At 43.0% G+C, this 114767-nt stretch overlaps 2 protein-coding genes across 5 annotated transcripts; both read left to right on the forward strand.

The window, feature by feature from the left end:
* The first annotated feature begins 15649 nt into the window (after window positions 1-15649).
* trim2a (tripartite motif containing 2a) lies at window positions 15650-86426 on the forward strand. 4 transcript variants are annotated; one of them, XM_042311847.1, is made up of 12 exons: window positions 15650-15829; window positions 60176-60357; window positions 61807-62047; window positions 62559-62710; window positions 64695-64875; window positions 66695-67418; window positions 68747-68850; window positions 71691-71858; window positions 72410-72590; window positions 80648-80718; window positions 83148-83288; window positions 83741-86426. In XM_042311847.1, the coding sequence occupies exons 2-12, from the start codon at window positions 60221-60223 to the stop codon at window positions 83891-83893; spliced, it is 2253 nt and encodes a 750-aa protein (XP_042167781.1). In that variant the 5' UTR covers window positions 15650-15829; window positions 60176-60220; the 3' UTR covers window positions 83894-86426. The 4 variants fall into 4 exon arrangements, with proteins under 4 accessions (XP_042167781.1, XP_042167782.1, XP_042167780.1 ...); XM_042311848.1 differs by lacking the exon at window positions 15650-15829 and adding an exon at window positions 34261-34431; XM_042311846.1 differs by lacking the exon at window positions 15650-15829 and adding an exon at window positions 56914-57174.
* Window positions 86427-87479: 1053 nt separating this feature from the next.
* On the forward strand, window positions 87480-113536 carry mnd1 (meiotic nuclear divisions 1 homolog (S. cerevisiae)). The gene is made up of 8 exons (XM_024398417.2): window positions 87480-87784; window positions 88778-88843; window positions 90333-90390; window positions 92723-92871; window positions 95239-95313; window positions 97299-97413; window positions 111430-111474; window positions 112523-113536. The coding sequence occupies exons 1-8, from the start codon at window positions 87782-87784 to the stop codon at window positions 112627-112629; spliced, it is 618 nt and encodes a 205-aa protein (XP_024254185.1). The 5' UTR covers window positions 87480-87781; the 3' UTR covers window positions 112630-113536.
* Window positions 113537-114767: the final 1231 nt, after the last annotated feature.

A 114767-nucleotide genomic window follows, 5' to 3' on the forward strand; every position in this document is an offset into this window, starting at 1 on the left:
AGCAGGGCTGAGGGGGAGTTTGAAATTCAGCCAGAGCAAAATTCTCACACGCCAAGGAGAGAACAAGGCACTCACAGCCAAAGTAAAAATCCACAATACCAACATGGATTGTCTACTCAAGGAAAACAGGGTGATGAAGGAGTCACTACTAGACATACAAAGTCATTGCATGCTTGAAAATCATTTTTTTTCTGCGATTCCTGAGGATGCATCCAATTATCCAGAGGGCGTGATCAGAGAATTCATGCAATCCGCCTTGAAACTTCCTATAGAGACTGTAAACAAAGTGGATTTCCACAGAGTACACAGACTTGGAGCGAGAAGACCAAGGGTCCCCGACCAATCATCGCAAAATGTGAACAATACCAATGAAAGGAGCAGATCAAAAGCAGGGTAATGGAGCTTAAAGGGACCAAATTCAGTCTCAATGACCAATTTCCAAGGGAGGTAAATGAATGTCGTAAGAGACTATATCCGGTTCAGAGGCAAAAGAGGGAGAAGGGTAAGCGTGCCTTTCTCATTGTGGACAAACTCTTTATAGATGGACAGCTATTCCGAGACAGCTCCATAACAACATGCCTGTACTAAATTCTACAAGGACTTGAGGTTACGAAAAAAATGAAGTATGGGAACGGTAAAAATATCTGAACACTATCAAGTGGATATGAACGCTTACACATACGGACTTATACATACACACACTCATGATCTTTCTCTCTTTTCTCTTCTCTTCTCTCACTCTATTGTCGAGAACTATTTTATAATTTAATATGTTTCTTTGTTTGTCTATCTTTTTTTATGTATTTGTCTACAAGTTTATATACTTGGGGAATAATAACATATTGTACGGAAAAGATTTGTACTGTAGTGAAGCCGACTGGAGATCTCATTCATGATCATGAGAAACATCAATTGCTATGATAATGCTGGGATGTGTTTTTCAATGATGTTAAAGGTAATTATGATGCAACTATGACGGTGATATGATATGGATTACAATTATCATCATGAATATTAAGGCTATACGCACTACATGTTACACACATAGACACTCAACCATGCAAATTGTTATTATTAATTTGGACAGCACACATTATAGTCTTAGTCTTATACAGACATCGTACACACTCTCACTATATTACATCCAGTATCATACACATCAACCTACTCAGATTTGCTACACACATAATATCTTGTCTCAATTTTCTAACATCTGTGGCATTGGCTCACAGGCAAACAGGCAAGGGAATAAAACAAATATTGCTGGAACCTATTTCTTCAATTCTAAATATCAGACATTTGAAAGCTCTAATTTTGACCATCCTAATAACTCTGACGGCAGTAGCTTTACAAGCACTAATTATGGTCAATTTAGATGGAGAATAGTATCTAGTTATGATAAGGGGTGAAATAAGTATCGCCAGTTATAATTGTAACGGTTTAGCAGATTATAAAAAAAGATCAGACTTTACATGGCTAAAAGGAATATAACATATACTGTTTACAGGAATGACTCTATGTCCTTAGATGAAGTTGCATGCAAAAAGGAATGGGGTGGTGAAATAATTTTCTGTCATGGACAAAGGAACTCATAAGATGTGATGATATTAATTAACACAAATTTTGATCTGAATGTGCAAATAGTCAGGAATGATTCGCAAGGAAGGTGGATCTTTTTGAATATGAAAGTGGACGGAAAAGAGATTTGGCTCATTAATCTATATGGTCCAAATCAGGATGATCCATACTTCTTCGAAAACATTTATACCAATTTATTGAATTTACAGGCAACAAATGATCAAATCATTATGGTAGGAGACTATAACACAGTGTTAAGTACCTCAATGGACCGTAAAGGTAATCACTCTACAAACTACCATCACTGTGCCCTTAAGGAAATCACAAATATTATGGACCCATTAGAAATAGTGGATATTTGGAGACTAAAAAAAACTTGACCTAGTGAGATATACATGGAGGAGACTTAATCAAGCTAGTCGTCTTGACTACTTTCTTATCTCTTTCTCTCTTGCATCAAAGATTTAAAAAGTTTTAATAGGAAACAGAATGCGATCAGATCGTCATCTAATTGGCATTCAAATAACTCTGAATTTCCACGTGGACGGGGATGTTGGAAATTGAATCAACGTTTACTGAAGGACAACTTATTTTTTACATGAGACTAAATAATTTATAACTGAATTTTTCCAGTACAATATAGGTTCAGCAAATCCCCTTATTGTTTGGAATAGCTTTAAATGTACTTTCAGAAGTCATTCAATTCAATATTCATCAATAATAAAAAAAATCAGTTTCTGGCTAAAGAGACAAGACTAACAAGGGAAATTCATAGCAATAAAAACGATACTACAGAGATACAAAATAAGTCAGAGGAAAAACAAAAAGAACTTGAAAACTTATTCAAGAACGATCTAATGTAATTTATTACAAAAATAAAGCAAACTGGATGGAAAATGCACAACATTCTTCCTGAATCTCCAATAACAGGAACACTAACAAAAATAATTTGCAGAAACTTGTTACTGAAGACGGAGTAATCTATGATACTTCGAATTATATTTTAAAAGAGGAAGCTAAATATTTTAGGCAGATGTTCTCTTTTCCGTCTCATCCTCTCCCACTGAATGAAGGATAGGGTAAGGAATTCTTTCCAAATAATATAAAACATGGAAAATTAACAAATGTACAGAAAAATAAGTGCAGAGGCCAAATTATAGAGGAATAACGTTTTGAGGCTATTAAATCCTTTCATTCTGGAAAAACCCCAGGGCTTAATGGCACACTGGTAGAGGCATATCAAGCCTTTTTTGATATACTAAAAGCTCCATTGCTAGATTGTTTTAACTACTCCTATAGAAATGATAGTCTGTCAGGTACTCAGCAGGAAGGTCTGATTTCTCGATTATTAAAACAAGACCCAGATGGCAAATATAAAGACCCGGTCTATCTAAAAACTGGAGGCCCCTTACACTTCAATGTTGTGATGCAAGAATACTAGTGAAATGCATAGCACTCAGAATTAAAAGGGTTTTACCAGGTATTGTTTATCCTGATCAGACAGGTTTTTTATATGGACGATACATTGGAGATAATATACGACAGAAATAGAAATAGTAGAACATCATCAAACATCTAAGAAGCCAGACCTGGTATTTATAACGGATTTTGAAAAGGCATTTGATAAAGTAAGACTGGATTTTATTTATAAATGCCTGAATTCTTTTAATTTCAGGGATTCTCTTATGAAATGGGTACAAGGAGTAAAATAGTAAAAAAACAGCTACTTCTCAGAGTTTTGAATTGTCAAGAGGAGTTAAACAGGGTGTCCACTGTCACCATATCTATTCGTTATGGCTATCGATATGCTTGCTATTAAAATCAGATCCAATAACAACATTAGAGGATTAGAAATGCATGTATGCCAGTGACTCAAGTTTTATATTATGTACGCAAGCTAGATCCCTGCAATGTCTCATTGAAGATCTAGATAACTTTTCTGTACTCTCTGAACTAAAACATAATTATGATAAATGTACAATATTACATATTGGAGCTTTAAAAAATACAACTTCTACATTACCATGCAGTTTACTTATAAAATGGGCTGATGGTGAAGTATACGTACTCGGTATTCATATCACAAAATATACAAATAAGCTCTCCACAATGAATTTCAATAGAAAACTTGTAAAAATAGACAAGATCCTGCAACCATGGAGAGGGAAATACCTGTGTTTTTATGGAAAAATTGCCCTGATTAACTCCTTAGTCATATCTTAGTTTACTTACTTACTTATGGTGCTGCCTACTTCTGATGATTCGTTTTTCAAATCATATGAGCAAAAAATATTTAGCTTTATCTGGGACGCTAAACCAGACAAAATAAAATGAGCCTATCTATATAATGAAAATGAATTTGGTGGGTTGAGATTATTAAATATAAAATAACTAAACCTCTCTCTAAAAGCTTCACTTATTCAAAAGTTGTACTTGAACCCAAAATGGTTTTCAAGTAGATCACTAAGAAAAGCTCATCCATTGTTTAAAAATGGCCTTTTGCCTTTGTGCAGATTGCCATGTCTTATTTTCAAATAATTGAAAATGATACTTTTTTCAAAATATCTCTCTTTTTCAGACAAGAATTGTAAGAGCTGGCTACAATTTCAATTTCATTCCCCTGAAAAGATATTACAAATATTATGGCTGAACTCAAATGTGCTGGTTGACCTGTAATTATGGGAAATATTTTTGAAAAGGATATTTTGTTCTTAAATGATATTGTAAATTGGAATGGTAGAGATGTGTCCTTCATGGAGATATCAGAATTGTACGGGAAGGTCTGCTCAATCCAAGAGTTCAACCAATTGATTACAGAATCACCCCAAAAATGGAGCAGGCAGGTGGCAGTGGGAGGAGGTAGGGAACTGATCTGTCTGCCCAATATAAAGGATCAAAACTGGCGGAGGAATAAAAATAGCATAAATAGGAAAGTATACCAGTTTCATTTGAGGACCAGGATGTTGTCATCTGTGTCATACAGATTACAAAATAGTTGGGAAGAGATTTTTGATGTACCGATTGCATGGTACAGGGTGTATGAGTTGATATATAAAACAACGCAAGATTCAAGACTTCGTGCTTTTTAGCTAAAATTATTATATAGAATTCTTGCTACCAACAAAATGTTGAATATTTGGGGCATAAAATCATCCAAATTTTGTGATGAAGATACAGAATCAATCTACCATTTATAATCTACCATTTATTTTGACATTGCCCTCAGGTAGCCTGTTTCTGGTCTTGGGTTCAGGAATGGCTGAAAATGCATAGCAGTGATCTAAAATTGACCTTAGAAATAATACTGTTAGGAGATCTGGACAGACCGGGTCAGTCAATTACTAATATACTAATACTCTTAGTAAAAGTATTTGTCTTCAACTCGCAATCTGTGGATTCTATTCGATAGATTGAAATTGTACGATAAACATCACAGCATAGTTGAAAGATATATGTTGTGTAGATATCCGAAGAGGGTGACCAGCAGAGATACAGTGGGGCAAAAAAGTATTTAGTCAGCCACCAATTGTGCAAGTTTTTCCACTTAAAAAGATAGGTACACTTCAACTATGACAGAAAAAAAATGAAAAAAAAATCCAGAAAATCAAATTGTAGGATTTTTTTATGAATTTATTTGCAAATTATGGTGGAAAATAAGTATTTGGTCAATAACAAAAGTTTATCTCAATACTTTGTTATATACCCTTTGTTGGCAATGACAGGGGTCAAACATTTTCTGTAAGTCTTCACAAGGTTTTCACACACTGTTGCTGGTATTTTGGCCCATTCCTCCATGCAGATCTCCTCTAGAGCAGTGATGTTTTGGGGCTGTTGCTGGGCAACACAGACTTTCAACTCCCTCCAAAGATTTTCTATGGGGTTGAGATCTGGAGAATGGCTAGGCCACTCCAGGACCTTGAAATGCTTCTTACGAAGCGACTCCTGCGTTGCCCGGGCGGTGTGTTTGGGATCATTGTCATCCTGAAAGACCCAGCCACGTTTCATCTTCAATGCCCTTGCTGATGGAAGGAGGTTTTCACTCAAAATCTCACGATACATGGCCCCATTCATTCTTTCCTTTACACAGATCAGTCGTCCTGGTCCCTTTGCAGAAAAACAGCCCCAAAGCATGATGTTTCCACCCCCATGCTTCACAGTAGGTATGGTGTTCTTTGGATGCAACTCAGCATTCTTTGTCCTCCAAACACGACGAGTTGAGTTTTTACCAAAAAGTTATATTTTGGTTTCATCTGACCATATGATGGTCATTTTGACCCCACGGGGTGAGATCTTGCGTGGAGCCCCAGATTGAGGGAGATTATCAGTGGTCTTGTATGTCTTCCATTTCCTAATAATTGCTCCCACAGTTGATTTCTTCAAACCAAGCTGCTTACCTATTGCAGATTCAGTCTTCCCAGCCTGGTGCAGGTCTACAATTTTGTTTCTGGTGTCCTTTGACAGCTCTTTGGTCTTGGCCATAGTGGAGTTTGGAGTATGACTGTTTGAGGTTGTGGACAGGTGTCTTTTATACTGATAACAAGTTCAAACAGGTGCCATTAATACAGGTAACGAGTGGAGGACAGAGGAGCCTCTTAAAGAAGAAATTACAGGTCTGTGAGAGCCAGAAATCTTGCTTGTTTGTAGGTGACCAAATTCTTATTTTCCACCATAATTTGCAAATTAATTAATTAAAAATCCTACAATGTGATTTTCGGGATTTTTTTCCTCATTTTGTCTGTCATAGTTGAAGTGTACCTATGATGAAAATTACAGCCCTCTCTCATCTTTTTAAGTGGGAGAACTTGCACAATTGGTGGCTGACTAAATACTTTTTTGCCCCACTGTAGGTGGGATGGGCTGAAGGAAGCTGAGGGTTGGGATGTGGAATTGGAGACAAGTGGGAGTGGAGTTGCTGTGCGGGAGATAGAATGATGTTCAAAGATAAAAGTATAAAATAAAGTCAAAATAAAACATAATAAAAAGTATGTTTGAATGACACTGAGGGGCAGTGTTTTTACAACTAATGCCAGTATGCCTGAGGCTGATGCCGTGCAGGTGTTTGTACACATGCATATACACGCACTCTCATTCAAATAAACGCATACTAGAACACACACATACATGTAATAATGCCAGACATGCACACAAACATATACAGTTGGCATTGCTGTTATGATTTTAGTTGTCCTTGATGTCTTTTGGGTTTTTTTCGTTGTTGTTTGCTGTTGTCTTCTGTCTTTTTCTTTTTTCTCTTTAGTTCATTCTCTTGGTTGTCGGTGCATTGGGGGGTTCTTGGGGGTGGGGAATGGAATTAATTGTATTTTTTCTTGTGGAGGGGACTTTGGGAGGGGTCTCGAATGGTTGAGTGACAGCTATTGGGGAACTGTGAGGGGATCTTGGAGGGTTCGGGTTTACGTTTTTTTGTCCTGGTGGGAGATCTGTCAATGTGCCAGTGAGCAGGGCATTGACCCTGGATGCTTCTGTGTGTCGCACTGAATGAGAGTCTGTTGGATGACTGGTATGGTGTAGTTGTTGAGCGGCTTCACTGCAAGTATATTGTATATTTTGGATATTCAATTTAAAAAAAAGTTAATTAATCAAATAAAAAAATATATATTAAAAAAATTACAGTGATTGGCCAAATCATTTGTGGGGGATGGCATGTTTACAGTTGCCTTTCTACAATTTTTAGACATAAAGACAGAACATAATAGACAATAACAAAACATAAATGCAGCATCTAGTACAAAAACTAAATTTACCGGTTACGTTTAGACATTCACTAAATGGTCAAACCTATGGGGACACCTGCTCGTCGAACATCTCATTCCAATATCATGGGCATTAATATGGAGTTGGTCCCCCCTTTACTGCTATAACAGCCTCCACTCTTCTGGAAAGGCTTTCCACTAGATGTTGGAACATTGCTGCGGGGACTTGCTTCCATTCAGCCACAAGAGCATTAGTGAGTTCGGGCATTGACGTTTGGCGATTAGGCCTGGCTCGCAGTCCTCATTCCAATTAATCCCAAAGGTATTCAATGGGGGTGAGGTCAGGGCTCTGTGCAGGCCAGTCAAGTTCTTCCACACAGATCTCAACAAACCATTTCTATATATATATGCACACAAATTTCTAGCAGGGCAGAAATTTAACGAACTGACTTGTTGGAAAGGTGGCATCCTTTGGTGGTGCCACGTTAAAACTCACTGAAATCTGTAGTGTGGGCCATTCTACTGCCAATGTTTGTTTATGGAGAGTGCAAGGCTGTGTTCTCGATTTTATACACTTGTCAGCAACGGGTCTGGCTGAAATAGCCAAATCCACTCATTTGAAGGGGTGTCCACATACTTTTTGCAATGTAGTGTACATATCAATCAATGTAGTGTACATACCCTTTCAACAATAATTCAACGATTTTAATCCTCTCTGGTACAACACAGGTGACCTTTCTCACTTGTCAAATTAAAGGGAACTCCTGTAATGGCCGATCACAGTGACCTTCACTTCCTGGGTGAGATCCTGCAGGGGAGCACGCACAATGGGCACCATCCATATCTAAAAAATGTATACACATGTTTTAAAGTCAATCATATTATGATTATGGCCTACCTTCTATAAGAAAACACAGCAAAACGTGTATGATTCACAATTCCCATATAATAATCCTTATATGTTTCATTGACCCTTTTCCACATGGGCGTGACGCCCATAGAGACCTATTCTAGCAGCCGGTGGATTAGAGAGTTCCCTGTGAGTAAATCTCTATGTTTATGTCATGTCACTTGGGATTTGGGCTGCTCGGCGAAACATAGACACAAAAAGTGACACGAATGCATGACTGAACGTGTGTAAAGTGTGTGTGACAGATTTGTGTGACAGATTGTGAATGTGTGTGTGCTTTCATATGTGTGTCTTAGTAAGTAAAATGGCGTCTCAAATGAGTATTTTCTAGATGTTGAAGTTAGGTTCATTTTAGGTTCTGAATGAAAGGTGAAAAGACCATTTACCGTACATTTAAAATACGTATTTTCCAGATGTTCAAAATACTGATTTTCCAGACATTGAAATCAGGTTCATTTTACAATCTGAATGAAAGTTGAAACAATGTAATTTACAGATGTTAAAAATATATATTTTTTGGTCATTCTATGGCCAAATTTGAACTGCACATACATTCTCAAGGAAGTAAGCATTATATCACAATACTAATTTGTATTATTGAAGATTGCAACATATAATATTTATTATTGCTCCCATCTGTCATATGCACTTATGTTATCCCTGACTGTAAGTCACTCTAGATAAGAGCATCTGATGAATGACCAAAATGTAATTGTAAAAACAAACACTTGCAACATATTCTGGGTATTATTCTAATGAGCGCCGCCTCCAAACAAGTACACATTTGGGTAATACTTTATTTGGATAGTCCACATGTAACATTTCAACTAACTATCTACTAACCCTACTCCTAAACGTAACCCTTACCCTAGCCCTTATTCCAAACCTAACCCTAACCATAACCTTAGCAAGCAGTTGCTTATCAACAGATAGTTTGTTGATAGTATGACTATCCAGACTATTCAAATAAAGTGTGATCCAATTTTTGTTCGGTCCGGACCAGACCAAGTCTGAACCAATCGTAGACATCTAGGCTGTGTTTCACAAGTATGAACGGTACTGTGCGACAGTTCAGTACAATAGAGCACAGTAAAGCACAGTAGAGTACAGTACAGTTTAGTTCACTAAAGTAGAGTACATTAGAGTAAATGAAGGTGTAATACAGTACATTATACTATACTCTACTGTGCTGTGCTGTGCTGTACTGAACTATACTTTACTTTTATTGACTTTACTTTACTGTACTCTACTGTGCTCTACTGTATTGTACTGTACTATACTGTACTTGTCTTTATTGACTGTACAGGGGTCGATAATCTAGAGTAGTGGGGCAAAGGTACAGAATGGCAGGCAGGCTCAGGGTCAGGTAGAGTGGTCAGGCAGACGGGCTCAGAGTCAGGACTGGCAAGGGTCAAACCAGGAGGGCAAGAAAAAGAGAGCCTGGGGAAAATAAGGAGCTGAGACAAAATACTGGTTGACTTAAACAAACAAGAGGAACTGGCAACAGACAAACAGAGAACACAGGTATAACTACCCATGGGATAATGGGGAAGATGGGCGACACCTGGAGGGGGGTGGAGACAGGCACAAGGACAGGTGAAACAGATCAGGGCGTGATAGTAATGTACTTTAATGTGCTGTACTGTGTGTGCTGTACTGTGCTGTTCAAACTTGTGAAGCATAGATGTATATTATAGGTTCAGATTCTGAACCAAAATTAGACATCTATGTTTGGGCCAAATCAAGGCCGGTCCGGTCCAAATCTGAACCAAAAATCAATATCTGTGGACGTTGGAATCAAGTCAGGTCCCGTGTGGCTTAGTCAATAAAGCATGGCAATTGCAACGCCAGGGTTGTTGGTTTGATTCCCACGGGGGACAGTTACCTGTACAAAAAGTTTTTGGATGGCTGTTCACTGGGGCATAGGCATATTCATTATACCGATTGTGTTGCAGAAAGTTGTTAAACGGAAGCAAATGGAACAAAACTGGGAGGGACTTAGCCTACCTGAATTTGTCCAACAGAAACTCACATTTTTTGCTGTTTGCTTCCGTCTGGTTAGGCTAAACGGTAAACAGTTTCCGTAATGAATACACCACTGGTCACAAAAACAATGATTGATAGTCAGCTTAAACTTCTTAAATTCATCCATTATTGAGTTAAAATACAGATACTGTATAGGCCTACATTTGTAAAGTCATCCACAACAACCACAATCCAGGCACAAATAGCTAAATGAGAAAACTGTTGGATTCACATCAATGCGCTTTGTAGCCTATATATCAATAATAAGTTAGGCTATAATAATAATAATAATAATAGGCTATCCATATCGCCCATAGGCTGCAAGCCTGCACCACTGCTGTCGTCCTTACCTCCAAGCGTTTTTTTTCAAGTTGGATAGTCTTTGGATGCCGACAGAAGTCGCACCATTGGAAGACAGCTTGGACTGTAGTATACAAAAGCCTATTCCTGTTCTTTTCCCATGATCCATTAAACACACCTGTGGTCAGACTCGCTCAGGCGGAACAAACTTTAAACTTGCACCTTTTTTCTTTGCTGATTTAAATGTCATTGAGAAAACAGAAAGTTGTCAAATCTTTTTCCGCAATCCTAGTTTTTCAAAAGTATCTGTAGTCTGATTACAATATTTTTGCTGGTAATATAACAAATAACAATTACAGTTTTATTGTAATCCTTTACATGTAATGGACTGTTATTCCCCAACCCTGCAAACAATGCGATGTTCAGTCTTGTCTTAGATTCTAATTCCTTAGTCTACAGGGCTAATGCATTGACAGTAGCTACAATTAGTGACACAACACACACTGTATACAACAGAGCCCTGAAATGATCTAGTGTTTCAGTTGGTGTTTTTATCTCACCATGAGGATGTCAACCCTTAGCATATGGTGCCACATCATCATTCAGTCGCACTCTTATTAAAGTCTTTGACAAACTAATGACTAAATGATCATTGGTGGTCTTAGCAAGTGTAGAAAATAAGGTTTGGTGTGCTGAAACACTTCTTACACATTAATTACACTGCATTGATGTTTTGATGCCTGTACCTGGCCTCCTTGGATTCAGTGACACAAAATATCACGGACACCTATAAAAACACCAATGTGAATATTGGTGGGGAAACACACAAGTGGTAGTAAAAATTGTCAGGTAGATAGTATGCATAGTAAACGAAATGCCCCCTTGAAAGGTAAACCGTCTGAATTCAGATAGGTGACAAGCTGCCATCTTGTCTCACCCTCTCAAAGAGAATGCCTTTGAAAAGGGAACCCTCATTTAAGCTTGTGACCATATTCAGTTATTGTGTCAATGTGGGTGTATGACACTAATGGTTGCCTCTTCCTGCTGCAGGTCCTTTCATGATGTGATCTGAGGGTGACTGTCATATTATAGCCCTACGCACCAAACTACATCAGAAAGAAAGAGACTGTGTCAGAGAGAGAAGAGACAAGAAGAAAAGATCCATGGGGTATGGAGCCAGACCTCAACAAACATAGTATCATTAGCATACTGTAAAATATACTGTATGCTAAATGGATAGTTCACAGGTATTATAATAATTTACATGGTGCCAATCTTTTCCATTATGTTTTTTATGCATTTATGCTTGTGGAGAAAAAAATGAAGGTGGAATATAGACTCAGTTCAACATTAGACTACTTTTGAGGCACGATAATGTCAGACAAATTCAGATTAATGTTATTTATTTTTTTAATTTTTTTTTGCTAAAACAGTGGCGTTGACAAATTCAAATTTGGGGGAGATTTTCTATCAAAGTGTCTGGTTTCCTTGAAAAAAATTCTGAGAGAAATACATATCCTTACACATGTTTACACAATTCACTTATTTCATGACATCAAGCTTAGCCTGCTCATTTGAGCAAATTTACTAGGTTCATTATTCTATATCAACCGAGACACTGTATCTAATTGCCCTCCTTGAAAATGACTCAGTCTATATGGAAATACTCAGTGAATGTAGGTCTACTTTGATCTGTTCAAACGCAGCACCATCCTTTCTGATTCACCCCCAACAGAGACACAGTAAGGGGTCTGGGGCTTTTAAAATTCATGCTATAATTTCTTTCTCTCCCTTTTTGCCTGCAATGGAAAAAGCCCCTGATACTGGTTACCCCCCTTTTTATAAACAGTTTGGAATGCTTCCTCTTCAAGGTTTAAGCCTGGGTATCTGTAAAGCACTTCGTGACAACTGCTGATGTTAAAAATGTTATAAAATACATTTGCAAGGGCGCAGTGTATGTTACTGCTAGACCAAGGATACATTTTTGTGTTACCGATTGACCAAGGACTCATTTTTGTGTTACCGATTGACCAAGGACTTATTTTTGTGTTACCGATTGACCAAGGACTCATTTTTGTGTTACCGATTGACCAAGGACTTATTTTTGTGTTACCGATTGACCAAGGACTCATTTTTGTGTTACCGATTGACCAAGGACTCATTTTTGTGTCACCGCTAGACCAAGGACTCATTTTTGTGTATAAGAGTAAGTGGATGAGTGAGTGAGAAAAGGAGAGTGAAAAATTCAGCCACCACAAACCAACCCCAGCACTCCCTACCCTCTGAACAGCAGGCTTCTGCGCTTTAATTCTGCTTTGTCAGCCTCTGACCAAAGCTCAATCAAAACACTATGAATACAACAAAGAGATGATCAATTATTCCCAGGCCAATCTGAAACTATTCTAATCCCGTCATGCCCTGGTGTAGCGTGAAGTTATTTCCCCCACTAATGGTTAAGGTGATCTAACACCCCCCTGATAGCTATTTTATTGAGGAGAAATGTACTTACTATGAATGTGATCTGTGGTTGTCCCACCTAGCTATTTTAAGATGAATGCACTAACTGTAAGTTGCTTTGGATAAGAGTGTCTGCTAAAATAAAAAAATACGTAGGTAAATGGTTAGGATTGGAGGAGAGATCCTAGATCTGTACCTCAGGAAAACTTTACCTTTAAAAGTTGGCACGGGGTACCTGGACCGAGTCGATGTGCATGGGTATGCGGTAATTGAGGTAGATATGTACATATACAGTGCATTCGGAAAGTATTCAGACACCTTGACCTTTTCCACATTTTCTTATATTACAGCCTTATTCTAAAATGTATTCAATTGTTTTTCCCCTCATCAATCTACACACAATACCCCATAATGAAACTGAAAAAACTGAAATATCATATTTATATAAGTATTGAGACCCTTTACTTAGTACTTTGTTGAAGCAACTTTGGCAGCAATTACAGCCTCAAGTCTTCTTCGGTATGACGATACAAGCTTGGCACACCTGTATTTGGGGAGTTTCTCCCATTCTTCTCTGCAGTTCCTCTCAAGCTCTGTCAGGTTGGATGGGGAGTGTCGCTGCACAGCTATTTTCAGGTCTCTACTGAGATGTTCAATCGGATTCAAGTCTGGGCTCTGCCTGGGGCCACTCAAGGACATTCAGAGACTTGTCCCAAAGCCACTTCAGCATTGTCAGTCAGGTTTGCTCCAGACGTGACGCTTGGCATTCAGGCCAAAGAGTTCAATTTTGTTTTCATCAGACCAGAGAATCTTGTTTCACATGGTCTGAGAGTGTTTAGGTACCTTTTGGCAAACTCCAAGTGGGCTTTCATGTACCTTTTACTGGGGAGTGGCTTCCATCTGGCCACTCTACCATAAAGGCCTGATTGGTGGAGGGCTGCAGAGATGGTTGTCCTTCTGGAAGGTTCTCCCTTCTCCACAGAGGAACTCTGGAGCTCTGTCAGAGTGACCATTGGGTTCTTGGTCACCTCCCTGACCAAGGCCCTTCTCCCCCGATTGCTCAGTTTGGCCGGGCGGCCAGCTCTACGCAGAGTCTTGGGTGTTCCAAACTTCTTCCAGTGGAGACCACTGTGTTCTTGGAGACCTTCAATACTGCAGAAATGTTTGGGTACCCTTCCACCGATCTGTGCCTCGACACAATCCTGTCTCGGAGCTCTATAGACAATTCCTTCGACCTCATGGCTTGGTTTTTGCTCTGACATGCACTGTCAACTGTGGGACCTCATGTAGACGTGTGTGTATTTCCAAATCATGTCCAATCAATTGATTTACCACAGGTGGACTCCAATCAAGTCGTAGAAACATCTCAATGATGATCAATGGAAGCATGATGCACCTGAGCTCAATTTCTAGTCTCATAGCAAAGGGTCTGAATACTTATGTAATAAGATATTTCAAACATAAAAAAAAAAACTATTTTTACTTTGTCATTGTGGGGTATTGTGTGTAGAGTGATGAGGAAAAAATACATTTAATCCATTTAAGAATAAGGCTGTAACGTTAAAAAAAATTGGATAAAGGGAAGGGGCCTAAATACTTTGATGAGTCAAACGAGTTAGTGCAGAAAGGGTCAGATGCAGATAGTCTGGGTTGGTTAACTATTTAACTAAGTATTTAGCAGTCTTATGGCTTAGGGTAGAAGCTGTTCAGGGTCCTGACTTGGTGCATCAGTACTGCTTGCCATGTGGTAGCAGAGAGAACAGTCTGACTTGGGCGCAGTGTTCTGCTACGCACCAGTGTGTTCTGTGCACCACATGCTTATTACTTTAGTATTCTCCCAGCACAGTGCACAATACATTGTAAAGTTATAAACAGATCTGCATAGGGGTAGGTAGGGGAGACAGGCCTACCCCTATAGACACACCCCACTCTGAGCCAGCTTGCTTCTTCTCTTTCTGTCACTATCAAACTATCAAGGAATTCTGTAATCAAACAGGAATGAAAATAAATTCTTCCTTCTTTTCTTTTCTTTTTTAAATGTCTGAAAGAGGCTTTCATGGACTGCTGCATAATGTCGGTTGTCAATAGCAACAGCCTCCCTCCTGGGAGGGAGGGGCTGCAGAGTGATCCCCTTAGTAACCAAGGCCACGCTGCGAATTGAGCGCGCGCGGGATTCCCCAGCACGCAGAATAGAAATGAGAGAAAGAGTTACTGTATGTTTCAGGTTGGACATGATAATAATATTTTTTAAATTGGACATTGAAAGGAACAAAACTTTTCACAGTTGCAGAAAAGTGTCAAAAGATTGTGATTTTAGAGGCAGAGTTTGCAAACATTCTTGAGTTTGATTAGGCTATGTAAAATAATTACTGTGGAAAGGGAGCAATTACAAAATTATAAAAAATCAAACAAATCTATATATAATATGTAATATTTATCATCTAAATATTTGTATGTTAATGCATAGACTTTAATAAAATAGAAAACAAACAAAACAGTCAATTATCTACCCTGTCACAAAAAAAATCACAAAAGCAGCATGCACTTGAATAATGTATGAAATATAGTTTATTTTTGTACATCTGCTTCGCACATCCAGTGAATGTAATATTGATGGCGTTTTAAAGTGGATTGGGTTGATGCATGTGTGTACTCCGCTGGGATTGCCTCCTTGCCTCGCTTTTTTGGCAGATCAGATATGCCTTTAAACCTGCAGCATAGAACCAACCCACTGCTTCATTTCTCCTGAAATTGACAGAGAAGGCAGGGGGCGCACAGTTTTTGCTCCTCTCTCCTAAATATTGCCCTGGGGATACTAACCGACAATACATACATTCTCTAACAAAACGTGAGTATTTTTCAGTTTATTCTTGGAGGGATACTCCGATATCTGTTCAATGTGTTCGTTGTTTGTTGCGTCATTGTATATTATTGCAATTAGTTTTATCAAACGATGTAGTCTAGAGCACATTCATGGGACACATGCATTTTTTTTCGAAGATTGTTTCAGTAGCCTATTTCAACGTTGAAAGTTGTTTCATTGTTTCAGTTACTCTTATCACTTGCTTTATCAGCGCAAGAAAGCAATGCGTGTCATATGTAGTCTTGTTTGATTCAATGTATTTGTATGGTTTGACTTGTTGTAGGCTATTCTCATGCATTGTTGTCATATGTTTGCAAGGTCAATGTTATTCACACTACTTCACCCCTTGAATGGCTTGGTCCTTGTCCTTTTTTTCCCCCTGGGTTCCTTGAACAATCTAAATAAATCATTCGTTTTGAATTGAGTGCTTGGTCTGCTTGCTGTAGTGCTGACATGAAGATAACAGATATCCTTCTGTAGCCTACTAGGTATCTTGTTATTTCATGACCATTGTTTTTGTTCTGGAAGTATGCCTTCTCAATTCATGCATTTCACTTTTTTTCCCCAGGGTCTGTGAGCCAGGTCCTTTCTTTTCTTAATATACTGTACTGTACCTACTGTAGAGTATGCATTGACATAAGATAATGGAGAAGAGCTGAATTGCCTAGTCTTGCTTGGCTCCTGTATGCAGACTCATGCCTCGTGAGTGATGCTGCTAACTACCATTTACAGGAGATAGCCCTATCTTCCTTATACAGACAGACACAACCTCCATGCACTGATCCAAGTTCAGCTTTATTATAATGGTAAAGTTTAGGATCCAGGTATAAGCTGATCCCAGAACAGTGATCAGGAGTAACCGCTGGAGGCTCTATTTTCTTCTGAGTATAAACTGGCCTGCGAACAGTTGTCATGCACTGCTGTATCCTGACCTTAACAGTAGGGTGTTATTTAGCCTTGTCAGAGGTGATTTTGTCATTGGAGAGTTTTGAAGGGCCATCATCTGTCTGATTGGGTAACATGGCATTATAGGTGAGGGATGCATGGATGAAATGCACCTGAGGCCATATGTATCAAGGGTCTCAGAGTAGGAGTGCTGACCTAGGATCAGGTCCCCTCTGTCCATGTAATGTTATCCATGGTGATCTAAAAGGCTAAACTGACCATAAATCGACACTTGATCCGTCCAGGACAGGACTAGAGTATGTAGGCCTGCGCTGGGTTAAAACTATTGATGCTATGTTAGCATTTTAGGTTATTCATTTCTTGTCCTCCTTGTTTTTGTTGCATCATTTAAAAAAAAAACTTGCAATGGTCACAATATGTGATTGGGTCAGCTTACTTATTTCACTACTGTCATTGTAGGTTGCTGGATAAGATGCGATGTCTATGGTTGCACGTACTACTATCTCATTTGTTCTCTTTCATTGAGACTCATTCATGAAGTTTGTGAGAAATCCAGGCATTCTTCCATTCACACAGTAGTTTGGTGTGCTCCAGTGGACTTCACATGAATTAACCACCTTGCTTCAGTCACGGCTTCACTCGGCTTCATTCAATTTACATTTGTTTTCCTCAGACCCCCAGTTCCTCTAAGGAGATTGTGTCAGTGAACGCACTGTAAAGTCTTATTACATAAACTCTCTCTCTCTCTTTCTCTTTTCATCTCTCTCTCTCTCTCTCTTCATCTCTCTTTCTCTGCCTCTCTCTCAATTCAAAGGGCTTTATTGGCATGGGAAACACGTTCACATTGCCAAAGCAAGTGGAATAGATAACAAACAAAAGTGAAATAAACCGTCTGAAATTAACAGTAAACATTACGTTTCAAAAGAATAGACATTTCAAATGTTATATTATTTGCTTTGTACAGTGTTGTAACAATGTGGAAATAGTTGAAGTACGAAAGGGAAAATAAATAGACAGATAAATATAGGTTGTATTTACAATGGTGTTTGTGCTCCACTGGATGCCATTTTCTTGTGGCAACAGGTCATAAATATTACTGCTGTGATGGCACACTGTGGTATTTCACCTAATACTGTAGATATGGGAGTTTATCCAAATTGGATTTGTTTTCAAATTCTTTGTAGTTCTGTGTAATCTGAGGGAAATATGTGTCTCCAATATGGTCACACATTTGGCAGGAGGTTAGGAAGTGCAGCTCAGTTTCCACCGCATTTTGTGGGCAGTGGGCACATAGCCTGTCTTCGCTCGAGAGCCAGGTCTGCCTACGGCGGCTTCTCTCAATCGCAAAGCTATGCTCACTGAGTCTGTACATAGTCAAAACTTTCCTTAATTTTGGGTCAGTCACAGTAGTCAGGTATTCTGCCACTGTGTACTCTCTGTTTAGGGCCAAATAGCATTCATGTTTGCTTTGTTATTTGGTTAGTTCTTTCCAATGTGTCAAGTAATTATCTTAGGGTTTTCTCATGATTTGGCTGGGTTTAATGCTGTTGCTGTCCTGTGGCTCTGTGGGGTCTGTTTTTGTTTGTGAACAGAGCCCCAGGACCAGTTTGCTGAGGGGACTTTCCTCTAGGTTCATCTCTCTGTAGGTGAGTGCTTTGTTATGGAAGGTTTGGGAATCGCTTCCTTTCAGCTGGTTGTAGAATTTAATGTCTCTTTTCTGGATTCTAACAATTAGCGAGTATCGTCTCTCTCGCGCTCTCTCTCTCTCGCTCTCTCTCACTGTTTCTCACTCTCACCCCCTCTCCTCCCAATCTCTTTTCTTGGATGGCTGCCCACCACACTGGCAAAGTCCTCCTTGTCACATCACTGGCTCATGAATGCAGTAACTATTTCTCAGAAACAGGAAGTAGCGTGGGACGGGTGCTGCAGTATGTTGGCAGGATGCGGGTTCCTCCTCTACTGCACCAGTGCAGTGCAGCCCCAGAGCTGGACCTGAGGGATTGTTTTGCTCTTCTCATGGCCTACATATATTGTATTTTGGGGGATTGTATATGCAGTGTTTCTCATTTCAGGAGTAGGGAGAAGTTGCCCCTAGACACGGATCTTGGGTCAGTTTAACATTTAACACAAGGTTAGGAATTAGGGTTGGTAATACTCAGGGGGTGCAGGTTTTTGTTATTTCCTAGTATTAACACACCTGATTCGCTTCATCAAGAGTTTGGTAATTAGTTGATGAGTTGAATAAGATGTGAAGTGAGATAGTACTGGGCTAGAAAAAAAACATTTGCAACCTGGCGGTTCCCTCCAGGAATGTATTGAGAAACACTGCTACGTATATTTAGGAAGGAGGAAGGTACCAGTCACTATGCAGTTCACTCCTTTATACAGGCCCTTGTAGATTTTAAGGATCGGATGGGTATAAGAATGTTGCAATAGTGCTGCATAGACTTCTGGTTAGTTAAATGGAGTTTCTGACATATTGCTTATTCACATTATTCACTCATTAGATCTTAAAGGAGACATCAATAAGACTTAGTGTCTAGGTTAATCTCTCTAATGCATGTATGGAAAACACTGCATGTTGCTCAAACCATGCTTCAGTGTGGCAATATAGCCTTGCCTCCCAATCATGGCCGTATTGATTGTTTGTAGTGGCTAGGCTACTGGACAGTTGACCACTTATTGATTTATCCAGTTTGGACACAACACTGGTGTCCTTTGACATTTGGTGACCCATGGGAGGATGTGGGTCGATGGCAATGGTTGCTGCTGGAAGCCAGGCTGGTTCTGGCTGGTGGTTGTCAATGTGCAGGGTGACTAAATGGAGGTAATTGGTTGCAACACACTCGCTCACAAATCAGACACACACCCACACACGCAAATACCCACTCACAACAAGTGTATTTCCCAGTCATACCAGTAGGAGATGTCAATGGCTCACAAAAGGAGCATGAGCTCATGAGTCAATGCATGAAATACACCATTGTACCGAAAGTCTCCCACACACACCTTCACAACAACAAATTAGATGGTTATCTAGGGTCAGTTTTGCATTTCCCACAGTAATGGTTAATGTAAGGATTGGGGGAGGGGAAGCTGATCCTAGATCTGTACTGTAGCTAGGTGAAACTTCACCCCAGAGTATGATGGAGATGCTGGAGGTGTAACACTGGAGTGTTCTCTTGCTGTTTGTGATGCTGTTTATTATGAGTGACACACACACACATTGGAGAGGTTAAAGTACATTTTGATATAGTGGTGCTGGAGACGTAGCAGCATATCATTCACGGGTGGCCTACTACCCTCTGTACTGTATTACATGCATACAGACTATTCTACCGATCCTCAACTTCGGCGATGTCATTTACAAAATAGCCTCCAACACCCTACTTAGACTGCATCCAGTTTGCTATCACAGTGCCACCCGTTTTGTCACCAAAGCCCCATATATGCTCTCGTTGGCTGGCCCTCGCTACATATTCGTCGCCAGACCCACTGGCTCCAGGTCATCTATAAGACTTTGCTAGGTAAAGCCCCGCCTTATCTGAGCTCACTGGTCACCCTAACAACACTGCGCTCCAGCAGGTATTTCTCACAGGTCATCCCCAAAGCCAACACCTCGTTTGGCCGCCTTTCCTTCCAGTTCTCTGCTGCCAATGACTAGAACAATTTGCAAAAATCGCTAAAGTTGGAGACATATCTCCCTCACTAACTTTAAGCATCGGCTATCTGAGCAGCTCACCGATCGCTGCAGCTCTACACAGCCCATCTGTAAATAGCCCATCCAACTACCTACCTCATCCCCATATTGTTTTTATTTACTTTTTTGCTCTTTTGCACCCCAGTATTACTACTTGCACATCATAATTTTTCACATCTATCACTCAAGTGTTCATTTTCTAAATTGTAATTACTTTGCTACTATGGCCTTTTATTGCCTTACCTCCTTACTCCATTTGCACACACTGTATATAGATTTTTCTATTGTATTATTGACTGTACCTTTGTTTATTCCATGTAACTCTGTTGTTTTTTGTCGCACTGCTTTGCTTTATCTTAACCAGGTCGCAGTTGTAAATGAGAACTTGTTCTCAACTGGCCTACCTGGTTAAATAAAGGTAAAACAAAAAAACATACATACAGTTAAAGTCGGAAGTTTACATACACCTCAGCCAAATACATTTAAACTCAGTTTATCACAATTCCTGACTTTTAATCCTCGTAAAAATTCCCTGTCTTAGGTCAGTTAGGATCACCACTTTATTTTAAGAACGTGAAATGTCAGAATAATAGTAGAGAGAATTATTTCTTTCAGCTTTTATTTCTTTCATCACATTCCCAGTGGGTTAGCAGTTTACATACACTCAATTACTATTTGGTAGCATTGCCTTTAAATTGTTTAACTTGGGTCAAACGTTTTGGGTTGCCTTCCACAAGCTTACCACAATAAGTTGGGTGAATTTTGGCCCATTCCTCCTGACAGAGCTGGTGTAACTGAGTCAGGTTTCGAGGCATCCTTGCCTGCACATGCTTTTTCAGTTCTGACCACACATTTTCTATGGGATTGAGGCCAGGGCTTTGTGTTGGCCACTCCAATAGCTTGACTTTGTTGTCCTTAAGCCGTTTTGCCACAACTTTGGAAGTATGCTTGGGGTCATTGTCCATTTGGAAGACCCTTTTGCGACCAAGCTTTAATTTCCTGACTGATGTCTTGAGATGTTGCTTAAATATATCCACATAATAATTTTCCGCCCTCATGATGCCATCTATTTTGTGAAGTGCACAAGGCCCTCCTGCAGCAAAGCACCCCCACAACATGATGCTGCGACCCCTGTACTTTACGGTTGGGATGGTGTTCTTCGGCTTCCAAGCCGTTTTTCCTCCAAACATAACGATGGTCATTATGGTCAAACAGTTAGATTTTTGTTTCATCCGTCCAGAGGACATTTCTCCAAAAAGTACGATCTTTGTCCACGTGTGCAGTTGCAAACCGTAATCTGTCTTTTTCATGGCGGTTTTGGAGCAGTAGCTTCTTCCTTGCTGAGCAGCTTTTCAGGTTATGTCGATGTAGGACTCGTTTTAACTGTGGATATAGATACTTTTGTACCCATTTCCTCCAGCATCTTCACAAGGTCCTTTGCTGTTGTTCTGGGGTTGATTTGAACTTTTCGCACCAAAGTATCATCTCTAGGAGACAGAACGCGTCTCCTTCCTGAGCGGTATGACGGCTGCGTGGTCCCATGGTGTTTATACTTGCGTACTATTGTTTGTACAGATGAATGTTGTATCTTCCTGCGTTTAGAAATTGCTCCAAAGGAAGAGCCAGACTTGTGGAGGTCTACAATTGTTGTTCTGAGGTCTTGGCTGATTTCTTTTGATTTCCCCATGATGTCAAGCAAAGAGGCACTGAGTTTGAAGGTAGGCTTTGAAATACATCCACAGGTACAACTCCAATTGACTCAAATGATGTCAATTAACCTATCAGAAGCTTCTAAAGCCATGACATCATTTTCTGGAATTTTCCAAGCTGTTTAAAGGCACAGTCAACTTAGTGTATGTAAGCGCGCATGCACGCACACACACACACACACACACAAACACAATAGCTTGTTTCCATGGCACCCATAATTTATTGGTGTGATGTGGTGGCTGGTAAAATGGGTCAATGTACCCTGAAAAGGTGGCTCGTAATTGTTTACAGTCAGAGAAGCAATAGAGTAGATTTAGGACAAGTGGCTGAACTGATGAGTTGTCTTAGCGAAGAAGATAGTTGTGTAAATGGATGAGCTATGCCTGACCTCAATGCTGTATCTAGGATAATAGTGTGTGTCTGTGTGTGTGTTTTTCTGTCTGTCTGTACATGTCTAGGTCTATGTGTGCGTACTGTAGTTCCAGGGCTCTCATCTTGCAACCAATCCAAGCATGAAATAGCATGTAAGCTCTCTGCCCACTCATCTCATCCTCTCCGGGTTCAATGCTAACAGAGTCTGCTTACAGCTATCTGTCTGCATCCCAAATGGGCTCTGACCAAAAGTAGTGCACTAAATTTGGGATGCAGTTTCTCTCTCCAAGCAAATTTATACCAACTCCCTTCTCTTATCTCATCTCATCTTCCGCTGAGGCCAACATACGTGAACTTTCATTCATTGAAGTTGCTCCTAACCATTGAATCCTGATCAGATATTGTTCCATCCACATTATGGGGATTATTATTTTGAATGTGAAAAGGTGATTCTAGGAGTTTGTCTCAATGGTCTAATGTGGATTCCTCTCATTGGTTCCTCTCCCTATTTTGTTCTAATCTCCACTGACTGTGGTGAACGTATTATTTTTTTATAAAAAAAAAAAATATATATATATATATATATATATATATATACACACTGCTCAAAAAAAATAAAGGGAACACTTAAACAACACAATGTAACTCCAAGTCAATCACACTTCTGTGGTAGCATGACAAGCAGTCTACAACCCACACAAGTGGCTCAGGTAGTGCAGCTCATCCAGGATGGCACATCAATGCGAGCTGTGGCAAGAAGGTTTGCTGTGTCTGTCAGCGTAGTGTCCAGAGCATGGAGGCGCTACCAGGAGACAGGCCAGTATATCAGGAGACGTGGAGGAGGCCGTAGGAGGGCAACAACCCAGCAGCAGGACCGCTACCTCTGCCTTTGTGCAAGGAGGAGCAGGAGGAGCACTGCCAGAGCCCTGCAAAATGACCTCCAGCAGGCCACAAATGTGCATGTGTCTGCTCAAACGGTCAGAAACAGACTCCATGGGGTGGTATGAGGGCCTGACGTCCACAGGTGGGGGTTGTGCTTACAGCCCAACACCCTGCAGGACGTTTGGCATTTGCCAGAGAACACCAAGATTGGCAAATTCGCCACTGGCGCCCTGTGCTCTTCACAGATGAAAGCAGGTTCACACTGAGCACATGTGACATGTGACAGTCTGGAGACACCGTGGAGAACGTTCTGCTGCCTGCAACATCCTCCAGCATGACCGGTTTGGTGGTGGGTCAGTCATGGTGTGGGGTGGCATTTCTTTGGGGGGCCGCACAGCCCTCCATGTGCTCGCCAGAGGTAGCCTGACTGCCATTAGGTACCGAGATGAGATCCTTAGACCCCTTGTGAGACCATATGCTGGTGCAGTTGGCCCTGGGTTCCTCCTAATGCAAGACAATGCTAGACCTCATGTGGCTGGAGTGTGTCAGCAGTTCCTGCAAGAGGAAGGCATTGATGCTATGGACTGGGCCGCCCGTTCCCCAGACCTGAATCCAATTGAGCACATCTGGGACATCATGTCTCGCTCCATCCACCAATGCCATGTTGCACCACAGACTGTCCAGGAGTTGGCGGATGCTTTAGTCCAGGTCTGGGAGGAGATCCCTCAGGAGACCATCCGCCACCTCATCAGGAGCATGCCCAGGCATTGTAGGGAGGTCATACAGGCACGTGGAGGCCACACACACTACTGAGCCTCATTTTGACTTGTTTTAAGGACATTACATCAAAGTTGGATCAGCCTGTAGTGTGGTTATCCACTTTAATTTTGACTCCAAATCTAGACCTCCATGGGTTGATAAATTTGATTTCCATTGATAATTTTTGTGTGATTTTGATGTCAGCACATTCAACTATGTAAAGAAAAAAGTATTTAATAAGAATATTTCATTCATTCAGATCTAGGATGTGTTATTTTAGTGTTCCCTTTATTTTTTTTGAGCAGTGTATATTATCCCTATCCCTCTTCGGAGGACAAATATCTTAGTTTTTTTTACAGCTTCTTTGCTACTATACATACATTTTACATATACATTTTACATACATGGTGCTTTTATATATAACAACAATACATACATTGCAATCCAAGATGGCGTAGCAGTCAGACGTCTTTGTCCTGTCGTGTCCCTTGTATATATCGTTATACATATTTTTCTAAATACAACCCGCCTCACCCAATGTGGCGTAGATCTGCTTTTTTTCCTCCTAAAGTATTTATATTTACTTCGGATCTGGAATCCCTCAACTGAAGCTAGCCAGCTAACTACCGGCTATCATTCAGCAAACCATTGCCAGCGGTCATCAGCTAACCTTCAGCTCGGAAAGCTCTCGTCAGTTCGAACAGCGTGACTCTAACCAGAGCATAACGGACCTGTTATTTTTATCCCCGGATTCCTACCGCAAACTTAACATTTTCATCTGGATCTTCACAACTAGCTAACCGCAATCCCGGATGACTACTCCTGGCTAGCATTTCCATCCCAGAGCAAGCACAAATTAGCTTGAAGCTAGCCTGGCCAGGGCTCCTGTGCTACCACCGAAGTATACTCTATACGCATGCCTGTCTCTAATATCAATATGCCTTGTCCATTACTGTCCTGGTTAGTGATTACTGTCTTATTTCACTGTAGAGCCTCTAGCCCTGCTGAATATGCCTTAATCAACTATGTTGTTCCACCTCCTACATATGCGATGACATCACCTGATTTAAACATCTCTAGAGACTATATCTCTCTCTTCATTACTCAATGCCTAGGTTTACCTCCAATGTACTCACATCCTACCATACCTTTGTCTGTACACTATGCCTTGAATCTATGCTATCATGCCCAGAAACCTGCTCCTTTTACTCTCTGTTCTGAATGTGCTAGATGGCCAGTTCGTATAGTCTTTAGCCGTACCCTTATCCTACTTCTCCTCTGTTCAGGTCCTGCAGTGCCTAGCTCCACTCCCACCCCACAGGTGCTCTCATTTGTTGTCTTCTGTAAACGTAAAAGCCTTGGTTTCATGCATGTTAACATTAGAAGCCTACTCCCTAAGTTTGTTTTACTCACTGCTTTAGCACACTCTGCCAACCCAGATGTCTTAGCCGTGTCTGAATCCTGGCTTAGGAAAACCACCAAAAACCTTGAAATTTCCATTCCTTACTGTAACGTTTTCCGCCAAGATAGAACTGCCAAAGGGGGCGGTGTTGCAATCTACTGCAGAGAGAGCCTGCAGAGTTCTGTATTACTAAGTCTGTACCCAAACAATTTGAGCTTCTACTTCTAAAAATTCACCTTTCCAGAAACAAGTCTCTCACTTTTGCCGCTTGCTATAGACCTCCCTCTGCCCCCAGCTGTGCCCTCGATACCATATGTGAATTGATTGCCCCCCATCTATCTTCTGAGCTCGTGCTACTAGGTGACCTAAACTGGGACATGCTTAACACCCAGGCCATCCTACAATATAAGCTTGATGCCCTCAATCTTACACAAATTATCAATGTACCTACCAGGGCACCCTCATAGTAAACACGGGCACCCGCATAGATGTCATCCTAACTAACTCGCCCTCGAAAATATAACCTCTGCTATTTTCACTCAAGATCTCAACGATCAATGCCTCATTGCCAGCATCCGTAATGGGTCTGTAACCAAACGACCACCACTGTCAAACGCTCCCTGAAACATTTCTGCGAGCAGGCCTTTCTAATCGACCTGGCCGGGGTATCCTGGAATGACATTGACCTCATCCCGTCAGTAGATGATGCCTGGCTATTCTTTAAAAGTGCCTTCCCCACCATCTTAAATAAGCATGCCCCTGTCCAAAAATGTAGAACTAGGAATAGATATAGTCCTTGGTTCACTCCAGACCTGTCTGCCCTTGACCAGCACAAAACATCCTGTGGCGTTCTGCATTAGCATCGAATAGCCCCCGTGATATGCAACTTTTCAGGGAAGTTAGGAACAAATATACACAGGCAGTTAGAAAAGCTAAGGCAAGCTTATTCAAACAGAAATTTGCAACCTGTAGTACTAACTCAAAAAAGTTCTGGGACACTGTAAAGTCCATGGAGAATAAGAGCACCTCATTCCAGCTGCACCCTGCTCTGAGGCTAGGAAACACTGTCACCACCGATAGATCCACTATAATTGAGAATTTCAATAAGCATTTCTCTACAGCTGGCCATGCTTTCCACTTGGCTACCCCATACCCCGGTCAACTGCCGGCACCCTCCACAGCAACCCGCCAAAGCCCCCACCATTTATCCTTTACCCAAATCCAGATAGCTGATGTTCTGAAAGAGCTGCAAAATCTGGACCCCTACAAATCAGCCGAGCTAGACAATCTGGACAAACATACCCTTGTAAAACTGACCATCCCTGACGATCCTCGACTTCGGTGATGTCATCTATAAAATAGCCTCCAACACTCTACTCAACAAACTGGATGCAGTCTATCACAGTGCCATCCGGTTGTCACCAAAGCCGCATATACTACCCACCATTGCGACCTGTACGCTCTCGTTGGTTGACCCTCGCTTCATACTCGTCGCCAAATCCACTGGCTTCAGGTTATCTCCAAGTCACTGCTAGGTAAACCCCGCCTAAATCTCAGCTCACTGGTCACCATAGCAGCACCCTCTCGTAGCACGCACTCCAGCAGACTTATCTCACTGGTCATCCCCAAAGCCAATTCCTCCTTTGGTCATCTTTCCTTCCAGTTCTCTGCTACCTATGACTGGAAGGAATAGCAAAAATCTCTGAAGCTGGAGACCCACATCTCCCTCACTAGCTTTAAGCACCAGCTGTCAGAGCAGCTTACAGATCCCTGCACCTGTACATGGCCCATCTGTAAACAGCCCATCAATCTTATTTTATCTTATTTTAATAGCTAGTATTTCAATGGCCATAATAAATAGATATGGAGACAATGGACAGCCTTTTTTTACTCCTCTTTATAGCTCAATACTTCCTGAGAAGTAACCATTGTTTACTATTCTACATCTGGGGTTGATGTATATAAGAGTTTCACCAAAATGTATTAAAGGCATTTACAGTGGGGAGAACAAGTATTTGATACACTGCGGATTTTGAACGTTTTCCTACTTACAAAGCATGTAGAGGTGTGTAATTTTTATCATAGGTACACTTCAACTGTGAGAGACGGAATCTAAAACAAAAGTCCAGAAAATCACATTGTATGATTTTTAAGTAATTCATTTGCATTTTATTGCATGACATAAGTATTTCGTCACCTACCAACCAGTAAGAATTCCGACTCTCACAGACCTGTTAGTTTTTCTTTAAGAAAATTAGTTACCTATATAAAATAAACCTGTCCACACACTCAATCAAACAAACTCCAACTGCTCCACAATGGCCAAGACCAGAGAGCTGTGTAAGGACATCAGGGATAAAATTGTAGACTTGCACACGGCTGGGATGGGCTACAGGACAATATGCAAGCAGCTTGGTGAGAAGGCAACAACTGTTGGGGCAATTATTAGAAAATGGAAGAAGTTCAAGATGATGGTCAATCACCATCGGTCTGGGGCTCCATGCAAGATCTCACCTCGTGGGGCATCAATGATCATGAGGAAGGTGAGGGATCAGCCCAGAACTACACGGCAGGACCTGGTCAATGACCTGAAGAGAGCTGGGACCACAGTCTCAAAGAAAACCATTAGTATCACACTACGCCGTCATGGATTAAAATCCTGCAGCACACGCAAGGTCCCCCTGCTCAAGCCAGCGCATGTCCGGGCCCATCTGAAGTTTGCCAATGACCATCTGGATGATCCAGAGGAGGAATGGGAGAAGGTCATGTGGTCTGATGAGACAAAAATAGAGCTTTTTGGTCTAAACTCCACTCGCCGTGTTTGGAGGAAGAAGAAGGATGAGTACAACCCCAAGAACACTATCCCAACCGTGAAGCATGGTAGTTGGAAACATCATTCTTTGGGGATGCTTTTCTGCAAAGGGGACAGGACGACTGCATCGTATTGAGGGGAGGATGGATGGGGCCATGTATCGCAAGATCTTGGCAACAACCTCCTTCCCTCAGTAAGAGCATTGAAGATGGGCCTTGGCTGGGTCTTCCAGCATGACAACGACCCGAAACACACAGCCATGGCAACTAAGGAGTGGCTCCCTAAGAAGCATCTCAGCGTCCTGGAGTGGCCTAGCCAGTCTCCAGACCTGAACCCAATAGAAAATCTTCGGAGGTAGCTGACAGTCCATATTGCCCAGCGACAGCCCCGAAACCTGAAGGATCTGGCGATGGTCTGTATGGAGCAGTGGGCCAAAATCCCTGCTGTAGTGTGTGCAAACCTGGTGAAGAACTACAGGAATCTCTGTAATTGCAAACAAAGGTTTCTGTACCAAATATTAATTTCTGCTTTTCTGATGTATCAAATACTTATGTCATGTAATAAAATGCAAATGAATTACTTAAAAATCATACAATGTGATTTTCTGGATTTTTGTTTTAGATTCCGTCTCTCACAGTTGAAGTGTACCTATTGCTAAAAAAAATACAGACCTCTACATGCTTTGTAAGTAGGAAAATCTGCAAAATCGTCAGTGTATCAAATACTTGTTCTCCCCACTGTATATATAAATTCTAATTGTACTATTTCAAATGCCTTTTCAAAATCTGCTATGAAGACCAGACACATGTTTTCTTCAATGTTTCATAATGTTCAATTGTTTCAAGTAATTGTCGTATATTATCTCCAGTATATCGTCCATGTAAAAAACCTGTCTGATCAGGATCAACAATATCTGGTATAACCTTTTTATTCTATATGTTTGCAGTAATGAAATCAGTGTAACGAACCTCGTCCTCCTCTTCTGAGGAGGAGTAGCGAGAAGGATCGGAGGACCAATTTGCAGCGTGGTTAGTGTCCATAATGTTTATTAAAATACATAAACTGAACACTACGAAATACAAAACAATAAACGTGAAATGAACGAAACAGTCCCGTGTGGTACGAACACAAACACGGAAGACAAACACCCACAACCTAAAAGTGAAACCCAGGCTACCTAAGTATGATTCTCAATCAGGGACAACAATTGACAGCTGCCTCTGATTGAGAACCATACTAGGCCGAACTCAAAAACAAACTTAGAAAAACAAAGACTGCCCACCCAACTCACACCCTGACCATACTAAAACAAAGATAAAATAACAGAACTATGGTCAGTACGTGACAATCAGACCACCTTGTTGAGTAGCTGAAAGTCTACCATTTGTATAAGAGTAATTAAAACATGCTAATAATGGTTCTTTGAGTACATCAAAAAAGGTCTGATATACCTCTACTGGTATATCGTCAAGCCCGGGTGTTTTTCCAGACTGGAAAGATTTTATTGCCTCAAAGTTCCTTTTCTGTAAGTTGGCCTTCACACTGGTCGTTCTGTAAATGTGTTAATTTTACATTATTAATATTATTATTATTATTATTATTAAGAAATAAATCCTTGCAGTTAACATCATTCAGTGGAAATGGAGACTGAAAAGAAACATGCTTAAAATATTTTGCTTCCTCTTTCAAAATATAATTTGGTGAATCATGTGTAACTCCATAATTTGTAACGAGTTTCTGTAAATTGTTTTTGGTAGAATTTCTGTGTTGAAAATGTTTGTGCATTTTTCACCATTTTTCCATCCAATTCACCTCATTTTTGTAATACATTACACTTGATTGTTCTTGAATAACTACCTCCATTTCTTTTTGTTTTTCCTCTAACCTATTTTGTGTCTCTATAATACAGTTTCCATTACCATCTACCTGCACTGTTACCTCCTCTATTTACTTTATTAGTCTCATCTCTTTTGACCTAAACTGTTTTTGTTTTAATGATGAGTATTGCATTCAATCGCCTCTAAAAGTACATTTGAAAGTGTCCCTTACAATAAGGGGATCTGCTGTACCTATGTTGCACAAAAAAATATATATATTATGAATTATTTTGTTTTAGCTAAGAACAAATTGTCATCCAATAGGCTTTGATTACATTTCCAATATCTCCGCCCACATGGAAATTCTCTAAGCGTTTTTGGAGGCCAATTTAGATGGTGGTCTGATCGCATTCGGTCTCCTATTAATACTTTTTAAAACTTTTGATGCCAGCAAGAACGAGACTAGGAAGTAATGAAGATGGCTAGCATGATTAAGCCTCCTCCGTGTATATCTCACTAGGTCAGGGTTTTTCACCCTCCATATATCCACTAGTTCTAATGTATCCATGATCTTTGTGATCTCCTTAAGTGCCTGAGGGTAATGGTTTGTAGAATGACTTCCTTTATGATCCATTGAGTTACTTAAAACCGTATTATGTTCTCCCACCATAATAATAGATTATTTCATTGCTTGTGAGCTCAATAGATTATTATTATTTTTTTTAAAAGTGTGGATCATCATTATTTGGCCCATATAGATTAATTAGCTAGATCTGTTTTTGGTCCAATAGCATATTCTAAGTAATCCATCTTCCTTGCGGATCTGTTTGCACAATCAGATCAAAATGTGTTTTTAATTAGTATAATCACCCCTTTTGAGTGTCTTTGCCCATGACAAAAATATATTTCTCCCTCCCAGTACTTTTCCCACCCAACCTCATCTATATTTCTATTTGTAGTTTCCTGTAAACAATAGATGTTATATTTTTTCTCTTTTAGCCATGTAAAAATGAATCTTCTTTTTTTAATGATCTGCTAAGCCATTACAATTATAACTTGCTATACTTATTTTCCCACTTACCATAATGATACCCAAGTTTCAATTATACTTACCACAACCAATGTTTGTAAACTTACCATTAAAAAGCACCATGATGATTAAGTGTCCATATAGTTGTACCATAATAATTTGCACTGCTAAGCATACTGTAGCTGCAACTTTGTAAACCTCCAATTGTCCGAATATTACACCCACTAAAACCTCCCCCATATCTAGGTCTGTTGTCACTAAGCCCATCAGACCATCTCCCTGACTCATGACACTCCTCATTATATCCTTTTTGTATTCCGACAAAAAAAAGGAAGAAAGATTCTAATGGCAGCGAATGACTGCAAGTAAAAATTAGTCTTATCACATTATATCCTCTTGTATCGTGCCATGGCTGTGCCAGAGCCGACGGCAAGCCAACCCCGGACACTCCCTTATTGGATGGCATACTAATAAGTTCTACTCACAGTCGATTCCAACACAGCCACGGCACGACAGCTAAGAAAACATGCAGTACTGACAATCCAGAGCGAGTAAACCTGTAAATCCAACACATTGTGTTTTTTATTCCAGGGTCACCTCGGCTGTTTTACACATTGTACACCATGTTCGGCATGATCACTCAACTGTTTTCACACTTGCTGTTGTATCTCAGTAAGTGTATGTTTGTTATATAGAATGACCAGTGGACATTATCAGAGAAGCCCTTCTACCATCTATTAACACAGAGGCCAGCTAGGCTGTACGCAAACCTCTGTTGAGTCAACCAAGTACACTCTGTCCCGATGTACAGGGTCTTAAGGGTCTTAATCCCTTTAAGTGAGGGTGGAAGTGGTTAGGGAGGAAACAAATGCATTTGGTGATTGCTGCAGGCATTATTAGGCGCTGCCAATAGCATTACAGTAGGAGGGAGAGAGGAAATTCCCCAAGGGCAGGTCTGTGGCATAGGGAAATATTGGCTAGAGAGTATGTGTGTGTGTGTTTTTTGAAGGGGGGGAGATAGGGCTAGGGATCTCTGTATTTTTCTCGGTCTGTATGTCTGTCTGCATACATGTATTTTATAATTTGTTCGTGAATGTTGACAACATGAGTGATTATTTCATTGTCCAGTGCGGTGCTGCAGTTCCAATGGCTGTGCTGTGAGAGACAGGGAGATTGAAGGATATTTAAGAGGAATGCTTTGTTGGCATCAGTGGCACCAGACCCAAACAGGATAGACTGAGTTAGCCTTACTGCCCTCTGTGCAGAGAGTGGTCATTCTGCTGTCTGACAAACACTCACACAGCACTGTTCACCAGACTCTTGCTGTTGTTTTCAAGACCCCAGGGAGCTTCAGTGAGTGGCATGTTATTATGACCAGTGCTCCCTTGATCCTGGTGATTTGTAGGTAAAGTCATTTTGAGGAAGTAGTATATCTCTCCCCCGTGCCTTAACATCCTATCTTTGTTTGGGGAGATTTCTCCCTGCCCTTGTTCACTCCCCTTCACACATCTGAGTAAAAGCAACATGGCAAAAACTAGTTGGAGCTATTGCTTACACCTACTCTGTCGTTTCAGGTCTGTGGACCACAAACCACAAGGCTACTTTGACAACCTGTTGGTTAATGAACAAATAAATAACCTACAATGTTTATCCTTACATAAGGGGTGTCAAACTCATTTCCCAGAGTGCTGTGTTTCTGCTGGTGTTTGTTATTTCCTTTCAATTTGTGTCCAGTTAAGATCTAGACAACAAGGAGGGGGATTCCTAACTATTCAATTACCTTAAATGATCAATCAATGGCAAGGGAGTGAACGAAAATGTGCAGACACTCCGCCTTCCAGGATTTGAGTTTGACCCCTGCCTTAGACAAACAAGCAGAGAGTGAACATTTGGGACAGCCAAATAATAATTAATAAAAGAAATTGGTGCTCAATTTGCTCTCTACTGTATTTTTGCATGTATTTCATGAGTATGGTCTTTTAGTGAAGACGTGCAAGAAGTGATAACATAATTCTTAATTGGCACAACTTTAGTCAATAGTCTGCATATTCATTCATCATCCACTAGTGTTTTGCTTCTCTTTTCCTGTTTCTCCATTAAAAGACTGCTGTTGCCGCAAGGCTGATGTTAGTTATTGGACACCACTTTGTGTAAATATCTTTTGGGAAATGGATTACTACCATATTGTTTCTATTACAACGACGTACTAATCTCTGGTTAGTGAATGGTTGGCCAAAATATTCGTTTTTTTGGCCAACCATTTACTCAGACCTATCATCAGAGGTGTGTAGAAGACCATGGAACCGTAATGGGGGAGAACTCAACGACCGCTTGTTTGGTTTTGAGGGCTAATGGAGCGTGCAGATGTTTTTACCGCCACTCTTCATCAGGGACTTTATGTAGAAGTCCTGAAGTTTAAACCAGTTAATTACCTCAGCAATGACAAATTCAATGTACTGCAATGTTTTTTTAGGCACTGGAAAAGGTGCCTGATTCATTCAGTACTGTTCTATATACATACATTTATGTCAAATGGGTTCCCATGCTGGTTCCACATCTTACGACAATGCATTTATTTTGTACGGTATTATAATACTTTTACCTTGGATTGAATAGAACTGAAATAGATTTACTATATTTCACCTGGTGAGTCAGTATAAAACATAAACACCATTGTAAATACAAATATTACCATCCCTTTCTAACCATGCAGAACATGCTCTTCTAAAACATGACATTCAAATCATGAGTGGCTTCCGGTATGTTCTGTTTGTTTCCCCCCTCTCCTCTCCTCCTGTTACACATCCCTTTACTCTCTCCCTCCTTATCTAGTGAAGTCTGTTGTTTTCTGCCTGTAACGCCTCTGGCCCTGTGGGGCTACAAGCCAAACACACACACACACACACACGTGGCCACCCCCAAGCCTCACTGAGCTCTGCGATTGGTCATTGCCTCTCCCCTGACAGTGATGCCCCTCCTCCCTCCTGCTGCGCTCAGCTGGTGGCTTCTCTGTCAGTCTGTTTGCATTATCGTAACAGCTCCAGCCTCTCACACACATACGCTCCCTCACATACACACACACACACACACACCATGTCAGAGATGAGACGGATTATGTGACAGGCAGATCTGTGTGGACGTTCTCACATACCGAGAGGGAAGAGAGAAGAGAGAAACAGAACAGCCATGGAGTTCAAGTAAGTGGTGTTTTCTGGGCTTGGAGAAGGGAGGATGGAGAGAGAAGGGAAAAACGAGGGACATTGACAGAGAGAAATGAAGAAGGGAGGAAGTTGTATTGTCTGCATAGTGTCTCCTTTGGGGGGATAGTTGGGTGTGTGGTGTAAAGTCTGTGTACGTCACTAACTGTGTGTCTCTGTAGGTCTGCCCCTCTAACACAAACAGTCAGAGATAATTAGTTGACTAGACACATACATGTCAAGGGAAAGATCCATAGGTGGCATCCTCATTTCACTCAAATACCTTATATCTCTTGAAATATTACTGGGACTATTTTCTTGAATAGTAACATCCTATCACAACACTGAGCAATGGTTTGGTGGCTGAATGTTGAACTTAGATCTTTCTGTGTGTACACATAGCGTGTGTGTGTGTGCATTCGTTTACAGTATTTTTGTTTGTCAGGTGTTTGACACTTGCAGTTGTTCTCCCATTTTGTGTGTGTGTGTGTGTGTGTGTTTATCAGCGTGGGCAGGCTGTAGACTGACGCCCATGCGAGGAAACCAGACACTGATGATACATTGATAGGAGGAGGGCTGTGAGAGTGTGGCTTGTATCCCAAATTGCACCATTGTCCCTATATAGTGCACTACTTTTGCCCAGAGCCATATGGGCCCTGGTCAAAAGTAGTGCACTAAATAGGGGGGCTCAGGTCAAAACTAGTGCCCTACATTGGGAAGAGGGTACCATTTGGGACATGGCCTGTGTATCAATTGCTGGGGTGATGAAACTTTATCTGGGGGTTGCACTGGTCCACTGTTCATCATGCAGACAGTTCTGGGCAGCTATATGGGCTACAATGGGTGTGGGGCTCTGTAGCGAGTCAAGCCCTGAAATCTTAAGTGGGTTATGATGCGATACAATCAAATTCCAACCATATATTATAATGGGAATCAAATATGCTATTTTAAAGATATTTTCCTAATATTCATGGGAGTTTATCTTGCTTAGAATATATTTGTGAATTAATGAACTATTTTAGTGAGGTCTGCTTTGTATTTCATCTTATGAAATGATATTTCCTTTGCCTATTTCCCTTATTGTTCAATGAACTGTTTTCTTTATATCTATCTGATAATCTCTTGGTTGATATTGAGTCAAGTGGTTTATATTGTGTTCATGTTAGCTCTGAAACATTTAGCCTTTTTATTTGCATTTAGCTAATACATTTGTGGTTGAGTGTGCTAAGGGATAGTTTGCGTCAAAAACATGAAAACATGCTCAACTCATTACAGTTTTTGCTCTGTACTGATCGTGCTCTATCTTGAAAACTTGACTGCTGGCGTGCTCTGTTTTGGGGGATAGTATTAGCAGTGGACTAATGAACAAAATACCAAAAGACAGTTTTTCAGTGAAGTGATCCTTTAACAGTACTGCTTCTCAGTCTCACAGATGCAGTGTATTTCGTGGTATGGCTAACTGCTCAGTGACGGCTGAAATGGGAAGTGTATCTGACTCTGGTTGACAGATGTGCAAAGTCCATGTTTTCTGTTGCACTGACACTAGCACAGTTGTACTCTGTAATTTAAGGTGACTGGAACACACACACACACACACACTGACTCTTCTCATTGACATATCTGCTATCCTCAGACAGTGCTGTCGCTAGATGTGTAGAGTGAGTGTTATTGTCATGGACAGAGCACTTATGAAAAAGACAGGCCTTCACAGATACACAGCAAAGGGGAAAAACAATGTTCAACATTGAGTACAAAGGCAATGTTTGAGTATTCTTCTCAGTAAAGCACGCATACCGGTATATAACTATATTCCTCTGACTACCAGGGAGTGGGAGAAGAGATGCAGTATATTGAGCATTCGGAACATTCCCTGAACTGCTAGGGGTCAATATTACACAGCAGGCACAAACATGGCTGCCATGGCATTATGCAACAACATCTAACAGCATCAGGATGCCTTTTGGTTTAAACCGCAATGACCAAAGCCTCTCTCTATAGCTGTGGGTGGGAGATGGTCTTAATATACTTGTGGGTGGGAGGATGAGAGAGATCTGTACCATCCCCCTTCCCCTCCCGATATCTCCATGATCTCTCATCATCCCATCCCTACTGCGTGGGCCCTGTGGATGCTTTAGATTTGTGTGTGTCCACGCACAGAGTGGGGGTGGTGGACTTAACGCACCCTTTCCAACAAACACACATTGAACCGACAAATCCCTCTCAACAAAGAAAGATTGAGATGAAAACATTGCGGTATAGATAGCCAAGATGAGGATTATCCTGACAATTAAGCAACAATTTCAACATAATAGATTTTAAAGGGACAATTAGCAGTTGATTGTCCCTTTAAACAGATGCCTCAAGTCCTCAATTGGCAGCTTCATTAAATAGTACCCACAAAATACCAGTCTCAAGGTCAACTTTGAAGAGCCGACTCCAGGATGACCTCTGACCTTCTAGGCAAAGTTCCTCTGTCCAGTGTCTGTGTTCTTTTGCCCATCTTAATCTTTTATTTTTATTGGCCAGTCTGAGATATGGCTTTTTCTTTGCAACTCTGCCTAAAAGGCCAGCATCCCAGAGTCACCTCTTCACTGTTGACATTGAGACTGGTGTTTTGCGGGTTTCTCAAACTAGACACTAATGTATTTGTCCTCTTGCTCAGTTGTTCACCTCTCTTTCTACTCTAGTTAGAGACAGTCTGCGCTGTCCTGTGAAGGGAGTAGTACACAGCATTGTAAAAGATCTTCAGTTTCTTGGCAATTTCTCGCATGGAATAGCCTTCATTTCTCAGAACAAGAATAGACTGACGAGTTTCAGAAGAAAGTGCTTTGTTTTTGGCCATTTTGAGCCTGTAATCGAACCCACAAATTCTGATGCTCCAGATACTCAACTCGTCTAAAGAAGGACAGTTTTATTGCTTCTTTAACCAGGACAACAGTTTTCAGATGTGCTAAAAGGGTTTTCTAATGATCAATTAGCCTTTTTAAAATTATAAACTTGGATTAGCTAACACAACGTGCCATTAGAACACAGGTGTGATGGTTGCTGATAATGGGCCTCTCTACGCCTATGTAGATATTCCATTAAAAAATCTGCCATTTCCAGCTACAATAGTCATTTACAACATTAACAATGTCTACACTTGTCACGACTTGTTCGGGCGGAGTTCGGCGGTCGACGTCATCGGTCTTCTAGCCATCGCCGCTCCACCTTTCATTTTCCATTTGTTGTCTTGTTTTCCCTCACACCTGGTTCACATTCCCTCATCAGACTAAATGTGTATTACCCTCTGTTTCCCCCATGTCTGTGTGTGGAATTGTTCTTTGTGTAGGGTGTTACACTACAGGCTGGCTTGCGCTAGGTTTGTTTCAAACCTAGGTTTGTTTGTTTTGTTTAATCCGGTTTATGTTACCGTGGTTGTGCTTTGTGCTGACTTGCCTGTGCCTTTGGGCCAGGGTGTATATTAAAGTTCTCCTGTTATCACCCATCTCTGCTCTCCTGCGCCTGACTTCCCGGCAACCAGTCACACACCCAGTTACAGAATTCCACTCCTATCAATGGAGTCAGAAGTAGCGGGTGCCCCCGTTGTGGAGATAGAGGAGCGCGTCCAGGAACACGATGCCTCACCATCTCGGCACTGTCATGGACCGTGTCGTCCAGATTACACAGGGAGTCCCTCCAGCACCCCCACCAGCACAACAGGGGTCTCCACTACTCGCCTCCCCTGCACCCGGTCCCAGTGGGATGGGTCTCGCCCTTCCCAGGGAGTTTGATGGGATGGCGGCACGCTGCCAGGGGTTCCATCTCCCAGCACCACCACTCCGGTGCCTATGGAGCCGAGGGGGTGCTGCACTCAGGGAGGCCGGAGGGGGGGCTTTCACGTGCCCAATCTGTGGCTGCAGAGGTCACACTGCCGGTCGGTGCCGGGTTGGTTCCTCTGGGGGTCGAGGCAGCAGGCAGAGCACTCTGGCGTCATCCCAGGTGAGCTTGCACCATTCTCACCCAGAGCCCTCTGTTGCCCACCTGTTTTTGCAAGCCAAATTTCATGAATTTTCCCCGCATTCCCAAAATAAGGCACTCGTCGATTCAGGCGCGGCTGGAAATTTTATCGACAGAGCATTCTCCCATAGTTTAGTGATCCCCATTGTTCCAGTGGTTAGGCCCTTTCCAGTTCACGCGTTGGACAGTCGACCATTAGGGTCCGGCTTTATCAGGGAGGCTACCACTCCTTTGGTCATGGTGATGCAGGGGGGTCACAGGGAGAGAATCAGTCTCTTCCTCATTGACTCTCCTGCGTTTCCCGTGGTGCTAGGCCTTCCGTGGTTAGCCTGTCATGACCCCACTGTTTCATGGCAACGGAGGGTTCTCACGGGGTGGTCGCGAGAGTGCTCGGGGAGGTGTTTGGGGGTTTCCATTGGTGCTACTACGGTGGAAAGTCCAGACCAGGTCTCCACCGTGTGCATTCCCCCCGAATATTCCGATTTGGCTCTAGGCGACTCAATTACCACCGCATCGTAGGGGGGATTGTGCGATAAACCTTCAGGTAGACGCCGCACTTCCCAGGAGTCACGTGTATCCCCTGTCGAATCTCTGCATCAGGGGTACATTCGGTCCTCCACTTCACCTGCCTCCTCGAGTTTCTTTTTGTGAAGAAGAAGGAGGGAGGTCTGCGCCCGTGTATTGACTATCGAGCCCTTAACCAGATCACTGTGAAGTACAGTTACCCGCTACCTCTCATAGCCACAGTGATTGAGTCAATGCACAGGGCGCACTTCTTCACTAAACTAGATCTCAGGAGCGCTTACAACCCGTGCGTATCCGGGAGGGAGACGAGTGGAAGACAGCATTCAGTACCACCTCAGGGCATTATGAGTACCTCGTCATGCCGTACGGGTTGATGAATGCTCCGTCAGTCTTCCAAGCCTCTGTGGACGAGATTTTCAGGGACCTGCACGGACAGTGTGTAGTGGTGTATATCGATGACATTCTGATATATTCCTCTGCACGCGCCGAGCGTGTGTCCTTGGTGCGCAGGGTGCTTGGTCAACTGTTGGAGCATGACCTGTATGTCAAGGCTGAGAAATGCCTGTTTTTCCAGCAGTCCGTCCTAGGATACCGCATTTCCACCTCGGGTGGAGATGGAGAGTGACCGCATTTCAGCTGTGCGTAATTGGCCACCACGGTAAAGGAGGTGCAGCGTTTTTTTTAGGGTTTGCCAATTGCTACCAGAGGTTTATCCAGGGTTTTGGTCAGGTAGCGGCTCCCATTACCTCACTGCTGAAGGGGGGCCCGGTGAGTTTGCAGTGGTCGGCTGAGGCGGGCAGGGCTTTTGATCACCTAAGGGCTCTGTTTACCTTGGCTCCCGTGCTGGTGCATCCGGATCCCTCTTTGGCGTTCATAGTGGAGGTGGACGCGTCAGAGGCTGGGATAGGAGCCGTGCTCTCTCAGTGCTCGGGTACACCACCGAAGCTCCGCCCCTGTGCCGCCTTCTCAAAGAAGCTCAGCTATGATGTAGGGGACCAGGAGCTGGTGTCTGTGGTGAAGGCGTTGAAGGCGTGGAGACATTGGCCTGAGGGGGCTCAACACCCTTTTCTCATCTGGACTGACCACCGCAACCTGGAGTACATCCGGGCAGCGAGGAGACTGAATCCTCGTCAGTCAAGGTGGGCCATTTGTTTTTACCCTTTCTTTCAGACCAGGTTCCCAGAATGTTAAGGCAGACGCACTGTCCCGGCTGTATGACACAGAGGAGCGGCCCATGGATCCTACCCCCATACTCCCGGCCTCCTGCCTGGTGGCGCCGGTAGTGTGGGAGTTGGATGCGAACATTGAGCGGACGTTACGTGCAGAGCCCGCTCCCCTCCAGTGTCTCGCTGGGCGTCTGTACATTCCGTCTGCTGTCCGTGATCAGTTGATCTATTGTGCCCACAAGTCACCCTCCTCTGGTCATCCAGACATTGGTCGGACAGTGCGCTGTCTGAGTGGGAAGTACTGGTGGCCCACCTTGGCAAAGGACGTGAGGGTTTATGTTTCCTCCTGCTCGGTGTGCGCCCAGTGTAAGGCTCCTGCCCAGAGGTAAGCTACACCCCTTACCCATTCCACAATGGCCTTGGTCGCATCTGTCGGTCGATTTCCTCACCGATCTTCTTCACTCACAGGGTAACACCACGATCCTGATAGATGTGGACCATTTTTCCAAGTCCTGCCATCTCCTCCCTCTGCCCTGTCTCCCTCCGGCCTTACAGACTGCGGAGGCCTTGTTTACACACGTCTTCCGGCACTACGGGGTGCCTGAGGATATAGTGTCTGATCGGGGTCCCCAGTTCACTTCGAGGGGCTGGAGGGCATTCATGGAACGTCTGGGCGTCTCGATCGGCCTTACCTCGGGTTTTCACCCCGAGAGTAATGGGCAGGTGGAGAGAGTGAACCAGGATTGTGTAGGTTTCTGCGGTCCTATTGCCAGGACCGGCCGGGGGAGTGGGCGGCGTTCGTGCGCTGGGCCGAGATGGCTCAGAACTCGCTCCGCCACTCCACCACTAACCTCTCTCCTTCCCCGTGCGTACTGGGGTACCAGCCGGTTCTGGCGCCTTGGCATCAGAGTCAGACCTAGGCTCCTGTGGTGGATGACTGGTTCAGGCGCGCGGAGGAGACCTGGGACGCCACCCATGTTCACCTCCAGCGGGCCGTGCTGCACCAGAAGGTGAGCGCAGACTGTCACCGCAGTGAGGCCCCTGTGTTCGCACCAGGGGACCGGGTCTGGCTCTTGACCCGAAACCTGCCCCTCCGCCTGCCCTGCCGGAAGCTGGGGCCGTGGTTTGTGGGGCCATTTAAAGTCCTGAGGAGACGGAATGAGGTTAGTATTAACCCCTCGTTCCATGTGTCTCTCCTCAGAGAGCTGGCCCACTCCAGGAGTCTGAGGTGCGGGTCACTCACCCCGTTACAACACTGTATTTCTGATCAAATTGATGTTATTTTAATGGACAAAAATAGCTTTTCTTTAAAAACCAAGGACATTTCTAAGTGACCCCAAACTTTTGAACGTGTGTATGTGTGTGTGTGTGTGTGTGTGTGTGTGTGTATATATATATATTATATTTACTTACATATTCATACCCTTTACTCAGTACTTTCTTGAAGCACCTTTTGGCAGTGATTACAACATTGATTCTTCTTGGGTATGACGCTACAAGCTTGGAACACTTGTATTTGAGGAGTTTCTCCTATTCCCTGCAGATCATCTTAAGCTCGTTCAGGTTGGATGGGGAGCGTCACTGCCCCGCTATTTTCAAGTCTCTCCAGAGATGTTCGATTGGGTTCACGTCCGGGCTCTGGGTGGGCCACTCCAGGACATTCAAAAACTTGTCCCAAAGCCACTCCTGTGTTGTCTCGGCTGTGTGCTTAAGGTCGTTGTCCTGTTGAAAGGTCAACCGTCGCCCCAGCCTGAGCGTTCTGGAGCAGGTTTTCATCAAAGATCTCTCTGTACTTTGCTCCGTTCATCTTTGCCTCGATCCTGACTAATCTCCCTGCCCCTGAAAAACAGCATCACATTATGATGCTGCCACTGCCATGCTTCACCGTAGGGATGGGGCCAGGTTTCCTCCAGACGTGACACTTGGCATTCAGGCCAAAGAGTTTCATCTTGGTTTCATCAGACCAGAAAATCTTGTTTCTCATGGTCTGAGAGTCTTTAGGTGCCTTTTGACAAAGTCCAAGCGGGCTGTCATGTGCCTTTTACTGAGTAGTTGCTTCCGTCTGGCCACTCTACCATAAAGGCCTCATTGATGGACTGCTGCAGAGATGGTTGTCCGTCTGGAAGGTTCTCCCATCTCCACAGAGGAACTCTGGAGCTCTGTCAGAGTGACCATCAGGTTCCTGGTCACCTCCCTGACCAAGGCCCTTCTCCCCCTGATTGCGCAGTTGGGCTGAGTCTTGGTGGTTCAAACTTCTTCCATTTAAGAATGATGGAGGCCACTGTGTTCTTGGGGACCTTCAATTCTGCAGAAATGTTTTGGTACCCTTCCCCAGATCTGTGCCTCGACAAAATGTCTTGGAGCTCTACGGACAATTCCTTCAACCTCGTAGCTTGCTTTTGCTCTGACATGCACTGTCAACTGTGGGACCTTATATAGACAAGTGTGTGCCTTTCCAAATCATGTCCAATCAATTGATTTACCACAGGTGGACTCTATTCAAGTTGTACAAACATCTCAAGGATGATCAATGGAAATTGGATGCACCTGAGCTCAATTTCAATTTCTCATAGCAAATGGTCTGAGTAATTATGTAATAATGTATTTCAGTTTTTCATTTTGTAAACATTTCTAAAAACCTATTTTTGCTTTGTTATTGTTCGGTATTGTGTGTAGATTACTGAAGAATGTTTTTTTTCAACTTTAGAATCAAACGGAACCCAAACTGGCTGCGCACTTGCGCTATCGTGCATAAATGTATTTTGTCCCCCTACACCAAAAGCGATGACGACACGCAGGTTAAAATATCAAAACAAACTCTGAACCAATGACATTAATTTGGGGACAGGTCGAAAAGCATTAAACATTTATGTCAATTTAGCTAGTTAGCTTGCACTTGCTAGCTAATTTGTCCTATTTAGCTAGCTTGCTGTTGCTAGCTAATTTGTCCTGGGATATACACATTGAGTTGTAATTTTACCTGAAATGCACAAGGTCCTCTACTCCAACAATTAATCCAAACATAAAACGGTCAACCGAATTGTTTCTAGTCATCTCTCCTCCCAGGCTTTTTCATCTTTGAACTTATATGGTGATTGGCAAACTTTCATAGTATTACCACGACAACTGGCAAAACAGTTCATATTTCAATCACCCACGTGGGTATAACCAATGAGGAGATGGCACGTGGGTACCTGCTTCTATAAACCAATGAGGAGATGGGAGAGGAAGGACTTGCAGCGCGATCTGTGTCAGAAATAGGAATGACTTCATTTTTGCCCTTGGCAACGCAGACGCTCATTGGCGCGCTTGAGCAGTGTGAGTGCAATAATTGAATAACATGGATTTACAAATGTGTTTTGCCACGCTCGCACCCACGACGTGTCTGGTCTGGTCAGCATGTAAGGCTGTAACGTAAAAAAATGTGGAAAAAATCAAGTGGTCTGCATACTTTCCAAAGGCACTGTATATATTAAGTTGTAGATGGAAGTTTACATACACTTAGGTTGGAGTTATTAAAACTCGTTTTTCAACCAATCCACAAGTTTCTTGTTAATAACAAACTATAGTTTGGTAAGTCGGTTAGGACATCTACTTTGTGCATGACACAAGTAATTTTTCAAACAATTGTTTACAGACAGATTATTTCACTTATAATTCACTGTATCACAATTCCAGTGGGTCAGAAGTTTACATACACTAACTTGACTGTGCCTTTTAAACAGCTTGGAAAATTCCAGAAAGCAATGTTGTGGCTTTAAAGGCTTCTGATAGGCTAATTGACATAATTTAAGTCAATTGGAGGTGTACCTGTGGATGTATTTCAAGGCCTACCTTCAAACTCAGTGCCTCTTTACTTGACATCATGGGGAACTCAAGAAACCTCCACACGTCTGGTTCATCCTTGGGAGAAATTTCCAAAAGCCTGAAGGTACCATGTTCATCTGTACAAACAATAGTACGCAAGTTTAAACACCATGGAACCACGCAGCCGTCATACCGCTCAGGAAGGAGACTCGTTCTGTCTCCTGGAGATGAATGTACTTTGGTGTGAAAAATGCAAAACAATCCCAGAACAACAGCAAAGGACCTTGTGAAGATGTTGGGGGAAACGGGTACAAAAGTATCTATATCCACAGTACAACGAGTCCTACATCGACATAACCTGAAAGGCCGCTCAGCAAGGAAGAAGCCACTACTCCAAAACCGCCATAAAAAAAGCCAGACTACGGTTTGCAACTGCAGATGGGGACACAGATCGTACTTTTTGGAGAAATGTCCTCTGGTCTGATGAAAAAAAATCAAACTGTTTGGCCATAATGACCATCAATATGTTTGGAGGAAAAAGGCTGAGGATTGCAAGCTGAAGTACACCATCCCAATCGTGAAGCACTGGGGTGGCAGCATCATGTGGGGGTGTGGGTGCTTTGCTGCAGGAGGGACTGATGCACTTCATAAAATAGATGGCATCATGAGGATGGAAAATCATGTGGATATATTGAAGCAACATCTCAAGACATCAGTCAGGAAGTTAAAGCTTGGTCGCAATTGGTCTTCCAGGTGGACAATGACCCAAGCATACTTCCAAAGTTGTGGCAAAATGGTTTAAGGAAAACAAAGTCAAGGTATTGGAGTGGCCATCACAAAGACCTGATCTCAGTCTTATAGAAAATTTGTGGGCAGAACTGAAAAAGCGTGTGCGAGCAAGGAGGCCTACAAACCTGACTCAGTTACACCAGCTCTGTCAGGAGGGATGGGCCAAAATTCACCCAACTTTTTGTGGTAAGCTTGTCGAAGGCTACCTGAAACGATTGGCCCAAGATAAACAATTCAAAGGCAATGCTACCAAATACCTATTGAGTGTATGTAAATTTCTGACCCACTGGGAATGTGATGAAAGAAATAAAAGCTGAAATAAATCATTCTCTCTACTATTATTCTGACATTTCACATTCTTAAAATAAAGTGATGATCCTAACTGACATAAGACAGGGATTTTTTATGAGGATTAAATGTCAGGAATTGTGAAAAACTGAGTTTAAATGTATTTGGCTAAGGTGTATGTAAACTTCCGACTTCAACTGTATGGTATTCAGCACTATGGATTCTATAGTCACTGATAATAGTGGTAGATGCCTCAATCAGATTGTATCTTTGATGTCTGCCTCACAAATTGCATAAATGTTAACTGGCTAGAATAATTAAATAAAAAATACCTGCTATGTTGGTTAGATTTGTATGCTCTGTTAATGGTAGGTCATTTCTAGTTGTGTATACTGTCCAATTCATCTGAATGATAAGTGCTTTGTGCTAGTTGTTGATCTACAACAGTGCCGATGTTTTAGGATTGATGTAGTCTTCATGGACTGTTGTCATTTTCATTGTCCATTTAATTTTAGACGAATGCTATAATTAAGCTTTGTTGCCTTCCATTTGAACAAGACTTGTATTCCCCAGTTAATGAAGACTCATCTTAAATCAAATGAATACTCACAGAAATTGCAGTTATTTCATCCCACACTATATCTGCATCCCAAATGGCACCCTATTTCCATATCGTTGCACTACTTTTGACCCTATGTGCCCTGGTTAAAAGTATTGCACTATATAGGGAATAGGGTGTCATTTGGGATTCACACTGTATGATGGGAGGACTTTAATGTCAGTCATTAAGTCCACAATGTCCTTTGTTATTATGGTGATTTCAAAGCCCTTTTACTCCGGTCGTTGCTCAGTAACAAAGTGAACAGCATTTATGTTCCTTGTTTGTGTGGCCAGTCTAGCCATTGATAATATGTATCCCAGCCAGGTGAAGTGTATGTGCGTGTTCTGTGCATGCGTGTTTGTATGTGTGTTCAGAATTTGGCACTGCTAATAAACCTAAGCAATTAAAAACCGGTTAGGATTCCCCTTTGGAACTCTCCTAACACACACTCTCTACAGTTCTGAAATGAATCCCTCCACTCACTGAAAACAAGCCCTGTGTCTGTCTACAATCTCAGACAGTTAGCTGAGGTGTTAGCATGTTGCTAATGCTACTAGTGATTTCATTATGGAGCGTTGGGCCCCCTGCTCTAACCTGTTGTGTCCCTTTTAGTCACGTGTGTGTGTGTGTGTGTGTGTGTGTGTGTGTGTGTGACTGTGTTTGTGTCCCTCTCACGCTCTGGTTTACGTTTAGAAAATTTGGCCGGCGTCACCGTTGTGATGGCGTGACAAGGCAGTTTGTGTTGTTCCCATAGAGAGATGGAGAGAGATAGGGAGCATAGGGGGAAACAGCTGAGGTCAGTGCTCTGGAAAGAGCTGTGGGATGGAAAGGGTAGCAGAGCTGAGTGGAGTATTGACATTATTGGCCAAAACTTAGAGAGGCGAGACAGGGCTGCACACCGACACTGCTTTCCATTGAGACTGGTGAGTGGTATATATTATTGATGAATTTGATATTGGAGTTTGGGCTGTGGTCCAATACTTCTTCTCTTCCCTTTATATATTGTGGGTCAAACACATAGACTGTAAAAAAAAATAGGTCAAACACGATTGGATAGATTGAAACTGCAGTTTCTAGTAAGCGGCTTTCACATTTTTCCAATCATGTCAGATCTGATATTATTTGAAGCAAGGAAAAAATTTAGACTTTATAAACTATTCGAACAGGGTTTTGGCCTATATTTGCAGTATTAGTAATGTAACTGAACTGGGTGTGTTTATTTTGAGAGGTTGAGAGTTGGCATAAGCCTACTGTATCACATAACTGGTGTTTTTGCCTCTCAGAGCAAGGTTTTCTTTTTTTTTAGCGAGTGTTCTTTCCAGCCCAGTGTCTTTGTGTCCAGGGGGGTGGGGTGAAGGGATGGGGGAGTCTACAGATGCCAAACGTCATGCAGACCTCCCTCTGAATGGGTTGAAGTAATCCTCAATCTGGCGTCTGGAAGAGGAGAGGGTGGACACATTTTAAAGATGCACACACACACACACACACACACACACACACACACACAGACAGAGCTCACAGCTGGAATGGTGAAATGGACTGACTGGGTGGTGTGGGTGCACAAGCATGGATGCACATGTACACAAACGTAATGATTGGGAATTACCGTCCATGTTCCTGTTATATCCAAGCCAATCCTCCTACATCCCCTTTCCAGCGTCCTCACCTCCTCCTCCACAACCCCTCTGATCTGTTTTGTTTTTTTTAATTCTCAGTAAGGGACTAGTATCTAGTCTGTGATCTCTCTGTAGTCTCTGGTTCTCCTCACTCTGTTGTGGTTTCACAGAACTAGTTTATTCCGTAGCAGCCCTATCTCCTAGCAGATGCACACAGACCAATGACACAATTTGATTGCACTGACAATGAAAACGTATATCCATAAGCCCTTCTGCTATTGGCTAAAATGTTGTTTGCTGATAGACTAACTGGCCATATTCTCTCGATTAGATTTAGTTTCATGCTGCTAATAAGTTATTATTGAAATCTTCTCATCTGCTTTGTGTTCTTTCCCCCTCGGTAAGAGTCATTATGATTTGATTCGTGTAGTGTGAAATTCTGAATCAGTGGCCTGAAATTACACATTACAATTAATTTTCCACTAGTTATGGTAATTATTATAAACGATATAGCTGTTGACGCTTGTTATGCTTTGCCTCCTGTGATTAAATTGCACCAATAATATATTTGTTTAACTGTAGTTTCATCAGCTTTGTTGGTTTGGTCATTGTTTTGTTTTGCATCCCAAATGGCACCTTATGGGCACTGGTCAAAAGTAGTGCACTATATACAGAATAGCGTGCCATTTTGAGAGGCAACCTTTGGGTGTATCCACCATTTTAAAATGAATTACTGTAGACATCTCTTTCTTTTGATCTTCTTTGGAACTCAAACAAGGCTCAAACTAGATATGGTCATTTCCGTGTTGTACCAACGTGAAGTTCATAGGAGCATGTCAAATTGTGACCGGTATCAGGAAACTAGGTATGTCGCAAGTCACGACTTCACAGGAGAGCCATTTGAACGTAAAACATTTGTTTTGATCAAAATGCGTTTTTTGGCAGAAATGCCTTCTCGATATGTGAGCTTTCATGTGCCTTAATAACACATTTTTATGCCATCTGTAAATACGAATACAGTTTTTAAATTACAAGCCAAAGGTTTAGCTAAAGAAAAACTCCGGAACCTTCCCGCTAGCCATGAATGGCTGAGATGATGAGTGGGCTGGACATGCCGAGAGATGAGTTTCAGATTGGTCTGCAATGTAGCATCTTGTCTATAAAATGAGATGCTCGTTATGCGTAGATAATCCTTTCTACTGTAGTTTTTTTCAAAAGATATAACATTAGCAATGGAGAACTGCAAATATGTTGCTACTGCTCTCAATAACATTGCTGCCCTGAATTTATCAGGCTCTCAAAGGTCAGTGGGGAAAAGTTGTGATGGATTACTTTCTGGAGAACGATCGTGCCATGCTGACTCTCTCTGACTATGAAAATGAATCAGACTATGAGGAAATCCCTGATTTAGGTAAAAAACATTTTCATTGAAGAAGACGGTGTAGAGTCTTCTGATGACAGTGATGGGGAAGAAATGGCAATCAGCAGTGTTGTCACGGAAGAAGTTGACCGAGTTTTGAAATCAGTGGAATGTCTAGTAGAAGCAGAATATGATAAGGAGATTAATAGAATTCTGCCATTTGATTGCAAATGCATAAGGAGTCGAAAAGAGAACACAGAAGGCTGTTGTATAAAACACCTGTTTCCGGATTGCATCTTCAAACTAAGGGCAACCATGGCATCCGTGACAGAGAGGGAGAAAGATCTGATGATTCTTATGGCATTGCACACGGTCAGTGTGAACCAGAGTGACTTGACACAACGAGCCAAGCAGGCTGTGCAAACTAAACAGAAACGACACAGGACATCTTATTTTATGAAAGGGTTTGCAGTCTGCCATGAAGCTTTCATCCATGTATATGTACATGGCTACAGTTTCAGATATTATACGTTTCTAATTTTGTCAGAAAGTTGTTTTCATTGGAGGTTAAAGCTTGCTGTTAGCTAGCTAGCTGAAGTTTGATAGCTTGCTTGCTAGCTAACATTGAACCTATTTGGTTAACTTTAGCTAGCTATGACAATCAGTTTGTATTGCTAGTACTCTATGGATTGGGTTTATAGTTCATTGTTTAGCTAGCTGACGTTAATGTTACATGTCTAAACAAAAGACCCCAAGTTAAATCTTGCTGTTGGGTGTCTATATTTTCGAAAAATTAAGGCATATTTCAACCATTTTTTCATAATATATTTTTTTAGGAATAAGCAAAGGCTTTTGACTTCTGGTCAAACAGATGGAAAGGGAGTCTTAGAAAATCTCTACCAGAAAAAGTCTTAAAAGATATTAGAAATACATCAAATCACAATTTTGAGGTAAAAAAAACCCTTGGCAACTAATATCAACACTTTTTTATATATTGTTGTGGATACAGCCTTCTGTACATTTAAGAAACATTGCTTTGTGCCTCAATTCTGTCACCAAAAACCCACATATCTTTAAGATATTTTCTTTCCCTCATGAGGAGGGAGGATAATGAAAGTTCACAGAAGTAACAAGTAAAGGTAAACCTGGAGGAGTGGCGAAGCGAGTTCTGTGCCATCTCGTCCCAGGGCACAAACGCCGCCCACTTCCCCGGCCGCTCCCCCCTGGCAATAGGAACGCAGAAACCTGCCCACATCCTGGTTTAGTCTCTCCACCTGTCCATTACTCTCGGGTGAAACCCTGAAGTAAGGCTGATCCAGTCCCCCAGACGTTCCATGAACGCCTTCCAGACCCTAGACGTGAATTGGGGACCTCGATCAGACACAATATTCTCAGGCACCCCGTAGTGCTGGAAGACGTACGTAAACAAGGCCTCCGCAGTCTGTAGGGCTGTAGGGAAACCGGGCAGAGGGAGGAGACGACAGGACTTCGAGAACCGATCCACAACGACCAGGATATCGGTGTTACCCTGTGAGAGGTTGAGATCGGTTAGAAAATCCACCGACAGAATGTTGTGAAACGGGTAAGGAGTGTAGCTTCCCTCTGGGCAGGTGTCTAGGAGCCTTACACTGGGCGCACACCGAGCAGGAGGAAACATAGACCCTCACGTCCTTAGCCAAGGTAGGCCACCAGTACCTCCCGCTCAAACAGCGCACTGTCCAACCGATCCCAGGATGACCAGAGGGTGACGTGTGGGCCCAATAGATTAACCGGTCACGAACAGCAGACGGGACGTAAAGACGCCCAGCGGGACACTGAGCGGGAGCGGGGTCTGCATTTAACGCCTGCCCAATGTCCGCGTCCAGCTCCCATACTACCGGCGCCACCAGGCAGGAGGCGGAGAGTATGGGAGTGGGATCCATGGGCCGCTCCTCTGTGTCATACAGCCGGGACAATGCGTCTGCCTTCACGTTCTGGGAGCCTGGTCTGTAGGAAAGGGTGAACACAAAACGGGTGAAAAACATGGCCCACCTTGCCTGGCGAGTGTTCAATCTCCTCGCTGCCTGGATGTACTCCAGATTGCGGTGGTCAGTCCAGATGTGAAAAGGGTGTTTAGCCCCCTCAAGCCAATGTCTCCATGCCTTCAAAGCCTTGACGACAGCCAACAGCTCCCGGTCCCCCACATCATAGTTTCGCTCCGCTGAGCTTCTTCGAGAAGAAGGCACAGAGGCGGAGCTTCGGTGGCGTACCCGAGCGCTGAGAGAGTACAGCTCCTATCCCAGCCTCGGACGCGTCCACCTCCACTATGAACGCCAAAGAGGGATCCGGATGGGCCAGCACGGGAGCCGAGGTAAACAGAGCCCTTAGGTGACCAAAAGCCCTGTCCGCCTCACCCGACCACTGTAAACGCACCGGGCCCCCCTTCAGCAGTGAGGTAATGGGAGCCGCTACCTGACCAAAACCCCGGATAAACCTCCGGTAGTAGTTGGCAAACCCTAAGAACCGCTGCACCTTCTTTAGTGGTGTGGGGGCTGTGCTTTGGCAAAGTGGGTGGGGTTATATCCTTTCTGTTTGGCCCTGTCCGGGGGTGTCCTCGGATGGGGCCACAGTGTCTCCTGACCCCTCCTGTCTCAGCCTCCAGTATTTATGCTGCAGTAGTTTGTGTCGGGGGGCTAGGGTTAGTTTGTTATATCTGGAGTACTTCTCCTGTCCTATTCGGTGTCCTGTGTGAATTTAAGTGTGCTCTCTCTAATTCTCTCTTTCTTTCTCTCTCTCGGAGGACCTGAGCCCTAGGACCATGCCTCAGGACTACCTGACATGATGACTCCTTGCTGTCCCCAGTCCACCTGGCCGTGCTGCTGCTCCAGTTTCAACTGTTCTGCCTTATTATTATTATTGGACCATGCTGGTCATTTATGAACATTTGAACATCTTGGCCATGTTCTGTTATAATCTCCACCCGGCACAGCCAGAAGAGGACTGGCCACCCCACATAGCCTGGTTCCTCTCTAGGTTTCTTCCTAGGTTTTGGCCTTTCTAGGGAGTTTTCCTAGCCACTGTGCTTCTACACCTGCATTGCTTGCTGTTTGGGGTTTTAGGCTGGGTTTCTGTACAGCACTTTGAGATATCAGCTGATGTACGAAGGGCTATATAAATACATTTGATTTGACTTTACCATGGTGGGAGTCGGCCAATTACACACGGCTGAAATGCGGTCACTCTCCATCTCCACCCCTGAGGTGGAAATGCGGTACCCTAGGATAGAGACGGACTGCTGAAAGAACAGGCACTTCTCAGCCTTGATGTACAGTCATGCTCCAACAGGCGACCAAGCACCCTGCGCACCAGGGACACATGCTCGGCGCGTGTAGCGGAGTATATCAGAATGTCATCAATATGCACCACTACACCCTGCCTGTGCAGGTCCCTGGAAATCGTCTGCAAAGGCCTGGAAGACTGTTGGTGCATTCATCAACCTGTACGGCATGACAAGGTACTCATAGTGCCCTAAGGTGGTATTGAAAGCCGTCTTGCACTCGTCTCCCTCCCGGATACGCACCAGGTTGTAAGCGCACCTGCGATCTAGTTTGGCGAAGAAGCGCGCCCCGTGCATTAACTCAATCACTGTGGCTATGAGCGGTAGCGGGTAACTATACCTCACAGTGATCTGGTTCATACCCCAATTGTCAATACACTGGCGCAGACCTCCTTCCTTCTTTTTCACAAATAAGAAACTCGAGGAGGCGGGTGAAGTGGATGACCGAATGTTCCCCTGACGCAGGGATTCCATAGCCTCCATCTACGCCTGTGACAGGGGATACACGTGACTCCTGGGAATTGCAGCGTCTACCAGGAGATCTATCGCACAATCACCCTGTCGATGGGGTGGTAATTGAGTCGCCTTCTTTTTAGAGAAGGCGAGAGCCAAATCGGCATATTTAGGGGGAATGTGCACGGTGGAGACCTGGTCTGGACTTTCCACCGTAGTAGCACCAACGGAAACCCCTAAACACCTCCCCGAGCACTCTCGCGACCAGCCCGTGATAGCCCTCTGTGGCCAAGAAACAGTGGGGTCATGACATACTAACCAGGGTAGGCCTAGTACCACGGGAAACGCAGGAGAGTCAATACGGAAGAGACTAATTCTCTCCTTGTGACCCCCCTGCGTCACCATGCCCAAGAGGACCGGTGACCTCCCTGGTCAATCCTGACCCTAATGGTCGACTATCTAAGGCGTGAACGGGGAAGGGTACAGCCACGGGAACAATGGGGATCCCTAAACTATGGGCGAACGATTTATCTATAAAATTCCCAGCCTCACCTGAATCGACGAGCGCCTTATGCTGGGAATGCAGGGAAAACTCAGGGAAAGTGACATACACAAACATATGTGCAACAGAGGGCTCTGTGTGAGAATGGTACCGGCTCACCTGGGGTGGCGCCAGAGCGCCCTGCCTGCTGCCTCGGCACTGACAGGCAGTGTGACCTCTGCGGCCAAACAACTGGACCTATACCTGGCAACCGTCAACCCGGCTCCTTCGGGCTGTAAGAGGGTGTCCGCCCTCGTCTCGTGCCTCACCAGGAAAGCCCTGGAGTGGGCCAATGCCGTGTGGAGAGAGGGAGATGCGGTGTTGGACCAGTTTGAGGAGTTCACCCGCCGACCACTCGCCCAAGGGTAGAGCGGCAGGTGAGCGCCTCTACCATCTGAGGCAGGGGACGAGGAGCGCCCAGGAGTTCGCCTTGGAGTTTCGGCACCTGGCTTCCGGCGCGGGATGGTACGACAGGGCCCTGATCGACCAGTATTGTTGAAGTGCGCGAGGACGTCCGTCGGGAGTTGGCCTGCAGAGACACCACCTTTAAGTTCGACAAGCTGGTGGACCTGTCCATCCGGCTGGATAACCTGCTGGCTACCCGCGGACGTTCAGATCAGGGTCTGTTGGTTCCATCCCCTCGCACCCCCTCTCCAATACCCATGGAGCTGGGAGGGGCGGTGCGCAGGGAGACCGGAGGGGGTTCCAGGAACCCCTGGCAGTTCACAGCCATCCCATCATATTCCTGGGGAAGGGAGAGACGAATCCCACTGAGACCAGGAGAAGGAGAGGCGCGTAGTGGAGACCCCGGTTGTGCTGGTGGAGGCCCTGTCTCTCACAGTGGTCCATTGTCTAGACACCGCGGTCCATGGCGGGGCCAAGATGGTGGACCATTGCTGCGTGCTCCCGGACGCGCTCCTTCACCCGTATACCCAGTGTACCTGCTCCTGCTGACTCCATAGGTTTGGTCCTGTATTTTGTAAGGCGTGCGTACTGGCGGTAGAGAAGTCAGGCGCAGGAGAGCAAAGACTGTGTTCCAACGGTGCAGTTTAATGATAAAAATCACAGTGAACAAAACACAATAAACATAATGGGACAACACCCCAGACATAAGGTGCACAAGGTTAAATACACAACGTGTCATTGCTGGGATTGAAACCAGGTGTGTGGGAAGACAAGACAAATGGAAAATGAAATGTGGATCGGCGATGGCTAGAAGACCGGTGACGTTGACCGGCGAACGTCGCCCGAACAAGGAGAGGGACCGACTTCGGAGACACCCTTGACACCCTTGATCAAATTCTGTTACCGCATTTCCATTACAGGGTGTAAATCCACTTTTAATGTAGTTCAATAACCAAAAGAGATTTTTTTCAAAGTCAATGTGTCATGTTATAGCTAACATACCATTCTTTCTGCCGACATCACAGAATCTTAATTCGGAGCAGATATTTAAACGTATTTAAAACATTTAGATTATTTTTACATGGACTCAAGGACATTTTACCAAAATTCTCTTACCAAACTTTGCCTCTGCACAGTTCTTCCAGTAAATGTGTTTTTGTAAAATGTTCAGTGTAAATTGTTAAAAGTCGCCCTTGTGCATAGAGTTGTATGGTTTGTTAAACTTTGCAATCAATGTTTTTGTTAGATTTTTTCACTTAAAATGTAAAACCAGAGACTCAACGCAATTCCGTTACCATGGAATTGCCAATATCAAGCTATCCTAAAAATCCTTGCAGAAAAACATCATTATTTTGCAGTGCACGTTCTTGGCATTCCACATGCGCATTTTGGCGCGGTTACTAATGTGTTGATGACTCTTCATTCTGAGTTGTATAGTATTAGCAGCAAGAACTCCTTTGAAAGACAGATAATGTGTGACACCCCTATGGGCCCTGGTCAAAAGTAGTGCCCTGCACTATATAGGGAGTAGGTTACCATTTGGGACTGAGCTTTTGTGTGTAAAGCACTGGATTGGAACACTTGCCATCAGCATGCTACACTATGAGCCTGTGGCTATGGGTCAAGTTTGGTCGAGTGAGTTCTGATTCAGACCCAATAAAAGAGGAGAATCCTTTCGTTGAATACAGTCTTGTTAAGTGGATTGTTTTCTTTTCAACCCTGTTTTGGCTTTGCGTATGCTCTGTTTTTTGGAGGCATTAAGGTATAAGAATGTGTAGCAGCATAATGGTATTGGACAAAACACGTGTTCAGTCTTCTGTCTGCACTCCTTGGAAAAGAGACTTTCTTGTTGTGCTGCATCTCGACTTAAAATTTTGCATGCAATGAATTGGATATATGCTTGTGCAATTGTGCCCTTATTGGTGCAGTTCACGCAATTCACTTCTATAAAAGCCTTTCAAGTCTCTCTGTCCATCCATCCACACATAGGCCTACATGACCTGATTCTAATTTCTCTAGATGTCTACTAGCCTCCCAAGCATCCTGGTAATCATGCAGTGCTATCCAGAGCTGTGGTCAAGTGGATAACACTCCTGGCTAGTACATGCCTCCTCACTGGAGACCAGGCTTCAATCCCGATCTACACCCTTCCTCCTGTGGCTCCGTTTTTATCTCCCTATCGGTTTCCTGCTATCTGAACTACAGATGAGAGGGACATTCTAGCCTGAGTACCAGTCTGTTTGTTCCATCATGCCACTCCTTAGTATGACAAGGGCCAGGCTAGTGGAATTCCACTTTCCTTTTGAATCACAGTACTTAAGGACCTGCTCAATGAGGCGAGTGAGATGAAACCTGCCGTTTCATTACGCAAGAGCAGAGAGGGTGGTGTCACGACCCAGTTGTGTCCCCAATGGCATCCTATTCTCTATATAGTGCACTCCTTTTGAACAGGGACCTTAGGGACTATAATAGAGAATAGGATGCCATTTGGGATGCAGCCCCAAGTCTACGCAGAAGGCTTGAATTGAGAATGAAGACTATGTTATTTTTGTCACATTTGCATACTGTCATGTGTCTGGATGCCCTCAGAATATTTTGTCATTCTAAACTGTCAAATGTTATAGGCTGTTATCTAGACAGAAGCCAGCAGCTTTGCCACATCTTAGTTAGTTTGTGATCAGATGAATTGTCTTGTCATTTCTAATGCTAGTACTACCTACCGAGTTGCTGTTACCTCAATTCCCTGCTGTCGTTGTTTAGAGTTGACATTTGCGCGTGTATGTGTGTGTATGTCCGGCTGTGTCTACGAGTCACTGTCTGTGTGAGTGTTTATTTACTTGTGTGTGTCTGTAGTTGTGTGTGTGTGTGTGTGTGCATGCATGTGCTATTGAGGCTGCCTTTTTGATCGGTCCTCAGGACCCAAGGGGTGCAAGTTTTGTTTTTTGCCCTAGCATTACACAACTGATTCAAAGCTTAATCATTTGTTGGTTATTTGAATCAGCCGTCTGGTGCAAAAAAAACAAAAGTGCACCGGGACCGAGTTTGGGCTGCTCTAGTCTTGTTCACTCTCTGTAGTCTCTCTCTATCCTATATCTTTTTCTCTTCTTTAATATCTCCCTGGCTTCCCCATGCCCTAATCAATGTTCATTCATCCCTGCTCCCCCCCTTTCCTTTTCCCTACCTTTATCTCCATCTCCCTGTCTCTCTCTCTCAGCCTGTGCAGTGAGTCAGCAATATGGGTATACACACACATGCACACTGCTGCTCCCTTTGATCCTGTTAGCTTCTGCCTCATTGGTTGCTGAGCTGACCCACGCCGGCTTTTCCCTGTCTCATTGGTCACTCTTCAAGAGGCCAGCCAATCCGCTCCCTGCTGCTTGCTGACGCTGCTGCGTCCCTTTCCCAGGATCCTTTGCCAGCTCTTCTGCAGTGAGCCAGCATTAACTTGAGAGAGCGGGAGGGTGGGAGGAAGGGAGGGATGGGGAGAGGGAGGGATATATAGGGTGAGTGGAAAACAGAGGGGAGAGCAAGGGAGACAGAAAGAGGGTGATGGGAAAAAGGAAAAGTGACAGTAAGAGGGAGGAAAGTGAGGGAGTGAGGGAGGGAGGGAGGGAGAGAGAGGGGAAGAGATGTAAGAGATTGATTGGCTACGAGTCCAGACATAGGTCTACACTGTTGGCTCTCGCAATTAGTCCTCCTCTCTCACTCTAACTCTCTGCTCTTGATATGTGTCGTCATCTCTTTTCAAGCTTAGCAGCTCTTTAAGCAGCTCATAATTTCTCTGCTCCCTGGACAGGAGTGTCTTTAGAGGGCACAAGCATGCGCTGTGTTTTAAGCCAAGGATGACTCGGCGATGGTAGGGCTCCTACAGAACGCGGTGGGTAGATGGCACGGTCTTGTGTTGGCACGGGTAGCTCTGGGTGGGTGACAGTGTCACTTACTATATCGACTTAGTGGTGACGCCTGTTGATTGCTGTGACTGAGTGTTTGGGATAGGGATTTTAGAGTGATTTATATAGTGTCTTAGCAATGTCATCACTTTCGGGCGATGCACTGTATATGCTGGAGTAATGGATTTATGTTTTTGTGTATTGATTTGATTGATTAGTATTGGGCATTGTTAATGCTGATTTCTACAGATATCTATGTTTTCTCATGTAAGTTGCACTCGAATTCTCTGATTGGTCAAGATAATTTGACATCTTTAACAGAAATCTACCTTTTGTCATCTGTCATCTGTCATCAGTCATCTGTTGCCTATGACACTCTGCTAGAAGCATATTGATGGATTAATCAAGCAGGATTTATTTAGTTGCAGTTCACGTTGTTTTACATAAAGATTATGTAATGGCGAGACCTCCCTTTGTGAGATGACAGGAGTTTTGTATGTGTTCTGTCTGTGTTTGGTGTTGTCTTCGTTGTGTCTGTTGTGTTGTGTCTGAGTCTTGTTGTGTCTGTGCTGTGTCTGTGTCTGAAAGAAGGATTTGTGGAACAGTTTCATAATCATCTTTCATGCACTGCAAATCCACCTAGATATGCAGGGATGTTTAATGGAATTCATAAATCAGGGAAGGAGCCGGATTGTGGTTCATCAAATCATCTATTTGATTGACAAGGCTTTCGTTGTGCTGGGTTTGTGCTTGCATATGTACCGGTTGATTTTTCAATGTAAAAAATGTGATCAACAATACTGTGTTTTTTTAGATTCCCTTGAGATATTGAGTGTTATGCTTAAAAAAGCTGACGCACACCCCAAAAATATTCCTACATAACCTGGTTCAAGCATTCATTATGTAACCCTGAAGGAGGCGCTGCGTTGCCGAAACATTGGTTATTAGGTTTACCCCATTCAATTGTTGGAAGCATTTGATTACGAGTGGGCGAATCTCTTTCTTTGTTTTAGTGTTATGGTGTCATAAATCTTCGGGGTTATCTCAATAGACCATGAACCATATTGTCATCCTCTTTAAGGTCCCGAGTCCCCACGTGTGGAGAGTTAACCCATAGTTGACCAAGGAAGTGAAAAGGACTGTGTAATGACGTAATACCAAAGCTTTCCAGATACATCTAGCTTTTAAAAAAATCTCAATCCACCACTTGGCTAAAACCCACTAAGCTCCAAGGGCCGCACAACCAAAGTTATGTAAATATTGTAGCTTAGCTAAGGTAGCGACAGACACTATGAAGGACTTCTGCTGTGTACTGGTGAGTAGTCAGCATTTAAGATTTAAGCAAACTATATGGAAAGGGTTAAACCAAGTGAAGGGGCTGACCTCTTCTCCATCCCGGTAGCCATGACAACGGTTTTCTTTTTTCCTGTAAAGCTATTTTCTGGCACATACTGTACAAGATATCAGCGAGGGAGGGAGAGTCTCCCTCAGGGCCTTTTTCTACAAGCGGCAGAGGCGTCCTGTTTCTTTGCCTGTCCTAAATGCATCCTGAGACAGCTAGCTAGTTGACACACATGCTTCACCCTGGCCTTGATGTTGATGTTGATGGACCGGACTGGACCAAATTCTAACCTAATCATAGACACGTTTCACAAGATTGGATAGCACTGTACAGTGAGTAGGGCACAGTACAGTACTCAGTACAATCTCATGAGTCTGCTTGTATTGTACAGTATATTGTACTTTACTTTTCCTATGGCTCAGCACTCAACTCTGTCCTCAGTGGCATCACTAAGCTTCTACTGTACATGCGCTGCTTTGCTTTCACTTTGTTATCAAATATTCATAACTCAGTGCTTTTTCTGGAAACATGCAAAGGCCCCAAAACCACAGTGGATCTTTTTTATTCTTTCTCTCCTTATTTTTCGGGGACGTTCTACTCTTCTGTGGCTAGTATCCGTAGCCAGAATCGCTTGGTCCCCAGTTGTTGGCTCTACTGTTGCTATTCAGCTGGTGCCATTGCCTGAGATTGACCTCCTACCTGTCTTTTTTCCCCCTACCAGCCATGGGTCATGTTTGCCTGGTCCCAAATCTGTTGGTGCTTTTGGCATGGCGGCACAAACGGGTCTGGGACCAGTTCCTGGGGTTCAGATCTGTTCCCCAAGCAACCAAAGCCACAGCGTCTGTGTCTCATTTGAAATTAGTGATTTAGCCAAAATGCTAAAAGGCTCATTTCATTTGGATGGTCGTAGTTGTCAATCTGTATGCTTTTGTTTCTTAGGTCTTATTCCATGTTCTTTGAGGGTGATTTTATTTCATAGACTTGTTGATGACTACTACTAAGCAGTACAATATTATAATGCCATTGTGTGTGATAGGGAGGCAGGGTAGCCTAGTGGACTAGTAACTGGAAGGTTGCAAGTTCAAATCCCCGAGCTGACAAGGTACAAATGTGTCGTTCTGCCCCTGAACAGGCAGTTAACCCACTGTTCCTAGGCTGTCATTGAAAATGTGTTCTTAACTGACTTGCCTAGTTAAAATAAAAGGTAAAATTTTAAAAATGGTTACGTCCTGAGCTTCATAGGCCATATTGTGGGAAATATTATTTAAGATCCTACATTAATACTTGGACCCTCTGCTGTTCATATACATACTGATATGTGGACTATGTTGAGATGTTTTGCTTTTGCTGTGACAGAACTGTGATTTGTGGGTTTGGCATTTCCTGTCTCGGTGAGGGGCAGGATGGGAGAAAGCAAGCAGCCGACGTGTGTCTCCTCCTTTTACCTTTGTGTGTGTGTGTGTGTGTGTGTGTGTGTGTGTGTGTGTGTGTGTGCGCATATGCGTACTGGTTGGAAATGCGAAAATTTTGGACACTTCTGTATGTGTGTGCGCATACCTCCAAAACCCTCTGTGTCAAAGTTTTAACATGGGCATCCGTGCGTATGTGTGTGAACCCCTCTAACCCTCCTCTCTCTGTCTCTCTAGGGTCCAGGGTGAGAGGAAAAGGGAACTTTATGACAGAGTATTAGGATGGCCAGTGAAGGCTCCAGTAGCATCCCCAGCCCTGTGGTGCGACAGATCGACAAGCAGTTCCTGATCTGCAGCATATGCCTGGACCGCTACGACAACCCCAAAGTGCTGCCCTGCCTCCATACCTTCTGTGAGAGGTGAGGTGTGTGTGTGTGTGTGTGTGTGTGTGTGTGTGTGTGTGCGTGTGCACGCTGCCTGTCTCATTTTTGTTCAGTTTGGGAGAGTGCGTGAGACTGATTTGTCTTTGAGAGTGTGATTTATCGGTTAGCAAACGTGTGAATATTCTGCCAATTAAGGGTGATAGAAAGTGATGCTTGCTCATCACACATCCTTGGATTAAAGATGACCTAACCAAATATGTATAAAGTGTCTCTCCTTTTGTCATGGATAGGGAACTTAGCTGAATATAGAAACTAAATACTGTAGCTTCACAAAATGGCTGACTTTTCTGTGATTAGATTTGGTCTGTCCATGTCACCCTCCTAGACTAGCTGCCTTTGTCCCTGAGAGAAGAAGGGAGAGCTCAGTGCCTGTCTCTGCCTGTATCATTGTTCTGTATAGCATCTAGAGCGTGACATTACTCAATTAGATTTGATGATGCTGTTGTACCAAGATGCTCTCGCTCTCTTTTGCTCGTTTTCTATCTTTTGCTTGTTTTCTCTCCCTATCGTTGTCTCTTTCTCCTTCTGTCTTTGTCTCTGATCTGTCTTCTCTCCCATCCTCTTTTTCCCCACTCTGTCCCTCTCTAGTCCCTCTCTGTCTAGTCTCTATGTTCATTTTGGAGTCAGTATGGTGCAGGCAGTGTGTGTGTGTGTGTGTGTGTGTGTGTGTGTGTGTGTGTGTGTGTGTGTGCTGGATATAAAAATTCAATTCGTTTTTGAGGGGCAGAAAACTTTAACTTGATTGACATATTAGGTTCTTCCATTTTAATTCTGTGTTGACTTTGATGACCATCGGACAACTTAATAAATCAGTGATTAAACAGTGAATCAGCGTCTCTGTGAAAATTGTATATGACTAGATAGAATGAAATCAAACTAGCAATTCAATAGGCCATTTAAAGTTGTTTTTTATATATATATATTTTGTGGGACCTTTTTCCGGGCTTTTGTTCTTCTCCCATAAATCAGGTACCTCAATGTATTGCAGGACGCCATCTAGGGCTAGGCAGTGTGTGACTGTGAATCCCACCCCTTCATACAATGTGCTCTAGAGTCACTCACTGGTATTATAAGTCAGCGTTGTTGGTGTATGGTGGAAATAACCCTGTAGACTGCTACTACAACATTTTAGGATTTGATCCTGTAATAAAAATGTTGTTTCCTGATTCAAGCAGAATATACTAGACGAGAGTCATAATAACATAGATGTATGATACATATGTCTGTTGTTGCATCCCAAATATCAACCTCTTCCCTATTTAGGCAACTACTTTTTGGGGCCATTTGGAATGCAGGCGTGTAGCCTGTTTTCTGTCATGACCGGTATTAGGGCTGTGGTGGTATAGAAATAGTCTAGAAACACTAGTAAGTATATCCACATCTGACATATAACTCTGCCCTTCTACCCGCCTCTCTCCTCTCCAGGTGCCTGCAGAACTACATCCCGGCCCACAGCCTGACGCTGTCGTGCCCCGTGTGCCGCCAGACGTCCATCCTGCCGGAGAAAGGCGTGGCGGCGCTGCAGAGCAACTTCTTCATCACCAACCTGATGGACGTGTTGCAGCGGCCCCCCAGCGACAGCTGCAGCCAGGAGAACGCCGTGTTGGAGACCATCAGCTCTGTGGCCACGGGACAACCGCTCTCCTGTCCCAACCACGTAGGAAATGTAGGATATAACAACAGACAGACTCTCTCTCACACACACACAGATAATCATTTCCATCCATCAATGTCCATCTAACGTTATCATCCTAGTAAATTATTCTACCGATAGGTCACCTTGAAATTACAGTGATGGTCAAGGAATCCCACCAGGAAATTCCGTGACATTCATCTCTCTCTCTCTCTCATCACCATAGCAACAGGTTTATTTTTATGGGCTACTGGCATGGGGGCACTACCACACTGGCACTGAACTCCTAAGTGAGGATAATGACTTGCTTCAATGCTTGATACAGAGGTTTACAACCGGGTGTGATGTTTTGAGGAAGAAAGGATTTTAGATTACTTGTGTGGTGTTTTTTTGAATATAGTTAAGAGGAAATAAATAATAGGATTAGTAAATATCTACAGTATTTTGTGCCCTCATATATTCTGGGAATATTTGGGGAGTGCTTTTGCACACCTGCACAGTATGCACAGTATGACCTTTGAACTCTTGCTTTGCTCTTGCCTAGGTGATGGAGTTCTACTGTCCACCGTGTGAGACAGCCATGTGCCAGGACTGTACGAGCGGCGAGCATGCCGAGCACCCCACTGTACCCCTCAAAGATGTGGTCGAGCAGCACAAGGCCTCACTGCAGGAACAGCTTGACGCCGTCAAAAACCGGTAGGGGCCAATACATACCCCTGGGGGACACCAAGACGTTATACGACATATTTACATCCATTTAAACAAATTACAACCAGAAAATAACCATTTAATAATAATTATGACATCCAATTGCACTGGACACAGTCAAAAAAAGGTAATGGCCCAACACACACCCCTGGGGAAAGTGGATTAATATGGTTGTATTTGTACACAAAATTCATCATATGTTCTTCCCCAATTTGCACTAGTGTATTGAGTTTTCCTATTAGACTCAAAGTCCTTCATCTACCCATTTTGGACCTTAGGCTTTGCCTTCGTAAAGTATTCAGACCCCTTAACTTTTTCCACATTTTGCTACATTACAACCTTATTCTAAAATGGATAAAACAAAATCCTCAGCAATCTACACATAATGACAAAGCAAAAACTGTTTTGGGGAAATTTTTGCAAATGTATTAAAAATAAAAAACAGATACCTTATTTTTACAAGTATTCAGACCCTTTGCTATGAGACTTGAAATTGAGCTCAGATGCATCCTGTTTCCATTGATCATCCTTGAGATTTTACTGGAACTTGACTGGAGTCCACCTGTGGCAAATTCAATTGATTGGACATGATTTGGAAAGGCACACACCTGTCTATATAAGGTCCCACAGTTGACAGTGCATGTCAGAGCAAAAGCAAGCTACGAGGTCGAAGGAATTGTCCGTAGAGCGTCAAGACAGGATTGTGTCGAGGCACAGATCTGGAGAAGGGTACCAAAACATTTCTGTAGCATTGAAGGTCCCCAAGAACACAGTGACCTCCATCCTTGTTAAATGGAAGAAGTTTGGAACCACCAAGACGCTTCCTAAAGCTGGCCGCGAGGCCAAACTGAGTTATCGAGGGAGAAGGGACTTGGTCAGGGAGGTGACCAAGAACCTGATGGTCACTCTGACAGAGCTCCAGAGTTCCTCTGTGGAGATGGATGACGCTTCCAGAAGGACAACCATCTCTACAGCACTCCACCAATCAGGCTTTTATGGCCAGACGGAAGCCACTCCTCAGTAAAAGGCACATGAATTTCTGCTTGGATTTGGCCAAAAGGCACCTAAAGACTCTCAGACCATGAGAAACAAGATTCTCTGGAACCACGATTTAACTCTTTGGCCTGAATGCCAAGCGTCACATCTGGAGGAAACCTGGCACCATTCCTACAGTGAAGCATGGTGGTGGCAGCATCATGCTGTTGGGATGTTTTTCAGCAGCAGTAATTGGGAAACTAGTTAAGATTGAGGAACAGAGCAAAGTACACAGAGATCCTTGATGAAAACCTGCTCCTGAGCACTCAGAACCTCAGACTGGGGTGAAGATTCACCCTCCAACAGGACAACGACCCTAAGCACAAAGCCAAGACAACGCGGAGTGGCTTCGGGACAAGTCTCTACATGTTCTTGAGTGGTCCAGCCAGAGCCCGGACTTGAACCTGATCGAACATCTCTGTAGAGACCTGGAAATGTGCAGTGACGCTCCCCATCCAACCTGATAGAGCTTGAGAAGATCTGCAGAGAAGAATGGGAGAAACTCACCAAATAGTGGTGTGCCAAGCTTGTAGTGTCATACCAGGAAACTCAAGGCTGTAAATGCTGCCAAAGGTGTTTCAACTAAGTACTGAGTAAAGGGTCTGAATGCTTATGTAAATGTGATATTTTTTATTTTTATTAATTAAAAAACATTTCTAAATAAACAAGTTTTGCTCTGTCATTAGGGGGTATTGTGTGTAGATTGATGAGGGACAATTTTAGAATAAGGCTGTAACCTAACAATGTGGAAAAAGTCAAGTGTCTGAATTCTTTCCAAAGGCACTTTATATGTATCAGAGGCACCTAAGCATTATCCCCGATGGCCCAATAGTTTGGGGGACAATGCGCTCCATCCTTCAAAGTGATGTGGTCACAGTCAGCTAATTTTGACGTAAGACTGATCGCACCCACCCTCTGACTCCCTCCCTTTCTTCAGGCTGCCTGAAATCGACTCGGCCCTGCAGGTGCTGTCGGAGATCCTGCAGCAGCTGACCAATCAGAAGAGCTCCATCGAGGGGGACATCCACACCACGTTCGATGAGTTGCAGAAGACACTGAACGTCCGCAAGAGTGTCCTGCTCATGGAGCTTGAGGTCAACTACGGCCTCAAGCAGAAGGTGAGGCCCCCAACATTTGATAAATGGGGGGGGGGGTTGTTGAGTGGGACATTTATTAGAACCTTTTCTTGTAGGTTTCTGATTTGTTTTGGCAATTTGTTTAGTGCACACAGTCAATATGATACGAAATTAGAGGCAGGTGGTCAATGAAGGTAAGTAGTTTAATGATTAGGAGAGAGATTTAATAGATTTCTAATCATGGGCATAGTTTTTAAACCAAGAATGAACAGCATTATACTCTGAATGTAAACAAGAAAAATAGTGAAAGTAGATGCTTCCCAATCTGAAAATCTAGTATTTATTGAAAGCAGTAGATGGTAATTTTACAACAACTGAAACGTTTTCTGATTCCAACGTGCCTTCCTAGAAACAGATCTCTATCCTAAAATATTAAATGAAACCTTTATTAATAAAGGATAAATAACATAGCAATATAAATAAAGTCCTCTGTTCGTTCTACTATCCCACACAGCAGCAGAGGCTCTGTTTACACTGCTTCTACTTTGCATGCCAGTGGCTCAGCTGTGGATCAGGCTGTTCTCTGAGAAATGATTAAATAAAACATGGTTTGGGGAGGGCTGGAATGGAGGAGAGACTGACTGCCAGGGCAGAGAAGCTGATGCCCCACCCAGCCCAGAGAACCAATCAACCAGGCTGGCCTAGCACCCAACGCCCTCCCCTTAGGGATCAGAGCACCATCACATGGGAATGATTCACCAGTAGGACCTGCTGGCTAGAGCAGACAGAGTGCTGCACAAAGGAAGGGAGGACTTTAATCTTTCTGCCTTTTCCTATAGAGTGTGGACTGTGGACACTTTCTACTTTTCTATATCTAGGCTTTGGGGTTGTCGTTGTGTTTATCTAGTTGGTAATTTAGGCTTTGAAAGTGCTGTATCTTTCTAGCTAGCAAGCTAGCTGAGCTGTTCATGTTTAAAGAGAGGGTGAGTCTTGAAAGCAGAGAAGGGTTGATAAAGTGGGTAGGTACAGTGGTGTAGGTTTCCACAGTGCACTGAGCTAAGTGAGTGTGCACTGTATCTCCCTGCCCTTGGTACGTCCTCTTTCTCTATCTAGAACATCTTGGTGTTATTCTTGCAGAGTGTGAGTCTTATACAGTATGAAGCAAGGTTTGATATAGTGGTGGAGAAAGTAGTTTTGGCTGGGGACTTTGAGAGCTCAATGGCTTCTCGTGTGGTCGAAGAGGATGAGTGTGATAGCCAGATGCAGGTGAGAGACAGTGAGACTGTGTGTGTGTGTGTGTGCGATGCTCAGTGTTTCAACCCAGCCCTGTAGCATTTTTGTGCTGTGGTGTTATGTTAACAAGTGATAACTTTTGATAGTTAGTCGACCCTCTTCCATATGCTTATACCAGTGGATGTGTCAAAAGTCCACTTAGCTTAGTCTGCAATTCTATGTTTATTCTTGGAAATTGAAAATGTAGCTTTATTCTCAGTACAGCAAATTAACTGATATTCATGTGGCATGTGGACAGCTGTCTAAAAGCAGATATGTGTTTTCATTTGTTGTGTGTGCATTTTTCCAGTTCCCTGCTTGCAGTGTATATTTGCATGTGTCTGTGTGCACACACTTGTTAGGTGAATGTGTTTGTTGATCAGACGTTGGACAATGTTTGTCTATTTACATTGACAAATTGTATATATGTGTGTGTGTGTGTGTGTTGTCAGCCCCTCACACTGACAGATGTTTGCATGCCCACATGTGCATCTCCATTCACACCCACCTGACACCCTTCTACGCCCTCACCCTCTCTACTATCCCGCCTCCTCGCTCTTTTCCCCTCTCTACATTGTGTTTCTCCCAGGTGCTCCAAGCCCAGCTGGACACGTTATTCCAGGGCCAGGATGGCATCAACAGCAGCTGCAATTTCACCGAGCAGGCCCTGAGCCACGGCACCGAGGCCGAGGTCCTGCTCGTCAAGAAGCAGATGAGCGAGCGACTCAGCGAGTTGGCCAGCCGAGAGCTACCCCTACAGCCCGGGGAGAACGACCAGCTGGACTTTATGGTGGAGACGGAGGGCCTCAAGAAGTCCATCCACAATCTGGGTACTATAGTTACAACAAATGCTGTGGCGTCCGAGACAGTGGCCACGGGCGAGGGCCTGAGGCAGTGCGTAGCGGGCCTGCCCACCTCTGTCACCATCACGACCAAGGACAAGGACGGTGAGCTGTGTAAGATGGGGAAAGCTAACATCACAGCGGAGATTGCCACGCCGGACGGCAGCGTGGGCGACGGCGAGATACTGGACAACAAGAACGGGACGTACGAGTATCTGTACACGGCGCCAAAAGAGGGTAGTTTGACGCTGTCCCTGCGTCTGTACGACCAGCATATTAAGGGGAGTCCCTTTAAGATTAAAGCGACAAAGTCGGCCGATGTGTCGCCCAGTACGGAGAGCGCTAAGAAGAGGTTGAAGTCACCGGGGAGTAGCCACGTCAAGCAGAAGGCCATCAAGAGGCCAGCCAGTATGTACAGCACGGGGAAGAGGAAAGAGAACCCCATCGAAGATGACCTAATTTTCAGGATCGGTAATGGTTGCCTTATCATTGGTGTTTTAACAGATTTAAAGGGAAGGTTCAACTAACACATTTAAAGGGGCCGTTCACCTAATACATATGTTGTAGTGTTGTACGGTACAGGGTATACCGAAACATTTGTACTTTTTTGATACTAGAACATAAAAATCTCTTCGGTACTTGAATTTTGGTTACTTTCAGTACTTCTGTAAAAATGTGTTTCACGGATCAACTCTATCGCTTATATTGTGAGGCGCACACCGTGCCTGCTCCACTTACTCATTGATAGCCTGCACTTGGAGTCTGTACTGCATCATGTTAACTTCTGTGCAGAGTGGGGAGCTAACACACTTGAATAATGCGCAAACGAAATGTTGAAACTGTTAATTACTTTTCGCAAGACTAGATCACTTTACAATGCAAGGAGTCTTGGTAGCATCAAGCTTTGTAGGCTAACTTTCCTTGCTAGTTTACAGCGGAAGCAAACATCAATTTACTACCGTAGACTTTATTTGTGATTTAATATGGAGACTGTAACGCAAAATGTACTGATTTGAAAGCTGATTGTCACCAAAAAACTTTATTAATTCACTTAATTGGTCTCCTGTTGAGTATGCATTCACCTGTGTTGTGAACAGGCCTAGGCTATGTTTACATTTGAGTAATTTAGCAGATGCTCTTATCCAGAGCGACTTACAGTAGTAGTGAGTGCATACATTTTCATACTGGTCCCACGTGGGACATCGAACCCACAACCCTGGCGTTGCAAGCGCCATACCAACTGAGCCACATGGGACCAAATTTACCCAGTTTATCAATAGAGATTTACCATTCAAATACATTATTACTGTTGATGTTATGTAGCTTGATTAGTAAAAACAAAGTCCAATTGATTTTATGATTGTATAATTGATTTAACATTTTGATGTAAAAAAAGAAGAAGAAAAAGTCCAAAGATGCCAAACAATTGAACAGAGCAGTTTTTCTGTCTGGATCAAGTGCCATTCTGTGGTGAAAATACCTTTTTTGCTGTGGTATCATTTGGGTGTTAAGTATTGTGAAGGTGTCGAGTATCGCGATACTAAGCCTGGTATTGGTATCAAAGTCAAAATTCTAGTACCATGACAACACTAATATGTTATGAATTACTAGTCAAAGTTTTTGCGTGGAATTGGGAAAAAGGTACTCAGAGAACTGACCAATGTAAGAATAATACAGTTCACTTTATAAAAAAAAATGATATGTCAAAATGTTTTCACTTTGGAAACTCTTAATCTACACTCATAGGATGAATAAGCATTACGGGGGAATTTGACACTTGTTTATTTCATGCCTTCCAGGTACAAAGGGAAGAAACAAAGGGGAATTCACCAATCTACAGGGTGTGGCTGCCTCCTCAGTAGGCAAGGTGTTGATAGCAGACAGCAATAACCAGTGTGTTCAGGTAAGGGAACTGGCTGGAGAATGTCATCTCTAGCTCTATTTCATAGATCACTCATTAAACCCATGTCATTTATGCCACGCGGACCTTGACTGAATCCCAAATAGCACCCTATTCCTTAGTGCACTATTTTTGACCAAGGCCTGTTGAGCTAATGCTCAGGCATTACTGTTAGAGCTAACAGAAGTCTCAAGGCCTCAAGGCAAGGTTACCCGTCGCACAAATGTAAAAACATTTGGCTTCAAAAGAGAACTAGCAGTCATAAAATGGACTGCAATAATAGAATGCGTTTACATACCTTTTCACTAGTTCTCAAAGTAGTTAACACTGTACAGTAGGATGTCTTGTATTCAGATGATGCCAGTTGTTCAAGGTAGGATCAACAAGCACATTATGCTTCTTCTCTTCGCCTGAGGGAGATATCTGAGGGAATTGTGGGATGACTCATCATCACTATTGAACATAATTAGCTTGGTGAGACCTACACTTTGTCATCTCCATGGAGACCAACCATCAGCTGTCCGTCCTCCCTTTAATGCATTTGATTTGAAAAGGGCTGAGAATGTGTTCCATCAAATGAACATACAAGCACTTGTGTTTTGTGATTTTTTTGTTGTTGTTGTTGTTGTACATTTGCGTTGTTGATCTGTGGATTTACATGGCTTGAATACCAGATGAATAATGGAAATTGACAAAAAATAGGTTTTAATTTATTTATTTACCACAGCACACATTCATTTTTGAGTGAGCACATAATTTGTTTTATGTAATAAAGATTAGGCATGATAAAATAAGTTTCTACTGTAGTTAGACTCTTTCATTCAAATATTTTATCCCATTTACAGAACCAGTCAAAAGTTTGGACACCTACTCATTCAAGGGTTTTTCTTTATTTTTACATTGTAGAATAATAGTGAAGACATCAAAACTATGAAATAACACACATGGAATCATGTAGTAACCAAAAAGTGTTCAACAAATCAAAATATATTATATATTTTTACATTTTTCAAAGTAGCCACCATTTTCCTTGATGAAAATTGTGCACACCAGCTTCATGTGGAATGCTTTTCTAACAGTCTTGAAGGAGTTCCCACATCCCTCTGCGATCCAACTCATCCCAAACCATCTCAATTTGGTTGAGGTCGGGGGATTGTGGAGGCCAGGTCACCTGATGCAGCACTCCATCACTCTCCTTCTTGGTCAAATAGCCCTTTCACAGCCTGGAGGTGTGTTGGGTCATTGTCCTGTTGAAAAACAAATGATACTCCCACTATGCGCAAACCAGGTGGGATGGCGTATCGCTGCAAAATGCTGTGGTAGCCATGCTGGTTAAGTGTGTCTTGAATTCTAAATAAATCACAGACCGTGTCACCAGCAAAGCACCATCACACCACCTCCTCCATGCTTCAAGGTGGGAACCACACATGTGGAGGTCATCCATTCACCTACTCTGTGTATCACATAGACACGGCGGTTGGAATAAAAAATCTCAAATTTGGACTCATCAGACCAAAGGACAGATTTTCACCGGTCTGATTCATACAGTCTCCTCTGAACAGTTGATGTTGAGATGTGTCTGTTACTTGAACTCTGTGAAGAATTTATTTGGGCTGCAATTTGAGTCTGGTAACTCTAATGAACTTATCTTCTGCTACAGAGGTAACTCTGAATCTTCCTTTCCTGTGGCGGTCTCCATGAAAGCCATTTTTATCATAGCGCTTGATGGTTTTTGCGACTGCCCTTGAAGAAACGTTCAAAGTTCTTGAAATTTTCCGCATTGACTGACCTTCATGTCTTAAAGTAATGACAGACTTTCATTTCTCTTTGCTTATTTGAGCTGTTCTTGCCATAATATGGACTTGGTCTTTTACCAAATAGGGCTATCTTCTGCATACCTTGTCACTACACAACTGATTGGCGCAAATACATTAAGAAGGAAAGAACAAGGCACACCTGTTAATTGAAAGGCATTCCAGGTGACTCCCTCATGAAGCTGGTTGAGAGAATGCCAAGAGTGTGCAAAGCTGTCATTAAGGCAAAGGGTGGTTACTTTGACGAATCTCAAATATAAAATATATTTTGATTTGTTCAACACTTTTTTGGTTACTACATGATTCAATATGTGTTATTTCATAGTTTTAATGTCTTCACTATTATTCTAATGTAGAAAATAGTACAAATAAAGAAGTAGGTGTGTCCAAACTTTTGACTGGTTCTGTACATAACAGTGGTAGTTAGCATCTAGCTCAGGGCTGTTCAATTCCGGACCTGGAGGGCCAAAACATTTGTTTTTTGTTTCTACCTGGTAGTTAATTGCACTCACCTGCTGTCAAATGTCTGAATTAGTCCATGAATGGAGGAGAGGGTGAAAAACAGAAGTATTTTGCCCGTACAGAAATGGAATTGAACAGCCCTGCGTCTAACTCATCTCTCCGAAGTCGTTCTACCTTGACCTAGTCACAGTGGTATCTTTTGATTGTGAGTTCTCACCAGAGCTCTTTGAGGTGTGTCTGAAGAGATTGTCTGAAGAATATTCTTATGAAATAGACTGGATGAAAACAAGACTCGGTTAGGAGCTCTGACTGCTCAGATGTTTTGTTTTGTTTTGATTTGCTGTATATCGTGGTGCTTTTGCAAATTTGAAAATATGGCAAACATACCAACTCTAACAATTCCAGTTCAATAATTGAAAAGTGTCATTTTATTTATCATATCAAACAGGATTTTCAAATGATTTCCTTAAAGGACTGAACAAAAAAGAGCCCTCACTATCCATTGATTTAAGTTTTATATTTCAAAGCATTTTGACAATCAGATTCAGGCCCGTGTTTCTTTTGCAGATCTTCTCTAACGACGGTCTGTTCAAGAGTCGCTTTGGGGTGCGTGGACGGTCTCCAGGGCAACTGCAGCGGCCCACAGGAGTGGCGGTCCACCCCAACGGTGACATCATCATAGCCGACTACGACAACAAGTGGGTTAGCATCTTCTCCAGCGACGGGAAGTTCAAAGTGAGTTCAAAATGTATACAATGCCGTCATCTATTCTGGAATCCACACTAGATATCGCTCTGTTCCACTTTACTGATTGAGTCTGGAACCCTCAGTCTGGATTCGGACCTGAATTCGTTGAAATCGTTTGCGCTGCTTTCTAACCACCCCAATTATCGGCCCGAGTGCTTCTCAATTGGAGCAGGTCCAGACTTAATCATTGAAGTGAAAATATATTGAAATGGAGGGCTATTCAGTTTGGATTCCGGTCTGTTCCGTCATGTCATCTAATAGCTGCTGTCAGAATTGCTTTATCCTAAGTGATGCTTTGCATGGCTGATGCTTACTGATAACGGAAAACTCAATGTGGGTATGCTTTCTGACTTGATTAGTCTTTTTCTACCCAGCAGCACCTGAAAAATAGGTTCCCATGCCACTATGAGGCTTTGACGTTAGCCTGAAATGTTAACCTGAAGCATGAACCTGTTTGCTATTTCTTTATATAAAATACCCAACAGAAATACTGGGGTATTATCCACTGTCCTTCCTGACTGTTCCTCGATCTCCCCCAGAATAAGATTGGCTCGGGCAAGCTGATGGGCCCCAAAGGCGTGTCGGTGGACAGGAACGGCCACGTCATCATCGTGGACAACAAGGCGTGTTGCGTCTTCATCTTCCAGCCCAACGGCAAGCTGGTCACCAAGTTTGGTAACCGCGGAAACGGCGACCGGCAGTTTGCAGGTACACTCAATGGTAATGGTGTTGCACTCCCCTCTCCACTCCCTGTCTTTTGCTCCCACCACCTGCATGCGGAATGAGGACTCCCCCAGGCAAGTGACCTTTAGGATGTGACCGTGACCTTTTGAGCTATAACATTTTATTTGATCAAGAGGGACTTCCCGCATGCTCTTCCTAATATCTCAAAGCCCATTTATTTTGTCAGTCTCGTGTGTGTGTGTGTGTGTGTGTGTGTGTGTGTGTGTGTGTGTGTGTGGGGGGGGGTGTTTCCATTCAATTCAATATTTTAATTTTCAATTAACCCAACCTTATCTTAAAGGGGCAATCAGCAGTTGCAACATCCATTTTTGGACTTATAAATGAATGATATGTACCCATTGATTCTTATAGAATATAACTTGTGCCGCATCAGCTTACTTCAGCTGACATACCCCATCAGAACCCAAAATATAGCTTGTTTTACTACAATGTTTGTAAACAAAGTAAATATAAACAAATACTTTACAGCCTCAAAACATGATTGAAACTGTAAGTTTGTATTCATGGATGTCCTTGCATCCATAGCTCTGTCTTTGACTTTGAGAGCAGTTACATTTCTCCTGCCCCATCCCCCCTCTTTTTCCAGAAACAGTGGTGGGGAGTACGCTTTGTAATTGTTTCAACTGCTGATTGCTGCTTTAAAGGTATGGGTTAACCTTTATTGACGTTGCTTTGTTTTTTTTCTTCTTCTGGAGTAATAGGCCTATATAATCACTTGTTATTCTTAATTCACATGACTAAAGTTTACATTTCTAAATATTGTCCACATGAAATCCAATAATTTAGATTTACCTGAATGGCAGCCATGAAGTACCCAGCAGGAGCAGCAGGCTGGTAGGAGATGATCAACGGGTTAGGGTTGGTCCTCTCCTTGTTTTGGTTCGTGAGGAACTCGACACCTTGTGCTGGGGCCACATATAGTGGCTTGGTGGCCACAAAGGACTTTTGCCTTGCTAGCACACATGACCATCCTCCTAAAGCATCTTACCAGTCCATGCCCAAGTGGGGACACTTCAGGCTGAGGAGTAAGTTTCACACAGCCCTATGTGCTACATTCATCCCTTAAACTTACTCAACAGCGACCCCAGCATTGACCTGAGCGCAACTGTAGATTGTAGTCACCACTGTAAAGGATATTACACTTGCTTAGCGAGTACCACTTCCTCCTGATTCGGCTCACACAGAGGCTCAAACCCAGGACCTCTGTCTTGCTAGCACACGTGACAGCTCTCCTGAAGCATCTTACCAGTCTGTGCCATGCGAAAAGCTAGCTATTCCGTGGCGCAAGTGGGGCCACTTTAGACTGAGGAGTAAGCACTACACTGTGCTACACTAGCAGCATTCTGTATTATTTTGTTATGGCTCTTTCAGAAGTCTCATTGGACGAAGGCTTAGCCTTTAGACTGCTCATTCTCGTCACAAACCAGCTTGCTGGAGAGAATGTCTCCGAAGGCTGATGGTCTTGTCCAAGTTCTTAACAAACGTATTTCCTACCCTGCTCTTTCTCAAGGATGGGTCACGCTGAGACCACATGATCCGCATAGGTTTTACATGAATGCTTTCAAAGTTGCTGGTGTCCAGGGCACGCTCAGTATCAACTTGGCTAAGAAAGTTGACATAAGTGCTTCTCAGTGAACGACGGGTGATTTGGTCCCTTGTAATACAAAACCGTGTCAGTCACCTCAGGATGAAGATCACCAAAGTAAAGGGGAGGCCCTGGGGTTTCTGGGCCCATTGGGAGCCATGTATAACGAAGCATACATTCTTGTGCTGTCCACGCTGGTTTGCTGGCCACACTGCTGCTGCTGATGTAAAGTTGGGGCGAAAAAAATATATTGAAAAGTTGGTTTTGGCTGTTGATAGTTGCTCAAGATAACAATGACCGGAAAATGAAAGAATCTCAGGTTTTGGAACCCCCGGAACCCCTCGTTTTTTATGTCATAACACAAGTCATGTTTGATACTTCAAGTCGATATTCGCGTCATAAGGAATTCTGCTCAACCACGCCCACAAATTGGGGAAAAGTCTTTTCAATTGACCCCCATTGTAAAAGAGCCAACTTCGTAGATTTCTTTTGTTATACTGAAATAATAAAACATGCCGAAAAGCTGTGATGTTATTCAATGTACCCGAGTTGCGCAGGAGTCTAAGGCACTGTATCGCAGTGCTAGAGGTGTCACTTTCAGACCCGAGTTTGATCCCAGGCTGTGTCACAGCCGGTCGTAACTGGGAGACCCATGAGGCGGCGCACAATTGGCCCAGCGTTGTCTCTGGGTTAGGGCACGGTTTGGCCGGGATGTCCTTGTCCCATCGTGCTCTAGCGACTCCTTGTGGCGGGCTGGGCGCATGCATTCTGACTTCGGTCGCCAGTTGTATGGTGTTTCTGACACATTGGTGTTTTCCGGGTTGAACCAGCAGTGTGTCAATAAGCAATGCGGCTTGGCAGGGTCTCGTTTTAGAGGATGCATGGTCCTTGACCTTCGCCTCTCCTGAGTCCGTATGGCAGTTGCAGCGATGGGACAAGACTGTAAGTACCAATTTGGATATCACAAAATTGGGGAGAAAAGGGGGTATAAAAATCCCAACCTAAGGTTTGCAATGCTCCCACATAGGGAAATGGAGCCTGCGAGAAGAGCCCTGTTCCTTCAGGGTATTCGGCATGGGCAAGTGGGAAATGTGGGGACCTGGTGTCCAAGTAGACTACACGCAGTTGTGTGTGGAAAACATTTAATCACAGGTATGACTTATTTAGTACAGTCCGTTTGAAACTCCACTCTACTTGCAGCTGTATAGTCTGTTTGTTGTTGTTCTTGGCTAGCTTAATGTTCTGGTCGGTAGCTAGCTAGCACTCACGTGGCTGCTAGCACCATCATGAGGGAAGCCCTACAACATTACACTTTTCTAAGTAGACAGAACGCTCAGGAGCAGGCAGTGTTGAAAAGTCATCTTTAGACAAGTACTTTTCTTACATGTAGTTTTGTAATTGACTAAAACAAGCAGACAACAAGAAAATAGCATTTGAAAAAGGTCAAGTTTTTACTGTGAGCCAATGGGGTAACCTAGGTAACCACAGATTGTTTTCCCCACAGGCGGCCGTGACATTCTAATACCGAATGGGACTATCAAATATAATCTATCCAATACTTTCTTTATTGCATCATAGTCAGTTAGAATTCATGACTTACATAGTAAATGTAAGTAAACTAATGAATAAAATGTGAAGACTGAAAAAACAAACAAACAAAAAATCACAGTAGGCCTGAGCGTACACATAATTAGCAAATTACCTGTCAAAAACAACCATCTGAACAGCAGGACTCTCCAGTAGGGGAGAGTGGGGTAAGTTGAGACATTTTTTATATTCATCATCACTCCATCAAGGGAAATATAGTTTTCTTTCTAACAAAAACATCTACATATATTTCAGGATGTTATGTATCCCTGGAAATAATCACAATTAATGTAAAAGTTGAAAAAAAAATAAAGAAAGTGGTCTCTTGGCATAACTTGTTGTGCTGCGGGACAGGGTAAGTTAAGCCGCCTACAAATGTTGTGTATTGAATGAAATATGAGACCGACCTCCTTGATTCAGTCTCATGTGGGGCGGCAGGGTAGCCTAGTGGTTAGAGCGTTGGACTAGTAACCGGATTGTTGCAAGTTCAAACCCCCGAGCTGACAAGGTACAAATCTGTCGTTCTACCCCTGAACAGGCAGGTAGGTAACTCACTGTTCCTAGGCTGCCATTGAAAATAAGAATTTGTTCTTAACTGACTTGCCTAGTTAAATAAAGGTTAAAATTAAAGCAAAATTTGAAATTGTGTTTTTTACATTGGATAAAAGCAGAGAAACAGAGCTACAAAATGGTATATCATACACTGCATCTGAGGAACAATATGGAAGTATTTCTGCTTTAAGTTGATAAATGTGTAACCTCATTTTTGAGAAAATGGCCTTGGAATGGTTTGGTACCAACTGGAGAGCTCTTCTTTGCCCATTCACCATCGTTCACAACCTCTTAAGCTTTAGCATGACCCATCTCTTTATTACTCGCGCTAGCAGAGCTGGTTAGGCTAAGAAAAGCTGTGTTAGACAGGATTACCTACACATACTAAGCAGCTCAAATAGACAGAAGCGTGCTATATGGCGCTCGTAATATAAACATTTTATTCAGATGGCATACAAGTTTGTTATTCAGGCACATGAAAGTTCACAAAAAACGATTCAAATGACTCTCCTGTAAAGTAGTGACCCGCGCCATGTGCCTAGTTTCCTGAAACTGGTCACATATTACAATTACCCTTTTAAAACCATTTCTCTTTATTTCCCAAACACAAAATTCAACACAATTACAATAGCTTCTTTGTCAAAAAATACATTTAATAAAAAATGGGACCTTATCATTTTTTTCCATATGGTTTCCTAGAAACAAGGGTGGCTCAACTTACTACACTCTTCGCTATAGCTTTCCATTTCAGTTAAATACTTTTCTTTCATTTAAAAATGTGTTAATGATTACATAGTTTATTATGATATTTGGTTACAGTTTAACAGAATAAAATGCATACAGTGGAATCCGTTTCTACATATGTTTTGGCATGTCTTTCATAAACATATCATATCAAATGATACATTGTTTTAAATCAAGACATGTTCAACTTTGTCGGCGGTGTCTTTAGTAGTTTTACTACATTTACATGTAGGCCGTGGTACAGTGCCTTGCGAAAGTATTCGGCCCCCTTGAACTTTGCGACCTTTTGCCACATTTCAGGCTTCAAACATAAAGATATAAAACTGTATTTTTTTGTGAAGAATCAACAACAAGTGGGACACAATCATGAAGTGGAACGACATTTATTGGATATTTCAAACTTTTTTAACAAATCAAAAACTGAAAAATTTGGGCGTGCAAAATTATTCAGCCCTCTTAAGTTAATACTTTGTAGTATTAATACCTTTTGCTGCGATTACAGCTGTAAGTCGCTTGGGGTATGTCTATCAGTTTTGCACATCGAGAGACTGACATTTTTTCCCATTCCTCCTTGCAAAACAGCTCGAGCTCAGTGAGGTTGGATGGAGAGCATTTGTGAACAGCAGTTTTCAGTTCTTTCCACAGATTCTCGATTGGATTCAGGTCTGGACTTTGACTTGGCCATTCGAACACCTGGATATGTTTATTTTTGAACCATTCCATTGTAGATTTTGCTTTATGTTTTGGATCATTGTCTTGTTGGAAGACAAATCTCCGTCCCAGTCTCAGGTCTTTTGCAGACTCCATCAGGTTTTCTTCCAGAATGGTCCTGTATTTGGCTCCATCCATCTTCCCATCAATTTTAACCATCTTCCCTGTCCCTGCTGAAGAAAAGCAGGCCCAAACCATGATGCTGCCACCACCATGTTTGACAGTGGGCATGGTGTGTTCAGGGTGATGAGCTGTGTTGCTTTTACGCCAAACATAACGTTTTGCATTGTTGCCAAAAAGTTCAATTTTGGTTTCAACTGACCAGAGCACCTTCTTCCACATGTTTGGTGTGTCCCAGGTGGCTTGTGGCAAACTTTAAACGACACTTTTTATGGATATCTTTAAGAAATGGCTTTCTTCTTGCCACTCTTCCATAAAGGCCAGATTTGTGCAATATACGACTGATTGTTGTCCTATGGACAGAGTCTCCCACCTCAGCTGTAGATCTCTGCAGTTCATCCAGAGTGATCATGGGCCTCTTGGCTGCATGTCTGATCAGTCTTCTCCTTGTATGAGCTGAAAGTTTAGAGGGACGGCCAGGTCTTGGTAGATTTGCAGTGGTCTGATACTCCTTCCATTTCAATATTATCGCTTGCACAGTGCTCCTTGGGATGTTTAAAGCTTGGGAAATCTTTTTGTATCCAAATCCGGCTTTAAACTACTTCACAACAGTATCTCGGACCTGCCTGGTGTGTTCCTTGTTCTTCATGATGCTCTCTGCACTTTTAACGGACCTCTGAGACTATCACAGTGCAGGTGCATTTATACGGAGACTTGATTACACACAGGTGGATTGTATTTATCATCATTAGTCATTTAGGTCAACATTGGATCATTCAGAGATCCTCACTGAACTTCTGGAGAGAGTTTGCTGCACTGAAAGTAAAGGGGCTGAATAATTTTGCACGCCCAATTTTTCAGTTTTTGATTTGTTAAAAAAGTTTGAAATATCCAATAAATGTCGTTCCACTTCATGATTGTGTCCCACTTGTTGTTGATTCTTCACAAAAAAATAAAGTTTTATATCTTTATGTTTGAAGCCTGAAATGTGGCAAAAGGTCGCAAAGTTCAAGGGGGCCGAATACTTTCGCAAGGCACTGTACATGGCAGCTGAGGTATGTACACAGCACATAAAATGTATTAACTTCTTGCGTCGAGCCATCCCGGATCCGGGATCGTGAATACAGCCTCAAGCTCATTACCATAACGCAACATTAACTATTCATGAAAATCGCAAATGAAATGAAATTAATATGCTTAGCTCTCAAGCCTTTTGTTAACAACACTGTCATCTCAGATTTTCAAAATATGCTTCTCAACCATAGCAAAACAAGCATTTGTGTAACAGCTAGCGCAGCTAGCGTAGCATTTAGCGTTAGCATTAGCAGGCAACATTTTCACAAAAACCAGAAAATCATTCAAATAAAATCATTACCTTTGAAGAACTTCAGATGTTTTCAATGAGGAGACTCTCAGTTAGATAGCAAATGCTCAGTTTTTCCTGAAAGATTATTTGTTTAGGAGAAATCGCTCCGTTTGGTGCGTCACGTTTAGCTACGAAAAAAACCTGTATCCAGGAGTGTAATTATCCCCGCAGCTCATTAGCATAACACAACGTTAACTATTCATGAAAATCGCAAATGAAATGAAATTAATATGCTAGCTCTCAAGCTTACTTAGCCTTTTGTTAACAACACTGTCATCTTAGATTTTCAAAATATGCTTCTCAACCATAGCAAAACAAGCATTTGTGTAACAGCTAGCGCTAGATTATTTATTTAGGAGAAATTGCTCCGTTTGGTGCGTCACGTTTGGCTACCAAAAAAACCCCCAAAATTCAGTCTTCAAAACGCCAAACTTTTTTCCAACTTAACTCCATAATATCGACTGAAACATGGTAAACGTTGTTTAGAATCAAGGTGTTTTTCACATATCTCTTCATGATATATCGTTCGTTGAAAGCCTCCTCTCTCCTCTCAATCACTGGATGACTGCGTGCAGCTTGTAGATTACACACCAATTTAGACAAAGGACACCGGGTGGACCCCTGGTAAATGTAGTCTCTTATGGCCAATCTTCCAATGATATGCCTACAAATACGTCACAATGCTGCAGACACCTTGGAGAAACGATAGAAAGGGCAGGCTCATTCCCGGCGCATTCACAGCCATAAAAGGAGACAATGGAAAACAGAGCTTCAAAAATTCTGCCCATTTCCTGGTTGAAGTTTCATCTTGGTTTCGCCTGTAGCATGAGTTCTGTGGCACTCACAGATAATATCTTTGCAGTTTTGGAAACCTTAGAGTGTTTTCTTTCCAAAGCTGCCAATTATATGCATAGTCGAGCATCTTTTCGTGACAAAATATTGCGCTTAAAACAGGCACGTTTTTTTATCCATAAATTAAAAGAGCGCCCCCTATATCCAAGAAGTTAAACAAGGAAACAAAAACAGTATGTCAGGATAGGAGCTGAAGCAGTTTGTCTTGGTAGTATCAAACAATGGCTTGAGCGGTGGGAGGCCATTTAGCAGCGCAACTCGGCGTCCCCAGCGTCCACAGCTGTCCGTAGCGTAGCCGCTTGACTTTTGGAGCCATTCTTCCATACAAACAATTAGCACCCACTTGGGTGATTCCCCGGCAGCTCATCACTACTCATCGGTAGTCCAGAGTGGGCTATTTACAGTCCTCAAGCCTCTGCCATCACCCGCAAGCCATCTCCACTTTCCTCTGTTTCGTTGTTTACGTTGCCATAGGAGCAGGGTTAAATGCATGTACTATCTCTCTGTTTGATCCAGGTCCTCACTTTGCAGCAGTCAACCATAACAATGAGATAATTGTTACGGACTTCCATAATCATTCCGTGAAGGTAAGACCATCTCACCAATTACAAATGATTTGTTCCCTTGTGGAAAAAAGTATGTATATTTTCCCGTAAAAAGGATGTGCACCTTTTTATGAAAAAGGGATATAATAATAAATGATTTATTCAGCTTCTCTAGCGCTTTTCATTACAAAAAAATGATCTTAAAGCACTTGAACAAGCTGTAAAATTGTGTGTATACTTATTACTATGAGATTATTAACAGAGCACCAGTCCAGTATTGAACAACAATTGTATTCTAGGAAGACTTATGAGGCTCATAGAGTTATTTTAGCAATAACTCTATAAGACTAACGTTTTAACAATACTAATTATTGGCTTATCTGATAGTATGAATTATTTTGAGAATCAATTGGAGTTCTTTAACATAATAACAAGACAAACACAATTTCTTTGAACAATCAACATTTAATAACACTAATCTAAATATTTACAAACATAATGAGAATGATCATGAAAAGGTAGGAAATAGATTGGAAGACCTCGAGATCCTGAACATTAAAAGATGTTCTCCCCAGTCTGTGATCAAAGTCTGTTTTAGCTTCTTGATGGTTCAGGCCGCATAGAGGAGAACAAAGGAAGAAGATGGTCTCTGTGTGCTTTCCCTGTTGAATTGAGGTACCTCCATCAGGTTGCTCCTTTGGTCCTGAGTTGGTGTCCTTATGCTTGTTGCTCTTCTCTGTTGGCTCCTTGCCTGAGTTGCAGAGGCTGTGCTCTAATTGTCTTATCCTTCTTTCCTTGAAGGCGGTCAGCTTAAGGGTACCGTTCTGGCTACACTAGCTCTAAGTTGTATGTTTTCTCCTGAGCCTGTTTAGTGCGTGGGCACTTCCTTCCCACTGTATTTACTGGATTAGGGGTATTATTCCCGAAATATATACTTCCCCCCCTAAGTTATCAGTTACCGGTTCTGGCCATTAAAGGCAAAGGTCCAGGACTTATGGTCGGCCCGCTGGAGGTTCAGACCTTTTTCAGGAGCAGACCTTTTTTATAGTCCTGCTAGGTCACATGGTATCACCCCTAGGTGTCGAGCCATTTGTATGACCCATTGTCTTGGAGATAAAGTATTTTGGGGAGAAAACCTAAAGTTGGTTAAGGTCAATTCGACATTGTGTTCAGCGGCCTCCCGGGTGCCACCAGAGATTCTGGGTTCGAGCCCAGGCTCTGTCGCAGCCGCCCGTGAACGGGAGGCCCATGGAGCGGCGCACAATTGGTCCAGCGTCGTCCGGGTTGGGGAGGGTTTGGCCGGCAGGGATATCCTTGTCTCATCGCGCACTAGTGACTCCTGTGTCGGGCCGGGCGCAGTGCACGCTGACCAGGTCGCCAGGTTTACGGTGTTTCCTCCGACACATTGGTGTGGCTGGCTTCCGGGTTGGATGTGCATTGTGTCAAGAAGCAGTGCGGCTTGGTTCGGTTGTGTTTCGGAGGACGCATGGCTCTCGACCTTTGCCTCTCCCGAGTTTGTACGGGAGTTGCAGCGACGAGACAAGACTGTAACTACTACCAATTGGAATACCACGAAATCGGGGAGAAGAAAGGGGGAAAATACAAAAAAAAAAAAAAAATTGTGTTCAGCATTGTTCAACATGACATTCAAACGACACATCGCTACAAACAAGAATAAAATAAAACCGCTATAGGATATAGTAGATCTGGACTATGATTTTCAGACCGTGTTGAACGTTTTGAGTGTTTCAAGCCTCCAACAGATGGAGCGACAGTCAAGATGGAATCGCATGTCTTAAGCAGAGAAATTAGGTCAATGGGGGAGATGAGCAGGTCCTCCGGAGACTGGCAGGCAGACCGCACAGTTCACTCTGCATTGAAGGCATCTCACTCGCGCCTTGTCCCCCCCGCCCTCCGCCTGACTGCGATTTCTCCGTAGCCGTTGACTCTCAGGTCTTGTAGCGTAGAAAGAGATGTTTATTTTTGAGCTCTCCAGTCTCCATTCACTCAGGATATTATGATGACGGGCCGCTCATAACTTCGGAGGAAACCTCCCAAGCGATGACGTCGTCACTGCCAGCTCGCCATGAATTAGTCCTCCTCATTGAGTCATGAGACCGTAGAAATAACAATGAAAAATAGGATGGGGGTATTCAATCTACACTAACGTTAGCTAGCTAGTATGGTAGCATCACTAGCTAGCTATCATGAGACAGCTGATTTGCAATGAATACATGGGCAGTAAACAAATACACATAATCCAGATTTAATATATAAACATTTGGCTATTCAACTCCCCCCCAAAAAAAAAACATTCCAACAAAAAACGTGTAGAAATTATAAAATATTTACAAAATGTCCAGGGGCTCTCTGCCTAAGCGATCTCACAGCAACATGGCATCAATTGAACCAAATGATGATGATATGTACCTGTTTCTTTATATAAAAAGGGATTGTGTACCTTTCTGCAGGTGTTCAACCCTGAGGGGGAGTTTCTTCTGAAGTTTGGTTCCAATGGGGAGGGGAATGGCCAGTTCAATGCCCCTACGGGGGTGGCAGTGGACGTCAACGGGAACATCATCGTGGCAGACTGGGGCAATAGCCGAATACAGGTGAGGCCAAAGAGCATGGAAGTGAGACCAAGGTCAGGGAAGTGGGAGACCTTGTTTTGGTGTTAACTAATCTGTAAATTAAAACATTTTTCTTGTCCTCTAGCATGCTCTTTAAAATATAATTGTATTATCATTTTTTTTGTTAGATGTATTATATTTTCATCTAGATTAGTCAGTTAGATTAGTGGTATTTCAAATGGATCTCTCTCTGCACTCTATCTCTCCTCCCCCTCTTCTCTTTCTCTCTCTCTCCTCCCCCGCTTTCTCTCTCTCCCCTCTCTCTCTCTCTCCTCCCCCGCTTTCTCTCTCTCCCCTCTCTCTCTCTCTCCTCTCTCTCTCTCTCTCTCCTCCCCCCTCTTTCTCTCTCTCCCCTCTCCTCCCCCCCTCTTTCTCTCTCTCTCTCTCATCCCCCTCTCTCTCTCTCTCCCTCTTTCTCTCTCTCCCTCTCTCAGGTGTTTGATGGCAGTGGTTCGTTCCTCTCCTACATCAACACATCAGCAGACCCTCTCTACGGTCCCCAGGGCCTGGCCCTCACCTCTGATGGCCATGTGGTGGTGGCTGACTCTGGGAACCACTGCTTCAAAGTCTACCGTTATCTGCAGTAGCCCTCGCACACTTAGTGTACACACAGACACACACACACTTATGCGTACACACTCACATTCACAGATTCACACACACGAAGACTTGCACACACACACCATCCTCAGTACGGAGTAATGGGTGGATTTGCACTCATCCACTTCACCCACTAATTCAATCCCGCCATCCATCACCGTTCCATACAGAACCTCTCTCTAACAGTTCACCCTGACGTGTGCCTCTGTAGCCTCCTTTGTGAACTCTGACCTTTAAGCTTGTCCTCCACTGACCCCCTGGACTTCATAAGAGAAACCCTGCATTTTCCCAGAAACGTATTTTCTACTGTCGGCCATGGGGAAGAGGAAGAAGGAGAATCGGTCATGTGATGTAGGTGGGAGAGACTATGATTGAGATCTCTATGGATTGGAGGATTGAGATTTATTCGACTAGTTTCTGCCCCTGCCCCTAATGTGATATACAGAAGTAGTAGGGTGAAGTTGTCCCTAGATGCTGATCTTGGCTCAGTTCTGCATTTTCCCCATCAATAGTTAAGGTTAAGATTGGCGGAGTGGAGGCTGATCCTAGATCTGAACTTAGGGGAAACTTCACCCCAGAGCTGATACACAATACATTCCTTTTTGTTTAAAGGGATTGTTGGGATGATGAAAAATGATAACTGGGTATCATGGTTAGGTTGGACCAATTCTTCCTTTTGTTATTTATTGTTGTGACATGACACTTGATGTAAAACTGGAAATTAATGTTTATCATGCAATGAAATTAAAGTACGGAAGTTGTTGCTAATATTAGTTTGACGGTCAACAATGTGTATGGAAGTGAGATTGAAAAGAAGTAAACATCTAAAATAAAGTGCCTGGACTTTAATCACAGACTAGCTCCAAAAATATGTCTCAATGAATTAGATTGTTTTCCCTTTCTTGGCATCCCGCGATTATAATTTGGCATCAACGATCACCGCAAAGTAATCTCCGGCTAAAGTAGCTTTTAGTAAAAATGTTCAGTAAAAATAAGTTATCTACAGGTATCTCTACACACCTCACCTCTTCAATTTCATACATAGAACCTCAAATATATCAGGGTATTTTTTAAGCATGGTATATATAACAAGTGCATGCAACGCTGTCCGAAAACCTTACCACAAACATTTGTGAAACATTCCCAAACATCTGCAAAACGTTTGTCAAAGATTGCAGCCATCTACAGGGAGCAATCGAAGTTTGGTATTCGATGACATATTTTGTGACATCACCCAATGGTTACATTCTGCTTAGGAGATAGTTATTTCTATTTGTGGGAGTGCTTTTTTCAATCTACACCACCACCACTTGATATTTACATATATTAACAATAAGGAATTCACATACTGCTCAATGTATGATATATATTATCTTATCTCCTCTAGTCCGGTGGTTTCACACTTTGCTTCTCTTCCTCAATAATAACAGACTAGGTATTGTTGCTCAATGCAAAATATTGTGTGCGTGTGCGTGTGCACGTGCTGTAAAATACAATAAGGGACACTTCACATTAAACTCTTTATGATACTACTTATGATGGCTCAAAGCATTCTGGGATGTTAAGTTCACTTTCAATGAGTCCTGAAAATGAACAATGTAGTTATACATCTGTGTTATTCTTGCTACTCTGCACTGTAGGTCATTGTAGAACTGTTAGAAACGATAACAACAATATTGAAACTGATATTACAAACCTGTCATCTCTTACCTCCCATCCTCAATTTGTGTGCCCTTTTTGTCTGCTGTCACAAAAACTATTGCTACTACTCATGTGTAGTATTCTGATACTGTAGCTGACACTGTCTAATAGTTGATCTAAAAAACAAACATAAAATGGCTAAACAGTCGATGTAATCTGTGTGAATAGACTGCACTCTGTTTCAAAAGGTAATTAGCCTATAGGTTCAGCCTTCAAATATGCTCTCTTTTTTTTAATGTGTCCATTTTGATTCATTTAGATTCGAAAGCACTTGACTCACATCAATTCATTACTTTCATGTACATAGTTTCAGGCACCCATTTTTGTATTTGTCCTCAAGTTATTTGTTGTCCATGTTGATACCCTGATGCCAAATGGAAGAAGTGCCCATATCCTGTAAGTTTAGCTCTCAGTAATGCAGCAAGTGTGATATGCAACTTAAACATTTTTGTACAGAAAGTAAGTTTTAGTGGCATAGCAATGACTGTGTTGTTCCATTCCACCCCCTGAATGTGTATGTAAAACCTTTTGAAGATTGATTCCAAGTGTTATGAATGTCATGCACATGGTTAATGTCAGACACACGGACTTAGAATGTTTTTTTTCCACCTCATACATTCCAACTTTACATAACACCCTGTTAAAAACTGAAGTGTTATTCCCTTTCACTGCATCAGAACATTCATATTTAAAGTCAGATTTCCCAAAGCCCTAATATGCTTGCAGTATGTGAAAACATTTTCTCAAGTTTGACCATTCCATAATTTGATGTTTATTTCCTCTTTGTGTACAGCACAGAAATAAAGTATTGCATTCCTGAAAAAACGTGTTTTGTGAATCCACTTCAATGAATAAGAAAGAAATCGCATGTAGATGAGAAACTTCAACTAAGAAACACTTATGTTGTCAAAAAGGCATCAATTCCAAAGCTATTTCTGTAGACCTTTCTTGCAGCCTCTGGTAAAATCTTCATTTGGAAAAATCCTAACCTTTATTATATTCCATGTTCACACCCCTGGTACAAAGACACTTTGCTATTAGAGGATGTGCCACCCTCTTTGGTACTGTCATAACCAATGATTTATGTATATTATGACCGACAGGGGGTGCTGTTTAGACGCCACTGTTCCTCTATCTTGCCACTCCCAGACAATTGTAAAACATTTTGGAAAGTATAGAAATTAATTTATTAATGTCTAAAAAATTTTTTATTGCAGACATCATACTGCATACTTTTCAATGATATTATGAGCGCTCAACATAAAAAACAACACATTTTCCTTCAAGTTTAATTCTTAGAAAATACTGTTATTGTTCACACTACAATAACAAAATACTTCAACACATCAGAGGAAGAAGTGAAGCGAGAGGTTTTCCTTTCGCCAAAATCGGTCAAATAAATCAAATGCGTTTCCATGGGCTCATTATTGACCTAAACTTGTCGCCTGCCTTTCAGCCATTGAGATGGCACATTGTTAGGGCGGAGACATGAGCATCATCATTATATACACATTTTTGAAACATGTTGTCCTTGAAAGATTTAATTGAGGACTGCTTCTTCTGAGGAGTGCCAATACATCCATCAGTAATCCAGGGTTTATTTACATCATTGGAAGTGGTGAAGTGCACAGGGTGACCCAAACTTGGTCCTGGTGCACGTTTTGATTTTTGCTCTTGCACAACACTAGTTGATCCAAATAATCAAAGCTTGATGATGAGTTGGTTATTTGAACCAGCTGTGTAGTGCAACGGCAAAAAAACAACTAAATGTTCACGGGGGAGGGGGGCAGGACAGAGCATGGGAAACACCGGGTAGTGGAGGGGTAAAAGCAGTTTACTCACTTTTTTTTGCTTAACAGTTCACCCACCTCTTGCAGAAAAAAAATGCATTGAAAGTATAGGGAACGTTACATTTACCACCTCGACCTGCAATCAGAGTTTTACTCGACACATTATTTTCCCATCACTACATCTCTGATCATAACCATAGTAGACTGTACTGTGTAGGACTGTGTAGTTCTCCTAAACAGCCAACAGGCGGCGCCAGGGTATGAGAGGCGAGTGTAAATACCCCGCCCTCCCTTCCCTTGTCGACCACCCTTGAACTACCGCGGGAAACTCATTGCTTGCACTGAAGGATAAGCGCGGTCCGTGTAGGTTATTTACATTGCATAATGGTAAGTTAGTTATACCCTTTTTACAGTCAACACCCTTGCTCCATTTGAATGGCACACGGGCTAACTGGCTCAGCTAGATAGTCAGTTGAAGAAGCTTTGGCTGAACTCTACAGTAGCTAGTGAAGTATATACTATAGCTAGTTTAGCACACTCAGCTAAAACGAACTAGCATGTATGCTAGCTTGGCATGTCTCTGCTAAAAAAAAAAACCTGTTGCGTCCATATGCTAGCTAGGACTATGTTATGTTATATGTGGGTTGGCGTTTATTTATGTTCACATGCTCCTCCGAGCTCGCCACGGCCCCTCAGCGAAAGTCTGCGAAGCCTAATTTACACTAATATGTCAAGAGGCACATTGTTTATGTGTCTTTTAAAGGGGGGGTGCAATGTCAACCCCACCTCTGTTTTTGTAAATCGCTGAGGGATGGAGAGATTTAGGCTAAAAAGCCAAATGTATGTTTGATCTGAAAATGTGGTCGGGAATCTTCGTGTAGATGGTATGAAAAGCTCTATACACACATGCCGTGTGTCTCTCTAAAATGTTGTAACAATGTGGGGTGGGGGCTCCACATTGAATTGACATGATTGGTTACGGGTAGGTTTGGGGGGGGTCGAGTATAAACACGAACTTACTTCCTTGACAACTTCCTTCACAATAGCGCTGCTCTTCTAAGCGCAAGAAGTATGAAGCCCAAAAGTCTGCTGAGGCAGCATCTCAGTAAATGCTGTATAGCCAAGTTGGATGCAATGACTGACCATCCATGAGATAAAAATGATAGTTTTGAGGCTATAAGTTTTACAATTTATATTGGGTTCTGATGGGCTATGACATTTGAACTAAGCTGCTCATGAGGAATGTTTATGTTCAATTCTTCAAGAATCAGTGAATGACTTTCAAGAATCAATTTTGAAAGTCCAAATATGTATGTACCATTTACAGATTGCCATTTTACGACTGACTTATTCTATTTATTCTATATTTTTGTCTTGCAGTCCAAAAAAAAAGGTCTCAGTCATGAGGAGAAGAGGACACGCATGATGGAGATTTTCTTTGAGACAGTGAGTTAAAGGAATAGTTCACCAAAACAACGTTAGTGTCCTTGCTAATCGATCCCATAACGTGAATGGGATTTGTGCCACAAATTCTTAAATGTTAGCATGTGGAAACGGTGCCAGGGAAACTAAAACCAAAGCAGGAATTGCTGTCATACCTTATCTTCTCCATAGACTTCACTACAGCAGGGTTTCCCAAACTCGGTGCACGTTTTGTTTTTTGTCTGAGCTCTTCACAGGTAACTCAAATAATCAACCATTCAGTCTTTGATAATTTGAATCAGTTGTTTGTGTTACAGCAACAATACAAAAAAACGTGCACCCCTTGGGGTTTCCGAGGACCGAGTTTGGGAAACTGGGCTACAGGGTAAGGAAACAATGTCATTTTATTTAACTATCCCTTTAGTAATTTGACACTTATGTCTATTTCATAACACACATGCCGTTTCACTTTAAGCTGTGTATGGAGGTCCAAGAGTATCCATGGAGAGTAGTGTGATTGTGGGAGTTTTGAGTCAGTTGGTGAAACCGGGGGCTGGTTTCGCACTGCAGTTAGAAAGCTGCCGCGGATGCCAGGGTTGGCTATGACACCTGAGCTAAAGTAAACAGAACAAACACAGCACCTTGAGCGTGCCTCCATCTCTCAAACACACACACACACAGGCTCTCCCTCTAGTGTGAAACACCCTTGGACATGTTGGGGCAGGGAACTTGGTTTCTAAGCTGGGGTTAACCAGTAGAAGAGATTTTCAGGACGGTACATGCTGTATTGCTGATTCAGAGTAAAGTTAGTTTGAACATGAAATTCTGCCCATGGGAAATATCGGTTCTACGGAGGCTTTTGAAACTGAGCCAAACCCAAAATGTACCCCAAATTGCACCCTTTTCCCTATTTAGTACCTTTGACCAGAACCCTATAGACCCTGGTCAAAAGTAGTGCACTACATAGGGAATAGGGTGCCATGTGCAACGCCGACGCACACTGGGGTTGAATAGCGTGAACCGGGTTACCAAGATGTCCCAACCGACCAACTCCATTTTCACCGGTGAACAATAACTGCAAGAAACTGGAAGTCTGCAGTTTGACAAGTCTGCAGGGATTTCCCTGAGTAAACAACCTCTTTGTCGCACTCTTAACTGGTCACTTAAAGGTTTAAAACCATAGAAATAGAATTCATTTCTAGGTGTAAAGCATACTTCATATCATGTTATAGGCCTATACCGGTTTTGGTATCCTATAAACGTTTTCCATGCCCTCTTTTGATTTGAAGCAACACCAATCAATGTCTGTTTTCAATGTTTTTCCAAGAAAAGATGTATGTTGACACACTGATTGCATGCATATGGCCTGTGTTTTATCTTATGGTCTAGTTGAAAGGGTAGAGCTTCTAGAGTATTAGTTTAGGACAGCTTGGCACCCTCTCTAACTTGCTCATACATAAAATATATACCACTATATAGTAGTATGGAGTTGTTTTTTTGTCTTTCTCACCAGAAAGAGGTGTTTCAGCTGAAGGACATCGAGAAAATCGCCCCCAAGACTAAAGGAATAAGTGAGTAATGATTCATTGAGACGAACCAGATGGATCGTTTTACAAGTGAAACCCGGGACTCGTGATTTATTTTCTATATAAATAAAACATTAAATTCAAACATTTCCCTGCGATGCCAAGGTGCCTTTTCTACTCAGTGACGGCATATGGATCCCAAATCTTTAAGACCGGCCCACTAAAATTCCCAGAGGTAGTTTTTTTCCCCCCTCTTGAATTTAATAGTGTTAATGTTTTTGGGCCGAGCATTCTGCGGATGCTTGAAGTAGTTCCGCGTCATTTTCTTCCCATGAATGTGCGGTCTGTGTCAACACAGAAAGGTGCCCTCATGCATCCATAACAACATAATGGTAAAATGGTCCCGACATCATTGTCTTGGCAACCGAGTCTAGCCCTAACCACTATGATTCATCCCATATTTAGACTGTAGTATGGAGTGGGACAACACTACTGCCAAAGGGCACTAACTTCTCATAGCGATAATACAGATGAAACGGCAAAGTTTGGGTATGGGCTGAACTGCATTTGCTTGAACACACAATGAACCCTTTACATGTTGCGTGAGTGTGTCTGTGTATATAGAGAGAGAGAACTTCAATGAAAAGTACACGTTTTAAGTGCTGGTCCCATAGAGAAACAAAGCCGTGCTGTTTTGGTACGCCCCCAAAAGGGACGTTATTTTCCTTTTTTTTCTTTTTTTTTTCTTTTTACAGTGGACGTTACATTAATTTGGGGGAACTTGATCGGGCTGCTCGCGACTGATTGGAATCACATGTTTTTAAAGGCCCTGCTCTGGCATCGGGATGTAGTTACGGGGGCAGGGTGGGAGGAGGGGGACTGTGTGATATACACAGCAGTTTATCACACACAGCAGAGAGGGAAGGAGGGAGAGAATGAGAAAGGGAGCTAGTGGGAGAGAGTGAGATCAGGGGCCCTCTTTGAATATGTTGAAAATGCATCCATCCTTTTCCTTGATGTAGCCTAATCACTCATTTCAATTAATTGGATTAACAAAACCAAGGATTCAACTACATTTCCTTCCACCAATTCAGCTATGTTATATCAGTGATTATTTGAAGGAATTATATATTTTCAAAAGGCCCCAGGAGAGAGAGAGCGAGCGATGGGGGAGAGAGCGAGAGAGGCAAACTAGCGAGACAGAGACGAGAAACTAGCAAGTCCAGATGTGCCAGACTATCGAAATTTAAGCATGTTTGATAAATGAGGCCCCTGAAATCCTTGTTCCAGAGTTTGCTTGAACAGGGCCCATTAGTTTGATTCTCCCTGCTGCCCAACATCCTCCCAGTACTTAAAGTAGAAATTCAGTGCTTTACATATACACAGTATACTAAGTATAGCTCAAGTTTGTAGTGGCTGTTTAGAGAAAACAGAACAATGGATTACAGTTTCTCCTGGCCATAGACTACTTTCAGGATGTGGAGCCATCTAACTTTAAGTTGTAAAATACTGAACTTTCCCTTTAACACAACTCGCTCCAAATCACACCAGATCAACTTTATTAGTGCTACGGCAGAGGAACAGAACAGTCCATGATGTTGGACTATCGCATTTCACCAGCCGCCCTCGTTCCAGATGTAAGAACGTTCTATTACGCTCGGAGGTAAAGTTTCCTCTGGGTACAGATCTAGGACCAGCGTCCCCTCCCCCAATATATCCTTAACCATTGTGGGGAAAATGCTAAACTGACACAAAATCAACTTCTAGGGGCAACTTCGTAAGCCCTCTATTACTCTCAGCTGATTTGGGATCAGTTAAGAGAGGGAGGGAATACACAAGAGTCCCGGACCTTATTGTAATGAATGTAAAGCGATTATGTGGCATATGAGTGGGCTAGGTTTGCATCCCAAATGGCACCCTATTCCTTATTTAGTGTACTACTTTAGGCCAGGGGTCATTAGCACTTTGGTTTAAAGTAGTGCACTATATAGGGAATAGGATGCCATTTGGGATGCAGCTTTATTCTGGTCTCGGGACATCTGGACCACAGAGTTGGAAGATCGACGCTATATGAGGCTGGTTAGTATAATGGGCTTTACTCAGTAATATGACGATTTGAAACAAATCCAGTTGTTTTCTTATGGAGTGTGAACTGATCATTAGGGAACTAGGGCACTAACAAATTCCTGGGCTCTACATGAATTCACCTTTCCGTGATTCCTCACATCCTTTTCAGTCGTATTGGAGGAGATGGTCCAAGGTCCCTCCACTCTGACCTTTTTTCTCCAATGGGTTTTGAGAAGGTGAGAACAGAGGATGCGACAAACCCAGGAAAGATTAACTAAGAAAGAGCCCTTGCCTCTCCTCCTGTCTGCAGCACCCATGTCAGTGAAGGAGGTTCTCCAGAGTCTGGTGGATGACAACATGGTGGACTGTGAGAGAGTGGGCACCTCCAACTACTACTGGGCCTTCCCCAGCAAGGCCCTGCATGCCCGCAAGCGCAGGTTGGAGGAGCTGGACAAGCAGGTGATTATAACAGGGGTGTATTGTGGTCTAGCGGTCTAAGCCACTGCCTCTAGAGCATACCGCTGCAGCACGGGTTAGAATCCGACTCACTGCTACAGCAACTTTCTTTCCTCTATTTATCCTATCCAATAAACGCTATGTGAGTGGGACTGCCCCCTCAATAGTGTGATCTGTCTTCTTTGTTTCTGGAATTTTGTAACCCTACTGACACCGCAGGGGGGGTGTATATTGGTTTTCAACAGGGCAAAGTACACGGTCACTCCCCCATCTGACCTCTAACCTTAACCTAATGCTGCAGGTCTACTGGCCTCTCCTCCCCTCCAGTTTTAACAGCTTGCTAGACTCTTTATGGAGTTCACGCTGTGACTCACATGGTTCTTATTACAGAACATCTTAGGCCTATAGACCTCACGTACCAGGATTGTGTCCCAAATGGTACCCTATTCTCTACATAGTGCACTTCTTCTGACCAGGGCCTTATTGGATATACTTAACTAAATAACCCTATGTGTCCTGGTCAAAAGTAGTGTACTACATAGAGAATAGGGTGATATTTGGGATTTGGGATCTGCATAGTCTCAAGCCCACAGACAGACCGGTGCATTTCCTATCCCAAATGCATTCTCTGTTCTCTCTGTACTCTGGTTTCTGTAGCTAGCACACTAAGCAGTCACACTTGTTTGCAGTAAAGCATTTGCTTTTATTGTAAGTGGGAGGTAAAGGAATTACTACTACACTCAAACAGGCGATAAGACTTACTGATCACATGTTGTGTGATCAAAATTTCAATTTGTTCATCAAATTGCACTTTACAAATCTTCAAAATAATTAAATCTTGACTGTGAAGACAAAATTAAAAATGTACCTAGACTGGCTTCGAGGTCTAGAGTTGAGTTTGAGGGGAGAGGTTAAGACCGCTGTCTTCAGAGCACACACACATCCTACCATGTCGGCGTGTGTTCGAAATCCAGCCCACACCCTTCTGGCCCAATCTTCTCTCCCATCTTTCCTGTCTTTTTCTCGCTATCTCTATCCCCAACAAAATAACGAATAAGTAAGGAGTACATTTTCAACTCAGTATCTTATTTGGTCATGATCACAAGAGGCTCTAGGTTCAGAACCAAAGTAGCCTACATCTGTGACCTAATAGTCTCATAGCAGAGTTGTGGGGTGTGGCGGACTCGCTATCAGTAGCGGCGCTGAAGGTGGTGTGGCTTGTCACAGGCGCCAGTGTCACTTGGTGGTCCTCTCGATAGCATTTCCTCCTCGTGATGACCCAGCTCCACGCCACAAACCAGACGTGGTGAAGGTGTGTACTCTGTGGCGAATAAACCGCTTCTGGTCGCCAGTGGTGCCACTGATGCGGCCGCCGCCGAGTTGGAAATTAAACACAGTGGCTTGAATATGTGATGCTTTATCAGTCACAAGGAAGGGGACTGTTTGTTTTTTTATAGTCTATACAGTTTTTTGTATTTTTAGTTGTTTTATCACCGTCTGAACTTTTGAATACAAACCGTTTTAATGCGAGTTATGATGTATAAAGATGTCAATTAACGTGCCCCAAATGACACCCTGTGCAAATATTATAGCTGCCTGACTCTTGCCTTCTGTTACCATGGGATGACAGAGTTGGGGAGTAACCAGGTTTTCATACCAGTGTTTTTTAAATTTTTTAACCTTTATTTAACTAGGCAAGTCAGTTAAGAATAAATTCTTATTTTCAATGACAGCCTAGGAACAGTGGGTTAACTGCCTGTTCAGGGGCAGAACGACAGATTTGTACCTTGTCAGCTCGGGGATTTGAACTTGCAACCTTTCGGTTACTAGTCCAACTCTCTAACAACTAGGCTACCCTGCCGCCCCGTATACGGTATTACCAGAAGTGCGCACAAGGGGCACTATTTATTTTGACACACAAAACAATATAGGTAACAGGTATTTTGATCCAGGAGGGGATTGAATGTCACTGCTGTAACCAAGAAGCTTGATCTTGACATCTCGCTACTTGGCTAGAAAACCAAATGCATAGCTGGAGCCCTGAGCTGGATATCATTTATTTGACACATGTTAGCTGTCTTATAGTTAGTTCTACGTATAAGTAGCACGCACCCCCGCAGGTATTGAAAATAATACCGTTGGTATTTCAAAAAACTCCGATATTCATTATAAATGATATATCGCCCTAGCCTATGCACAATTTAAGAATTAGATAATGTATGATATTTAGTTATGTGCATTACTTTTTTATATATTAATGTGCGTGATGAGTAGTTACGTGTGTCAAGTTGAAGCCCACAAAACACATTGGTGTGAAAATTAAATATGGTGTTGAATTGTGTTCATTCAAGATCTCCTTTCTCGCCATAGCATACCGAGGCGAAACAAAGGAAGATGTCTCTGCAGCAGGCTGTCGACAAAGCAAAAGTAGGACGTGAAGATACAGTAAGTACATTTATGCGCACATGCCAAACTTAAAGGGAAAGAAGGCTGTTTATTATCCTTCATTTTATCACTGAAATTGAGTGTCTTACATTAAGACTTATGAATTTGTTAATGATGAGTGATTTGTTTTCATCTGCAGTAATTTAGAGTTTTTGTATTGTAAGTTAAAGGACTAGAATCCACACCAGTGAGAGGGGTAGGTGTGTGTGTTGCATATACAGTGCATTTGGAAAATTATTCAGACCCCTTGACTTTTTCCACATTTACGTTACAGCCTTATTCTATAATGGATTCAATTGTTTTTTTCCCCCTTCATCAATCTACACACAAAACCCCATAATGACAAAGCAAAAAGAGGTTTTTAGAAATGTTTGTTAATAAATTAAGAATAAAAAAATAGATGGAGCATTGCATCTCCAGAGATGTTCAAGTCTGGGCTTTGGCTAGGCCACTCAAGGACATTCAGAGACTTGTCCCGAAGCCACTCCTGCGTTGTCTTGGCTGTGTGCTTAGGGTCGTTGTCCTGTTGGAAGGTGAATCTTCTGAGGTCCTGAGCGCTCTGGAGCAGGTTTTCATCAAGGATCTCTCTGTACTTGGCTCCGTTCATCTTTCCCTTGATCCTGACTAGTCTCCCAGTCCCTGCCTCTGAAAAACATCCTCCCCAGCATGATGCTGCCACTACCATGCCTCCAGACGTGACGCTTGGCATTCAGTTCAAAGAATTCAATCTTGTTTTCATCAGACAAGAGAATCTTGTTTTTCATGGTCTGAGAGTCCTTTAGGTGCTATTTGGCAAACTCCAAGCTGGCTGCCATGTGGTTTTTACTTGTGGGGTGCTGCAGAGATGGTTGTTCTTCTGGAAGGTTCTCCGATCTCCACAGAGGAACTGTGGAGCTCTGTCAGTGACCATGGGGTTCTTGGTCACCTCCCTAACCGAGGCCCTTCTCCCCCAATTGCTCAGTTTGGCCGGGTGGCCAGCTCAAGGAAGAGTCTTGAGGGTTCCAAACTTCTTCCATTTTAAGAATGATGGAGGCCACTGTGTTCTTGGGGACCTTCAATGCTGCAGAAATGTTTTGTTACCCTTCCCCAGATCTGTGCCTTGGCACAATGCTGTCTTGGAGCTCTACGGACAATTCCTTCGCCCTCAAGGCTTGGTTTTTGCTCTGACATGCCCTGTCAACTGTGTGACCTTTTATATAGACAGGTGTGTGCCTTTCTAAATCATGTCCAATCAATTAAATTTACCACAGGTGGACTCCAATCAAGTTGGAGAAACATCTCAAGGATGATCAATGGAAACAGGCTGCACCTGAGCTCAATTTCGAGTCTCATAGCAAAGGATCTGAATACTTATCTATTGTTAATCATATTTATTTCTAGAAACCTGTTTTTACATTGTCATTATGGGGTATTGTGTGTAGTTTGCTGAGGATTTTTATTTAATCCATTTTAGAATAAGGCTGTAATGTAACAAAATGTGGAAAAAGTCAACGGGTCTAAGTACTTTCCTTAGGCACTGTATGGGTTAGCGATTGAGGGGGTCAATAGTTACATTTTGGGATATTATTTTTGACAATCTATTGTTTTGACAATATTGCAATATTCTATTTGCGGCAGTTGGCTGTACCTGCACCAAAACACCTTCCTTCATAGCTGGTTCTCCATCTTCTTTTTAAATGGGGAGCCAATTTTGTTTCCAACACTTCTATTTCCCTGACTGATCATAATGGCGAGCAATATGTTTGGAACATCGAATTGCAATGAAATCACAGTATTGAATCGCAATACATATAGAATCGTGAGAATTGCAATACATATCATATTGCACCGAAGTGTGGTGATAATATCGTATCGTGAGATACCTGGCAATTCCCTGCCCGAATATGTGTTTGCAGACTTGGTGTGTGTATACTTGTGCATATGTTTGTGTGTACGTAATGTGTGTGTGTCTTTGGATTTTCACGTGTGTGTGTCCACCTACAAAGGAGGAGCGGGCCTCTCTTCTAAAGGAGCTGCAGGCTCTGAGGGAGAAGAGGAGTCATCTGAAGTCAAAGCTGGAGAAGTACAGGGAGTGTGACCCAGAAGTGATTGAGGAGATGAGTGAGTACCCTGTAACCAGCCTCTCAAAACAAGGAGGCTGCGTCCCAATAATCAGACCATTTTTTCCTGAAGTGTGCTCTCGAAGTGCTCACTCAGGCTCCCAAGCAGCACAGCGGTCTAAGATACTGCATCTCAGTGCTAGAGGTGTCACTACAGACCATGGTTCGATTCCAGGCTATATCACAACCGGCCGTGATGGGAGTCCCATAGGGCGGCGCACAATTGGCCCAGCGTAGTTAGGGTTTGGCCAGGGTAGGCTGTCATTGTAAATAAGAATGAGTTTTTAACTGCATAGTTAAATAAAAATGTCCCTCCAAATGTCAGGCGTTAACTTTTATCTGTACTCCTTTGGTTCTTGAGAAAGAGGCTATTTAGTATTTTATAGGTCATATCAACAATAACTTCTGCTTTAACCACAAGCTCATTTTACCTGTATTTTGAACCTTGCCCCAATTTTGTATATCTTCAAACTTTCGCCATTGTTGAAACCTCCCCATACAAATTAAGTTTGGATCGAATTAATAAAAGGAGGGAATCCAATGAAACATCAGGTGCCTCATCTGGACAGATGGCCCGATCCACAGCTGTCCATCAGGCCTTCCTATTAAAAGCCCAGAGGCTGAGGAGAGACCTGGACAGGGTCCAAGAGGGAGAAAGCAATCAAGCAGCCCCATGCCAGTAGCCTACGAGTCCATGCTTAATTCTCAAATCTGGATCTGCTCCAGTGCGTAGAAATAGAATCGATAGATCGAACATGGCTCCCGTCCAGCACAAGGAAATAGGACACTCATGATGGAGTGGAGACGCCCTCAGATTTGTGCACCTTACAGTTGCGTGAGGCATATAAAAAAAGGCAAAGAGCATTCCAAACACAGTCGGTCTACCACTACGGAACATGGCTTTGAATCGGAATCGCCGTTCTATCCCTTTCCAAATCTATGCTTCCCCTCCTTGACTTCTCTGGTTTCAAGTCTTGCTCAGTTTAACCCATCTCTTAAAGTAGAAACTCCGACTAAGCCCATGGCTGTTATTGCGTACACAACATGGCTGACCTCTTGGGCCTGCACGAAACTTAACCGGTCGGGATTAGCAGCTTTTAACGGTCTGCCCGTGTCCTGAGTTTATAGACTGTTTATTTTTACACACCTTTCAACTGGTATAGGCACGACAAGCGATTGACTATTTGAAGTCTAAAAGGGAATCGTTGTGTGTGTGTGTGTGTATATTTGCACTCATGTGACACTCTAAATGTGTGATTGATTTATCTTGTCGTCCTCTCTCCTGTCCCTCGAGGCTACGAGGCCTCGCTATTGAGTTGTCAAGCACATGAAGAGTGCTGTCGTTTTAATAGCCCCGACACTGCACTCCACGCCTCCGCTAGTGTCACTGAAGAAGCCGTTACTGTCCAGAGTGACTTAACACACAGACTGAACAGAATCTTGGGGAAACAGCTGGCCCCATGTCCATTACAGAGTCCCCTTGGAAAAACAGCCCATTTCTCAATGATGTACTCACAAGGCTAAACCGCTACAACAGCTGTGTGGTTACCGCGACAGGGAAGTCTTTTAGTCTGTTCTTTTATGGGTTGAACGGGTCCTCTCCATTTTTGCCTGTGAAATTGCTCTGCACATCAAAATAATAGGCACAGGCATACCAATGAAGGACCTAGCAGGTGTGTGTTTTCAAGTTTGTATTAGTCGTATGTACGGGATACACACAGTATACACCGCCCAACGAAACTTGTCGGTTACTTCTCCACAATGCATCAATAACAAAGGATGCGAATATGAACAAGGTGAATGAATCAGTAGAATAGAATAAACATTTTAGCATGAGTGCCTTCAGAAAGTATTCACACCCCTTAACGATCTGGCCTTAATGACCATGCACTCTTATCCCTACCCGGCACAGCCAGAAGAGGACTGCCCCCTCTCCACTCAGAGCCTGGTTCCTCTCTAGGTTTCTTCCTAGGTTCCCGCCTTTCAAGGGAGTTTTCCTAGCCACCATGTTTCTACATCTGCATTGCTTGCTGTTTGGGGTTTTAGGCTGGGTTTCTGTGCAGCACTTTGACATCTGCTAATGTTAAAAGGGCTTTATAAATACATTTGATTGATTGACCCCTTGACTTTTTCCACATCTTGTTACAAAGTGGGATTCAAATGGATTTTGTTGTAATTTTGTCAACGATCTACACAAGACTCAAAGTGAAAGAAAAATTGTAACATTTTGTAAAAAGAAATAAGAAAAATAAAACGCATATAATATATTTATTAGATAAGTATTTAACCACCAGAGTCAATACATGTTAGAATCACCTTTTGGCAGCGATTACAGCTATGAGTATTTTTGGGTAAGTCTTTAAGAGCTTTCCACACCTGGATTGTGCACGATATGCCCATTCATTTATTAAAACAATTATTCATCCATTTTCAGGTCATAGATTTTCAAGCAGATTTAAGTGAAAACTAACTCGGCCACTCGGGAACAGTAACTGTCTTCTTGGTAAACAACTCCAGTGATTTAGCCTTGTGTTTTAGGTTATTGTCCTGCTGAACGATTACAAGCATACCTGTAACAAGATGTAGCCACCACTGTTCTTGAAATGTGTTCTATTGGATTTGCCCCAAACATAACACTTTGTACTCAGGACGAAAAGTTCATTGCTTTGCCATATTTATTTGCAGTATTACTTGTTGCAAACAGGATGCATGTTTTGGAATATTTTTATTCTGTAAACTCTTCCTCCTTTTCACTCTGTCAATTAGGTTAGTATTGTGGATTAACTACAATGTTGTTGATCCATCCTCAGTCTCCTATCACAGCCATTAAACACTGTAATTGTTTTAAAGCCACCATTGGCCTCATGGTGAAATCCATGAGTGGTTTTCTTCCTCTCTGGCAACTGAGTTAGGAAGGATGCCTGTGTCTTTGTAGTGACTGGGTGTATTGATACACCATCAAAGTTTAATTAATAACTTCCCCTTGCTCAAAGGGATATTCAATGTGGGGGGAATGTCCATAGGGGGGAGTAGGAGGGGGGACCAGGTAGCTGACTAGTGGTGGCTATTCAGCAGCTGAGGGTAGAAACTATTGGCCAGTCTTTCAGCTTTTTGTACTGCCTGTGTCTGAGTGATTTGAAGCAGGGAGAAAAGGACGTGGTTGGGGTCCCTGATGATCATCTTGGCCATCCTGCGACATCAGGTGTTGTAGCTGTACTGTTGAGCAGGCAGTGTGTACCCAATGGTGCATTCGGCTGCGCGTATCACCCTCTGAAGAGCCTTTCGGTTCTCGGTGGAGTTGCTGTACCAGGCTGTGATGCAGCCTGACAGTATACTCTCGATGTTGCTCCTGTCAAACTCTGTGAGGGCCCTCGGGGACAGGCCAAATTTCTTCAGCATCCTGAGGTTGAAGAGTTGCTGTAGTGCCTTCTTCACAATGGTGTCTGTGGGGTTAGACCATTTCAGCTTCTCTGAGATGTGTACGCCGAGGATTCTGAAGTTATTGACCGCCTCAACGACGGCTCCGTTCATGAGGATGGGAGCTTGTCTTGCCTGGTTCCTCCTGAAGTCCACAATCAGCTCCTTTGTTTTGCTAACGTTGAGGGAGACGTTGTTTACCTGGCACCACACTGTCGGAGTGCCTACCTCCTCCCTGTAGGCTGTCTCTTCGTTGTCTATGATCAGGCCTACTACTGTTGTTTCTTCAGCAAACTTGATGATGGAGTTGGAACTACCCATGCAGTTGTGGGTATACAGAGGATACAGGAGGGGACCTTCACCAACTGTGGTCGGTCCGTCAGGAAGTCCAGGACCCAGCTGCATAGGGAGTAGTTCAGACCCAGGGCTGTGAGCTTTATAGGGCACTATGGTATTGAAGGCAGAAGTGTAGTCGATGAGCAGCATCCTCACATATACATCACATACGTATAATCCTTTTGTCCAGGTGGGTAAGGGCAGTGTGCAGTGCAACAGCGATTGCGTCGTCGTAGGATCTGTCAGGGTGGTAGGCGAATTGGAGAGGGTCGAGTGTGTCGGGGAGGGAGGAGGTGATATGGTCTTTGACTAGCCTCTCAAAGCACTTCATGATGACTGAAGTGAGTGCTATTGGTCGGTAGTCATTCAGTTCAATTACTTTCCCTTTCTTGGGCACAGGGTTGATGGCGGACATCTTGAAGCAGGTGGGTATAGAGGCCTGAGCTAGGGAGAGATTGAGAATGTCAGAGAACACAACAGCCAGCTGGTCTGCACATGACTTCTGTGAACGGTGGATGTTGCTGAGGGGAGGACGGCTCATAATAATGGATGGCATGTATCAAACGTGCTTTCCCTGAGCCGTCCTCCCCTCAGCAGCCTCCACTGAAACAATACCTGTTAGCAAAGGTGTCGGCAAGAGATGACGTGCTTGCAGGGGTTTGTGGTCTTGCATGACGTCAACTTTGAGGCTAATTATCATTTTAGAATCTGAGTAAATAGAGCTGAATATATTGATAAGTCACCTTGTCCGATAGATTTACATGGTTATCAAAATGTCACGCCAGGTTAAGCCTACACGAAAATCCCCTATGGGGAAAAAAACAATTGGAACCATTTCCCTGTTTGACCGCTAGGTTTTATAGGTATTATGACACCTCCACTATGGGGCTCTATAACAAAGGGGTGGAATACTTATTGACTCAAGACATTTGAACTTTTCATTTTTAATTATGAAAAACATAATTCCACTTTGACATTATGGGGTATTGTGTGTAGGCCAGTAACCAAAAAAATTAAATTCAACACAATGTGGAAAAAGTCAAGTAGTGTGAATGCTTTCTGTAGGCACTGTAATGCAGGAAGGCACAAGTTATAGTCCAACATTTACACATGATTGGGGGACAGCTGTTAATTGTACAGTATTCTGCAATCATAAGAGTGGTAGCAGCAGATGTGTGTGTATGTGTGTAGAATGAATGTATGTCTGAGCATGTGCATGTTCTTGTGCATTGCAACCACTGAAGGCATCCCCCATCACTTATTTGTCTTGACTGGTATCTGAACCCCCAAACGGGACTGGAATTGGTTTCTAATTGTGGCCCGTCTAATGTGGCTCCCTGGTGAAAGTGGATGCCGACCGCTCCTTCCCACCGTAGCCCCCACAGCCCGTCCCATGAGCGCTGAAAGACGAGTCCATGGCGAAATGTCAAACCCTCACCCTGTGTGTGTTCTGCTTAAGTCTGAATGATGAGGCGTGAAAGTCGAATAACGCGATCCAAATCCTACAGACGCACGGCACTCCTAGATTCCCCAGATTGATTGATGGAGGGAGGGAGACAGAATAAGCGGGACCTCCCCTATTCTAGTGCCCCCCGCTAGCAGGTTTACCCACATGTCCTTCAGGAACTGATTGATTCTGGTGACCATTGTCGGCGGTGCGAACCGAAATCCCCGGCGCAGGCGGATGCCAAGGAGTACTCCACCTCTGCCCCTACTGCGTCACCCTTCTCTCTTTCACCACCGTCTCTCTGTCTCCCCCCGCAGCTGTCTCGTTGCCGGAGGGGCTCTACAAGGCTGGGCAGTTATCCCCGTGTACATTTTCAGATAATCGTCTCAGTGTACCTAATGAAACGCTAATTGTATTTCCAAAGCTGCTAGTGGTTCTTGTGAGGTTACAGGACACCGTGTTGTGTCTAGGTTAAAATGGGGTGTGGATTCAGCCTGCAGTGTGTTAAGACCAGGCAACCCTAGAGAGTCAGGTTCTGGTCTAGCTGAAGGCTGTTGGCATAGGGGTTAATTTAAGGACCTACTATTAGACTTGCTATCAAGAGACTTTGACACTTGATACAACGGAGTTGAACTGAATTATTAATCCCATTTTTACATTGAAGGACTCCAGTCAAGGGATACAAGTAAAACATTAAAAGCAAATAGACTACAAACCTCAGTGGACATTTGTATAATATAAAACCATAGGGTAAAAAAACATGAACATTATTCTGTACTGTAAATATTATGCAGCTGAGCTAAACTTCGCTGTGTTGGCTCCTACAGGTTTGTCTGCTTTGAGTTAACAATTAGCCCCTAGCACTGATATCCTTGTATTTGGAGAAGCTTGCTGTTTGAGTTATGTGTAGGCTACTTTCGCACAGATTTGCTGCATTGTGTATCATGCCAACTCTCCAAAAATAATTCCATCTCTGCACAGTCCTCATCCTTGCTTTGATAACTGTTAGGTTCCACTTGCGCCCTGTGGTCAGGGGGAAGCTGTCCACTCATTTCCACATCACTTCTTTGTGTCTGTCCGTCAGACCAATCCAGAATTCCTTGTCAATTCATTCATGGATAAATACCTGCTGTTTACGATCACTAGGCATGCTCCTCTCCTTAGACAGTCTTGTCGGCTTTGCCCACAGGATTTATTCTCAGTAGAGATGTAGTACACCCTGGAGCTGAAATGGCTCCATCCAGAATATTGCTCTTGCCCATAGAGCTGAAGATCATCTCTCTCATCTTGCATGTGATCTCTTGGTTGGCTCCTTGATGCCAGGACCATGAACCCTGAGGGTCTCTGTCTTAACATGGAGATCCATCTTTTCCTATGCCTCACCACTGTCAGTGGTGTCATAGATACTCGGATAGCTCCACTACTTATGCCACTGAGTTACAACAACAAAAAACATCTGCACTGTACTCTTGCATGGTTCTCTCTAATTTTATTGCAAAAAATAGCTTTGACCTTTTGAAAACAATAGCAATTTTTTAATAAAAAAAAAAAAATTCCCCACATTTTTAAGCAAATGTTCAAAATTACTGAAACTCATTCTTAAAAGCTCATTTTGTTCAATCATATTCCAATAACCCTGTGACTTCCTAATAGAAAGTTACCTCACTTTCAGGGCTCTCCAGTGTGACCATTTTACTCCCATATGTGCCTAAATATTTTAATGACCAGTAGTTTTGTTATCATCTCTTAAGTGGGGAGACAACTTGGGAGTAGCTGACTCACTTGACTGTTGACGTTGATTGAGGAAACTACCAGTGTTACGGAAAGTAACAGTTTCCAGTTTTTAGAAATGTTAGAAAATCTATTCAATTAAATACACTTATGTAAATTAGATATTTCTGTTCACACCCCTTTGCGATGACACTACAAATTGAGCTCCGGTGCATCCAATTTCATTTGATCATCTTTGAGATGTCACTACAACTTGATTGGAGTACACCTGGCCCTCTGACCAAACTGAGCAAATGGGCAAGAAGAACCTTGGTCAGGGAGGTGACCAAGAACACAGTGACCACTCTGACAGAACTGCAGAGTTCCTTGGCTGAGAAGGGAGAACCTGCCAGAAGGGCAACAATCTAAAGCACTTCACCAATCTGGGCTTTATGGGAGAGTGGCCAAACGGAAGCCACTCCTGAGAAAAAGGCACATGACGGCATGCCTGGAGTTTGCAAAAAGGCACGTGAAAGACCAGTCATTAGGCAAAAGATTGTGGGCTGATGAGACAAAGTAACTCCTTGGCTTGAATGCGAAGCGCTATGTCTGGAGAAAACCAGGCACAGCTCAACACCCGTCCAACACCATCCCTACCGTGAAGCATGGTGGTGGCAGCATCATGCTATGGGGATGTTTTTCAGCGGCAGGGACTGGGAGACTGGTAAGGATAAAGGGAACAATGAATGGAGTCAAATGCAGGCAAATCCTTAATGAGAACCTGCTTCAGAGTGTAAATGACCTTCGACTGGGGCAAAGATTTACATTCCAACTGGACAATGACTCCAAGCATACAGCCAAAGCCACACTGGAATGGCTTCAGAACAAGAATATGAAAGTCCTTCAGCGGTCAAGCCAAAGCCCAGACTTGAATCACATTGAAAATCTGTGGAAATACTTGATTGTTGTTCCCCTGCCGCTCCCCATCTAACTTAACAGAGTTTGAGAAATTCTGCAAGGAAGAATGGGAGAAAATCACCAAATCCAGATGTGCCAAGCTGACAGACATACCCAAGATGACTCAAAGCTGTAATTACAGATGACTCAAAGATGCTTCTACAAAATCTATTTAATCTATTTTTATTCAGGCTGTAACACAACAAAATGTGGAATAAGTCACGGGGTATGAATACTTTCTGAAGGCACTGTAAGTACCCCAGCAGTGTTAGGTCATTTTATCTTTGAAAACTCAAATATTGAACAGATCCTTTAAATTCAGCAATACAGTGTCTCCAATGGATGTGTTGAAAGTAAATGGTGGTACTTCAAACCGAAATGTACATGTGAGCCTGCTTTGACTTAGCAGTTGGACCCTTAGCAATGAGGGGTTTGTAGTTTCAGTTATTGATATGCTACTTTCTCACACATCCAAAGGTGCATTTCACTGCATTGTGTATTCTGCCAGCTCTCCTCTGGGGCAGAAATAAAAGTCCTTTGCTCCACGCAGTCCTTTTTCCTTGCCCTGATAGCTGTTAGGCTCCCCTTGCGCACTGTGGTCAGTGGGGTGCTGTAAACCCGTTGCCAGGTCCCTTCTTCATCTTGGTCAGTTAGACCAATCGAGAATCCCTTGTCGATGAATTAATAGATAAATGCCTATTCCTCTCTGCTGTTTATGGTCACAAGGTCTGCTCCTCTTCTTAGACGGTTCTGTCTGCACACCTCCCAGGATTTAGGATAAACACTACCCTGACTGTCATGAGAGGCAGTAGAAACTGAAATATCTCCATTCCCTTTGAGAATATTGCCCTAGCGCAGAGCCCGTAACTGGTCTTTCTCAGCAGAGCAGTGGTTTCTAAAAACACTCACCCAAAAATCATTCCATTATAGTGGACATGCATGCCTGTGATCCCAGCCAGTAGAAGTATACATAGCAACCCCAGACACACTGCAGCAGCTCTTTTCACTGAGATCTCCGAAACGAGATACTGGTTGTCTCCTTGGGGTGTTTCCCTCTGTCTCAGTGCTGGGGTCAAGGCCTCTGAGGCTGCCTGCACTGCTGTAAGTATTGACAAGATGTTGCTGTAGCTATTTACGCTCCTCTGCCTCACCACTGTCAATGCTGTCTTTTGTTGTCATAGATACTCTGACATCTCCATGTACTACCGATGTCTGGCTGATTCAACCAAAATGTCTACTGCTCTTTTAATACATGTCTCTGATCTGAATGTGTGATGGAACTGTGCGGTTAGGGACTTCCTGTGTTGTACCAGGAAGAGAAAGTCTAAAATATATGACTGGCTGTAACACGGTTATTGTCAACTTGAGGCGGCCTCCATCAGTATGAGTATTTGAAAAGCCTGTACAGTCACCAAGCTTATGTCCATTTTTACCTGCATTTCCCTTCTTAAAGCTTGAGTAGCTTCAGCACCAGCTATTAGATTTGCTTTCAAGAGATCTTGATACAACTATGGGTTAAACTGAATTTATTTAGTTTATTTTTAACATGTTAAGTATTCAGTCAAGGGGTACAATTCAAACATTAAAAGGAAATAAAGTACTTCAATTGACATTGATAAGACATCCATACAAAACCATTAGGAAAACATTAACAGCACTCAATGCAGTTAAGAAATGCAGCTGAGCCATACATTGCTGGCTTGGTTCCTACAGGTGAGTCTGCTTTGAGTTAGGAGTTGCCTTCCTGTTTTGAGAAGCCAACTTATAACTTTTGTGTATGGGCTGGCTACCATCTCACAGATCCAGAAGTACAATTCACTGCATTCTCCTCTCGGGTAGAGAAATGGGTCCATCACTCTGCATAGTCTTCATCCTTGCTCTGAAAACTCAGGTTCTCCTCTTGACGAGTACCCTGTAGACAGAGTTGTGTCATCTGCCAATGTTTATGATCACCAGGTCTGCTTTCCTCCCAGGATATAGTCTCCGTATAGATGAAGTACAAACTGGAGCTAAAATGTCTCCATCCCAGTTTCTCTAGCCCAGAGAGCTTTTCTTGTAGACTGACAATCACTTTATTATAGTGGACACTCAGGCCTATGATCTCAGCCAGAAGAACAACAGCCCCAGACACACTGCAGCAACTCTGGAGTGCTGATCTCCTGCTCGGCTCTCTGGGGTGTTGCCCTTTGTCTCAGTGCTGGGATCATGACCCCTGAGGGTGCCTGCACTTCTGTAGACATTAACAAGCTGCTTCTGTATATATTCATATTTACTCTCCTCTGCCTCACCCCTGTCAATGCTGTCTTTTGTTGTCATGGCGATTGAGACCTCTCAGAGTATCTATGTACTACCTATGTCCTCCCAGAATGTCTTTACTGCTGTCTAGTACATGTCTCTGCCATGTGAATGTGACAGTTCTGTTTAGCTAGGGATTTGGTTGGGGACCTCCTGTCATACCAGAAAGAGAGATGAGTCTATATATGTGACTGGCTGTAGCACGATTATTTTAAGTTGAGGTGGCCAGATTGCTCCGCCAAAAAAGCGGTTGAGGAGTGGGCCTAGCACATTCACATTATTGAAAAGGATGGCAAAAAATACACTTATTATGTACACAGTTTAACTGCCAGAGTGAGACGTCTAACTTTTATTACATTTATTTTATTTAACTTGGCAAGTCAGTTAAGAACATATTCTTATTTTACAATGACGGCCTACCCCGGCCAATCCCTCTGACCCGGACAACGCTCAGCCAATTGTGCGCCGCCCTTTGGGATTCCCGATCACGCCGGTTGTGATACAGCCCGGGATCAAACCAGGGTCTGTAGTGATGCCTCTAGCACTGAGATGCAGTGCCTTAGACCGCTGCACCACTCGGGAGTCCAAACCTACTATCTAACATGTGGTTCTTCAATAGACCCAAATAGGGTTTAAGAAAGAAACTGTTACCTTTGCTGTCAAAGGTAACATAACTCAGAAAAGCACTGTATGAGTTTACTTTTATTATAATGAACAGAAATACAAATGCAACATGTAAAGTGTTGGTCCCATGTTTCATTAGCTGAAATAAAAAATCCCAGACATTTTCCATATGTACAAAAACCTTATCTCAAATTTCATGCGCAAATTTGTTTACATCTCTGTTAATAAGCATTTATCTGTTGCTAAGATATTCCATCTACCTGACAGGTGTGGCATATCAAGAAGCTGATTTAAACAGCAGGATCACTACACAGGTCACACTTTGTGATGGGGACAAGAAAAGGCCACTCTTAAAATGTGGATCTTTGTCACAACACAATGCCACAGATATCTCAAGTTTTGAGGGAACATGCAATTGGCATGCTGACTGCAGGAATGTCCACCAGAGCTGTTGCCAGATCATTTTGTTAATTTCTCTACCTTAAGCCACCTCCAACGTTGTTTGAGAGAATTTGGCAGTACGTCCAACTGGCCTCACAGCCACAAACAACTTGTAACCACGCCAGCCCAGGGCCTTCACATGCGACTTCTTCACCTGGGGGATCGTCTGGGACCAGCCACCCGGATAGCTGATGAAACTGTGGGTTTGCACAACCGAAGAATTTCTGCATAAAGTGTCAGAAATCGTCTCAGGAAGCTCACCTACGTGCTCGTCGACTTCAGTGGACAAATGCTCACGTTCGATGGCCGCTGGCACGCTGGAGAAGTATACTATTCAGCGTTTCAACTGTACCAGGCAGATGGCAGACAGAGATCCTGAGGCGCATTGTCGTGCCATTCATCCGCTGCCATCACCTCATGTTTCAGCATAATGCCCCATGTCGCAAAGATCTGTACACAATTCCTGGAAGCTGAAAATGTCCCAGTTCTTCCATGGCCTGTATACTCACTAGACATGTCACCCGTTGAGCATGTTTGGGATTCTCTGGATTGACATCTACGACAGCTTTTTCCAGTTCCCGCCAATATCCAGCAACTTCGCACAGCCATTGAAGAGGAGTGGGACAACATTCCACAGACCTCAATCAACTGCTTTATCAACTTTATGCGAAGGAGATGTCGTGCTGCATGAGGCAAAGGGGTGGTCACACCAGATACTGACTGGTTTTCTGATCCACACCCCTACTTTTTATTTGATCTGTGACCAACAGATGCATATCTGTATTCCCAGGCATGTGAAATCCATAGGTTTAGAGCCTAATTTATTCATTTCAATTGACTGATTTCCTTATATGAACTGTAACTCATTCAAATCTTTGAAAGTGCTGCATTTAATATTTGTGTTCAGTGTAGGTGAAACTCAGAGCAGATTACAGATTACTAAACCTGTATCAGTCGACAGGCTCATATACAATTTTAACCTGAATTAGAGTTGTTAAAGCTGGACTAGCTCCAGCAGTTTTTAATTGATCTACACCGCTGCTTGTCTTAACTTGCTATCCTTTTACCAGCATCAGAGAAATCAAGGATCGCTAAACAGAACTCCCTTCCAAAGCACAGCAACTCATGCCAGGGACAACATTTACACACACAGGCGCTATGGATATACTGTAATTCCGCTATGGACATTTAATCTTTGTTATAAATTCAGGGTTTAGTGTTAAGACTGACATAAGCGCTTTGTTTGGTGTCTTTGTGCTATGATAGCGGGGTGCTTTGTAAAGAATAGATTTCAGATAAAGTTGGCCCTGGTCTTTCAGCTTCAATAGGATTGCTTAAGTCAGATGTTTTTTTTTTTCTAGACCAGCGTCAAATCTGTTAGTAATTTGTGTGGACATAAACCTTGACTTATGCTTACTTACATTAAACATTTATGCTTACTTAAACACTTGAGCATTTTATGCTCACTTTTATTTCTTTGCACATACAACCTTTTCTTGTAAATTTGAGTTGCCATTGAAATCTAGTTGAGCAAGCAAAAGAGGGGAAATGAAATTTGCAATTCAAAGTGCGGCCTCTGACATGTTGTCAAGTTTGTTCCCCGTAACCCGTTTTAGTTTCCTCTCTTACATGAGAAGACTCACTTATTGTTACTCATTTGACCATTTCCCACACAGCCTTTGATTAAACCTGTGTAAGTACGTTGACTTGGACATAGTTACTGTATGTATTCTTTGGTCTCAATGGGTTTGGTTAATTAGTTCTAGTTAAAGAGAGTGAAACGATATAGCTCTGTCCTTTTTTCCTGATTGAGCCGTATTGAGTTCTTGTTCTTTGGGGACATAGGCATGTGACTTGCGTGAGAAACCAAAAAAACAGGCCACAAAAATAACATTTTGATTTATTTCAGATGGCTGTTGCATTCGTTTCTACAGCAATAGGTACAAGTCACGTTACCCCCTGCCTCAACTTGCTGATCCGAAGCAAGATTTCCTTTCTCTTCTAATAACCACTCAGCATATCATCACCGGTGTCAAATCTGATCCAGGAACGGCTCCTTTGAGGGCATCTTTTCCCTGGAGACGGAGGTGTTTCTTGGCTTCCAGCGAACAATGCGGCTTTGGCCAAGCTTATGTGGTCCAGCTCCCCCCTTGGCTGGCGCTCCCGTGCCCCTCTGCCAAGAAATTGGATCCCCAGCGCTGCAATCTTTCTTCGGCGCTAGGCTGGGTAGCATGTTACACTGACATAGCAGATTGATCTGCCATCTCCCCCTGAGCCACGGCTATTCACAAAGGGCTGTAATGGATGGGGCACAGAGGGTAACTCTCACTTTGGAATTGAAAGTGGTTGGTGTGCGCTCGAGGTGATGGATTAGCTTGGAAGCTGCGTCACGGCTGGGGAGTCGGACTGCAGGAGGGATTTCTCTGGTCAGAGCATAGGAAAAAGAAACGCACTCCCCCGCATAATATACTGTTCAGCCAAAGGGCTCGACTCCAATTCAAGTAAAACTGGTTTGTGTAGTAGTGTATAAACGTACCCTTTGTTTCCTGTAGTCAAGTGATATGTAAGAGTTTTCTACTAAATGCATCGTCTGGTTTCCCAAACCCAGATTACTCCTGGACTAAAATGCATGCTCAATGGCAAATGTCTAGAAAGGGCTTTTTTAAAAAGTAGGCACTGGGTCAGGGATACCTACCCTCAATGTCTGATTTGTTTATGGTCTTTGTCCAACATGGCAGACCTTTTGCATAAGTACAGTACCTATGTGTTGATGGTAGGTTTGTCTTGCAGGAAAGTCCAATGTCACAGCTAAAGAGGCAGTGTCCAGATGGACAGGTAAGTCAACTGAAAGACTAACCTGACTAACACGCACAACATGAACAGACTGCTAGACTGTATGGACATTGCACTGGGTTGGATGAGTCAACGTGGTGGAGGCAAAAGCCTCAACTTTTACTGGCCATTTTCACTCAAAACACACACAAGAAATCCAGACAAACGCACAAGTTTTCTTCTCCTGACCTTTTTTTTGAGTCATGTAGGAAAAAAACGTTAAAGGGGCGTTTCTCTGGGAATCCCATTCTGTGATGACAAAGGTCTTGTTTGCCATCACAGAAAACAACACCTGAAGGTTCTGAAAACCCAATGTACCTACTAACTAACTGCAGCCCTAAGCACTCCCCATTGTGTGCACTACGTGAACCCGGCGGTAACCTGGCGCAACCAGTGACCTCAGGGTGATTATGATCGTGGGGAGGCACTACAGGGAGTTAGGGGCTGCTAGGTGGTGTGTAGTGAGGAGCAGGGTTAGTGTTTACATACTAGCTATTGTGTTGCAGTGGATAACTCCCCTTAATCTACGGCCCTTTCACACTGGGTGAACAAACCTCTCACTATCACACACAGCCTTGCATGCACACACACCCCCCCAGGGTTCACACCACCACCCACTCTGTAAATACAGTGTCATTACATGACGTTAGTGATTTGAAAGTTATCCGGCCTGGGTTTATTGTTAAGCCCGACAAGTGAACTTAAAAGTGCAATTAGACCTATCCATTGATCCTGCGGACCCCAGGGAGGGAAAGTGCTCTGCTAACCTTCTCATATAGGATCAACATTTACTCACAACAAATCTCCATTTGGCAACATTGAGGTCATGTCAGAATTGTTTAAATTTAAGTTATATTTGTTGTTGATCTGTTTGATGAATGATAATGCGATGCATCAAAGTGAGAACACACCAATATGCGCTGATCCCATTGGCCTAATTTCACTATTTGTCAAATAATTCATTTCACAGTCAGTTTTGAATGAATGAGATCAGTGAGAAATATCACTTGTTAATAAAGTAGTTTTCTAACCATTGTATTTTTGTCCGCAGATAACGTCTTTGCCATCAAGTCGTGGGCCAAGAGGAAGTTTGGTTTCGAAGACGGACGCATCGATAAAGCCTTCGGGATACCTGAAGATTTTGATTACATGGACTGACTGCCCAATCTGTCATTTTAATTCATTGTTTTTGTTAAATGAGTGACCTCCATTGCACACAATGCAAGTCAAATATGTTACTTTATGTTGAAAGGACACTAAGTCCAGTCAGGCAAGCCCCCCAAAAAACAGCCTTATGTTTTCCGTAGCTGACTCGGAGCAGCTGCAATTTTGGCATTCGCTCAAGGCCCTTGCAGGTGCAAATGCTGCTTATGTGGAACCTGAGAAGGCGCTGTGCTAACCTTTGGGCTGTTCCGTGGTGGTTCGGGGGGGCCTACTTTTGGGACACCTGTTTGCATGAAAATCGAGAGCCCAGAGTCGTTGACGGAAATTAGTTGTGTCCAGCACTTCGACCCCCCACCCCCCCACCCCCACACACACACAAACACAGAAAAAGAGGCAGCACATCAAGCACCCATGCAATGTTAAAAATCTAATCTTACCTGATTTAAACAGATGTAAATTAATACAGACACTTTTTGCTTCCCCCCCATGTCCCTTATCTCTCTTTTCATAATTTACTTTGACAAAAGAAGCATGTGGCACCAGGACTGACTGAACTTGCCTTATCTCATGTTTAAATCAAAAGAGGGAGAGGGTCGTTGTGGACAAAAGGTGCTTGGTGATTGACAATGCAGTGGTGTGGAGAGTGACGCAAGGAGCACCAAAACACAAATGGAAGAGCCACTGAAATATCGTTGGAAGAGGCTGGCTGTACAGTGGGGATATGTTTAGAATTCACAACATTTAGAAGCTCCATAAATTAACTCCCTGTAAATGTGCTTTATGGTCTTGTGGTTCTGCAGAGTCTAGACTGAGGTGTTCAGGTTTTGTTGTTGAAAACATAATGGATGATCCATTTGAATGGGAACATTTCAATAAAGTCTTAGTGTTATGTTTTATCTTACTTAACTGTTGTGTTTTCCACAGGCCTACATGTACCTTAACTGATTTCATATGCCTCGAATTTCCAAGCAACAGGGTGAATGCATCACCTTTCATTTTCTGTCTGAACTGGAATGTGGCGAAAACCTCTCAAAGGGCAGCATTTTTCTGCTGTACACCGTGATTTATTCCAATGTGGTATGAGCAAAAAGGGTATTGTTGCCGTGAACGGTCCAGAATTACTTTTGTGCTTTTGCTGTCTGTATTTGACAGATTTTTATCAAACTGCACAAACAATGGTTATAATTTATGTGCTCATGGAGTTGACTCTCCAGATGCCGTTATACTACTAGAGGTCAAATGTCAACCCATTCGTTCAAAATGAAAAGTATCCACACAGATCCTACCCATTTCTTCACTTTGCAGTGACAATACATCTACAGTTTGAATGATCATTTACTGCTTTATCCTTTCTTATGCATGTTTTTCATGTATTTCAAAATGTTCAATGTATTCCTAATTCCATTTTCTCATTACAGCAGAATCAGCATTATTATATATAGGGAAAGGGGGATATCTAGTCAGTTGTAAAACTGAATGCATTCTTCTGAAAATGTCTTCTGCATTTAACCAAACCCCTCTGAATCAGAGGCGTGTAGGGGGCGACTTTATTCGAAGTCCATGTGCCTGGGGAGCAGTTGTTGGGCGTTAACTGCCTTGCTCAGGGGCAGAACGATAGATATTTACCTTGGCGGTTCTGAGATTTGATCCAGCAACCTTTTGGTTACTGGCCCAACACTTCTACCAGCCAGGCTACTGCCGCCCAGTAGGACGTGCTGCTCCTACTATACTGTGCAAAAATATAATATATAAACACAACATGTAAAGTGTTACTTTCTTGAACTGAAATAAAAGATCCCAGACATGTTCCATATGTACAACAAGCTTATTTCTCTCAAATTTTGTGCATACATTTGTTTACATCCCTATATGTGAGCAATTCTTATTTGCCAAGATAATCCATCCACCTGACAGGTGTGGCATATCAAGAAGCTGATTAAACAGCATGATCCTTACACAGGTGCACCTTGTGCTGGGAACAATAAAAGGCCATTCTTAAAATGTGCAGTTTTGTCACACAACTCACTTCTACAGATGTCTCATGTTTTGAGGGAGTGTGCAATTGGCATGTACGTCCAACTGGCCTCAACCTCAGACCACGTGTACCCACGCCAGTTTAGGACCTCTACCTG

This window comes from Oncorhynchus tshawytscha, linkage group LG34 (assembly GCF_018296145.1).
Source record: "Oncorhynchus tshawytscha isolate Ot180627B linkage group LG34, Otsh_v2.0, whole genome shotgun sequence".
Taxonomy (NCBI): Eukaryota; Metazoa; Chordata; class Actinopteri; order Salmoniformes; family Salmonidae; genus Oncorhynchus; species Oncorhynchus tshawytscha.

Excerpts from the sequence above, each read along its gene's own strand:
- mnd1 (XM_024398417.2), top strand. Across the intron at positions 90,391-92,722 it reads CCCCAAGACTAAAGGAATAA|CACCCATGTCAGTGAAGGAG; the intron begins GTGAGTAATGAT and ends TCCTGTCTGCAG. Across the intron at positions 95,314-97,298 it reads AAGTAGGACGTGAAGATACA|GAGGAGCGGGCCTCTCTTCT; the intron begins GTAAGTACATTT and ends CCACCTACAAAG.
- trim2a (XM_042311847.1), top strand. The coding sequence starts at position 60,221 with ATGGCCAGTGAAGGCTCCAGTAGCATCCCCAGCCCTGTGGTGCGACAG. Across the intron at positions 67,419-68,746 it reads TGACCTAATTTTCAGGATCG|GTACAAAGGGAAGAAACAAA; the intron begins GTAATGGTTGCC and ends CATGCCTTCCAG. Across the intron at positions 83,289-83,740 it reads GGGGCAATAGCCGAATACAG|GTGTTTGATGGCAGTGGTTC; the intron begins GTGAGGCCAAAG and ends TCCCTCTCTCAG.